The 142,429-nt window shown below is 46.1% G+C and overlaps 3 protein-coding genes across 12 annotated transcripts; 2 read left to right on the forward strand and 1 right to left on the reverse strand.

Moving 5' to 3' along the window:
- Positions 1 to 14,923: 14,923 nt before the first annotated feature.
- On the forward strand, positions 14,924 to 95,916 carry SEPTIN6 (septin 6). Of its 8 annotated transcripts, none has more exons than XM_011718524.2 (11): positions 14,924 to 15,078; positions 34,137 to 34,251; positions 46,175 to 46,370; positions 56,714 to 56,900; positions 60,660 to 60,821; positions 70,030 to 70,126; positions 73,712 to 73,880; positions 77,435 to 77,567; positions 81,145 to 81,335; positions 85,620 to 85,664; positions 94,889 to 95,916. In XM_011718524.2, the coding sequence occupies exons 1-10, from the start codon at positions 15,049 to 15,051 to the stop codon at positions 85,621 to 85,623; spliced, it is 1,284 nt and encodes a 427-aa protein (XP_011716826.2). In that variant the 5' UTR covers positions 14,924 to 15,048; the 3' UTR covers positions 85,624 to 85,664; positions 94,889 to 95,916. The 8 variants fall into 8 exon arrangements, with proteins under 8 accessions (XP_011716826.2, XP_011716821.2, XP_011716824.2 ...); XM_024788680.2 differs by lacking the exon at positions 14,924 to 15,078 and adding an exon at positions 21,800 to 21,865 and having other exon boundaries at positions 91,272 to 95,916; XM_011718520.3 differs by lacking the exon at positions 14,924 to 15,078 and adding an exon at positions 21,800 to 21,865 and having other exon boundaries at positions 92,558 to 95,916.
- Positions 95,917 to 105,361: 9,445 nt separating this feature from the next.
- LOC105468394 (NFKB repressing factor) lies at positions 105,362 to 124,378 on the forward strand. 3 transcript variants are annotated; one of them, XM_011718514.3, is made up of 3 exons: positions 105,362 to 106,308; positions 120,222 to 120,352; positions 121,412 to 124,378. In XM_011718514.3, exons 1-3 carry the CDS (start codon positions 106,043 to 106,045, stop codon positions 123,367 to 123,369), a joined length of 2,355 nt encoding a protein of 784 aa, XP_011716816.2. In that variant the 5' UTR covers positions 105,362 to 106,042; the 3' UTR covers positions 123,370 to 124,378. The 3 variants fall into 3 exon arrangements, with proteins under 3 accessions (XP_011716816.2, XP_070945390.1, XP_011716817.1); XM_071089289.1 differs by lacking the exon at positions 105,362 to 106,308 and adding an exon at positions 108,496 to 108,599; XM_011718515.3 differs by lacking the exon at positions 105,362 to 106,308 and adding an exon at positions 118,814 to 119,639.
- A 3,798-nt stretch (positions 124,379 to 128,176) lies between these two features.
- LOC105468392 (ubiquitin conjugating enzyme E2 A) lies at positions 128,177 to 138,390 on the reverse strand. The gene is made up of 6 exons (XM_011718511.2): positions 138,166 to 138,390; positions 137,940 to 138,020; positions 137,521 to 137,546; positions 131,023 to 131,112; positions 129,944 to 130,032; positions 128,177 to 129,468 (listed from the first exon to the last, which is right to left on the reverse strand). Exons 1-6 carry the CDS (start codon positions 138,207 to 138,209, stop codon positions 129,340 to 129,342), a joined length of 459 nt encoding a protein of 152 aa, XP_011716813.1. The 5' UTR covers positions 138,210 to 138,390; the 3' UTR covers positions 128,177 to 129,339.
- Positions 138,391 to 142,429: the final 4,039 nt, after the last annotated feature.

Raw genomic sequence — 142,429 nt, forward strand, 5'->3', positions numbered from 1 at the left:
ATGTACAGGTTTCAGCACACACAAAATGTTCTATAAATCTCTATTGAATAAATGAAAGAATGAATGTATTCCACCAGTTTACTTACCCCTTTAAACCCTGACTGTATCCTTGACTTCATCTCTCAGCTGAAGGCTGACACTATGGAATGTCTGATTTTCAGTAACATGACTTCTCCATGAGTCTGCTTCGTTGAATTAGCTGCAAGTCAATATGCCCTCAGGTGACTGAATCTACTTTATAAAGTTATTTAATATTGACCAATTGAGTTACAGAAAATATATGCCAAAGTCAAGGGTTACGATTTTATCTTGATTACTTCTAACAGGAGTAAAATACCATGACTGATTATCTTTTGAGGTCTCTCTTGGCAGGTAATGATGAAACCTTGTCACCAGCTTCCTAAAAGTCCCTGAATGTGTATTTGCCATGGCAGGGAAAATATCTGTCCAGGTGATTGAAACACACATTCAAATCACTGGAGTAGAAATTTAAAAAGAAGGGCGGGGAGTGGTGGCTCACGCCTGAAATCCCAGCACTTTGGGAGGCCAAGATGAGAGGACTGCTTGAGGCCAGGAGTTAGACACCAGCCTGGGCAACATAGGGAGACCCCTGTCTATACAAAAAACTAGCTGGGCATAGTGGCGTGAGCCTGTAGTCTCAGATACTGGAGAGGCTGAGATGGGAGGATCATTTGAACCCAGGAGGTCAAGGCTACAGTGAGCTGTGATCATTGCTCCACTGCACTACAGCGGCAGTGTCTCACACTTGTAATCCCAGCACTTTGAGAGGTGGAGGTGGGTGGATCACTTGAGGCCAGGAGTTCAAGACCAGCCTGAGCACCATAGAGAGACTGTCTTTACAAAAAATAAACAGAAAAACTTAGCCAGGCATGGTGGTGTGTGCCTGCGGTCCCAGCTACTTGGGAGGCTGAGGTGGGAGGATCAGCTGAGCCCAGGAAGTTGAGGCTGCAGTGAGCCATGATTGAACCACTGCACTCCAGCCTGTCTCCAAAAGAAAAGAAAAGAAAAAAGAAGGGAGCAGGCCCTTTGCAAGTATTTTCTGTCCTATTATGATATTTTAATTACTTAGTTGAAAAGAAGAAATTGGCCAGGCACGGTGGCTCACGCCTGTAATCCCAGCACTTTGTGAAGCCGAGGCAGGTGGATCACAAGGTCAGGAGTTCGAGACCAGCCTGGCCAACATGGTGAAACCCTGTCTCTATTAAAAATACAAAAGTTAGCCGGGCATGGTGGCACATGCCTGTAATCCTAGCTACTCAGGAGGCTGAGGCAGGAGAATCGCTTGAACCTGGGAGGCAGAGGTTGCACTGAGCCGAGATCATGCCACTGCACTCCAGCCTGGGAGACAGAGTGAGATTCCATCTCAAGAAAAAAAAAAAAAGATGAAATTAGGAGTGTTACCTGGCCACCGAGAGACCACACAGGATGCTAATACCTTGGTGAATATACTAAGATCTACAGTTTGTTCCTCATCTTTGCAATTTAAAATACCTCAACTTCCAAAAGGCAATTCATGCTAGCCAAATTCACAATAATCAAAGCAGAGTGACAATTTAGTAATTTACAGTAAAATGCAGAACACTAAGGGCAAATATCATAAAGGGAAATATTGACAGATTTGACTGCATAAATATTTTAAACCTCTTATACAAAAATCCACCATAAATAAATGAGAAAGGATTAATATTCATACGTATATAAAGACCTCATGTGAATTCCCAAGAGAAAGATAAATGTTTCAATATAAAAGTGGGTTAAGAACATGTACAGGACATTTATAAAAGAGAAGATACAATTGGCTATAACTACGAATTTCAATTATTTCTCCTGTCAGCGGTGTGCTAGAGCCTGCTTGTGGGGCTTGAAGCGTCACATCGATAGCTTGAAATCAGTCATAGTGAGAGTATTTACACCGTGGAAATCAGCAAATGATGCACAGCAGGGTTGTTGTTTGTTTTTTTCTTGGAAAGCCATTTACTAAACATTTACCAGCACAGTATTCTGTGTATTCAATCACTACCTTTCACCGGAATCCTTTCCAACTACATTTTACATTCTCGTGTCTTCTCTGCCATCTTTCTTCTATTATTATTATTGTTTATTTTTTGAAACAGGGTCTCACTCTGTCACTCAGGCTGGAGTGCTGTGGCGCGATCTCGGATCACTGCAACCTCTGCCTCCCGGTTTCAAGCAATTCTCCTGCCTCAGCCTCCCAAGTAGCTGGGATTACAGGTGCCCACCAACACGCCTGGCTACTTTTCGTGGTTTTAGTAGAAATGGGGTTTCACCAGGTTGGCCAGGCTGGTCTCAAACTTCTGACCTCAAGTGATCTGTCTGCCTTAGCCTCTCAACGTGCTGGGATTACGGGTGTGAGCCACTGTGCCCTGCCTGCCATCTTTAAAGAAACTCTGACCTCTACATCCTTCTCCAGCTACCATGCCATCTCTGTTTTCCTTTACAGCCATTTTGTTTTTTCAAATCGGCTATATAGTGCTTGCTGAATCCATTTGCTCATTTCCCAATCATTCTTCAGCATACTTAAGACATTTTTTTGCCACCGTCACACTCCCAAAACAGCTCTTGATTAGCTCAATGAGCTCCATGAACCCTAAATTCTATGGACAGTTTTCCCTTATCTCCCTTGACCTCTTGGCAGTCGGCAGTATTCAGCTCCTTTTTTGTTTGTTTGTTCGTTTAAAGAGATGGGGTCTTTCTATGTTGCCCAGGCTGGTTTCAAACTCCTGGGCTCAAGTGATCCTCCTGTCTTGGCCTCCCAAAGTGCTGGGATCACAGGCATGAGCCAATGCACCCAGCCAGGATTCAGTTCTATTGACCATTACCTTCTTGAAATCCTCTTGTCCTTGGGTTTCAGTGGCACGTGGCGGTCTGCATTTTCCTCATTTTCTCCAACCTCTCTGGCTTCTCCTTTTCAGGTTCTTCCTCCTATTTTCCATCTCTTAATGTCGAGGTTTTCCAGGGATTAGTCTTGAGTCCTCTAGGTCATTTCCTCTATTCCCATGGGTTTAAATACCACCTGCAAACCAATGACTCCTATACTTTTATCTCTCCTCTGAGCTGCAGTTGCCGACTTGACATCTTCCCCTTCAATGCCTCAAAAGCTTCCCAAACTCAACATGTCCCAAACTGGTGCCAAAGACTTTCTCCTTCCTCCCCAAATCAGAGGTTCTCCAGTGCTCCCATCTCAACAAAATGTACCACCACATAAGCCAGAAACCTCAGAGTTGTCCTTGGCATCTCTGTCTTCCTCATCCTCCACCTCCCATCACCGAGTCTGGGTTGTCTTTCCCTCCTAATTATCTCCCAAAGAAGTTCTCTTCTCTCCATCTCCACTTCCAACACCCTAGTACAAGCCCGCATGATCTCTCAGCTGGACCACTGCAATAGCCTCCTAACTGACCTTCCTGCCTCCACTCTTTCTGCCTTTCAATACACTGTCCACACTGAAGACAAGGGAGCTTTTCAGAACATGGATCTGATTATGTCACACTCCTGTCTTAAGACTCTCAGTGGCTTCCTGTTGCTTCCCGTTTGCTTTTTATATTGTCAGATAAAAATATCCCCCTTATGTTGGTCTAGGGCCCTGTGTGATCTTGCTCTATTCTCACCTCTCCAATCTCATTTCAACCCGCTCTGGTCCCTGTGCACTGCAGCCATATCAGCTTTCTTTTTGTTTCTTTCTCGCTCGCTCTTTCTTTCTTTCTTTCTTTCTTTCTTTCTTTCTTTCTTTCTTTCTTTCTTTCTTTCTTTCTTTCTTTCTTTCTTTCTTTCTTTCTTTCTGTCTCTCTCTCCCTCTCTCTCTCTCTCTCTCTTTGAGATGGCGTTTCACTCTGTTGCCCAGGCCAGAGTGCAATGGTGCAATCACAGTTCACTGCAGCCTCCACCTCCAGACTCAAGCAGTCCTCCCACTTCAGCCTCCCAAGTAGCTGGGACTACAGGTATGTGCCATTATGCCTGGCTAGTTTTTTAACCTTTTTTTTTTTTTTTTTTTTTTTTGGTAGAGATGAGGTCTCACTATGTTGCTCAGGCTGGTCTCGAACTCCTGGCCCCAAGCAACCCTCCTGCCTTGGCCTCCCAAAGTACTAGGATTACAGGTGTGCGTCACCACTCCCAGCCTCTGTTTCTTGCATAGAGTCTTCATACTTGCTCTTCCTTTGCCTGGAATGCTCTTCCTACTCCCATCCTCCCTTTACCTTGCTCATTCCCTTTTAATCTTCTGATCTGAATTAAAACATCACTTCCTCCATGAAGCGTTGTAGATGGACACACCAGACTGCTAGACTAAGTCAAATCTGTCCCCATCCCACTCCACCACCATTATAGGCTCTCAGGGCACCATGAGTATCTCCTAGGTGCTCTTATTGCAGTTTTATTTTTGCATTTATGTGTGTGATATTGTTTGTTATCTGTCTTCTCTATTAGACTGTAAGCTCCATGAAGTCAGGGACCAAGTTTGCTTTTGCTCACTGTTAATCTCCAGCACTTAGTCTAAGACTTGACACACGGTAGGTACTCAATAAATATTTGTGGGATTAATGAATCACATGGTGATCTTTGTATATAGGAAATACATAAAACTATGCAAGCTAGTATTTTTCCTTTTGCTATGCCTTCCAGAAAGCTAAAAAGCATATTTAAAGCTTGTGATGGCTAATTTTACATGTCAACTTGACTGGGCCAAGGGATTCCCAGAAATAGGATGTGTCTGTGAACATGTTTCTGGAAGAGATTAGCATTTGAACTGGTAGATTGAGTAAAGCAGATGGCCTTCCCCAATGTGGGCATCATCTAATCTGTTGAGGGCCTGAATAGAAGGAAAAAACAGATGAAGCTGGGCCCAGTGACTTATGCCTGTAATCCCAGTGCTTTGGGAGGCTGAGGCGGGAGGATTGTTTCAGACCAGGGGTTCAAGATCAGCCTGCACAACAAAGCGAGACCCTGTCACTACTAAAAATAAAAAAAATTAGCTGGGCGTGGTGGCAAGTGCCTGTAGTTCCAGCTACTTGGGAGCCTGAGGCAGAAGGAGTTATTGAGCTCATGAGCTCAGGATTTTGAGACTGCAGTCAGTGAGCCATGATTGTGCCACTGCACTCCAGCCTTGGGGACAGAGTAAGATCCCATCTCTTAAAAAAAATGCAGTAGAGGCCGGGCGCGGTGGCTCAAGCCTGTAATCCCAGTACTTTGGGAGGCCAAGACAGGGGGATCACGAGGTCAGGAGATCGAGACCATCCTGGCTAACACGGTGAAACCCCGTCTCTACTAAAAAATACAAAAAAACTAGCCGGGCGAGGTGGCGGGCGCCTGTAGTCCCAGCTACTCGGGAGGCGGAGGCAGGAGAATGGCGTAAACCCGGGAGGCGGAGCTTGCAGTGAGCTGAGATCCGGCCACTGCACTCCAGCCTGGGCGACAGAGCGAGACTCCGTCTCAAAAAAAAAAATGCAATAGAAGATTGAGTTGCCTTTCTCTCCCTGACTGTTGAGCTGAGGCATTTCTCTTCTCCTGTTCATGGACTCTTTTTTTTTTTTTTTAAAAGACAGAATCTCACTCTGTGGCCCACGCTAGAGTGCAGTGGCATGATCTCAGCTCACTGCAACCTCCGCCTCCTGGGTTCAAGTGATTCTCCTGCCTTAGCCTCCTGAGTAGCTGGGATTACAGGCACCTGCCATCACGCCGGCTAATTTTTGTATTTTTAGTAGAGATGGGGTTTCACCATGTTGGCCAGGCTGGTCTCGAACTCCTGGCCTCATGTGATCCACCCGCCTCGGCCTCCCAAAGTGCTGGGATTACAGGCGTGAGGCACCATGCCTGGCCTCCTTGGACTCTTGGACTGGCATTTACACCATCAGATCCCCTGGTTCTCAGGCCTTTGGATTCGAACTGGAATTTTGTGCCCCTGGCTTTACTGGTCTCCAGGTTGCAGATGGTAAATCGTAGGGCTTCTCAGACTCCATAATCGTGTGGGCCAATTCTTTATAATAAATATCATATATGTTAATATAGTAAGTATATAACATTAATATACATATATTCTGTTTCTCTGGAGACTCCAGTGTAATACAAAGCTGAATCATAGCAATTATATCAACCCACTAGAAATAGCATATTTGAATTCTCTGTTTTGATCCTGATGTACCCATAAAATCTGTTTTGGAATGAGATGGCTGTGTGTGTCTGTGTGTGTGTGTGTGCATGGGTGTGCACATGTATCTGTGTGTACACAGTGTATGGGTACAAGGAAAAATCAGTATATAAATGCAAAGTATTGAGAGCTTGATATAAAATGGATACCTCATCTTGATCAATGACTAATGGTGGTGATGGTGAAGTCAGTATCTCACCAAGGTGTCATTACCATCTTTTTCTTTCTTCCTTTTTCTTTCTTTCTTTTTTTCTTTCTTTCTTTCTTTCTTTCTTTTCTTTTTTTTTTTTTTTTTGAGACAGAGTCTTACTCTGTCGCCAGGCTGGAGTGTAGTGGCGCGATCTTGGCTCACTGCAACCTCCGCCTCCTGGGTTCAAGCAATTCTCCTGCCTCAGCCTCCTGAGTAGCTGGGACTACAAGTGAGTGCCACCACGCCCAGCTAATTTTTGTACTTTTAGTAGAGACAGGGTTTCACCATGTTGGCCAGAATGGTCTTGATCTCTTGACCTCGTAACCTCGTAATCCACCCGTCTCGGCCTCCCAAAGTGCTGGGATTACAGGCGTGAGCCACCGCTCCCGGCCTCTTTTTTTTTTTTTTTTTTTTAGACGGAGTCTCGCTCTGTCGCCCAGGCTGGAGTGCAATGGTGCGATCTCGGCTCACTGCAACCTCTGCCTCCCGGGTTCAAGCGATTCTCCTGCCTCAGCTTCCCAAGTAGCTGGGATTACAGGCATGCGCCATGCCCGGCTAATTTTTTGTATTTTTAGTAGAGACGGGGTTTCACCGTGTTAGCCAGGATGGTCTCAATCTCCTGACCTGATGTTCCACCTGCCTCAGCCTCCCAAAGTGCTGGGATCACAGGTGTGAGCCACCATGCCCGGCCTCCTGCCTCTAGTCTTACCCTCATTCAATCAGTTCTTCATGTGGTGACTCAAGTGATCTGCATAAACATAGATCTCACTCTGTCATTCCACTGCTCAAGAACCATTCACGCAGTAGTTCTCCAACTTTGATGTGCCTCAGAGCCGCCTGGAGTGCTTGGTAGAAATCCACATTCTTTCTCCCATACAGAGATTCTGATTCAGCAGATCTGAGGCAGGCTCTAGGCCCCTGCATCTGTTAGGAACAGTATAGGTGATTCTGATGCAGCTGGTTGGGTACCACCCATTAAGAAACAGGGATTCAAAGGCTCTTTTATTCCCTACACATTGAAACTTCAGCATCCTTAGAATGGCACACAAGACCTTTAATGGGTGACCCCTTTAAATGCTGAGTCTATTCCTTCCATGCCACTCCACTCTCATGTCGATGTCACCAGCATTTCTTGCTTGAACTGCTACAGCAGTGTACTCACTCCCAAGTCTTGCATGTTTTTCTTTTTTAGAGATGGGGTCTCGCTCTGTTACCCAGGCAGTGCAGTGGTGCAATCATAGCTCACTGCAGCCTTGAACGTCTGAGCTCAAGTGATCCTCCTGCGTCAGCCTCCCAAAGTGCTGGGATTATAGGCATGAACCACTTTGCACCTGGCCCCTAACTGCTTTAATCACCTTCTGCTCCAATCTTTTTCCCAAGCTGGAGCCAGAGTGACCTTTCAAAATTGCAAATATGGGCCAGGCACGGTGGCTCACACCTGTAATCCCAGCACTTTGGGAGGCCAAGGCGGGTGGATCACCTGAGGTCAGGAGTTCGAGACCAGCCTAACCAACTTGGTGAAACCCCATCTCTACTAAAAATACAAAAATTAGCTGGACATGGTGGCACAAGCCTGTAGTCCCAGCTACTTGGGAGGCTGAGGCAGGAGAATAGATTGAACCCAGGAGGCGGAAGTTGCAATGAGTAGAGATTGTGCAACTGCACTCCAGTCTGGGTGAGAGAGTGAGACTCCATCTCAAAAAACAACAACAACAACAAAAAAATTGCAAATATGTTCAAGTCACTCCCCTGCTCAAAACTCTTCGGCGACTCCTCACTAAGGGATAGTTTCTCCAACTGGTTCAGGTGGCACAGCATCTGGATGTGGTGGTGCTCTTTCCAGAATGTCATGAAATAATTGATAGATTAAATCATGCCATATGAAATAAAATGTTTTTCAAAAGAACACTTCTGCTAGCTGAAAATATGTCCACATTATGTGTGTGCAATATAAAATCATAGCCACAAGTACAGATGTCCATGAAAAAATAAACTGTTGAATTAAGCATGATTAGTACCACGTTTGTCTGTTTTGTATTCGTTGGCAACTTGTTCATTCGTTTTGTTACTTGCTAGCAGATAAGTAGGAGCATCTGTCAAAGATTTAGGAAAATTTATGGTTAAAAAAAGTTAAAATAGAGATATTTCTACCCATTAACTGATTTTTTTTTTTTTTCACTGTGGGCATCCCATTTACATTGGGCGTAGCTCCAGGCGTTGTCTGGAGAGCAGAGCTTGAGAACCCCTATTCTGGAGCGAAAAGTGTAGCAACTTGGTATGACCAGCGTGACCCTTCCAGATCTGGCCCCATCTTATCTTCCAGTCTCATTTATAGCCACTGTCCCCTCCTCCTACCACTCCTTCTGGCCAAGACTTAAAATTCCTGAAATGCTCTCTGCCCTTTCTTTCTGGTTTTACTCGTTCTATTCTCTCTGCTGTCCCCCCTTGACTAACAGATAAACCACCACTCATTCTTCAAGATTCAATCCAAATGGCTCTTCTTTGAGATACCTTCCCTCACCTCTCTGGGTCTCTTCCTCCCCAGGGTGTTGCTCCTGACCAATTATATCACTTACCACATTACTGGTTGTTTATAGAGCTATCTGGCAACTGTCCTGGGAGTGCCTTAAGGTGAAGGTAGGAGTTCTTGTCACTCATTCTTTCTTGAGTCCTCTGGCACTTAGCAATTGGCAGTTGAGATTCAGTGAATATTTGTGGAATGAATGAAAATTGCAAAGGATGTGTATTAGTCATTTTCATACTGCTATAAAGAACTGCCTGAGACTGAGTAATTTATAAAGGAAAGAGGTTTAATGCAGTTCAGCATGGCTGGGGAAGCCTCAGGAAACTTACAGTCATGGCGAAAAGCCAATGGGAAGCAAGGCACATTCTTTACAAGGCATCAGGAAGGAGAAGGGCCAGGCAAAGGGGGAAGAGTCCCTTATAAAACCATGAGGTCTGGCTGGGCACAGTGGCTTATACCTATAATTCCAGCACTTTGGGAAGCTGAGGTGGGCGGATCACTTGAGGTCAGGAGTTCGAGACCAGCCTGATCAACATGGTGAAACACTCTTTCTACTAAAAATACAAAAATTAGCTGGGCGTGATGACTCTCGTCTGTAATCCCAGCTACTCGAGAGGCTGAAACATGAGAATCGCTTGAACCTGGGAGGTGGAGTTTGCAGTGAGCCAAGATTGTGCCACTGCACTCTACCCTGGGTGACAGGGTGAGACTCCATCTCAAAAACAAAAACAAAAACAAAAACCATCAGATCTCATAAGAACTCACTCACTATCACGATAACACATGGGGGAAACCATCTCATGATTCAATTATCTCCACCTGGTCTCTCCCTTGACACAAAGGGATTATGGGGATTACAATTCAAGATGAGATTTGGGTGGGGACACAAAGCCTAACCATACCAGGAGGCAGTTTATCTTTCTAACTCTTCTAGTGAGCTGGCTCCTGCTGGGTTCCCTTCTATTACTTTTTTGTCACCCCCTTTCCCATACCCTCACTCCTCCCACCATAGAAATCCAACAGGATCTACAATTATTGGCAATGGCCCAGGCTTCAAACTTTTCCTTCAATATCCTACCAAACCTTACCAGTCCTGTATCTTATCCCATCAGGGCTAGATTTTCAAGATAAACCAGAGGTCTTCAAACTTCAGCATGAATCAGAATCCCCTGGAGCACTTGTTAAAACACAGATTCCTGGGTCCCATCTTAGAAGTTCTGATTCAGTAGGTCTAGGGTGGGGCCCGATAATTTGCATTTTTTATAACTTCCCATATGCTGCAAAGGCCACATTTTAAGAACCACTGGAAAGAAACTAACGCAAAACCAGGGGCAGCAGGTGATAATACTGAATTGATGAAAGGGATCCTCAGTTCATTTTGACTCAGCCCCTTCACAGAGTTTCTGATTCAATTGGCGCTGTTGGGATTTGAGGAATCCCGTATCAATTTCCTTCTGCTTCACCTTGTCTTCCTCCTCCAACTTTCTTTTTTTTTTTTGAGACGGCGTGTCGCCCTGTCACCCAGGCTGGAGTGCAGTGGCACAATCTTGGCTCATTGCACCCCTCACCTCCCAGGTTCAAGCAATTCTCCTGCCTCAAGTAGGTGGGACTACAGGCATGCGCCACCACGCCCAGCTAATTTTTGTATTTTTAGTAGAGATGGGGTTTCACGATGTTGGCTAGGCTGGTCTTGAACTCCTGACCTCAGGTGATCCACCTGCCTCAGCCTCCCAAAAAGCTGGGATTACAGGTGTGAGCCACCATGCCTGGCCCCTCCTCCAATTTTTTTTTTTTTTTTTTTGAGACAGAGTCGCTCTGTCGCCCAGGCTGGAGTGCAGTGGCCAGATCTCAGCTCACTGCAAGCTCCGTCTCCCGGGTTTACGCCATTCTCCTGCCTCAGCCTCCCAAGTAGCCGGGACTACAGGTGCCCGCTACCTCGCCCAGCTAGTTTTTTTGTATTTTTTAGTAGAGACGGGGTTTCACCGTGTTAGCCAGGATGGTCTCGATCTCCTGACCTCGTGATATGCCCGTCTCGGCCTCCCAAAGTGCTGGGATTACAGGTGTGAGCCACTGCGCCCGGCTGATCCTCCAACTTTCTGATCTTATTTTTCAGATAGTTCTCAGGGCTTCTCCACTTGAGACTGACTCTACCATCGTTCTCGTTCTCCTATCACAAAGCCACAGTTTCAGGACAAAGCCGTTTCCTGATCTCTTAGCTCCATTTCAGTGCCCTCTTCTCCCTCCCTGCCCCTGAGTTGCTTGCTGCTCCTCTATCCAGTATTAGCACCCCCCACTCCAGCAGTCAGTGACCTGTGGAAAGCTGGGGTCCAGTTATCTAGCAGGGGTAGCCATTTGTGCTCCCAGGCTGTAGAGTCTGGCTCCACAAACATTGGCATGCTAATGACAGTCACCTGCTCACCCCTGGGAAATCTCTGTTTGTTTCAGCTTCTTTAAGGATGTGGAAATACTGAAGCCACCTCATTTACATGCTTCTGTTCATTCCTTTACTCAACATTGATTGAACACCTGCCAGACACCATGCTGGGCCCAAGGGACCCCACAAGGACACATCAAACATGAGCACATACATGTTCACAGCAGCACCTGGGAGTCCCAAATGATTCTTCATAAAGGGGAATCTTTTGGCCTCACTCATCAATGAGGACAGACATTCAAGGAAGAAAACCCACGAACTGACCACTCATGAGCCCTCTTGCCTCCTCAACCCTTCCATCTCCCCTGTTCCTGAGAAGGTGGCTCAGGACAAAGACTGAAAGGCAAGCTCTCAGGCCTGGCACGGTGGCTCACGCCTGTAATCCCAGCACTTTGCGAGGCCGAGGCGGGTGGATCACGAGATCAGAAGTTCAAGACCAGCCTGGCCAAGATGGTGAAACCCTGTCTCTACTGAAAAAAAAAAAAAAATAGCCGGGCGTGGTGGTGGGTGCCTGCAGTCCCAGCTGCGGCAGAGAATTGCTTGAACCCGGGAGGTGGAGGTTGCAGTGAGTAGAGATCGTGCCACTGCACTGCAGCCTGGGCAACAGAGCAAGACTCCATCTCAAAAAAAAAAAAAAAAAAAGAAAGGCATGATCCCAGAGAGTTTCCAAATCTCTTTATTGAAATGAGTGCTCTGATTCACACGTCTCAGTCGTTGGCCCACTGCACTGAGATAAGGTATGTAAAGCTAGTGAGCTAACACCGCTCTACACATTGACACACATACACTCACCATGCATTGAAATACACTGACACACCAACACATGCCAAAACACACAATGACACACTGAAACACCGCAAAACACACCAACATGCACACATGGACACACACCGGCAGACACAACCACAAATATAAACACAAGTAAACCCATGCCAACACACACATTGACACACATGTACAGACACACAGCTAGCACACACTGACAATACACACGAACACACCGACACATCTACTCACACATCAAGACCAACACACACACTGACCCGCACCCCATCGAAGGAGGCTGGAGGCCCAGGCCCCAGGAGGGGCTTGTAGTCACACGGGACAGGTATTGGAGGAAACAAAGGGTCCCAGAAGACTTGAATTAAGCACTTGGTTCAGGTCTTCGAGGTTCAGCGTTTTGGAAGAGGAGGCCGCAGTGAGGTTCTGGTAGGCTCCAGGAACCGGAGGGCCGAATGGGGCATATCGATGAGACACCAAGGATTCCGTGCTCAGGTGCCCCCCAGCGCTGGGCCGGTAAATTCGGAGCTTCAATCCGTGAGGAGTGCTAAGGCGGGCGGGGCAGCGCGTGGGGGATTCCTGGGGAGCGCCGCAGCCCGCCAGTCCCCTCCCGCTCCGCTCCGGCAGCAGCTTTCTGCTCTGGCTTCCAAGTTCTCCCCTTTTGTCCCACCACCACCCCAAACCCCAAGTCCAGATCGGGGCTAGTGACCTCGGGCCCTTTCAGTCCAACTCGCCCTAGCCTTTGCCAGGGAAGAGCCCTGTCCCAGACACCCAGCCTGGAAGCCGCCAGTCACCTCTGACTCCCCGCCCCCATCCGGTTGGGGCCCAAGCCTCACCGTAGTTCCTCAGATATAGCCCTGGTCCCACGTGTCACTGCCAACCCAATCCAGGGCTCAGGCCCTGCCCCAAAGCTCCAGAGGGTCTGAAAGACTCCAGCTGCCCCTCTTCCTTGCCACCGCCATCCGCCCTGTGGCCTACGCCTTCTGTCTCACGGAGCTCCCCTGCACTGAACCCTGATTGTGCCAGGCTCTTTTCTTTAGGCCGCTCCTGGGTCTCCAGCACAATGAAGGCGCACAGTGGCGCTCCCTGAATACTTGGCTCTTCATGACTGTCCTTACTGCTATTCCCTCACTGTGTCTCTACCTCCTTATCCCCGCCCCCCACGCACGCTTCCGAATTCTCTGCCCTCAGCTTAATGGAGAGCCTCCTGGCTGCGAGGCCCTACACTCGGCCCCGGGATGCGTTTGCTGAGCCCTTGTTCTCCAGGCGCACGGGGTACATACATAAAGGGCTTCCCGAGAGAATGTGAGAAGCTCCATCCAGCAGGTGGAACCAAGTGCCAGGCATGCTCTTCTTTGGCCACTCCATTTTCTTGTCTTCCCTGACTTCTCCGAGACCAGGGCCTCTGGGTCTTCCTCTCTCTCCCTGGTTCCTACTTTTCTTTTTTCCTCTCTCCTGCCTCCCCCTCAGCTGCTCCAGCCTTGGGCCTTTAAGGGGTCATCTCCCATGCTCCACTGGGGCCCCCTCTTGGGCCGGGGTTTCCTCCATAGGCTTGTCATCCCCTCCCCCATCTGGGGTCCCTCTGGCGGGCCCAGGTCTCTCTCCCACAGCAGGGAACCTGCCCTTTTGAGGAGTGGAATGTACTGTCCCTCCCGCTGGGGCCTCGGGCATGCCAAATCTGCCAGCGTGCTCCAGTGACAGGGAGCTAGCAAGAGGCCAGCCCCAGGAGAGAGGAGAGGGCGCCAGAGCCGGAGAAGTGGAGAGGTGCCCACGAGAGAGGACCCGCGGAGGTGGGCCAGGGGGATAAGGAGGGCGGGCGGGCACACTCCTGCCTTCGGAAGTTCTCTCCTCTGCGCCCTATTGGCCGCCTTGTCCCGGGCTGAATGAGGGTCAAGGAGAAATCAGGGGGCGGGACAGAGTGACTGGAGGCCGCTCCCCGTCACCCGCCCCTCCATCTCGCTCCATAGAGCTGGCAACCTTCATCCCCAGCCCCTCCTCTGGTACTAGAAGGGGTGGGTGGTCCGAGTCTCTGGTCTTGCTGAGCGTCTAGGGCTGGGTCGGAGAGAGGAGGCGTGGGTTCCGTCTGTACTACGTACCCAAAGGTGGTGAGCTTTGCTCCACGAAATTACAGCCCACAGCACCCAAGGCTTGGAAACCCCTGGGCAGAAGCAGCGTCTCAAGACCTCTAGCCTCGGACCCCACATGCCACAGCTCAGCTCAGTTGCGGGACTGCAGTGCGGCTTCCCCCACCGGCCCCCTTGCTAAGCTCTACTGTGGAGCGGCAGGTGCCGCAGGCCTCCCCTGTACCTCGGCCTCAGCTGCGCTCCCGGGCCATGGGGGGAGGGAGACACGACAGTGGGCCATCGAGACTCCAGCGGCCAAGGCGCACCCATCTAAGCACCCTGGGATCTCGGTGGAAAGGAAGGGGGGTTCCGGGGGCCGGGAGGAGAACTGCAGAGCTTGGCCGCTGAGCTTAGCATGGGAGGGGGGAGGGGCGGGGGCTCCCTTCCAGCCTCCGGGGTCTGGGGACTTAGGGATGTAAAGGAGAGCAGGGGGGTGTGACAATTCAGCAGAGGTCGGGACGTACCACGGAGCCAAGTGGCGGGGGGGGCAGAGGACTTGGTCACCGAGGGGAGCCCCCGCCCCCCTTCGCAGAAGCCTGCGGCTGGGGTTGCAGGAAGAACTGGAACTGGGCTGGCCGAAGTGGGAAGCGGCGCGTTAAATCCGCCCCCTCTCCATACCCTACTTTCAAGGGGTGGGCGGTAGAGGGGAGGTTGGGGTTGGAGCAGCGGCGAGGGGGCCCCTCCCTTGCACCTCCCCCCACCGGACTTGGTCGCGCCCGAAGTGTAACACTTTCTCTTTGTCGGAGGAGCTCCTCTGTTTCCTGTGCAGTAGCTCCCGTTGCGGCTGCACCCGTGGCAGCCCTGGCGGACGCAGGAGCGATGGCAGCGACCGATATAGCTCGCCAGGTGGTAAGTGCAGAGCTTGGGTGCCAGGGCCAGGGCCCAGGGCCTGGGGAGGGTCAAGGAGACCTGGCCGCCGCCCCCACATCGCGAGGAGGGCAGTAGGCAGCATCCAGGAGCCGAGGGCACGGTGGGACTTCTGCTCCCGGGGTCAGCAGCTCAGTCCCCCAGCCAGTCCCGGAAAACGGTGGTGGCGCGCGGGGGTCGGGGGGCGGCAGGGGGGCTGGCAAAGCCTGTGGGCCGGCGGCTGAACTTGCATTGCCCAAGAGCCGCAGTGAGCGCGGCCGCCTCCCTCGCTGCAGCTGCGGCCCCACGGCTGGGGCGTTGCCGAATGAATGGCCGTAGGAGCCGCCGAGCCCTCCAGGTCCCTGGCACCCTGGCCTTGCCGCGCCCCTGCGCACGGCTGCCCGTTGTGACCCGGGACGGCATAGGCAAAGAGGCGCGGGGCTGGGGTTAGCCTGGGGCAGAAGGCTGTGAGTGGCGAGGGGGGCGGGGAAGTGACTGGCTGGGATAAGGTTTCTCTATATGCATTACATATGTGACTGCGTCTGTGTGTGTATCGGTGTGCGCGTATGTGTGCACGCGCGCGCGCTCGTGTCTTCCCGGGCGGGCGGCGGCGGCGCCGGGGTTCTGTCTGTGACCCAAAGAAGTCCGCCTGTTTCTCTGAGTGTGCTCACCTCTGTGGTGTGTGTCCGAACGCCTCTCTGTCTGCTTGTGCTGTGTGCCTCTGGGTCTCATTTGTGCGTCAGTGTAGGGTGCAGTTGGCTGGCCTGTAGGTGGCTGGCTGCGTATTTTGGCATGTTTTGGAGCGGGCCTCTGAGGATCTGTCTCGGGTGCATGTTCAGTGTAACTGGGCTTGTGTGCCAAAACCTGTGGAGCTGGCTTCTTTCTATGGAGACTCAGGAAAATAAGTGTGAGACTCGCAAAAGCGGTGCCGTCTCTTTTTTTGTTGGCGACCGACTCAGGGGAAAAAAAAAAAAAAAAATCTTCATTTAAAGAACTGAAGTTTTCCAGCCTGCGATGTGCAGAGAAACCATGTTGAAGTGACCTGAGGCTCCATGTTTGTTTTTTAGACCAGAAGTTTGGTTGCAAAGGGCGATGAATTCCATTTGGGGGGGACACCCTAGCTTGTCTATTCATCTATGGGTATCTGGGACTTTAAGAAGCCCACCAGCACCCCGAGGTGAGGAAGGAGTGGGAGACAGAGGTAGGTCAAATCCCATGACACCAAATGCTACTTGACGAAAATCTCTGAACCACATAAAAATGTTTTTCAACCTTGTAGCTTACTTGTTTAGGAAAATAGTTCATGCAATGCAATTACAGTACCAAAAAAAAAAAAAAAAAAAAGCCTCTAGGTATTTGGTGTAATTGAAATTGATTTTTCAAAATCTGAAGCCAGAATCTGATAGTATTTTCTCTACAGAATATGTATTAATGTATTCCTCTCTTTTGCCCCTGTTTGGAAAGGCAGGATCATTTCTTCAGAACCTCCTCCACCCCCTGCACACCCTAGCACAGTGCACTTTATGCAGTCATGATGTGGAAGGACCAGGAGTAGACAGGAGACATTCTCTGTGATGATGGAATTTGAGAGAATTTTCTTCCCCCAAGATTGGCACTCTCATTGTTTATTGCTTTAGTGTTTTGAGGGCTCCCTCTTTTCTGCTGTGGCTTTTCTGCTCCTGGTTACCTGCATGTCAGAGATGGTATATGAAGTAGAGGAATTAATCTCTGGGATTACACTTGCTCCATCCAAAAATGAGGCTAATGATTTTTCATGTCAGCTAATGAATTTGCATTGACCTGTCCTCCATATTCTCACCAGTTTCTCTTGCCTGGATTAGGATTGCAGGGCAGATGTTGCAAAGGGGAACATTCCAGAAGATTGTGTGTGTTTCACCTCAGGCACAACTCAGGCAACCCAGAGATGCCCTTTGTTCTGCAAATGGGGGTGAGGGGGTGGTTTAGGGCCACTTGGTTTGCTTTGCATGGCTCCAGTTTGCTCTGGCTGGCCTTGCCATACTGTATGATGAAGAACATAATCGTACGCCAGATTCTGAAGCTGAAAGAGCAGCCTAAGCACTCGAGACCTTGTTATCGTGATAAATGGGTTTCTGGGAAAACTGACGTCACTCTCCATGCCCCCCTCCCCCAGCCAGTGAAGCTCCTGTTTATGTGTCATTTGTCTCTCTGTTCTCCTTTGTGTCTGCAAGAAGTTGTAATTCACCAGGGAAGATGGAATTAACTCAGGAGACCTTGGACATCTGGTTGCTGCTTGTTTCCTCCAAGGAACATGTATTCAGGGTTTGGGAACAGAAGACTAGAGAATAAACCTAAGTGTGGCTAGCTTAGGATTCTTTTTTTTTTTTTTTTTTTTTTGAGACGGAGTCTTGCTCTGTTGCCCAGGCTGGAGTGCAGTGGCACAACCTCTGCTCACTGCCAACCTCAGCCTCCCGGGTTCAAGTGATTCTCCTGCCTCAGCCTCCCGAGTAGCTGGGATTACAGGTGCCCACCACCACACCTGGCTAGTTTTTGTATTTTTAGTAGAGACAGGTTTTCACCATGTTGGCCAGGCTTGTCTCGAACTCCTGACCTTGTGATCTGCCCACCTCAGCCTCCCAAAGTGTTGGGATTACAGGCGTGAGCCACCGCTCCCAGCCAAGAATTCTTTTTAATGAGCTCTGAGACGTGGTACCATACGAGTAAGTGCCCTAGTGTGTGTGTGTGTGTGTGTGTGTAAGCAGTGGTTGTGTTCTTTCTAGAGTCAGTTGAGAAACATCCTTAGTGATTAAAACAAGCCTTGTTGGGTAAGGCTTGTTGGGTAGGGCTTATATTGCATGCAGCCAACTTTGGAAGCTCAATTCTGGTGCACATAATACAAGTCCATCCCATTTGAATGAACACCACAAAGGGTTTGGTGTGACAACACCATTTCTCCACTGTGTCCATATTTATTTGATTGAATGATATGTGGCCAGCACTATGGTTAGCCCTTGTCAACTGGACAAAAAAAGGTAGTAGGCTTTAAAAAATGTTCGTGATTGGACTGGGCTCAGTGGCTCACACCTGTAATCCCAGCGCTTTGGGAGGCTGAGGTGGGCAGATCATGAGGTCAGGAGTTCAAGACCAGCCTGACCAACATGGTGAAACTCCGTATCTACTAAAAATACGAAAAATAGCCGGCTGTAGTGGCGCGTGCCTATAATCCTAGCTACTCAGGAGGCTGAGGCAGGGGAATCACTTGAACCCTGGAGGCAGAGGTTGCAGTGAGCCGAGATTGCACCACTGCACTCCAGCCTGGGCAAAAGAGCAAGACTTCGTCTCAAAACAGAAAAAAAGAGGCTGAGGGGGGCGGATCACGAGGTCAGGAGATTGAGACCAGCCTGGCTAACACGGTTAAACTCCATCTCTACTAAAAATACAAAAAAATTAGCCGGGCGTGGTGGTGGGCATCTGTAGTCCCAGCTACTCCGGAGGCTGAGGGGGTGAACCTGGGAGGCGGTGCTTGCAGTGAGCCAAGATCACGCCACTACACTCCAGCCTGGGCGACAGAGCGAGACTCCGTCTCAAAAAACAAAACCAAAACAAAACAAAACAAAACGTTCGTGGCTTTTAAGCTTATAGTCTAGTTGGAGTGACAAATTGTGGACACTGTGAAATAATTAAAGAACTATAGAAGATCTTTGGGATGCCCCACCTCACCTCCTGCCTATGAGGTGGTTTGGGCTGCTATTGATATATACTTCGAGAAGTTCCATGACTTGTCCAAGGTAACCAAGGCACAGGGCAGGCCCCAAAAGCTGCATGTGCTGGCTCTTTTAATAAGCTGTTCCTTTCAGTGTTGCATTCTGGGATCCAGACTGTAAATGCTGGCCCATACAAAGAGTATCTGGATGATTCTGGCTTGAACTAGTCCCGTAGTGTGAACAATGGAGCTTTCTTCAGTGGCAATCTAGGTAGTGGTCGTTCTCCCAAATGAACTTGCAGGGGCTAACTTTGCTCTACAAAGTTAGCTGGGGTTGGTCTGGGTCAACTGTCTCAGAGCAAGTGTCTTCAGGTGGGGAAAAGATTGCTGCTGCACTCTGGTTTTGCTATCATCACGTGGCAGTTACTCTTTGATTCCCTTTGAGGTCTCTGCTTCAGGCGTTCCTACCACCACCCACTAAAGATAGTATCGTACCTCAAACACAGAAAACAAAACCCTATTACCTAGCTCTATTGGTGATACAACACGGAAGAAAGTTTACATGGCCCCAAATATTTCAAAATGTTGATTCTAAATTTGAGGGTTTTTTGAACAGTCATTGCATTATTTTCTAACTTTTCTGTGGGTTTGGGATGTCTCTTTTTTCTTTTCTTTTTTTTTTTTCCTGAGACGGAGTCTTGCTCTGTCGCCCAGGCTGGAATGCAGTGGCGCGATCTCAGCTCACTGCAACCTCCGCCTCCGGGGTTCAAGCAATTATCTTTTTTTTTTTTTTTTTTTGAGACGAAGTCTCACTCTGTCGCCCGGGCTGGAATGCAGTGGTGGGATCTCAGCTCACTGCAAGCTCTGCCTCCCAGGTTTACACCATTCTCCTGCCTCAGCTCCCGCCACCTCACCCAGCTAGTTTTTTTGTATTTTTTAGTAGAGATGGGGTTTCACTGTGTTAGCCAGGATGGTCTCCATTTCCTGACCTCGTGATCCGCCTGTCTCGGCCTCCCAAAGTGCTGGGATTACAGGCTTGAGCCACCGCGCCCGGCCCAAGCAATTATCTTGCCTCAGCCTCCCGAGTAGCTGGGATTACAGGTGTGCACCACCATGCCCGGCTAATTTTTGTATTTTTAGTAGAGACAGGGTTTCACCATGTTGGCCAGGCTGGTCTCGAACTCCTGACTTTGTGATCTGCCCGCCTTGGTCTCTCAAAGTCCTGGGATTACAGGTGTGAGCCACAGCACCCAGCCTGGGATTTTTCAAAATAAAAAGTGGGCAGAATGACAATGCCCCCGAAATGCGCGTGGTCCCTTCTTTCAAGGAACTGGTGGAGGCAGACACAAATCACTATCTAATTATCTTTGTGATAAGTGCTACACAGGAGAGTGACTGCCTGCCATGAGATTTCATTACTAAGAGAACCTAACTCAGCAGTGAATGGAGGCAGAGGATGACAGGAAGGGCTTCCTGAGGGCTTCAAATAGGAAATGGGTAGGTGTGAAGGTGGGTGAGATCTCACATCTGCTACTGGATTGGGAACATTTCATTTGCCAATTCACCCACTTTTATTTTCATTCGTTCCTTCAGCACATATTCACTGGGCACTAATCGGCCAGGCCCTGTGCCAGGTGCTGGGGATATAGTGGTGGCCAAGGCACACAGGAACTCTGTCCTCTCAGAGCTTCCAGATGAAAGGCAGGAATAAGCCCTGTTTCCTCTTCATATCCTAAATCCTGGAAATGTGAGTGTTAGTGGTGTTCTTAATACAAAACTACATTACAGCAGAGTGATTTGTCTGTATCGTCTAATGAGATTTTGATCTGCAGTCGTGTGCATAGCATTTACTTTGTGGAGTCTCTGCTGTAAATTTTCTATTAATTGCTGGCTTTGTTACCAGGCATGGCCCCTGCCTTTGTGTGCTATAAGGGAGCAAACCCATTGCATTAGCCTGAGCAAAACTAATTAGGAAGATAAGTACTCCGGAAAAAGGTATTCCCAAACTAAGTAGGGCTGATTTCTGGACTTGCCTGGGTTTTTGGATGATCAGAGCCATGGTTTAACATTAGCATAAACAATTGAGAAGGGCTTTTAGTTGCACGTACATTAAAACTACATTCAAGACAGGTGAGGCCGGGTGCGGTGGCTCACGCCTGTAATCCCAGCACTTTGGGAGGCCAAGGCGGGCAGATCATGAGGTCAGGATATGGAGACCATCCTGGCTAACACAGCGAAACCCCGTCTCTACTAAAAATCAAAAAATTAGCCGGGCATGGTGGCGGGCGCCTGTAGTCCCAGCTACCCGGGAGGCTGAGGCAGGAGAATGGTGTGAACCCGAGAGGCAGAGGTTGCAGTGAGCCGAGATTGCGCCATTGCACTCCAGCCTGGGCGACACAGCAAGACTCCATCTCAAAAAAGAAAGAAAGAAAGAAAAAAAAAGACAGATGAAAGAAAGAAGGAAAGCCATGGATAGATGTAACATGTTTCTTTCAGCTATCTCAAAATGCTTCCATCTGTATGATTTCATTTTCCCCAATGGCTTCCTGGACAAGTATTACTGTTCTCTTTATTTAATGGGTGTAGGGAGACCAAGTTACTTAGTCCGAAGTGCTATTGCTGGTCAGTGGGTGATACAATTAAACACCCACCAGATGACACAGATTCCTTGTTTAAAAACACTGGTCTTTTCATGATGTTTCTAAGAAATCAAAATCCTGCCATGGCCTCTCTTCCCCCTCTTTCACTACACTCCCTCAGCACCCCCATAGGACCCAGGGAAGAGTATACTAGGGTGATTCGAAGACTCTCTGATATTAAAAAGATTCTCAGCTTAAATCCAATATAGCACAGTCACGGGTTGTGTGGGTTTTCTTTTTTCTTTCTTTTTTTTTTTCTTCTCCATATTGCTTTAAATAAAAATCTTGGAGCCACCAGCCATGTAATGATGGATTATTTTAAGTAACAACTGGAGGGGGGGCGCAGAATAAATTAGAAACACAGACCCTTCCTCCTCGGTTTGGCAGGAGGAGGCTTCTGCTGCTGGGATTTGAAACCATGGGTTTCTCTGCTGCCTGCACAGAGGAAGGAGGCCACATGCTCAGGAGGGTGAGAAATAATGTTATCCTCTTCTTCAGTGTCTTCTCATTAGAGGCAGCCATCTGTTGAATTATGCAGCGGGCTCTCAACTGGCCCTGGAGTTGGGTCATCCGTTCCACTCACTTAAAGGTGACCAGGGAAAAGATCTGCAGGTCTTCTCAGCGACAGGCCTCAGGGCTCAGGTTTCCCCTGCCATGGCCCTCTCTGACCCGGAATGAAGGCCCTGGGGTAACAGGGGCAGAACTCTGTTTTCCTGGCCTTGATGAGGTGTGAGGTCGTGTTTGGTTTCCTTTCACATTGGAGGCCCCCAGCTCTGAACACTGGCGCGGAGGCAGGAACTGGGTTTTTTCAGATCCCCATTAAACAAGACCAGATGGAGGCAGAGGCAAATTCAGGCTCCCCAGAGGGCAGTTGGGCATTCACCCAGAGGCCTGTGGGTAAACCTTTTCTTTTTTAGCAGATTGAAGGTAACAATAGCCAGAACACCTAGAAAACTCTCTTTCAACTGCCTGGCTTCCAGAGAATCTGGCTGGCTTTTGTGGGAAAGTTTCACTCACCCTGAGCAGGGGTCACCCCTGGCCTGAGGTGGGGATATTTGACCTAGACTTAGGCTTGTGTTAGCCTTGGGGTTCTTAAACAGAACTGGGCAACTGGCCAGGCTGAGGCTTAGGCCGCAGTCAAACGAGAGGGAAATGAGAGGGAAATGGGAGGGAAAAGTGGGGAAGTGAGTAGAGAGCAGGAACACACAATGAACGCCTTGCACTGTATTGACTGCTTCAGTTGCCTTCTGTGGGCCAGAACCACCTTGGGGAGCTCACGGGTTTCCAGGTTCGGTTCCTTGACCCTTCTGCCGCTGACCAGCATCAAGCCAGAAGCTCAGTGTCCCGGAATTTTACCAGCATAAAGAAACACATGTGCCACTTGAGTCAGCTTTTCCATTTGAGAGTGGCCGTCGGCTCGACAGGGGCCTGGATCCTAGCACTATTCTGTCACTAAATCAGTCTGTGACGTGGGCCAAGTCACTTCCTCTCTGTGAGTCTCTGTTTCCCCTTTTGTGAAACGAAAGGGCTGGATTAGGTGATCTTTAAGGGCGTTTCCAGCTCTAACATCGTGTGGTGCTTATGTTTCCTTTTTCTCCAGCCTCATTTCTTTTTTTTTTTTTTTTTTTTTTTTTTTTTGAGAGGGAGTCTGGCTCTGTCACCCAGGCTGGAGTGCAGTGGCCGGATCTCAGCTCACTGCAAGCTCCGCCTCCCGGGTTTACGCCATTCTCCTGCCTCAGCCTCCCGAGTAGCTGGGACTACAGGCGCCCGCCACCTCGCCCGGCTAGTTTTTTTGTATTTTTTAGTAGAGATGGGGTTTCACCGTGTTAGCCAGGATGGTCTTGATCTCCTGACCTCGTGATCAGCCCGTCTCGGCCTCCCAAAGTGCTGGGATTACAGGCTTGAGCCACTGCGCCCGGCCCTCATTTCTTTTAGGTCCTTGCCTGCGTCTGCTTCCAAATGAGGTGGCAGAATTGAACCCCACCCCTTCCCTGCTTTGACCCCTTGAGCTGGGTGGGGAGAGAGTTGTAGGGAAGGTCGGTCTATGCTTTTAGTTCAGCAGGCTCTCAGTAAGTGGAACAGAAACAACCCTTCAGATATTGCCTGTCCATGTAGGTGTAGATAGCTATTGTCTTCCTATAAAGGTACATGACAGCTGAATGTTTGTCTATTGAATCCTGCTTTCAATGCAGTAGGAGAGCCGGCTATTTAATGGAATCCTGCTATGAATCCTTTTATAGAATGAAAAGCCACTCTGGAATTTATCTTGTGTATTAAAATCAGTTTAATCTATTGGATTTGCCAAAAATGGGCCTCCTCCTCTGTCTGGTAAGGATAGTCTGTCTTGTACTTCTTCAGCACAACTGCTCCCCAACTGAAGGGCATTTCTGAGGCCCCTTGGGGGTGCTGCCAGCTTTTGCAGGCCTTATTTCTCCTTAGAACAGCCCTGACATTTCTCTTTCCCAGGATAGGGCATTGCTACTACTCAGTTTCCTCTTAGCCTGGCTTAATTAGTATGAGGGACATTCTGATATTTGATGTGTTGGATGCATTTGAGAATTGTTTTTAAACCTGTGGGAACTTGGCCGTGCGCGGTGGTTCACGCCTGTAATCCCAGTACTTTAGGAGGCTGAGGTGGGCGGATCACCTGAGGTCAGGAGTTCGAGACCAGCCTGGCCAACATGACGAAACCCTGTCTCTACTAAAAGTACCAAAATTAGCTGGCTGTGGTGGCGGGTGCTTGTAATCCCAGCTACTCGGGAGGCTGAGGTAGGAGAATCAGTCGAACCCTGGAGACAGAGGTTGCAATGAGCTGAGATCGCACCACTGCACTCCAGCCTGGGAGACAGAGTGAGACTCCATCTCAGGAAAAAAAAAAAAAAACAAAACCTCTGGGAACTTATCAGTGCTTTTATGGTTCTTATGACCATATGGTTCTTCTGACTGATAATACAGCGGCATCCTTGGCAGCATTGGAGGCAGCAGAGGAACCATCAGCTACCTGATTGTTTCATCAAGACTGTTTGCTACATGTTTCAGGATATATTATTTGACTTCTGGTTCACATGAATCATTATAATAAGAAATTATACTGTATGACTATCAGTTATGTATGTATTATATATAATAACAAGTTATAATAAGGGGACTGGGCACAGTGGCTCACGCCTGTAATCCCAGCACTTTGGGAGGCCGAGGTGAGTGGATCACCTGAAGTCAGGAGTTACAGACCAGCCTGGCCAACATGGTGAAACCCCGTCTCTACCAAAAATACAAAAATTAGCTGGGTGTGGTGACACACACCTGTAATCCCAGCTACTCAGGAGGCTGAGGCAGGAGAATCGCTTGAACCCAGGAGGGGGAGGTTGCAGTGATCGTGCCACTGCACTCCAGCCTGGGTGACAGAGTGAGACACTGTCTCAAAAAAAAAAATAAATAAATAAATAAAAAGGCAGTTATAATAAGAAGACTAAGAGGGTTTTATTGTATTGCTGGTAAAATAAATGTTTTATATACAATAAAACTGCCTGAAAGCTAAATGCTCTGATGAGCCAAATTGTCAAGCACCTTTTGGTTGTAGTTCAAGATTTTTCTAAAATATCTGAGGCCACTTTCCTACCCAGGAAAGTATCATCATAGAATCTTTTTTAAAAAAATAACATTTTCCCTGTTTATAAAAGTAAAATATGCCTATTGTAGGACATTTGGAAAACCCAGAAAAGCAACATCACCTACAATCTCTCTACCCAAAAGAAATCACTGACATTATTTTGGCATGTGTTCTTCTAATCTTTTAAAAAATGCGTACTTTTCCCCCATCATTGGGATGACCCCTGTGCATACAGGTTGGTTTCCCTGTTGTTGTTTGCCTTTGGTGAGCATTTCCTTTTGTCATTAAATATTCTTAGAAAACATTTTTCTCGGCTGCTTAATATTCCATCGTGTATCACTGAAGCGATGAAACGGGTTTCATAGCCTTGGAGATTTGCAGGGTCATTCAGAGATCAGTGTTCAGGGCTGGGAGTGGAAATGGAGAAAGGGAAGGTGTGAGAGCTTGGGCCCACCAGTAGGTGACTGAAGAGAGTCCAATTTCAGTGTTTCTTTCCTTTCCTAGCATTTTTGTTGTTGTTGGTTGTTTGTTTGTTTGTTTTGAGACAGTCTCCCTCTGAGTGCAGTGGTGCGATCTCAGCTCATTGCAACCTCTGCCTCCCGGGTTCAAGCGATTCTCCTGCCTCAGCCTCCCAACTGGCTGGGACTACAGGCATGAGCCACCAAGCCTGGCTAATTTTTGTATTTTTAGTAGAGACAGGTTTTCCCAATGTTGGCCAGGCTGGTTTAGAACTCCTGGCCTCAAGTAATCTGCCCACCTTGGCCTCCCAAAGTGCTGGGATTACAGGCATGAGCCACTGCACCTGGCCACTTTCCTAGCATTTGGATGGGAATGGCCAAAGGAGAAAGTTTAGGGACAGCCTAGTCATCAGCAATGAGTTTCAAACTTTTTGCTATCATTCTTTAGAATGACAACTACTAACTTAGCCACCCTGGTTTGAAACAGAGGCAGGAAATTCTCCATTGACACAGATGCACCCTCAGTTCCCAGGGGCCTCAAATACGGCTTGCTTACTATCACAGAGGTTGGAAGAGGGGCCGAGGGGAGTGGGGGACAGAGGTGGCCTACTTGGGTGCTTAAAGGACTCTTTATCTTCAGTAACAGCCATGAGAGAAAGATGCGCAGCTGGAACCGCCGTAACTTGTTCTTGATAATATGAACTTTACGAATATTCAATTAAAAGACAAAATTGGTGTGTCCTCAGGAGAGGAGGCAGAAGAAAAAGAGAGCAGTGTTTCTGCCTGTGATACGAAACGTGGTATAACGTATTTCAAAACCACAGGTGACTGCAGATGAGGAGAAAACAGGAAATGTAATTGGGGAGGGGAGTGGGGCGCTCTCCCAGTTCTCAGGAGCACTCTTTCATTTTGCCTTCCTTTTAGCTCCTCTCAGACTCTGCATCCTAATTACCCCTGCTGCAAAGTTGAGTGAGAACTCTTCTTTCTTATATTAAAAATGTTGGCCGGGCGCAGTGGCTCAAGCCTGTAATCCCAGCACTTTGGGAGGCCGAGACGGGCGGATCACAAGGTCAGGAGATCGAGACCATCCTGGCTAACATGGTGAAACCCCGTCTCTACTAAAAATACAAAAAACTAGCCGGGCGAGGTGGCGGGCGCCTGTAGTCCCAGCTACTCCGGAGGCTGAGGCAGGAGAATGGCGTAAACCCGGGAGGCGGAGCTTGCAGTGAGCTGAGACCCGGCCACTGCACTCCAGCCTGGGCGACAGAGCGAGACTCCGTCTCAAAAAAAAAAAAAAAAAAAAAGTTTAAAAATTACATGGGTAACGTGCGAATACATTCGTGCTATAAAAGAGTCAAACAATAGGGAAGCATACTGACTACTCCCTTGACTGAGCCCCTATTTCCATCCCCCTCCCCTGAGGTAGCCACGACTGTGGGTTTGGTGGCTGTATTTTCAGTCCTCTTTCTATGTATCCACATACATTTACATGCAAATACACATATACAGGGCTTCTGGGGTATATATGGGCTCATATTGTGCTTATGGTTTACAATTTATATTTTCTTTTCTTTTCTTTTTTTTTTTTTTTTTTTGAGACAGAGTCTCACTCTGTTGCCCAGACTGGAGTGCAGTTGCACAATCTTGGCCTACTACATCCTCGACCTACTGGGCTCAAGCAGGCCTCCCACATCAGCCTCCTGGGTAGCTGGGACTACAGGTGTGTGCTAACACACCTGGCTAAGTTTTGTATTTTTTTGTAGAGACGGGATTCTGCTGTGTTGCCCAGGCTGGTCTCAAACTCTTGGGCTCAAGCGAGCCACCTGCCTCGACCTCCCAAAATGCTGGGATTACAGTCATGTAATAACTTCCGTTTTCTTCTATTTTATTACAGTCTTCCTATAACTTCTGTTTTCTGTTTTATAATATGTCTTGGAGATATTCACATCAGTACATACAGAACTACCACATTCTTCTTAATGGATGTAGAATATTCCAGAATATCCATGTACCATAATTTGGTTAAATATTTTCCTATTGTTGGACATTTAGGTTGGCTTTTGTTTGTTTGTTCGTTTTTAGTTTTTCAGCATTATAAACTGTGCTATAATAAATTTCCTTGTAATAGATCTTTGTACAGATTCTGAGAGGAGGTTGCAGGGTTAAGAGAGAAGTGCAATTTAAAATGGTGACTTTGGCCAATCCAGCATCTCAGTTCAGGCCTTCGGTATGGTAATATGGAACTACCTGCTACTACAGATGAAAATTTGAGATTTAGTGTCGGACATGCTGGGCCAACTTGCCGGTTCCATCTCCTCTTGGGCACACTGTAGTCAAGGAGCATTCAATTAACTGCAGTCAAAGTAATCAGGCCCTCAATTAATCAGGCCACCTTAAGGAGAAAAAGGAAAGAGATAAGATATCAGAGATTTAGTGAGAGAGGAGGGGAGAAACTTCCAGGGGCTGTGCTGGGGTCAGTGTACATTCAGTTCAATGTCGTGTCCTTTCTACCTTTGCGTATTAAACTCTGAACAATGCGGACTGATATTCATAATGATGACCTTGACATCTTATAAGATTCATCAAAGCACGGGTGCATAGTGTTTGCCAGACAGGATTTCCTAAAGTAGGAACTATACAAATACATTTTTTTTTTTTTTTGAGACAGAGCCTCACTCTGTCGCCCAGCCTGGAGTGCAGTGGCGTGATCCCGGCTCACTGCAAGCTCCGCCTCCTGGGTTCACACCATTCTCCTGCCTCAGCCTCCCGAATAGCTGGGACTATAGGCATCTGCCACCATGCCCAGCCAATTTTTGTATTTTTAGTAGAGATGGGGTTTCACCATGTTGGCCAGGCTGGTCTTGAACTCCTGACCTCATGATCCACCCGCCTCGGCCCCCCAAAGTGCTGGGATTACAGGCATGAGCCATCGCGTCAGGCCACAAATACATTTTTGAAGCTCTCTTAGCTACAGGGATTGAGACAAAAAGTTTACTGCTTAAATCCCAGTTAGCCAGAAAAACACACTGACCAGGTTCCATGTCCCTTCTTTCCCAAACTCCTCAGTTAATTTAGGTGTATTGGACCCTGGGTAACAGATACAAAAGAAATAAGGATTCTGGCCGGGCGCGGTGGCTCAAGCTTGTAATCCCAGCACTTTGGGAGGCCGAGATGGGCGGATCACGAGGTCAGGAGATCGAGACCATCCTGGCTAACACGGTGAAACCCCGTCTCTACTAAGAAATACAAAAAATAGCCGGGCGAGGTGGCAGCGCCTGTAGTCCCAGCTACTCGGGAGGCTGAGGCCGGAGAATGGCGTGAACCCGGGAGGCGGAGCTTGCAGTGAGCTGAGATCTGGCCACTGCACTCCAGCCTGGGCTACAGAGCGAGACTCCGTCTCAAAAAAAGAAATAAGGATTCTAAGAGTCACCAGTGGCTGGGCATGGTGGCTCACTCCTGTAATCCCAGCACTTTGGAAGGCCGAGGTGACTAAATCATTTGAGGTCAGGAGTTCAAGACCAGCCTGGCCAACACGGTGAAACCCCATATCTACTAAAAATACAAAAATGAGCTGGGCGTGCTGGTGCACGCCTGTAGTCCCAGCTACTCTGGAGGCTGAGGCAGGAGAATCGCTTGAACCCGTGGGCCGAGATTGTGCCACTGCACTCCAGCCTGGACAACAACAGTGAAACTCCGTCTTGAAAAAAATAAATAAATAAAATTAACAGTGTTTATCTCTGGAGAGTGATACTATGGTTGATTTTTATTTTCTCCTTTATTATTATCTGTATATTCTAAAATTTCTACAGAGAACATTGATTACTTCCACAAAATAAAAAATCTGATAAATGTAATTTTTTTTAGTAACAGCTAATTTAAAACCAGACTCCTTGTCATCCCCACTAAACAAGCATCTTTTCCTGGCTTTCCTGTGTCTCTCCATAGTGCTGTCAGTCTGAGCTCCCGGGCTTAGACCCCTGCGATTGCTCCCTTTGCCCAATCACTCCTTGAGGTTCATTCCTTCTTTTTTAGTTAATTAATTAATTTATTTTTGAGACAGAGTCTCTCTCTGTCCCCCAGGCTGGCTGGAGTGCAGTGGTACAATCTCGGCTCACTGCAAACTCCGCCTCCTGGGTTTGAGGATTTTCCTGCCTCAGCTTCCTGAGTGGCTGGGATTACAGGCTCCCGCCACCACGCCCGGCTAATTTTTGCATTTTTAGTAGAGATGGGGTTTCACCATGTTGGCCAGGCTGGTTTTGAACTCCTGACCTCGTGATCTGCCCTCCTCAGCCTCCCAAAGTGCTGGGATTACAGGTGTGAGCCACCGTGCCCGGCAGAGGCTCATCCCTTCTTTAAGACATCTCTCAAATTTGTTCCTTCTCTTTGAGCCCCAAGTCAGGTCCGTTCACACCAACAAGCATTTATTGTCACAATGCCTGGATGTCACTCTGCTGGCTCAACATTATTGGAGTCATCTCCTCCTATGTCTTCCTGCTCCTAGTCTCTCTGTCCGTCCAATCAAGCAAACACCCTGCAGCTGGAGTGATCTTTTAAAAACACTCCCTGTATCATGGCCCTCCCTGCTCAAATCACTCAAAATCCTCCAAATCCCATTGCTTAGGAAATGAAGTCCATACTACTGCTTCTTAGGGCTTAGAAAATTCTTTCTTTTGGGTCAGGCATGGTGGCTCACGCCTGTAATCCCAGCGCTTTGGTAGGCCAAGGTGGGTTGATCACCTGAGGTCAGTAGTTCAAGACCAGCCTGGCCAACATGGCGAAACCCTGTCTCTACTAAAATATACAAAAAATTAGCCAGATGTGGTGGTGGGCACCCAGCTACTCGGGAGGCTGAGGCAGGAGAATCGCTTGAACCCGGGAGGCAGGGCTTGCAGTGAGCCGAGATCGCGCCACTGCACTCCAGCCTGGGCGACAGGGAGAGACTCCTCAAAAAAAAAAAAAAAAAGATTCTTTCTTCTGCCTTTTAGGGCTCTTTACAGCACTGTGCTAGGTGGGAGATAATGGCGGGACATGGGAGGTGTTTGGTAAGTTGTTGGCAATGGAGTAAATCTTTAGGAATAAGGTGTGAAGCTCTTTCCACTACCTTCCACTGTCTTCAGTTTGAAAATTCATTTCCTCTGCTTTTGGCTTTGGAGCACTTGAAGCTTCATGGTGCTGAATTTGTTGGAGGCCGGAAGAGGCAGCCAGGGATGATAACAATTGGCTCAGGAAACCTCAACTCTGAGTCCACCTCAATTTCCGATGCCTGCTACATTGGAGGCTCCGTTAAGAAAGCGTGTTAGTTCTCATGTCCCTGACTCCCCTGCAGCATTGGGGACCAAGAACTAGCAGTGGGAATCTTGCATCTTACTTTGTTTGCTTTAATAAAGAGAAGGGGAAATGGGAAGAAGCAGCAGAAAGGGGTGAATGTAGAACAAAGCCTTGAGTGATGTGAACCACTCATGAGGCTCAGCTTTTTTAAAATTTTTATTTATTTATTTATTTTTTTGAGACGGAGTCTCGCCCTGTCGCCCAGGCTGGAGTGCAGTGGCGCGATCTCAGCTCACTGCAAGCCCCGCCTCCCGGGTTCCCGCCATTCTCCTGCCTCAGCCTCCCAAGTAGCTGGGACTACAGGCGCCTGCCACCACTCCTGGCTAATTTTTGGAATTTTTAGTAGAGACGGAGTTTCACCGTGTTAACCAGGATGGTCTCCATCTCCTGACCTCGTGATCCGCCTGCCTCGGCCTCCCAAAGTGGTGGGATTACAGGCGTGAGCCACCGCGCCGGCCAAGATAGGGTCTTGCTCTGTTACCCGGGCTGGAGTGCAATGGCGAGATCATGGCTGACTGCAGCCTCGACCTCCTGGGCTCAGGTGATCCTCCCACCTCAGCCTGCTGAGTAGCTGAGACCACAGGCTGACGCCACCATGCCGGGCTCATTTTTGTATTTTTCTTGTTGTTGAGGTGGGGTTTTGCCATGTTGCTCAGTCTGGTCTCAAACTCCTGGGCTCAAGAGAGCCGCCCACTTCGGCCTCCCAAAGTGCTGCGATTGCAGGTGTGAACCACTGCACCCAGCCTCAGCTGTCTTCAGGGGGCCCCCTGGGGCAGAAAATATGCCCACTCTCACTGAATGATGGCGTATGGGCTGTCTGTTAAGAGTTCTCCACTGGGAGTGTGTGGGGTGAGATGTGTGAGGGTAATGAACTTGCCACATGGCATTCACCGGCACCAGCCCTGTTGCTTGCCCTCAGAGGATCCAATGACACTGATGGGAGTGAGAGCTAAAGCTGTGTGAAGGGGCTATCTGGGAGCCAGTTCTGACAAAGTGGGCTGCTGAGAGGCTCCTCCACCCTCACAGCCCACCCCTTTCAGTGTGAAAATGTGCTCTTATTATGGACCTAGTCTAAAAACTGGTCCAGCCCAACAGAAGAGCTGTCTGCTTAGTGCAGCCTGGGATTCTGGGCTGGGCCTCCTGGCACTAACCATGTCCTTCTTGGATTGCTCTTGGCATCTTTCTAGTTATGGAAAGCTTGGTGCAGCCCCACCCAACAGAAACTAACTCCTTACATAGTACTCACTTCTTGTCAACTTAGCTGTCTCCAGCTTCCCTTCTCTCCTGTCCCCTCCCCTCCCCTGTGGCCGTTGGTTGGTAGTTGGCACATTTCTTGAGTCCATGCAGGCCCCTTTTATGCTTCCCCCTGGCTCCTTGGAATCCTGTCCCAGTTTGAGGTTCCTCCTGTTTTTTAAAATCATTAACTATAAGCAGCTTTGGGTCTTGCAGGCAAAGCAAAGGCCCTCTGCTTTCCAGGGCTGGGAGTGGCTTGGCTGACCCTTAGGGAGTCAAGGGACCCAGAGGAAGCACGGAGGCAGCTTCTTGTAGCCATAAGGAGCCACAGTGTTCCATGCAGTACCCTTTAGGCTGGGGGTGTAACGATAACCCCACAGTGAATAACAGCAGCAACTACTGCTGATTGAATGCTCACCACATGCTAGGCACTGCGCTAAGGGCTTGAGGAGCGTGATCCTGTATAATCCTCACACTCCTACTCAATAGTTTCCAATTTTATGGATGGGGAAAACTTGAGAAGTTTACGTAACTTGTCTGAGGGTGACACAGCCAGGAGGTGGCGGAGATGGGGCTGTAACTCACACCTGCCAGATTTCAAAGCCTCTGCTCTTAACCTCTACACTATGCTGCCTTTGTAGATCCTCAAAGTGTCCTAGAGAGAGGAACAATTGCCTTTTTTTTTTTTTTTTTTTTTTTGAGATGGAGTCTTGCTCTGTAGCCCGGGCTGGAGTGCAGTGGCCAGATCTCAGCTCACTGCAAGCTCCGCCTCCCGGGTTTACGCCATTCTCCTGCCTCAGCCTCCGGAGTAGCTGGGACTACAGGCGCCCGCCACCTCGCCCGGCTAGTTTTTTGTATTTTTAGTAGAGACGGGGTTTCACCGTGTTAGCCAGGATGGTCTCGATCTCCTGACCTCGTGATCCGCCTGTCTCGGCCTCCCAAAGTGCTGGGATTACAGGCTTGAGCCACTGCGCCCGGCCTTTTTTTTTTTTTTTTTTTTAAGACAAGATCTTGCTCTGTCACCTGGGCAGGAGTGCAGTGGTGCCATCATAGCACACTGCAGCCTCTACCTCCTGGACACAAGCAGTCCTCCCACCTCAGCCTCCCAAGTAGCTGGGACTACACAGGCACATGCCACCACGCTCAGCTAATTTTTGATTTTTTGTAGAGACGTTGTCTCACTGTGTTGCCCAGGCTGGTCTCAAATTCTTCGCCTCAAGTGATCCACCCACCTTGGCCTCCCAAAGTGTTGGGATTACAGGTGTAAGACATTTTGCCAGTCAATAATTGATTTTTTTTTTTTTTTTTTTTTTTTTGACACAGAGTTTCGCTTTTGTTGCCCAGGCTGGAGTGCAGTGGCATGATCTCAGCTCACTGCAACCTCCACCTCCAGGGTTCAAGCAATTCTCCTGCCTCAGCCTCCCAAGTAGCTGGGATTACAGGCACCCGCCACCATGCCCGGCTACTTTTTGTTTTTTTGGTAGAGACAGGGTTTCGCCATGTTGGCCAGGCTGGTGTCGGACTCCTGACCTCAAGTGATCCACCTGCCTCGGGCTCCCAAAGTGCTGGGATTACAGGTGTGAGCCACCGCACCCGGCCCAGTAATTGCTTTTTAAACCCTTTTCGTAATACTTACTGAACACTTCTGCATGTACTAAGCTCGTTACATGTATTAGCGCTTCTGAGGCTCCCAGTCACCTCTAAGATATGCCATATTATCTCAGATGGCAGATGTGGAAGGAAACAGTCTCAGCAAGTTACTCAGCTTGTAAATGACTGAGTGGAGATTTAACCTGAGTCTGTGAACCTCCGGTGCCAGCATTCTCCTCCCCTGACTCCACTCTCCTGCCCCTAATAAGCTCCTCTGTAATTTTCTCTGGAGCTGTGGCGACATTCACTATTGAGCCTAGAGGATGCCTGTCTCCAAGAATCTGTGATTTCCAAGCTGACGGGCCATTTTGCTTTGGAGCAGGGAGTAGCTGAGGGAAGACATGACACACTGGACCTGGGCGGGTGTGACTTCCTTGCACGGCGAACATTTGGATGGAGAAGTGAGACTCAGACTGCTTTTAAGCACATTTTCATTTTCTCCCCCATTCCTTCCAAATTAGGGTGAAGGTTGCCGAACTGTCCCCCTGGCTGGACATGTGGGGTTTGACAGCTTGCCTGACCAGCTGGTGAATAAGTCCGTCAGCCAGGGCTTCTGCTTCAACATCCTGTGCGTGGGTGAGTATTTCCATAGCAGGAAATTCTATTACAGAATATGGATCCTTAATGGCTGGATACGGCTTTGCAGGTAATTAGGTTAAATAGTGTGTCATTCTGATTTAGTTGTGAGAGTGTCTCTCCCCTCTTCTTTTATCTCTCTGCCTTTTTTTTGTAAGCAGATGGCTGTAATTACTTTTTTCCCCTGGCCAGACCAGAGTATAGGGCCATATCTTGGGGGGAAACTGAGCTATGTGAGACCCAGTGGAAATTCTGTAAGGGAGCTGGCTGGCTCAGGACGGCTGCAGAGTTCATTTTGACTACAGAAGACAGGAGCCAGGGCAGAATTGGGAGGGAGGGGATAGCTGAGGAAAAACGCCTGCCCACCAGCTGTGGGCAGTGGGTTGGGTCTGTTTCCTCTGTAGTTTTGCTGTGCTTGGTTTAGTTTGAGCTCATACAGGCACCACACAGCTGTATGCAACATTCTTTTATTCCCTTTACCTATCTCTTTACCTAGACTTTTTTTTTTTTTTGAGACGGGGTCTTACTATCTTGCCCAGGCTGGTCTCGAACTCCTGAGCTCAAGTAATCCACCCATCTTGGCCTCCCAAAGTGCTAGGATTACAGGTGTGAGCCACTGTGCCTGGCTTCTACCTACACATTTAATCTCAACAGTGGGAACTGGTCTTAGCCCCCTCTATCTGCTAATCACAGCATAAGCAGAGTGCGGTAATATCTGTGAAATGAATGAATGAGTGAATGCCACAGGAACCATTCATTATACTTTTCACTTTCTCACATTAGCTCTTTGGACATTACCAGGACTCTGCGAAGTGAGCAGAGCAAGTAGCATTTGTATCCTCATGAAACAGGTGGAGACACAGTCTTGGGGAGGATAAGGGACTTAACTGAGGCAACACAGAAGAAGTGGCACCACAATGAGGACTCAGGCCTGGTTGACCCCTTGTTCCTCCCCCTGCTTCTCTTAACTGCTGCCAGCAACATCTCTTGAGCACATGAAAGCACTTTGGAAACCCACTGAGCACCAATCAAACAAATATGAGGGATAACAGTTCCTTCTTTAAGAATGTCTTTGGCTGGGCATGGTGGCTCATGCCTGTAATCCCAGCACTTTGGGAGGCCGAGGCTGGAGGATCACGAGGTCAGGAAATCGAGACCATCCTGGCTAACATGGTGAAACCCCGTCTCTACTAAAAATACAAAAAAAAAATTAGCCAGACGTAGTGGCGGGTGCCTGTAGTCCCAGCTACTTGGGAGGCTGAGGTGGGAGAATGGCGTGAACCCGGGAGGCGGAGCTTGCAGTGAGCCGAGATCGCGCCACTGCACTCCATCCTGGGCAACAGAGCGAGACTCTGTCTCAAAAAAAAAAAAAAAAAAAAAAAAAAAAAAAAAAAAAAAATTTTTTTTCTTAGATCTTAAATATCCCAAATTTGCAAACATGATCATAGCATATAATTTTCACCCTGTAGCATGGGAAAGCATACCTGCATATTTTCAGTGACCTTCTGAACCTTAATGATTAGATAAATACCAGAATAAAGTCGGTTTTTGTACTGGCTGAAACACTCAAACACTTTTGCTAATTGCCTTTTATTTTTGTATAGAGTGTATGGGGAACTTGTTCATGTAGTAGATCTGAACTACTACTAAATTGGTTATTTTACTCTTTAATGTATTCAGAATTTCTGTTTTTTCTTTCTTTTTTTTCTTTCCTTTTTTTTTTTTTTTTTTTTTTGAGACAGAGTCTTGCACTGTCACCTGGACTGGAGTGCAGTGGCGCGATATCAACTCACTGCAACCTCCACCTCCCGGGTTCAAGTGATTCTCCTGCCTCAGCCTCCTGAGTAGCTGGGACTACAGGTGCATGCCACTACACCCAGCTAATTTCTGTACTTTTAGTAGAGACTGAGTTTCACCCTGTTGGCCAAGATGGTCTCAAATTCATGACCTCAAGTGATCCGCCCGCCTTGGCCTCCCAAACTTCTGGGATTACAGGCATGAGCCACTGCGCCCGGCCTAGAAATTCTGTTTTCTCACTAAGGTCATTCATTTTCTTGGGCTCTTTATCTTTTTTTTCCCTCTATCCCCAGCATTCTTTTTCCGATCACTTTTTGTAAGAGAGTTACTCCACATTCAAGGACAAGTGGAGAACAACAGATGATGGGCAGTTGTTCCCACAAGCTAGGCTCACTCCCTAGCTAAATGGCTCACTCCCACACACCTTTGGTTTTGTTGTTGTTGTTGTTTGAGACAAAGTGTCCTTGTGTCACCCAGGCTGTAGTGCAGAGGCTCACTGCAGCCTCAACCTCCCAGGCTCAAGCATCCCTCCCACCTCAGCCTCCAAAGTAGCTAGGATTACAGGCATGTGACCGGGCTCATTTTTTTGTAGAAATGAGGTGAGGTCTCACTGTGTTGCCCAGGCTGGTCTCGAACTCCTAAGCTCAAGGGATCCACTTGCCTCGGCCTACCAAAGTGCTGGGATTATAGGCATGAGCCACCGTGCCTGGCCCACATCAACTTTGGAACCTATCAGCTGAAAATATGTGCTTCAGTTTCAATCAACAGATTTATACTCAAACTTATTTTTAAGATGTGACTTCTACTATGCATGTCCTTGTTCACAGGGAGAGAAATATACCTGGAGGCATTAGCGAACAAAGCAGTACATTAAAAAAGAAAGAAAGAAAATATGTGCTTCACAGAATTACACATCGAGGGCCTTAGAGTCCAGATCTAGGCTGTTAATTCTTCAAATGCTGAAAGTCTAACTAATGGTTATCATTAGGTGCTATTTGGAGAAAAATGTAAAATAACTAGAAGTCATAGTAATCGACATCAAGTGCAAAGACTATCACATCCAATATTAGCACTGCCAAATCTCTGTTTAACTAACAAGAGCTCCAATCTTTGGCTGATGGCCAACTTATTTCACATAATATTTGATTACCACAATATTTCAGCACAAACATATCAGAGTGCCTTGGCCTTCTTCCCAGAACTCCATATGACCTGTACTGAAGTTGAGATGAGAAGAGAAAATGACAGACCCACTCTAAGCAACCTTGCAACCAGTGCGATTGCGTGGACTAGTAAAGCTTTAGGAGGGAGGCCATGTGAATTGAAATGGATCTCTGAGGGTGGCAGTGTAGGGTAATTTGATATGTGGAGCACAGGCTCCCCTAGGGCCCAGAGGCAGCCAAGCTCAAGGCAAAGTGAGTGGGAGAAATAGTAATCCCCCATCCTCTAGTTTCCACCTAGACATTGTACAGCTACAACTGCTTCTACTTGCACCTACTGGGATGGAATTGCTCAAGTGTCCAGCACAAACCCTCCAAGAGGGGAGGAGTGGGAAGGAGATGCTCTCATCCTCAAGGAGTCACAGATTCTCTTTTGCTCCCCACTTGTCAAGTTTCAGGAAATGGCTGCCTCTGTAGCTCCTGTCTTAGACCTGCAGGTGCAACCACTGGATAGGCCAGCTCTGACTGGGTTAATTTCATCCCTGTTCCAAAAAACCCTGCAATGCATGCATCCTGCCCTCTTGCTATGCTCACCACCCTGTCCTTGCTCAGAGAACCCACAATTTGGGCCAAGGTTATGAGTAGCTTAGAGTAACTCTGAAGCTGCAATGTCAGCCCAGCCATGAGGCTGGATCCAGTCGCTGACTAGGCAAAGGGTCCATAGCTTAGCTGCTGAAGGTGATCTTTTATCTTGCAGAGCTATTTGTGACCATAGTTCATGCCTACTGCCTGTGTACATTTACTCCCTTAATGACTGTTATAAAAAGATGCTGTTTGGGCATAGAATATATTTCCCCAAAGTATTTTCTTTTCTTTTCTTTTGAGACACAGTCTTACTCTGTTGCCCAGGCTGGAGTGCTGTGGCGTGATCACAGCTCACTGCAGCCTCAACCTCCCAGGCTCAAGCAATCCTCCCACCTCAGCCTCCTGAGTAGCTGGGACTACAGGCACATGCCACCATGCCTGGCTAATTTTTTTTTAATTAAAATTATTGTGTAGAAACAAGGTCTCACTATGTTGCCCAGGCTGATCTCGAACTCCTGGGCTCAAGCAATCCTCCCTGCTTGGCCTCTCCCAAAGTCCTGGAATTACAGGCATGAGCCACTGTACCCAGACTTTTCTTTTTCTTGATAGGGCATTTTTGGTGTAAAATTATGGTAGCACTAGCTTCAATTATTAACAGAGACCTAGGATATTTTTTCACACTATTGTTTATCTTGGTGCTGGGCTGCTGATCATAGGCCTACGTCCAGCAAAGTATCCTATATGCTTGTGCATATGTGTGTACATCTGTGCACATATATGTGTTGCAACTGAGAGAGAGAGAATTTTGTGTGTGTGTGTGTGTGTGTGTGTGTGTGAGATGGAGTTTTGCTCTTGTTGCCCAGGCTGGAGTGCAGTTGCATGATCTTGGCTCACCGCATCCTCTGCCTCCCGGGTTCAAACAATTCTTCTGCCTCAGCCTCCTAAGTAGCTGGGATTGCAGGCGTGCACCACCATGCCCAACTAATTTTGTATTTTTAGTAGAGACGGGGTTTCTCCATGTTGATCAGGCTGGTCTCAAACTCCCGACCTCAGGTGATCTACCTGCCTCGGCCTCCCAAAATGCTGGGATTATAGGCGTGAGCTACTGCGCCCAGCCGAGAATTTTTAATAATCCAGAACCTAATTTATAGTAAGGATACCAATAAACGGCACCTACAATTATTATTATTATTATTATTTTTTTTGAGACAGAGTCCCACTCTGTCACCCAGGCTGGAGTGGAGTGGCACTATCTCTGCTTACTGCAACCTGCATCTCCCAGGTTCAAGTGATTCTCATGCCTCAGCCTCCATAGTACTTGGGATCACAGGTGGGCACCACCATTCCCAGCTATTTGATTTTGTATTTTTAGTAGAGACGGGATCTCACCATGTTGGCCAGGCTGGTCTCGAACTCTTGACCTCAAGTGATCCGCCCACCTTGACCTCCCAAAGTGCTGGGATTATAGGCATAAGCCACTGCACCTGGCCTATTATTCTTTTTAGAGGACTAGGCACATGAGTGTGAGCATATTATGATTCCTCTCCAATATATTCTCTAGGGTTGACCGTAATTACCATAGAGGTGAGGTTCCTCTTTCTCCCCATGAAAACACATATACTAGTCCCTTAGCTTTGGAAATTTCAAGGATCCTTTGATCCTAGATACAGTACAGAATGCCTCAGAGGAACCACCAGAGCCAACAGTACAAATATTCTGGGGCCCGTTACTTTGCACTCCTGGGAACAAGCCCCAAAGAGACTCATCCATCCAAATGCCCCAGTAGCAGTCATGGCTGTGAGGAGCACAAAGGGTCATAATGATAATATTTACTTTGAAGCTGCTCAGGATTCCAGGCTCAACTGGGCTCTGTTGAACATGGAAAAAAACAGTCACACAAGAGAAGCAGGATTGAGGCTTGCTGCAGGAGGAGGGAAAGGGCAGCTAGCATTCTATCAAGGCCAAGGATCAATTGTTTCATACCTTCATCTCTGGGAAAGGCCAGCTGCTCACTTGTCTAAAACAGGCCGCCAGCAGTGGTGTGCTGGTCAACGTCACAGCCCATCTCAGGAGAAAAACTGTTGTGGTTTGAAGCATCTGCTCATTTCCTTGGTGTCATTACTCCTGCCATGGCTGCTGTTAAGCTACCAACATGACATCACTGCACGTGGGCTTGGGAAGAGATGCAGGAAGCGGACAAGCTGGCACCAGCACACCACTGCATGCGGGGCCTCTGCAAGATCAGGAAGGAGAAAGGACAAGGTCACAGAACCAGGCATGACCTTGTCCCTTTCCATAGGCTTCCTTAGCCAACCAGAGTTCCTGGAGTGTTTCCTTTTGGGCACCTCCCTGTTAAACTCAGAGACATTTCTCTGGGTTCAACATTCAGAACTGGAAGAGACTTTAGGTCCACAAGAACAGGGATTGTGGCTATCTTGTTCCTTGCTGTATCTGCAGCTCCTGTAACTGTGCCTGGCTCCTATTAGAGGCTTCGTAAATACTCATTGAATGACTGAATGAACAAACATATCACACCTATGCGTCTCGCTAGAGCACATTGGTTAAAAGCATGGACTCCAGCATCAGCCTGCCTGGATTCAAATGCTGGCTCTGCCACTTACTAGTTTGTGACCTTGGACTAGTTACTTCCTCCACATTTTATTGTTACTAGTTTCTAAAATAGATCTATTATTCTAAGTGAAGTAACTCAGGAATGGAAAGCCAAACATTGTATGTTCTCGTAAGTGGGAGCTAAGCTATGAGGATGCAAAGCCATAAGAATAACACAATGGACTTTGGGGACTCAGGGGGAAAGGGTGGGAAGGGGGTAAAGAATAAAAGACTACAAACTGGGTTCAGTGTATACTGCTCAGGAGATGGGTGCCTCGAAATCTCACACATCACCACTAAATAACTTACTCATGGCCGGGCGCGGCGGCTCAAGCCTGTAATCCCAGCACTTTGGGAGGCCGAGACGGGCAGATCACGAGGTCGGGAGATCGAGACCATCCTGGCTAACACGGTGAAACCCCGTTTCTACTAAAAAAAATACAAAAAACTAGCTGGGCGAGGTGGCGGGCGCCTGTAGTCCCAGCTACTCGGGAGGCTGAGGCAGGAGAATGGCGTGAACCCGGGAGGCGGAGCTTGCAGTGAGCTGAGATCCGGCCACTGCACTCCAGCCTGGGCGACAGAGCGAGACTCCGTCTCAAAAAAAAAAAAAAAATGAAAAAATAACTTACTCATGTAACCAAACACCACCTGTCCCCCCAAAAACCTGTGGAAATAAAAAGTAAAACAGAGACGGGGTCTATGTTGGTCAGGCTGGTCTCGAACTCCTGGCCTCAACTGATCCTCCTCCTTCAGTCTCCCAAAGTGCTGGGATTACAGGCATAAGCCACCGTGCCAGGCCCCTCCACATTTTATAGATGAGGAAAGTAAGGAGCAGAGATGCTGAGGAACTGGTGCAAATTTACAGAGCTAGTAAGTGGCTTGGTTAACCCATCTATAAATTGAGGACAAATAGTAACATCTACCTCATAGGCTTGCTGTGAGGAATAAACAAGAAAATATATGTAAAAAACTTACAGCAGTGACTGTAAACAATAGCCGTTATTACCAACCCTCTCATTTTATAGAAAAAGAGACTGGGACCCAGAGAGGGGAAAGGGCTCAGTTCATGTCACACAGTAACTTAGCAATAACCTGGCTAGAAGTCTTTTCTTTTTCTCTCTCTTTCTGTCTCTCTCTCTCGCTCTCGCTCTCTCTCTCTTTCCTTTCTTTCTTAGATGGGGTCTCGCTCTGTCACCCAGACTGGAGTGTAGTGGTGAGATCTTGGCTCACTGCAACCTCTGCTTCTCGGGTTCTAACGATTCTCCACCCTCAGCCTCCCGAGTAGCTGGGATTACAGGAGCCCGCCACCATGCCCGGCTAATTTTTGTATTTTTAGTAGAGCCAGGGTTCCACCATGTTGGCCAGGCTGGTCTCCAACTCCTGACCTCAGGTGATCTACCCGCCTCGACTTCGCAAAGTGCTGGGATTACAGGCCTGAGCCACCGTGCCCTGCAAGAGTATAGTTTGAAAAAAACATATTTCATAGTACTCATATATGTTTAAAAATGTTTTTAAAACTGTTGTTTCTAGAATACTATCTACATTAAGCAAAGTGAGATGAAAGCCTCTTGGCTGGTGGAGCATGCATTAAAAACCTTACTATCCACTTGGAGGAGCTCTGGGAGGGCTGGGGGAAGAGGAGTGAGAAATTGACCCCTCGGGACTCCTCAGGTTTCCTGCTGGAATCTAATTGCCAAGTCCCCACCTTCCTGCAGGGGCGTGGAATCTGCTGACCCGATCCCAGTTAGGTCATGTGTGCCTCCCCCTCACAACACACTCACACTCAGTACTGGACCCAGGGCAGCTGTGGGAGGGGCAGCATCCTCGGCTCAGGCTGGGTCTGTGCCAGTCATTGAGAGGAAGGCTCCCCGACCCCCAGGCTCCACACTGATGGAAAACTGGAACAGGAGCTCTCGATAGCCATAGGACGAGCTCGCTTGGTTTTCTGCCCTCTCTACTATTGCATTTATCTCAGTTCCCTAGACACCCGGGTGTTCTTTTCTTCCAGACGTTCGTTATTTGGCATCTAATTTCCACAGCCCTTTTGTGCCAGCAGGCGTTTGGGTGGTCATTTCTCCTGCTGTTCCTCCCAGCTCCCTGTCCTGCCCTGCCCAGCCCCCATTCCTCCAGCTGTGCAAACAGGGTGGGTCCCTCACGCTGCGCTGCTGCCCCTGAGGCCTTCGGTGTGAACCTTGGGTTAGGCACTCCCGGGGGTACTGGAAGATGCCCCATCTCCTGCTCTCTGAGAATTCTTAGGATCGGGGAGTCAGGGTGCCCACTCTGGGTGCTAGGGAAACAGGACCCCCACTCCCTAGGAGCTACAGGGCATTCGGCAGGGAGCTCATGGAACAGAAGGGTTTGGGAGTTGGGGGTAAGGATGGTTCTGTTCCATGAGCTCCCTTCTGTTCCATGGGAGGGAGTTGGGGGTAAGGATGTACATGGAAAATTCATCAGGCACACAAGAAGATGAGTTAAACTGTAGCTCAAACCTCAGTGCCCTTGAGAGGGGAGGTGAGTTTGGATGTGAGAGCCACACTGTGCTCCTACCTCTAAGGTGCTGGCCCCATTTGCAGTTAAGGTGCACCCCAAATTTGGGTGAGGTGGGGTGTGATACATTCCACTGCTTGGCCAAGTCTGCCACCTCCCATGGCAAAGGCCCCACCTCATAAAATTCTTCTTGGGACCCAAATACTTCCTGTTTCTTTAGGGGAGGAAAAAGGGGGCCTCTTCTTCAAGAGTCTTTGCTGTTAATGGATATAGCAGACCCTGGTTTGAAACATGATCTGTGTGAGGAACCATTTCCCCAGACTCTGGCAATTTACCAAGTTAGTCAGACCTGGCTATGAAATTGGGCTGGGGGGCCGGGTAGCCAGACTGAATTGAATGTTCTGCTTGTTCTCCCTTCCTCTCCCTGTCTCCCTCCTATCTCTTATCTCTTCTCTCTTTCTCTCCCTTCTCTGTCCACACACAGAAAACTCTCATCATACACAGATATTTTAAAAGGCACCTCCTGCATTCATAGCTCATTATTTGGGATAAAAGAAGCAGGCTAGGCCGGGCGCGGTGGCTCACGCCTGTAATCCCAACACTTTGGGAGGCCGAGACGGGCAGATCACGAGGTCAGGGGATCAAGACCATCCTGGCTAACACGGTGAAACCCCATCTCTACTAAAAATACAAAAAATTAGCTGGGCGTGGTGGCGGGCGCCTGTAGTCCCAGCTACTCGGGAGGCTGAGGCAGGAGAATGGCGTGAACCCGGGAGGCAGAGCTTGCAGTGATGCGAGATCACGCCACTGTACTCCAGCCTGGGTGACAGAGCAAGACTCCGTCTCAAAAAAAAAAAAAAAGAAGCAGGCTAGACACACCCAGAGGGGGAGGGAAGATGGAGCATTTTCAGTTCTACATCATGTAGCTCTAACCCTAGCCCTGAACCACCCTGCAGATGTGTGCTTTTGGTCCCAAGGTGGGATTTGGCAGGCCACAATTTGCCCAATGCAAACCCAGTTCCGACTGTGAAGAGAAGTCGAGGCTCACATCCCCCCTGGGCTGGGGAGAGGAGAGGGAAAACAGGGATGATGATAGCAGAATAAACGGGAGGGTAGTCTTTGTCTTCAAAGGGCAGGCCAGAGTAATTAATGATATCCTCTTTTCGTAGTGCCCGCCTCTCTACTGACTCTTTAATTCCTGGTATTCCTGAGTCACTTGGGGTGGGCTCAGGGGTCAAATACAGCCTGGATCTGTAGAGATTATAAGCAGTTTTAGTGCCCAGCCCAGTTTGTGGCCTCATATCAGATTCCTGTTTAGCTCCCTTGTCACCAACTCCAGACTTCTTGTGATGTCCCATTCCCTGAAGTCTCGTTGGCTCCTGACAGTGGCTTGCTATCCCTTGATCTCCCAGGAATAAGCTCCCAAAACCTTCACCAGTCTACCACAGCCCTTCCCCTACTTGTTTCCCCAGTGTGAAGTTCAAGACTTTAAAAATTCCAATGGTTTGATTTATTAGTATCTCGCAGCCTAGTAGTTAAACAAATAAATGGCTAGTTTGTTTAAAATTTAAGGATAAGGGTCAGGCGCGGTGGCTCATGCCTGTAATCCCAGCACTTTGGGAGGCTGAGGCGGGTGGGTCACCAGAGGTCAGGAGCTTGAGACCAGCCGAGCCAACATGGTGAAACCTCATCTCGACTAAAAATACAAACATTAGCCAGGCATGGTGGCCGGCGCCTGTAATCCCAGCTACTTGGGAGGCTGAGGCAGGAGAATCACTTGAACCCGGGAGACAGGGACTGCAGTGAGCCGAGACTGCGCCACTGCACTCAGCCTGGGTGACAGAGCAAGACGCTCTATCAAAAAAAAAAAAAAGAGAAAAAAAAGAAGAAGAATTTTTGTGGCCTGCTAAGTCTCCCCACCCCACCCCTCTTAGTTAAAAATGGTCTCACCGAAAGTTCAACCATTCAACCAGGATGGGAGGATAAGCCAGGAGCCTGCATAGTTTTCACCACTGGGAGGCACATCTGGGCATCCCCAGAGGGCTGTTTAGGCTTGGCAGGGAGGAGAGGCGGGGACTGGAATGAGAGGATATTTGTTTGACAAGGGACCACTGTTTTTTTTTTTTTTTTTTTTTTGAGATGGAGTCTCACTCTGTTGCCCAGGCTGGAGTGCAATGGCATGATCTCAGCTCACTGCAATCTCCGCCTCCCCTGGTTCAAGTAATTCTCCTGCCTCAGCCTTTCAGTAGCTGGGATTACAGGCGTCTGCCACCATGCCTGGCTAAATTGTGTATGTACAATATATTTTTTTGGTAGAGACAGGGTTTCACAATGTTGGCCAGGCTGGTCTTGAACTCCTGACCTCAAGTGATCTGCCTGCTTCAGGCTTCCAAAGTGCTGGGATTATAGGCGTGAGCCACCACGCCTGGCCACTGCTGTCCTTTTTTAAAAAAAATTAAAATACTCCTTTAATTTTTATGACAAAAACTATACATATTCCATTTAGAAAACTTGGGGAATATAGAAAAGCATAAAGAAAGGGATGAAAACCACACATAAGGTCACCACTCAGAGATAGCCATTGATAAGAGTATATTGTATTTCCTTCCAGTCTTTTTTTTCTAGGCATAGCTATACCTCTCCATCACTGCCTATAACAATTTCTTTTTCTGACTATAAAAGCAACGTATACTCGGCCAGGTGCAGTGGCTAACGCTTGTAATCCCAGCACTCTGGGAAGCCGAGGCGGGTGGATCACAAGGTCAGGAGCTTGAGACCAGCCTGGCCAAGATGGTGAAACCCCATCTCTACTAAAAACACAAAAATTAGCCGGGCATGGTGGTGGGCGCCTGTAATCCCAGCTACTTGGGAGGCTGAGGCAGGAGAATCACTTGAACCCGGGAGGTAGAGGTTGCAGTGAGCCAAGATCGCGCCATTGCGCTCTAGCCTGGGTGACAGAGCAAGATTCCATCTCAAAAAAAAAAAAAAAAGCAGTGTATACTCAAGGTAAAATTTCCAAATGACAGAAAAAAAATTGGAAGAATAAAATGAAAACTACCTCAATTCTACTATCTGAGATAACTACTACTGATCCATCTGTATCGTTCCTGTTAGTCTTTTTCATTTAACTGAGATCATACAGTTCATCTGCTTCTATCTGCTTTTTGCTTTATGTTTTATCATGTTCATTTTCCCATGTCAACAAATGTGTATCTGAGACATGATGTGTAAGGGCTGAATAGTCACTATGTGAACAGACCATAATTTATCCTTTTGCTTTTCAGGAGAGACAGGTTTGGGCAAGTCCACCCTCATGGACACCCTGTTCAACACCAAGTTCGAAGGGGAGCCAGCCACCCACACACAGCCGGGCGTCCAGCTCCAGTCTAATACCTATGACCTCCAAGAGAGCAACGTGAGGCTAAAGCTCACGATCGTTAGCACAGTTGGCTTTGGGGACCAGATCAACAAAGAGGACAGGTAAGGAAGGCGGTGGGGTGGCAAAGGTGGAGAGGTTGGTAGAGGGCCGCACAGAGAAACTCACCATGTGGGTCTTGAAGACAGCACAGTTACCAGGCCCGGGCCTGTCCTCCCAGAATGGTGTGGGCAGCAGCAGGTACCTCCCAAGCATCGGCCCCGTCCAGTGTCCCTGTCTACAGCAACTGTTCCACTCCACTCACTTTGCCAAAAGAAGGGTGTCTTTCTAATATACATGGGTCAGGTCTCAATTCCATGCGGCAAACTTTTATTGAGCTCCCACCTTGCGCCAGGTACTGTGGAGTTCTGACCATCTAAAAAGGAATGGCTTAGTCTCTGCCCTTGAGGCACTCACAGGCAAAACCAGTTTTAAGCAAATAATTTCCATAGAGTTTAAGATGTTCTGTAAAGGACAGGGTACAAAGAGATAAACGACAAGTTACAACGAGAACACAAAGGCGAGAACAGTCAGTTCTACGTAGGGAGGTCAGGGAAGCCTTCACAAAGGATGTGCCTCCGGAGCTGATTCTTGAAGGACAAACTGTTTTGCCAGACAGACAAGGGAAGGGAGAGAGGGGCATCTCAGGCAGAATTAACTGCCTGTATAAAGGCAAAGTGATGTGCAGGATTCTGGTACGTTCTAGGGAAGTGCAGCTTGCTCTCTTTGGCTAGACAGAGGGCAGAGTCACTGTGAAGCTAATGAAGATTGCACAGGCCCCTTCCAAAGCTCTGTAACTAATGTTCAATCACAACGTTGTATTATTTTCCTTAGAGAGTCTTTCAAATTGCATAAGCATAAGGGCTGGAAAAACCTGGTTGTGCCCCTGGGCTAGCATTTGGAGTAAGCTTGGGGAAAAAACAGGGGGAGATGAGGCTGAAGAGGTACACAGGTGCCAGATCACAGAAGATTTTATGATGGAGGCAAGAGGTAAAATAGGTGCTGAGATAGGGAAGAGGAGACAGATTTGCTGAATACTGAGTAGGTAAATATCAACAAGACTTGATGGAGACTTGGTGTGAGGTTGTGAAGTGTAAAGAGAAATCTAGAATGAGGCCCAAATTTCTGGCTTTGTAGAGTGGGCATTGGTGATGGCGTTCCATAAGAGAACCAGGGTTCAAAATAATCAGCTCTGTTTTGGACATGTCAAGTTTGATCTGTCTGAGGAATACTGAGATACGCAATGACCTTCAGCAGTAGGCAGTTGAACACACAGAGATGGAGATCAGAAGAGGCTAGAAATATAGATTGGGTTATCAAGGTAGAGGTGATATGTTCCAACCATGGACACATGTAAGATCACCCAGGGATCAGAGTAAAGTAAGAAGAACACTGGGCTAAAGACAAAAACCTCAGGATGTTAAGTCAATAGATGGAGGAAAAGACATCCTGAAAAGGGACTGAACAGGAATAAGCAGACAGGTAGGAGGGGTCCAGGAAAGATGTTGGGGTGCCAGGCAAGGTGGCTTGCACCTGTAATCCCAGCACTTTGGGAGGCTGAGGCGGGCAGATCCCTTGAAGTCAGGAGTGCGAGACCAGCCTGGCCAACATCATGAAACCCCATCTCTACTAAAAATACAAAAATCAGCTGGGTGTGGTGGTGGGTGCCTGTAATTCCAGCTGCTCGGGTGGCTGAGGCGGGAGAATCACTTGAACCTGGGAAGCAGAGGTTGCAGTGAGCTGAGATTGCACCACTGTACTCCAGGCTGGGCGGCGGAGCAAGACTCTGTCTCAAAACAAAACAAAAAGATGTGGGGGGTTGAGAATGTATGTGAGTGAAGACTAGGTGAGGCTCAGAGATGGGGACGTGATAAGGGGTAGGTCAGGTACCATCTGCATTTAACCAGAAGTCACATGGTTATCACATGTGCTTATCTCAGAATGGGCCATTCATCATTTTAAGCAGAGGGTCTTCTCATCCTTTCAGGATTCTCTTGCTGCTTAGATGAACTTTATGTCAAATTCTTTTATTTCCCCCTTAAAGCTACTACAACAGCCACACTCACTTCCTTATAATGAATAAATATATGTAGCTTCTTAATAATGGAACTGAGTTCTGTTTTGCATTTGAAAATCTAGAAAAAAGAAAAAAGACATCTCTTCTTTTTTTTTTTTTTTTTTGAGCTGGAGTCACACACTCTCACCCAGGCTAGAGTGCAGTGGCACAATCTCAGCTCACTACAATCTCCACCTCCAGGGTTCAAGTGATTCTCCTGCCTCAGCCTCCCGAGAGTAGCTGGACTCAGTTGCACACCACCACACCCTGCTAATTTTTCTGTATTTTTAATAGAGACCAGGTTTCACCATGTTGGCCAGGCTGGTCTCGAACTCCTGACCTCAAGTGATTTCCCCCCCCCCCCCCCAGCCTCAGCCTCCTAAATTGCTGGGATTACAGGCATGAGCCACTGGGCCTGGCCACCTCTGCTTTTTATAGGCGTGCTTATTGTGCTAATCTTGTTTGGTTGAGAATAAATTAAACTTTGGAGAAAGGATATTTGGGCCACATTATGAGTGCTTAATCTCAGCTGCAGATGGCTCAGAATCTTCAATTACATTTCTTACAATTCTTTCAGTTACATACATTCAACATATCTAACATTGGACAATGCCTTGATAATAATGGCTTGGGAGGACTGAACAGATACTGCCCCTCAGAGGCAAATCTCCTTCCGTTATATTTTTAAGATATCCCTATTGTTTCTTCCTGATTATAAATGTGATGCATACTTATAATAAATCAAATAAGTAGAAATGAAAAGCCTCCTTGAAACTGCACTAGGAGCAAGGGTGGAGTGAGCTCCAGGGATGTATAATAAAAAGCAATGTTTTCTTCATGCTGTTAGGGCCATATTAGCATAGATATGTCAGTGAAACTGCATTGAAACAGGGCATTAGAATATCCCGCTTTACAAGGGCACATGCATAAACTGGGAAGAGGAATGACTAAGCCCGGATACTGCGGAAAGCTACAATTTAAATGATGCTGGAGGCAGGGCACAGTGGCTTAAGCCTGTAATTCCAGCACTTCGGAAGGCCGAGGTGGGTGGATCACTTGAGGCCAGGAGTTCAAGACCAGCCTGGCCAACATGGTGAAACCCCCGTCTCTACTAGAAATACAAAAAATTAGCCGGGCATGGTGGTGTGTGCCTGTAATCCCAGCTACTCAGGAGGCTGAGGCACAAGAATTGCTTGAACCCGGAAGGCGGAGGTTGCAGTGAACTGAGATCATGCCATGTCTCTCCAGCCTAGACGACAGAGTGAGACTCCATCTCGAAAAATAAAAATAAAAAAGGATGCTGGAGAAAAGGGGATTTAAGGGAGAGACTGAGAAGGACAGGCTGGAGAGGGGAGTGCTTAGGAACCTAGGCTTTGGTCTCAGACCTGGCTTGAAATTTCATCTTGCTGTCTTTTTAGCCCAGGGATCTTGAACAAGGTACTTACATTTTCTATGCCTCAGTTTTCTCATCTGTAAAATGGGGATGATGATGATGGTAATAATAATAATAACACCTACCTTAGAGAGTTGTGGTGAAGCACATTTGACGTGTGTGGAATGTGAAATGCTCAAACACCTGGCACAGAGTTACTGCCTCATAAACTGAAGATATTATGATCATGATTTTTATTGATTGAAGAATCAAGGGACAGCTAAATCATGTAGCATATGGGAGGGAATGATACGTGGTATCCAGGAAGACCAGAACTGAAAAATATTCATTGGGTTTGGTGATATGAAGGTCAGTAATACATTTCAGAATAATAGTTCGAGGGGAACTGTGGGTAGAAGCCAGATTACTGTGATTGCTGAGTGAATGGAAAGTAAGGATGTAAAGGCATCAGAACAGCTAAAAGAGCAGTGGAACAGAAAAGTCAGTCTAAGACCAGATTCCTGCTCATATGGAAATTTAGCATATGTAAGTCAGCAGGGGAAGAATGGACTATTCAAGAGATGATGCTGGGAAAATAGGCCATCTATTTAGGAAAAAAATAAAACGAGACCCTCTCACACAAACACCATTCACAAAAATAGATTCCCATTGGACTAAAAACAGATTTCTAAAAATACAAGGAGAAAACATCAGAGAATATTTTTATAACTTTGGGGGTAGAGAAGGCTTTTCCAATCGTGACGCAAAATTCAAAAGTCATAGAAGAAAAGACTGATGGATTTAAATTCATTAAAATAAAAAACCCTTTTATATTGAAAGATACCATAAACAAAAGTAAAAACAAGCTACAGATGGGGAGAAGATATTTGCAGCCTAAATAATAGACAAAGGATTCTTCTAAAATGGAAAAAGAGCTTCTACAATTTAATAAGAAATAAATAGTTTACATAAGGGGAAATACTAATGTACAATCAACATAGGAAATGATGGTCATGCAACTTCCCCAGTAATTAGAGAAATGCAAAATGAAACAATGAAATATTTTTTATCCATCAGATCTGCAAAAACAAAAAGATGGTATATTATCCACTAACACGAGGTAATTTCATTCATGTTGATGGGACTGAAACTTGATGTAGACTTTTTGGAGGGCAAACTTGGCAGTATCTATTAAAATTTTAGATGTGAATGATTTATGACCCAACAGTTCCACCTTTAAGTAAGCAGCCTAGAGAAGCAGCTGCGCATGCTCCTGAGAAGCATACAGAAAGCATGTTCACTGCAGCTTTGGTTATGGAATGAAAAACAACTTAAACAGTCTAAATTTCTACAAACAGAGCAATTAAATAAACTGTGGAATTACCATACCATGGAATTGTGTTTACCAGTTTAATAGAATGAGGTAGATCCATATATACTCACATGGCTAGATCTCCAGGATATGTTGTTAAGTGAAAAAAAGAAGTTGCAGAATGATCATGATGCCATGTGTGTAAATCTGCCCCATTCCCTCCAATAAAACCACAAACATTTCTCTCTATTTGTGTGTGTAGATGCATAGAAAAAGGTCTGGAAAAGTAATCAGCAAACTGAAAATAGAGGTTATCTGTGAGAAAGGAAGAATTGGTATTCTTTTATTTTATTTTATTTATTTATTTATTTTTGAGCGGGAGTCTTGCACTGTCTCCCAGGCTGGAGTGCAGTGGCGTGATCTCGCCTCACTGCAAGCTGGGCCTCACGGGTTCACGCCATTCTCCTGCCTCAGCCTCCCGAGTAGCTGGGACTACAGGCGCCTGCCACCCCGCACGGCTAATTTATTTTTTATTTTTTTATTTTTTTTGTATTTTTAGTAGAGAGGGAGTTTCACCACGTTAGCCAGGATGGTCTCAATCTCCTGACCTCATGATCTGCACGCCTCGGCCTCCCAAAGTGCTGGGATTACAGACGTGAGCCATCGAGCCCGGCTGAGAATAGGTGTTATTGCATGAATAAATTTAGGTCAAGCGTGGTGGCTTTTACCTGTAATCCCAACACTTTGTGGGGCCAAGGTAGGAGGATCACTTGAGCCCAAAAGTTCAGGACAAGCCTGGGGTAACATAAAGAAACCCCGTCTCTACAAAAAAATAAAAAATTAGCCAGGCGTGGTGGTGTACACCTGTAGTCCCAGATACTCAGAAGGCTGAGGCAGAAGAATCACTTGAGCCCATGAGTTCAAGGTCACAGTGAGCTATGATCATGCCATTGTTCCCCCACATGGGCAACAGAGCGAGGCCTCATCTCTGAAAAAGAGATAAAAAAGAAAACTTGTCTGAGCCGGGAGAAATACACAAGGCCAGTCTAGAGGGGGACAAGGAGGTCAGGGGCAACTCTTGAGGATGGGAGAGATGATGAGGGTTTAAACAGGAAGAGAAGCTTTGAGGATAGAGAGGAGGGGCAGATTTGAGAGAATTCACAAGACTGAGAACCAAGTTGCTGTGGAAACCTAGTCCACTTTATAAACTTTTTTATTTTATTTTTATTTTTTGAGATGGAGTCTCGCTCTGTCACCCAGACTGGAGTGCAGTGGTGCAATCTCGGCTCACTGCAACCTCCGCCTCCTGGGTTCACGCCATTCTCCTGCCTCAGCCTCCCAAGTAGCTGGGACTACAGACGCCCACCACCAGGCCTGGCTAATTACCCACTTTATAAACTTAAATGTCTACTATGTGACAAGTACAGTGTGAGGTGTCAGAGATACTAAGAAATAAGGCACAGTCTTTTTTTTTTTTTTTTGAGACGGAATCTCGCTCTGTGGCCAGGCTGGAGTGCAGTGGTGCAATCTTGGCTCACTGCAACCTCCACCTCCCAGGTTCAAGCAAGTGTCCTGCCTCAGCCTCGCACATAGCTGGGACTACAGGTGCCCACCACCATGCCTGGCTAATTTTTGTATTTTTAGTAGAGGTGGGGTTTCACCATGTTGGCAGGGCTGGTCTTGAACTCCTGACATCAGGTAATCCGTCTGCTTTGGTCTCCCAAAGTGCTGGAATTACGGGTGTGAGCCACCGCACCTGGCCTCCACATTTTCTTTATTTTATTTATTTATTTATTTATTTATTTATTTATTTATTTATTGAGATGGAGTCTCGCTCTGTTGCCCAGGCTGGAGTGCAGTGGCTCAATCACGGCTCACCGCAACCTCTGCCTCCTGGGTTCAAGCAATTCTCCTGCCTCAGCCTCTTGAGTAGCTGGGATTACAGGCACCCGCCACCATGCCTGGCTAATTATTGTATTTTCAGTAGAGACGGGGTTTCACCCTGTTGGTCAGGCTGGTTTGGAACTCCTGACCTCGTGATCTGCCCGCCTCGGCCTCCCAAAGTAATGGGATTACAGGCGTGAGCCACAGCGCCCGGCCTCCACATTTTCTTTATCCGGCCATCAGTTGATGGACATTTGGGTTGTTTCTACCTTTGGGCTACTGTGAATAATTTACTCAAGCTGGGTTCACCAAGTCCCACCTCCCTGGCCTTTTTCCCATTGCTCAAACCTGTCAGACTGGCTTCTGCCTCAGGACCATCCTCACATTTGCTCTTCCCTCTGCCTGGAATGCTCTTCGCCCAGATCTCTCCATGGCTCTCTCATCCTCATCCTTGCGGCTCAAATGTCACACCCTTAGAGAAGCCTTCCCTGATCACTGTATTTAAAGTAGTTGAACCCTCAATCACATGTATATCCCATTATCCTATTGGAGTATCTTCATAGTACATATCATTATCCAAAATGAATAAGAATTATTGTCTAGACCAGGGGTTATTTTGTGCCGTTGGCCCCGTTAGCAATCTAGTGAGGCCTGTGGGCTCATTCTCAAAATAATGTTTTTAAATGCCTAAAATATACCAAGTATACTAAAAATAGTTATTAAAATATTTAAAAATTGTGACTTAGTAATCTATGTGCTTCTCTATCAATTCTGGAAGTAATAATATCTATATGCAGGCTTAATAATTATCAGAATTTGGATGTAATGAGTATAAATGCCATTTTGAGCTATTTGCAACAACTGGAATGGGAAATGATGGTATCAGTGATTTCTATTGGTTATGAAATCACAGGTACTCCTAACATTACTATAGATTGTTACCTATGTCTGTAGCTGAAGAAACTGCTAAACTTCAGTTAGAGATTAGTGAAAAAGATGTATTTTTTTCCTATCCAAGTTCACAGATCCTCTGAATTCTATTCACAGAACCTAGGAGGTCCATGAACCCCGTGTTAAGAACGGCTGTCTTGAAATGTCAAAGATTATCAGTAGTGATGGGGAGGGATGGAGTCTGTTGGAGCTGGTTTTGGTCGAAGATGGAGGAGATGAGGAGATCACAGTGAGCAAGGGAATCAAGAGCTAGAAGAAAGCTGCGCTCTCTGCCCATCCATGGGACTTTGGTGTGGAGATGAAGAAATTTCCAGTTGAGAAGGACATGAGAAAAGCAGCATCTCTGAAGGATAGTCAGGTGTCATTTAGAGGAAGGAAGCAGTTTGGGAGGAGGTAGCCTATAAGAATAAAGATTTAGTTTACCACCCACTGGAGTCCAGTGAGCAGCACAACAGAGTGTGGGAGAGAGGTGGCCACCGTGGGAAGATGAGTCACTAAGGCCGGGGGTGGAGGGAACACAGAGCAGCAGGGGAAACTTTACTATGTTCCAGACAGCAGGCTAGACGTGGAGGATACAGAGATGAATAAGAAGAAGAGAAATCACCCATTTAGGATTCGTCTGCACCAAATCCTGGTGGCTGATTGGCTGATTTGGCTGGTCTGATCCATGTACATTTTGGGAGCTTCCGAGAGCCAGAGGCAATTGCAGTAAGACAGGCACAGGGTATCACTACAGATTCCGGGGTGGGGCGGGGGGAGCTAAAAAATGTACTTTTTAGCTTTATTTTCTTTCCTCCTTTGATTCCTTCTGCAAAGCAAAAAATGAAGTTAAAAAAAAAAAGTAATGTAATTGAGAAAAAAAATGAAGCAGTGCCATCATCAACTATTTCAAATCAGCAAAACATCCAAAAATTAATTAGATAAGCCTAGGGGATACATCCCCCACCCTCACTCCAAATTCGTCAGGAACCTTCTAAGGATCTTTGCAACCAAGAGATTCTTTGATGCGATTACCCTTCAGAACAGTGGCTCAGAGGGATCAAAGGAATAAAGAAAGGACTGTGTTTTTAGAGTTTTCTCTGGGGCTCAGGAGGTGGAGGTTGCAGTGAGCGGAGATCGCGCCACCGCAGTCCTGCCTGGGCTACGGAGCGAAACTCCATCTAAAATAAAAGATTTTTCTCTGGGGCTCCAGAGATAGCCTGAACCTGGATCTCAGCTCTGGCTGCAGCTCTCAGAATCTAAGATCCTGTGATTCTCTTTTAAAAGGCTATTTCCCCCTTCTCTACTAGGGGGATCTTTCAAAAAGGCTCAGCCTGGGAGCTACTGCAGGTAGGAGGCATTGGCTGGACCCAGCTCCTCCTTTGATCATCATGTTCTGTTCTGGCAGCGGTATCTGAAAACTCCCTGCCCTGGGCCCACATGACCAGCCTCTTCTAGCCTGAAGGGAGGCAGCCCCTCAGCCAGAGAGGCAGCAGACAGATAGGAGAGATGAGAACAAGAGGCAGAGCTGAGTTAAGCTGACCTAGTTAAAGCAGAAGGAGGCTGTAGGGGTGACAGGGATGACGTGGGAGGGGACTGGGAAAGGGAGAGAGGGAAGTTTCCCAGGGAGGCCCAGGACAGAGAGACATAGAGGGCTGACTGTTGTTTAAGAAGCCTTGGCAAGACTTGGGGGCCACCTAGAGGAGCCGTGTGTGGAGACTCAGTGAGCTGGCAGGCCTGTGTCCACGTGTGCAGGGTGTGCAGGGGGGAGTAGCTTTACCAGATTTTGCCTGGATACTTAGTTTTGTTTGTTTGTTTGTTTGTTTTTGGAGACGGGGTCTCACTCTGTTGCCCAGGCTGGAGTGCAGTGGCGTGATCTCCGCTCACTGCAGCCCCTGCTTCGCGGGTTCAAGCGATTCTCCTGCCTCATCCTCCTGAGTAGCTGGAACTACAGGCATGAGCCACCACACCTGGCTAATTTTTGTATTTTTAGTAGAGACGAGGTTTTGCCATGTTGCCCAGGCTGGTCTCGAACTCCTGACCTCAGGAGATATGCCCGCCTCAGCCTCCCAAAGTGCTGGGATTACAGCCATGATCCACTGTGCCTGGCCTGAATACTTAGATTTTAAAGTCACCACCTTGGCAGAAATGAGAATCAGAAAAATATCTTGACCTTGGGGGGAGCCAAGTGGGGAGCTCCACTAAACCTAGCAAGAATGAGCAAAAGCCTTGAATGTGCTCACAAGATTGCCCAGCAGTGGGCCAAAGAGAGGTCTCGTTACCCACTGTGTACCCAGCTCTCATCTAGGCACTGTAGGGCAACATAAAGGAAGCAAAGACATGAGCCCAGCTTGGAGGAAAATCAGCCCCTCTACAGATACGGCCAGTGAGCTCCATGCTGTGTTGGGACCCTCTGAGGGACAGAGAAGTGCCCTTCACAGGCCCTGCCCTTTAGGAAGACAATCTAGTTGAGAGAATCTTTGTGAAGCAACAATAAGTAATTGAATGCCATTTCTTGTTATGCCCCTGACTCGCAGAAGGGATTTCTGGCATACGTGGGGAAGGCCGTAGGAAGGAGGAGGGCATTAAGCTGAGCCCTGAGGTCTGGGAGGGCAGAATTGGGATGAGGAGAGAGAAAGGGGCGTTCTAGTGAAGGTGCACAGATGGGCATATGTTTGGCTCACGTAGAGACCAAGAAGGTGGCCACGCTGACAAGATCGGAGGCCCACTGAAGGGAGATGGAGAAATGCAGCTGGATGGGAGAGAGTCAGGATTACAGAGGGCATTTGAAACTTCCAAAAGGGACAGGGTCAAAATCCAAGTTTTTGATGGGGTTCACCTCTGTCCTTTTTAGCTACAAGCCCATCGTGGAATTCATTGACGCACAATTCGAGGCCTACCTGCAGGAAGAGCTGAAGATCCGAAGAGTGCTGCACACCTACCATGACTCCCGGATCCATGTCTGCTTGTATTTCATTGCCCCCACGGGTCATTCCCTGAAGTCTCTGGACCTAGTGACTATGAAGAAGCTGGACAGTAAGGTATAGGAGGCAGGGGCGGGGGCGCTGGGGGCTCACCCTTACTGATCTCTTGTGCAAAGTAGATGTGGGATTCCGGGAGAGATTTGTGGCATCCTCATCCTCTCCCTCATTCCCTGTCCCTCCATAAAGATGGTGTTATGGATCCAGCACCAGCATCATACACTTTGTGATCTGTTTTCCCAGCACTAGGGATGGGCTTGCCCTGAGCTGTCTTTCTGCCCTGATCCGTCTTGGAGACTAGCAAGACGGCTCCCTGGGTCTAAGGGCAAAGGCTTTGGCAATGGAAAGCTGTTTTTTCTTTGTCCCATTGTTAACTGGCTAGAATCAAACATGCAAACTTGACTTTGAAAGTTACCATTCTTACTATCAATAATTACTTTTATGATTGCAGTTAACATTAAAACCCTCATTATATGCCCACCCCATGAAGTACACATTATTGTTAGCCTCATTTTACAGAAGAGAAAACTGAAGCTCTGAGAGGTTAAGTGACTTGCTCATTGTCATATTGCTAGCTACTGGTAGAGTGCAGATTCTGTGACACTCAGATCTGTGACCCCATGTTATAATGCTTCTATGCCCGAGAAAGATGGCTGTGGGAATCAGGCATCGTCTTGCTTTAAGAAAAACTTGGCTGGGCGTGGTAGCTCACGCCTGTAATCCCAGCACTGTGGGAGGCCGAGGTGGGTGGATCACGAGGTCAGGAGATCGAGACCATGCTGGCTAACACAATGAAACCCCGTCTCTACTAAAAATACAAAAAAAGGCCAGGCGTGGTGGCGGGCGCCTGTAGTCCCAGCTACTTGGGAGGCTGAGGCAGGAGAATGGCATGAACCTGGGAGGTGGAGCTTGCAGTGAGCCAAGATTGGGCCATTGCACTCCAGCCTGGGTGAGAGAGCAAGACTCCATCTCAAAAAAAAAAAAAAAATACCATGGCTGGGCGCGGTGGCTCAAGCCTGTAATCCCAGCACTTTGGGAGGCCGAGACGGGCGGATCACAAGGTCAGGAGATCGAGGCCATCCTGGCTAACACGGTGAAAACCCGTCTCTACTAAAAAATACAAAAAACTAGCCGGGCAAGGTTACGGGCGCCTGTAGTCCCATCTCGGGACTGAAGCAGGAGAATGGCGTAAACCCGGGAGGTGGAGCTTGCAGTGAGCTGAGATCCGGCCACTGCACTCCAGCCTGGGCGACAGAGCGAGACTCCGTCTCAAAAAAAAAAAAAAAAAAAAGCCAAAACAAAACAAAAAACTTAAAAATGCAAATTCTATACCATGTATAAATTATACAATGATTCTTCATGTTAGAGGATTATTTGCTTTACAAAAGAATTGATCACGGGATTCTTCAGAAAGCCTAATTACATTTTCACCTACCATTTAATGTGTGCCAGATGCTGTGATGAGTACTTTATATGCATTATTTTATTTTTTCCTTCCAATAATCCAGCGGTGAGTACTATTATTATTCCCATTTCACTCATGATGAAATTGAGGGGCAGAAAGTCAAGTCACTTGCTCAACCTCAGACAACTTGAAATGGGTCTGGGATTTGGACCTAGCTCTGACTCCATGGTCTTTTATTTTACAAAAACTGAATTTAGGCTGGGCTTGGTGGCTCATGCCTATAATCCCAGCACTTTGGGAGACCAAGGTGGGCGGATCATCTGAGGTCAGGAGTTCGAGACCAGCCTGGCCAAGCCAACATGGCGAAACCCCGTCTCTACTAAAAATACAAAAATTATCTGGGCATGGTGTTGCACACCTGTAATCCCAGCTACTGGGGAGGCTCAGGCAGGAGAATCACTTGAACCTGGAAGTGGAGGTTGCAGTGAGCCGGAATCATGCCACTGCACTCCAGCCTGGGTGACAGAGCAAGACTATATACCAAACAATAATAATCGAATTTACATGCAGCCATTTAGTAGCACATCCACTCTAAAACTGAATTTCAGCTCTCATCAGAATAGGAGCGGTTTTTCATTTTTTGCAGCAATGGGCTCATGGCCCATGAATAAAAGGCTGCTCTTGAAATGTGGCCATGCCCTGCATGTCCTGTATAGGGGCATTGGTGAGCCACATGGCTGCAGGCCTGGTGGATGGGCTGAGTTAAACCTTTGATATATATGTGTGTGTCTGTATATATATATATTTTTTTAAATTAATTAATTAATTTTTTTTGAGATGGAATTTCACTCTTGTTGTCCAGGCTGGAATGCAATGGCACGATCTTAGCTCACCGCAACCTCCGCCTCCCGGGTTCAAGCAATTCTCCTGCCTCAGCCTCCCGAGTAGCTGGGATCATAGGCATGCGCTACCACACCCGGATACTTTTTATTTTTAGTAGAGACAGGATTTCACCATGTTGGCCAGGCTGGTCTCAAACTCCCGACCTCAGGTGATCCACCCCTCGGCCTCCCAAAGTGCTGGGATTATAGGCATGAGCCACTGCTCCCAGCCTGATATATGTTTATGGTGTGTCAATGGGGACTTGGCGAAAGTGCCAAGGAGAATAGGCTCTGCCTGCTGTTTCATCTTGGCAAGGGCATTGACCCCTCTGCCCGCGAAAGACTTCAAGGGAGGTGCCTCCAAGGTTCAGTCTTTCTTTGACCCACCACCTGTGTGGTATCAGCCTTCAGAGGCACTCCTAAGCCAAAGTGCAAAGGAGGCAGGATTTATCTTTCACGTCTGGTGCTCCCAGACTCCCCTTTCAGAGCCCGGGGCCTGAGTGCCACCTATGCCCCCCACTCCCCCACCCCCCCACCCCCCTGTTGGAGTCTCCTGGCAGGAATGATTATGCTCTCCATGTCAACTTGACCTTAGTGTGCTCTGTCTCACAAACACGCGTGCATTTCAAGTTTCTTTACCTTCTGACAGTAAAAGCCTTGTCCCTTCTTGGAGCAATTTCAAGGATTAGGGTTCAGGTGGACTGAACTTTTGGTTGGCATTAGGCCTTTCTCCTGATGCCTGAAATTGGGCATTTATACTGCTTTTCTTACTCAGAAATTAATCATGAGACTCAGGCAGTATAATTCTTTTTGCATAAGTCTCAGATCAAATTGTAACTAGAGGTTCTTCCTCACCTAACCGAGTTGGTTATTCAGTGTCTCTTGCCAGAAAGAGAGCCAGGTGTACATCCTCGCTGAGCACTGTCCTGCCTCCTTTCCCTGCCATCTCTCATGTGGGTCCATATCACGCCCGGCTGGGGCTAGCCCGGACTCGATGGGTTGGAACAATTTACTGTTAGCAAGAAGAGGCCACCTCTCCCCTGTCAGCCACAGATTCCCAGCTATCACCTTTCTGCTTCATATCTCCCAAGCAGTAACCTTGATACCAAGATATCATACAGCTCATCAGTTTGGATCTGAACTGGTAGACAGCTCATGCTTAAGACTATGGACTTAGGAATAAGGCTGAGTTTGGATTCGAATCCCAGTTCTGCTACTTACCTGCTCCATGGCCTTGGACAAGTTACTTAACCTCCCTATGCCTTAATTTCTCATTGGCAAAATAGTAATAATACCTCCTGGAAAGAAGGGTTATTGTCAGGATTAATTGTGCTAATTCATGTAAAGCACTTAGTTCAGTGCCTAGCACAGTTAGTACTTGTCGTTTATTGTATTGTCATTTGGCTACAGAAGCGGCCAGTCCTTGACCACTGGGCTGAGCGGCTCCCTCTGGCAGCTGGTGGAAGTCTTAGGTGATGCTGCTATCAGTTGCAGGTTACCAACAATGACCCCGCTTTGCCCTCCTCTCCCTAGGTGAACATCATCCCCATCATTGCCAAAGCAGATGCCATTTCGAAGAGTGAGCTAACGAAGTTCAAAATCAAAATCACCAGCGAGCTTGTCAGCAACGGAGTCCAGATCTATCAGTTTCCTACAGATGATGAGTCAGTAGCAGAGATCAATGGAACCATGAATGTGAGTGGGAGCAATTTCCTGACCATTTGCTTTTTATGATGATTATCATTATTTTAATTTGTTTTAGAGACAGAGTCTTGCTCTGTTGCCCAGGCTGGAGTGCAGTGGTGTGATCACAACTCATTGCAGCCTTGAACTCCTGGGCTCAAGGGATCCTCCTGCCTCAGCCTCCCAAGTAGCTGAGATTACAGGTGCACTCACCACACCTGGCTAATGTTTTAATGTTTTGTAGAGATGGGGTCTTGCTATGTTACTCAGGCTGGTTTTGAACCCCTGGGCTCAAGCAGTCCTCCTGCCTCAGCCTCCCAAAGTACTGGGATTACAAGTGTGAGCCACCACGCTGACCCCTTTATTATTATTATTTTACCAAAGAGCAGCAAAACATCTTCACCATCCATCTTAGTGTAGTTAACTCTTTTTTTTTTCTTTTACTCTTTTTTTTTTTTTTTTTTTTTTGAGACAGGATCTCATTCCATTGCCCAAGCTGGAGTACAGTGGCACAATCTCAGCTCACTGCAACCGAGAGATGTTATTTTTAAATATCAGGGTGTGCTGGGCATGGTGGCTCAGGCCTGTAATCCCAGCACTTTGGGAGGCTGAGGCGGGTGGATCACCTGAGGTCAGGAGTTTGAGACCAACCTGACCAACATGGCGAAACCCCGTCTCTACTAAAAAATACAAAAATTATCCAGGCGTGGTGGTGTGCGCCTGTAATCCCAGCTACTCTGGAGGCTGAGGCAGAGGTTGCAGTGAGCCAAGATTACGTCATTGCCCTCCAGCCTGGGCGACAGAGCGAGACTGATCTCAAAAAAAAAAAAAAAAAAAAAAAAAAAAATCAGGGTTATGTTTTGCTTTATTAAGTGTGAATGAATTTAAAAAAAAAAAAGAAAGCTTGCCATCTTTCCTCTCCTCCCCCACTTTTCCCTACTAGAGGAATGACTAATAAAGAAGGCAGAGAGGCAAACATCTCCTAATGCTTCCTTACAATGTGTTGCTGTTGCTGTGAAATCTTCAATGTTGTGATTTCAAGCAGACAGCTAATAGCTTTCAGAAAGCGTCTGCTTTGGGAACAGATTTCTTTTTCTCTATTGAGTGGCATCAGTTTTTCCTAATGACATAATGCCTGGGTATAGCCAAACTCAGGAAAGCCTTGTAATAAAAGCCATTTTTAGAAAACTTTCCTGCTGCCACTGCCCTCTAAGTTATCATTACGACATCAGCTGCCACCTCCTATGAATTGGCCAACAAATTAGCATAGCAGGGCAGCAAGTCATTGTCTCGCCTGACTTCCTGTCCATCAGTACACCCGAGATGTGTTTGTTATCACCATCACCACCTTAGACAAATCTGGTTCAAGGGTAAGGTTCTCTGGAGCGTGGCAGGTGGAGATAGGTCTTCTCTGACCGGCCATGGGCATGGAAAAATTAAAAAAGATTAGTGCTTGTCCTCTCGAGAAGTCAGGGCATTTTGATGGAAACTAGGCTCTGTTATGAAGAGACAGCCTAGTCTGCAGAAAAACGGGAGCCTCGTGAGAAGTGTTGTCTAGGTGCCACCGGCATTGATGTCTGGAAGCGTCTAGCCACCTCAGGACATCAGTCGCCATAGAGACCTTCCGAACACTGATGCCCTAAGTCACCAAGCAGCTTTCAGGCTTGTGGTTTGCTTTGCTAAGAATAAATAGGGACTGAGAGTTGTCAGCCATCTCAAGATGTCACATAGAACCACATCTTTGTACCTCGTGGATTAGGAGTGACAGTCATCCTGGGCTCTGTTCTCAGCTCAGCTCTGGCCTCCTACTGAGCCTAGGGTAGGCTCAACCTCAAGGCTGGAAACCCCCAAGCTAGGCAACAGCAGTTGTCAAGCATGCTGTTATGGCTGAGAAGGAATTTTGGGTCCTTTATTACTCATAATTGTGTTTCACTTTGAAAAACAAAATTCGAGGCTGAACAACATAGCAAGACCTCATCTCTACTGAAATTAAAAAAAAAAAAATTAACTGGTGGCCAGGCGCAGTGGCTCACGCCTGTAATTCCAGCACTTTGGGAGGCCGAGGTGGGTGGATCACCTGAGGTCAAGAGTTCGAGACCAGCCTGACCAACATGGAGAAACCCCGTCTCTACTAAAAAGACAAAATTAGCTGGGTGTGGTGGTGCATGCCCGTAATCCCAGCTACTTGGAAGGCTGAGGCAGGAGAATCGCTTGAACCTAGGGAGGCAGAGGTTGCAGTGAGCTGAGATTGCACCTTTGCACTCCAGCCTGGGCAACAAGAGCAAAACTCCATCTCAAAAAAAAAAAAAAAAAATTAACTAGTGCTGTGGCATACACCTGTAGTCTCAGCTACTTGGTCGGTGGGCGGCCTAAAGCGGGAGGATTACTTGAGCCCGGGAAGTTGAGGCTGCGGTGAACCCTGATCGTGCCACTGCACTACTCCAGGCTGGGTGACAGAGCAACACCCTGTCTCACCAAAAAAAAAAATAATCCAGAAAGAGAGAGAAAGGAAAGAAAAGAAAAAAGAAAAAAAAAAACTAAATAGAAAGAAAGAAACAAAAAGGAAGGAAGGAGGGGAGGGAAGAGGGAGGGAAGGAGGGAATTCCAGTGGAAGGAAGGAAGGTAGGAAGGAGAAAGAGGGAGGGAGGGAGGGAATTCCAATGGATTCAGGATTATCCCTATTATAAATCACTCACCACTTACTCCCTTGCATCCCACTGTGCTTTTTTTTTCTTTCTTTTTCTTTTTTTCTTTTTTTTTTGAGACAGGCTCTCGCTCTGTCGCCCAGGCTGGAGTGCAGTGATGTAATCAATCTCAGCTCACTGTAGCCTCCACCTCCTGGGTTCAAGTAATCCTCCTGCCTCAGCCTCCTGAGTAGCTGGGACCACAGGCATGCACCACCTTGCTCGGCTAATCCACGTGGTTTTTTTGAGTGGGAAAGAGAGGAGTGGCCCCACATCTAGTGTGCCTGGAATTGGCATGCCTGTGAGAGGAGCTTGCATGTGAGTGCTTTGTGTTACATGCGCTGTGATGGGAAAGAGGGTGCTATCAAATATACACAGACGATTGCTTAGCCTGCCTGCCACCGAACAACTACGTCAAAAGTCCCCAGAGTCTTCACACAAGCCGTGGTGTATGAAACTGCATCCTCAGGATGCATCCTAGGCTTGGGTGGTAGGAGGAATTGGTGCTGGTCTTTCATTTTGGATTTGACTCCAACCCCACAGCCTCAGCCATCCCAGCCAATTGTCATAGGAGCTGGATTGGAAGAAGTGGAAGAAGGCTGTTGCCTGAGTGGAGAAGACTGGACAATGTCCTGTCTGTCACCATGAGGGATTTTTATGGCAGGAAATGAGAGTAATGAGGTCCCAGCCACCACCTTGGATTATGGGTGACTCCAGAAAACCTTATTTTAGATTGAGGGGGAAGGGAAGGGAGAGCGAGGTCTTGTTGCATGCTATTTTCAACTCATACTCTGATATCTCTCAAGGTTGTAGACTTTAATACTGAAAATTGCTATGTTGTTTTAAATTTAATGATGTTCTTTGCATGGCTCAAACCATGACCAGGACCAGCAAAAAGGCCCAGTTACTTATTTGACTAAGCTCCATTAGTTGTCCATTTGTGAGGTCTGGGGTTTGGTTCCCACAAAGGCAGTTGACATTTGGGTCCAGTGAGAGCACATGGCTGAACAGTAGGGTCACAGGGAGACCCATAGACACAAGTCCATCCCTTCCTCTGAGACAGCAGTGGTATTTCCATTGTTTCCATGTACTTTTGCAGGAATCACCAGTGGTTGACTTGAGAGCAAATCAGCCAATGGTCTTGTTCAGTCACCAGCAGAAGCCTGAAATGGGGACTAACATAACTGGGAAACACTGTCCACTCTGGGAGGGAAGCAAGCCCAATCAGAATATTATCATTAGATGAGGAATAAAGAGTTCTGACATTGTCTATTTCACTGGGTTAAGGAAGACAGTCACCTAGCCTCCCAAGTATAATGGATGTGGTGAAATAAGAATAAAGTAACTCATGCCAATTGGATTATTAAGTACTTTACAATGTACCAAGAAGAATTTAAGTTAGACACAAGTCAGTAAAGGTGGTGCTATGGTTTGATTGTGTCCCCTCCAAAATTCAAATGTGGCCAGTGTGATAGTATTAAGAGGTGGGGGCGGGGCACAGTGGCTCACACCTGTAATCCCAGCACTTTGGGAGGCCAAGGTGGGCAAATCAAGAGGTCAAGAGATCGAGACCATCCTGGCCAACATGGTGAAACCCCGTCTCTACTAAAAATACAAAAAATTGCCAGGCACGGTGGCTCATGCCTGTAATCCCAGCTACTCGAGAGGCTGAGGCAGGCAGATCACCTGAGGTCGGGAGTTTGGGACCAGCCTAACCAACATGGAGAAACCCCATCTCTACTAAAAATGCAAAATTAGCTGGGCATGGTGGTGCATGCCTATAATCCCAGCTACTCAGGAGGCTGAGGCAGGAGAATTGCTTGAACCCAGGAGGTGGAGGTTGTGGTGAGCTGAGATCATGCAATTGCACTCCAGCCTGGGCAACAAGAGCGAAACTCCATTGCAAAAAAAAAGAAAAAGATAAATTAGCTGGGCATGGTGCCACACGCCTGTAGTCCCAGCTACTCGAGAGGCTGAGGCAGGTGGATCACTTGAATCCGGGAGGTGGAGGTTGCAGTGAGCCAAGATCACGCCACTGCACTCCAGCCTGGCAACCGAGTGAGACTGTCTCAAAAACAAAAAACAAAAAAAGAAAAAACAAAAAAAGGGCCCTTAAGAAGTGATTGGGCCTGGCTGGGCGCGGTGGCTCATGCCTGTAATCCCAGCACTTTGGGAGGCTGAGGCAGGTGGATCACCCAAGTTCAAGAACAGCTTGGCCAACATGGCGAGATCCCGTCACTACTGAAAATACTAAAATTAGCTGGGCGTGGTGGCAGGCGCCTGTAATCCCAGCTACTCGGGAGACTGAGGCAGGGGAATCACCTGAACCCGGGAGGCGGAGGTTGCAGCAGTGAGCTGAGATTGTGCCATTGCACTCCAGCCTAGGCAACAAGAGTGAAACTCCGTCTTTAAAAAAAAAAAAAAAAAGTGATTGGGCCATGAGGGGCTCCTCCCTTGTTAATGGGATGAAGGCCTTTTTTTTTTTTTTTTTTGAGATGCAGTCTTGCTCTGTCGGCCAGGCTGCAGTGTAGTGGTGTGATCTTGGCTCACCACAACCTCTGCCTCCCAGGTTCAAGCAATTCTCTGCCTCAGCCTCCCAAGTAGCTGAGATTACAGGCGTCCACCACCACGCCCAGCTAATTTTTGTATTTTTAGTAGAGATGGGGGTTTCACCATCTTGGCCAGGCTGGTCTTGAACTCCTGACCTCGTGATCCACCTGCCTCGGCCTCCCAAAGTGCTGGAATTATAGGCATGAGCCACCACGCCTGGCCGAAGACCCTTTTTAAAGAGACATCATGCAGTGTTGGGCTAGCTGGTCCTTCTGCTGTGTAAGGATGTGGCAAGAAGGTCCTCACCAGACCAGATGCTGGTGCCTTGATCTTGGACCTCCCAGCCTCCAGAACTATGAGGAATAAATTTCTATTGTTGATAAATTACTCAGTCTCAAGTAGTTTATTGTAGCAAGACAAAATGCACTAAGACAGATAGTGAATCTAGGAATGGACTCCCAAGAGAGGCTTGAGACTATCTCTTGTTGGAGTTTTCTGACACCGGGAAATCTGACATCCGAGGGCGCCTCATTGGAAGTCTGAGTGAGAGATTTACACAGACTCCCCTGAGAGGGCTGTTTGTGTTTCAGCAGCAACACTGCCCTGCATCTAACAGAGTCTCCTCCCTGGGTCCACACATAGAAAATGTCACCCCTGTCTGTCAGTTTCCTACAGAGACCTGGGAAAAATAGCAGAAAGCCCAGCCTCAGATTTGGATCCCACTGGTAGGACCTAGGAGTATGGTCGGTGGTGGTGCGGGGGGAGGGTGGGTATCTGCTCTCTGCTCCGCTCGACTCCATTCTGGTTGTCAAAGCCATCTGTCTCTCAAAAGCAGTGGAACAGAGGGCCAGAGCCTGGTACCCATGATTTCCTGCTTGTCATGGTTTGCTTCCTTCTAGCGGATGCCATGTAGCCAGGAGGCAGAGTGCGGGCCACCCTAGGTGGCTGGGAGAGGTTGGCAGCCAAAGCTCGGTGGCCTTGCTGCTGCTTCAGAGGATCTGGGCATGCGGGTTAGGGACTTAGGCAACTCGTTTAACCTCCCTGTATCCCAGTTCCCCCAACTCATGAATGGATCTTTTAATCATTGCCATAGAAGGATGCTGTGAAAGTCAAACGAAAGGAGAGCGCTGGGAAATGCCTACCTTGCATATACTTATCAAAACAGACTGAGGCCAGCTGCAAAGGAGTGTGCCGTGGGAGGGCTGGGGCTATATTTTTGAGCTAGAAGAATAAAATGACAGCAGTTTGAGAAAGAGGGGGAAGCAAGTCACCCTATCATTCTGACAGTGTCTCTTGATGATAAAAATGGAACAGGCCAGAGGGAATACTGACATTTTTGTATGCCTTTGTTTTCTTCTTCTTTTTTTTTTTTTTTTCTCGAGCTTGGAGAAGCACCTCCCACTTCACATGCCTTCCTCCTCCATCACTTACAGCTGAGAGCCCAGGATGAGGGAGTGCTACAACGTGGTTTTTCTTTATCACCTCCTCCCTCAGTCTAGCTCTCTGCATTCGCCGCCCCTTGGTTCTTCTGTGTCATGTGGCTGAAGCTGTGGGGTCTCTGCAGGGGAAATGTTTTCCCAGAAAGTGTTTAGGGGTGGATTCAAGGCTCCCGATATGTCTTAGGTCCCTGAGTGGGAATGAATTGTGGCCAGATCAACCCTCCTGGCAAAGACTGGAGATGCTTAGGCCCTTGGGCAGCATTTTCACGAATTCAGTGCTTCCCAAATGCCCTGTGTGTCACTTGCCCAGTTACTCTTCTGGTCATTCCCCTCCCAGAATGGATGAAACATTTCTCACCTCCACCCCACACCCACCTTCCATATCCATAACCTCCTCTTTCCCATGTCCAGATTTAAGGGACAGTCAGTGGAGTGGGGAGGGGTTGGAGAGAGGCTGAGATGATCATCTGATAGCAGCTGAGAGGCGAGAAGGTGAAAGAAGAGCAGCTTCAGCTGGCAGCCAAGCAATTGAAGGGATTGGTGGAGGTCCTGGAGCTGAGCTCCTGATGAAAGTCTGTGTTCTTCTGCTCTGAAGGACATTTTTGGGGTCCAGAGCTAGAGGAGAATGGAGAGGAAGGATTGGCTGTGACATCAGCCTGTGGATTAAACAAACAAGCAACAGATTTGCTGTGGGTTTCCCTGAATTGAATTGCCTCTGATAATCTGGTCTTGAACAACTAGTTCCCCCAGGGTTTAGAGTACGCACCTCATCTACTGCTTGAACCCCCTAAACGGAAGTAGCAGACCAGCAAGGGGTGGGCTTTGAAGTCAGAGAGACCAGGATTCCATACCTCATTCTGTTCCTTACTATTGTGTGCCTGCTGGCAAGTCCCTTAGCCCTTCCAGACCTCAGTTTCCCCATCTAAAGAGGAGAATAATAAGGCAACTTACCATATAGTGTTGTCGTAGAGATTCAGTGAGACAATACCATGTAAAGCAGCTGGTACCCAGTGCATAGGGCTTAACAAATTATTGCTAATGCTAACGCTGTTAGTATGATTGCCACTACCTACTCTGAAACGACTTATTTGACTTCCCACGAAGTTAATTGCTCCCTCTTCTGTGTTACTCCAGCCCTGTTTACGACCTTGATCTTTTTTTTTTTTTTTTTTTTTTGAGACAGGGTCTTGCTCTGTCACACGGGCTGGGGTGCAGTGGTGCGATCTCGGCTCACTGCAACCTCCACTTCTGGCACAACCCTCATCTTGCTGTCTGATCATTGTCGGGATGGCTTTCTCCCTGGGCACACTGTGCAGTCTCCGGGGCCAGGCTCTGTGCTTTTTTGCCATTACGTTGTTCTTAATCCCTAGCATATATCACAGGAGCTAGGGTGAGTGGGCAAATGGGTCAAAATATCTGAGATCATGGTCTGTTTCTGCAAGCAGGCTAAGAAACTTTCCCCATAGGCTCTTTACCTGTTGGTGTAAAGCCCTTTTGGGCAAAGCCCCGCCTGGGCTCACCTGGTCAGTAAACATTGATTCCGTAGTTCCATTTGGCTGTGGTGACTCAGCACTGACAGGCTGGCCAGCTCCTTGTGGACTGGGGCTCTGTGAGTGTTTCCCAGGCCCCACACTACCAAGTCGGGGCAGCTCTCTCTTCTCTGACCCATAAAGCCAGGCCAAGCTCCTCATTCCCCCTGTGAGCACCAAGCTCATAAACCTATTTGTCCTTTGCCTTTCTTTCCTCTTTCCCTAGCCTTACCACAGCCATTCAGGAAGTAGTTATTAAGCACCTGCTATGTACAGGGCACCAGACCATATACTTGAGCCCTTGATCACATACTATCTTATCTGACTTGAGTTATGTAATTTGGGCTCCCTCAACTAGACTGTAAGCTCCTAGAGGGCAAGGGAGCATGTCTTCTGCTGCTTCTTTCTGCCTTATAGCACCTACAGCAGCACCCAGCACGGTCATGTGAGTAAATCCTTAGTGACTTGCCTTCTAGGCTCACGAGTTCAGTGTCAGCTCTTTCTCCAGGGAAGGATGAGAACAAGGACAATACAGCTCAGTCAGCTTTGTGGTCTCAGTATGGACCTAGTCTTGGGGCTCTTGCACGCCAGGGAGGGAGAAGGGCCAGTGATCTGAGACCCTTCGGTACTCCTTTATCCTCTCTATCCACACAGAACCCCCCTCATTCCACTCCCCCATCTTCCAAAGGCTCTTGCCGTCAGCAGTAACTATGAATAGCGAATAGCTTGGTAATCTGTGTGTCTGCGTATTATTCTGCTTATTTTCTCTCTTTGTTCCCTATGCATTCAGCCATGTCATTGTTACCCTCTATTGTGAATTTCTGAACAGCAGAAGCTTGGACTAGGCCTCTTATCCTCACATAGTTTGGGAACTTAATAAATGCTTGTTGGTGATGATGACAGTGAGGGACATTGCAGGGTGAGGGTCTGGGGCCCCAGAGACCAACAGCAGTTGGGTTGTGTAACACTCAGTGCCTTTCCTCTGCAGTTCTCAGCTTTCGTTTGCCTTCGGTTTCAGGCCCACCTGCCGTTTGCTGTCATCGGCAGCACAGAAGAACTGAAGATAGGCAACAAGATGATGAGGGCGCGGCAGTATCCTTGGGGCATTGTGCAGGGTGAGTGAGTCTCCGGGAGAGGGGCTACATGCAGGAAACCCCTTTTGTCTGCCTCTTTGTTTGCCCCCAGCCACTATATGACAAGTTTCTAAACTGTCCCAAGTCTCTGCTCATTTGGCATGGGTCCCAAATAGCCATAGGGGTCACTAGGAAGCTAACTCTGGCTCCATACTGGGATGCCCTGATGGGAGCAAGCTTCCTCTGTCTCTCATGGGAAAAGTATTCCTAAACACAAAGACTTGCAAGGTAGGAAGGAGTGTGCGAGAAAGCCTGTGTTCTTGCCCAAGTGCACCAGGAAATGCACAAGAATGTTCACAGTAGTGTTGTTTGTAATGACAAATAATTACAAACAATCCAGATATTCATTAAAATAGACTGGATAGGCCGGACGTGGTGGCTCACGCCTGTAATCCCAGCATTTTGGGAGGCCGGGGCAGGCGGATCACGAGGTCAGGAGATCGAGACCATCCTGGTCAACATGGTGAAACCCCATCTCTACTAAAAGTACAAAAAAAAAAAAAAAAAAAAAAAAAAAAGACTGGATAATGGGAGGGTGGGAAGGGGGTAAGGGATTTTAAAAAACTACATATTGGGGCTGGGCGCAGTGGCTCACTCCTGTAATCCTAGCACTCTGGGAGGCCGTAGCGGATAGATCACCTGAAGTCAGGAGTTCAAGACCAACCTGGCCAACGTGGTGAAACCCCGTCTCTACTAAAAATACAAAAAAAAAAAAAAAAAGTCAGGCATGGTGGCATGTGCCTGTAGTCCCAGCTACTCAGGAGGCTGAGGCAAGAGAATCGCTTGAACCCAGGAGGCAGAGATTGCCGTGAGCTGAGATTTCGCCACTGCACTCCAGCCTGGGCGACAGAGCGAGATTGAAAAAAAAAAGAAAGAAACATACCATTGGATTCCCTTTGTATGAATTCCAAAAGGAGGCAAAACTAAACAAGATATATATTTTTAGGAATGCATACATGAGAGGTAAAACTGTAAAGAAAACAAAGGAATGATACTCTCCAAAGTCAGGAGAGGGGTTAAGTCTCTGCCAGGGGAGTGGGGGGATAAAGGAGGATGAGATTGGAAAAGGGCACTCAGGGGCTTCCAAGATACTGGTAATGTTTAACCTGAGTTGTGGAGACATTGGTGTTAATTTTTCAAAAATTCTTTAAATTGCACATACATATTTCATGCTCTCTTTTGAATGTATGATTATTTCACAATTGAAAAGCAATCAGACATATTGTATTACACTCAGGAAAGTTCCTTCTGGGATCTGTCTGACATATGTTAACTTACCCTCAGGGCTAGTCAGTTCAGTGCATAAGACAAGGCCAAGGACAGTGCTGTGGGTAGAAGAGGTCTTTGGTCCTGAGAGTCTACACCTAGAAACGGGCCGTGGCTGATAGGGGCATCGTGTGAAAGAGTGGCTGGTTCTCTGTAACCTCATCCCTACCACTGGGGAAACACCTGAAAGTGGGTGGCGAGTTGTCCGCATCACATATGAAGGCTGGCATGTTTTAGAACACCCCGCAGACCCACTGACAATAGCTGGATTTTCTATAGGTAGGACAAGACTGGTTGTCAGAGCTGTGCTAAGTTCTGGTCTTCTCTGCTGTTCGGAGCTGGGGTTGCTCCACTAGGAACGTTTGCAAATGGTTTCTGGACCCACAGTCCCACCCTGGGAATGGACTTGTGGTCTGAGAAACAGGAACCTGAAGTGAGATGAGGAGAAGCCAGTAGACATGGTTCCATTGACTTACTTCATCTGACGTGGACTACCCTGAACCTAAACAATAAAGGGGGCTTTGAAAGTTTTTCTTGTAAGTCTAAGTTGACTGCTCTGCTTGAATGAGGAAGAAGTTGTATATTGCTTAGGTAGCCTGCAGGGGCCTTGGAGGCACTCCGTCTGACTCACCATCAGAGATCACTGTCCAGAGATGGAGGAGGAGATGGCATATAGCATAGTACTGAGAAGTTGCATATAGCATAGTCCTGAGAAGTTGTCTTACTGATGTCATCTTTAATATTAGCCTATGTTCTATGACAGCAGGGGGCTTTATTCCTAATTCAGTGGGTCTTAAGCAGAAGGATTATGTGAGCTGATTCGGGCTTTGGAAAGACTGATGACCACAAGGCAGTCTGCTTCAACTACAGCTGACCCACTTATCCCAGGCCCCTCTCTGCCCCCACTACCCTCTTCCAGACTCTGCAAGACAGAATCTGGGGTGACTGCCTGCTCATCACTTCAGACACCATTTTTCCTACTTGTTCAGGCCAAATACCACCATCCGACACAGTGAAGCCATACCTGTAGCCACCTTGACAAAGTACTGCTTGTGACCTGGTCTAGCCAGAAATCGATTTTGCTATGACTTGGTCCACATCTGTCATTCTTGACCACTGCCCAAAATTGCAGACCTTTGCTTGCACTCTTTTGAAGAGGGGACTTGTTCACACAGGCCAGAAAGTGGGGTCCCCTTGCTCCTAGTCACCATTGCTACTGTCAGGCCATTATCTACCCTCTAAAGAAACCACCTCCTTGGAAGCTTCTACCATCCAGGTGGGCCATGCCTGCAGTCCACACCCCTCCTTGTCACTGTCATCTATCAATATCCTAGTTCTTTCCCCTTATTATTTGGAGACTTTGTCACCTCCCCTACATTGCCTGGGTTTGAGCCCTAACTCTGCAACTTACTAGCTACATAACCTTGCCTAACCTCATTGACACCTTGCAAACACCATTCCCTTCTCTGGCTGATAAATTACTATTCTTCCTTCCAGAGTCATCTTAGGGATTTTCTCTTCGGTGAAGTCTTCACTTTCCCAGGAGCTCTTAGGCCCCCCTCTTCTGAGCTTTATTGCCACTTGGCTATCCCTCTGTTTTTGTAGTTTTGCACGGAATTGTATTTGTCTATTTGCATCTATTCTTCCTCTAAACTGTAAGCTCCTGACAGCAAGATTCCATGACTTCGTTTCTGAATTCCCAGTGCCTCACACAATAATGGGAACAGAGATTCCACAAATATTGATTGGATGGATGGATAGATGGATGGATGAATGGGTGGATGGATGGATGGATGGATGGATGGATGGATGGATGGATGGATGGATGGATAGATGGATGGATGGATGGATGGATGGATAGATGGATGGATGGATAGATGGATGGATGAATGGGTGGATGGATGGATGGATGGATGGATGGATGGATGGATGGATGGATGGATAGATGGATGGATGGATGGATGGATGGATGGATGGATGGATAGATGCATATGTGCTGTTGTCCTACAAGTGGTGTAGACCAAACATTCTTTTGAAGGTCTGACTGCTGAATTTAGATTGTGGTGCTACTGACTGTCTTAACAAGTATTTTTATGGTATCACCATTTTTCATTACTGGCATTTTTGTAACCTTTCATTTACATTTTCAGTAAAAAAGAGAGGAAGTAAATTTGCAGGATCTAAATACACAGATTGCAAGGCAACGTCACTGTTAGACATTTTGCCTCTCGTTTCATCCATTTCTGCTTCCGCTGGCCTTCCTTTCAACATACTTTCAATACCCCAAACCCTGCTATGCAGTTGAAAACGAGGCCCACTGCGACTTTGTGAAGCTGCGGGAGATGCTGATTCGGGTCAACATGGAGGATCTGCGGGAGCAGACCCACACCCGGCACTATGAGCTGTATCGCCGCTGTAAGCTGGAGGAGATGGGCTTCAAGGACACCGACCCTGACAGCAAACCCTTCAGGTACCACTCCTGCCAGCCCAGTCCAGCCCAGCTCAGCTCAGCCCACCCAGGTCGTGTGGAAGCCTTCCCCTGGAGAATTCACAGGGGAGGCGAGACACGGGTGCTAAGACCTCGAGGAGCAGGGGCGGCTCACTTGCCAGTTCTGCTTGCCTGTTCACCCTTCGCCACTGCACACCTGCCAGGAGAGCTGTGGGGCGCAGGCTTGGGAAGTACTGCTGCCTTGCTTTGAAGGGCAAGGGAAGGGAGGAGGCCCAGAGGACCAGCAAGGCGGATCACCACACACACATGCACGCATCCGTGACAGCTCCAAGCAGCTGCGCTGGAGGGGATCCCCAAGCTGGGGCCCTGTTCCACGGGGTGGCAGTTGGTAACTGTCCTCTGCCCCTCTTTCTTCATCAGGCTCCAGGCACTCAGACAGGTTCTTTACCCATTTCCCCATTCTGAAACCCAGATAGGACCAGGTAGCGATCCCTTGCCATGCATCGATGAACTGCAGGCTCTTCAATTGCTGTTCTTAGTGTCTGCATTCAAGTGCAAGTTCTGTTTTGACCGCAGGATGTTAATCATCATTGGCATATTTCTTAAATCAGAATGCTTTTAGAGAAGGGAAATGTTTTTGAAAGCAGGTTATTATGCAGAGAGGAGTGATGCACCAAGTAGAAGTGTCTGATCTATATGTGTGATGTGTGAAATAAGCTCCACAGTTGAAATTACCACGTGGTGCCCTTTATGGTGGTCAAGCACTAATAAGCAAGTGAGGGAGATGTCTACCGGTTAAAAAGGCTTTCAAAGAGCCTCTGAGATCTTACACTACCTGTTCACAGCCTAAAGCTGGCCCGGAGTCAGAGCCTGACCAGTCCCTTGGGGATACTTGCTTCAGGAAGGATAGGCTCATGCCCTATACTGACAGGTGGGGCCAGGGGCCACTGGAGCACGTGGGGCTGGGGGAAGCCCTGCTTGTCTCTTTCTGGTGGGAGCCCCCTGGCTCTCTTCCCCACCTGCAGCTTTCATCTGCATTTGTAGAGGAGTAGGTGTGCCTCCACCTGGTCATTTTGTCTCCTTCCCTCCTCCTTCACTCCATCCTGAATACTCTGTTTCCTGTGTCTTCGCCTTCTTCACTCCTTCTCTGCCAGCTCCTTCTCGTGCTGCACGTAAGCATTCTTGTGCTGAAGAAACTTCCCCTTAACCCTGCTCTTTCTTACCAGCCTCTGCCCTGTCAAGAAGTCCTTGACAGGATGAGAAGGAGAAAGAGTTGTTCTATATTTGCTGTTTCCTCTTCTCCATCTCTCATTCATTCCTCAACCCACTGCAGTCTGGCTTCTGCCCCCAGCATAACCACTCAAATGCCTCTCTCCAAGGCCGGGAATCGCAAACTTGTGGCTAAGTTCAATGTTGCCTTTGGGTTCCATCTTATTTGATATCAACGCAGCACTTTATGCCATTCCTCACTGCCTCGTTGAAATGCTCTCTGCCTTTGGCTTTTCCAGCAATGTCCTGGCTGATTCTATTCCTATCTCTCCTACTATTTCTTCTCAGCCTCCTTTGCAGGCTCATTTTCTTCACCTTACTCCTTTAAATGTTGATATACACCCCCCGGGATTCTTTCCTAGGGCCTCTGCTTCTTTCACTTTCTGTTCTCTTTGCCGCTGGTTCTTTCTACTCTCACAGCCCTAATTACCACCTAGAAGTAGATGGCTCCCAAGCTAGTCTTACTTCTGAAGTCTAAACCCATTAATCCAACTGCATCCTGGACATTTCCACTCTGACATCCCATAGAGGACATCCCCGAAAATCAAGCTTAGTACAAATTCATCTTCTTCCCTCTTAAGCATGCGTCTCCAACATTCCCTGTTGCTATTCATGATACCACCATCCACCTGGTTGCCCAGGGATAATCAGAATTACCTTTGGCTCCTCCCAAGTCCTGGGAGTTCTGCTTTTCTTACCACTCCCTCCATTCCCTCCCAGCCCTTAACATTTAAGATCCTATCACTTCTTTTTTTTTCTTTTCTTTTTTTTTTTTTTTTTTTTGAGACAGAGTCTTGCTCCCTCGCCCAGGCTGGAGTGCAATGGCACAATCTCGGCTCACTGCAACCTTGGTCTCCGGGGTTCAAGTGATTCTCCTGCCTCAGCTTCCCAAGTAGCTGGGATTACAGGCACCCACCACCTCGCCCGGCTAATTTTTGTATTTTTATTAGAGACGGGGTTTCACCATATTGGCCAGGCTGGTCTTGAACTCCTGACCTCAAGTGATCCACCCACCTTGGCCTTCCAAAGTGCTGGGATTACAAGCATGAGCCACCACACCCAGCCAAGATCCTGTCACTTCTTACTTGGATTGATGGAAAGTCTATCCTTCTCACAACACAGCCAGAGTGGTCCTTCTCATTTTCAAATTGGATCTAGTACTACTTCCTGCTTTAAAACCATGCAGTGCATACACGTCCAATTTTTAAATATGTCATTCAAAGCCTGTTCTCTTCCACCAGGCTCAGGAACTTCGTCTGCCTCTACTCCAGCATTGCCATGGTGCTCTCTGGCCATGTTGAACCACACCTGGCTCCCTAAGAATGTCATTCTCTCTCCACACGAGCTTTCTTACATGCTGCCCTCTTTGGATCACAGTTCCACCTCTTCTTCACCAGGCTATTGCCTTTTTTTTTTTTTTTTTTTTTTGAGATGGAGTCTCACTCTGTCACACAGGCTGGAGTGCAGTGGCGCGATCTTGGCTCACTTCAACCTTCGCCTAGCAGGCTCAAGCGATTCTCCTGCCTCAGCCTCCCAAGTAGCTGGGATTACAGGCATCCACCACAACGCCCGGCTAATTTTTTATATTTTTTGGTAGAGATGGGGGTTTCACCATGTTGGCCAGGCTGGTCTCGAACTCCTGACCTCAGGTGATCCACCGGCCTTGGCCTCCACAGTGCTGGAATTACAGGTGTGAGCCACCGCACCCAGCCTATCATCTCCTATTTCTTTAAAAATAAGCTTAGGCCAGGGGCATTTCCCACTAGACCATGAGTTCCTTGATGGCAAGTATGATGGCTGTTGGCTGTAGAGGCTGAGTGACTAGCATCATGTCAATTAGTACTGAGTCTAGCACATATGGAGTCTCCTCAAGCATTTGTTGAAATAGTTCATTCATGTGGTCGGTTTCAGAGCTAGGGCCTGGCAGCATTGTGCAAGGGAAAACCCAGATGAAGAGACGGGAGACTTAGCTTCTGGTCAAAGGTCTCCCTCTAACTAGCCATGGAGCCTTGAGCAAGACACCTCACCTCTCTGGGCCTCAGTTTTCTCATCCGTAGAACAAGAGTATAGAATCAGATATTCTAAGTCTCTCCAGTTCACTAGGGTTGCCCCATCCCTCTTCGGAAGCCCTGTGGGCATGCTGTCATGGGTCAAGCCAGGTGCCCACAGCTTTGTGGTTCTATTTTTGTACCTGGCTCACAACTGGGGAAGGGAGGACAGAGGAACCCAGTGAGGATCTTTGGGGCCAGTTTTATCAAACAGGAGCCATTCCAAAGGAAGAAGAATTAACCTGACCATGTTCGCAGTTTACAGGAGACGTATGAGGCCAAAAGAAATGAGTTCCTGGGGGAACTCCAGAAAAAAGAAGAGGAGATGAGACAGATGTTCGTCCAGAGAGTCAAAGAGAAAGAAGCAGAGCTCAAAGAGGCAGAGAAAGAGGTAAATGTGAGCCTGGTGATTATTAAAATGTCAAGAAACAACAGCTGCTGGTCAGGCTGTGGAAAAATAGGAACGCTTTTACACTGTTGGTGTGAATGTAGATTACTTCAACCATTGTGGAAGACAGTGTGGTGATTCCTCAAAGACCTAGAATCAGAAATACCATTCGACCCAGCAATCCTATAGATCATTTTATTATAAAGATACATGCACACATATGTTCACTGCAATACTATTCACAATAGGAAAGACATGGACTCAACCCAAATGCCCATCAATGATAGACTGGGTAAAGAAAATGTGGTACATATACACCATGGAATACTATAGAGCCATGAAAAGGAATGAGAGGATGTTCTTTACAGGGATGTGAATGGAGCTGGGAGCCATTATCCTCAGCAAACTAACACAGGAACAGAAATCCAAACATCGGGCTGGGCATTGTGGCTCACGCCTGTAATCCCAACACTTTGGAAGGCCGAGGTGGTTGGATCACCTGAAGTCAGGAGTTCGAGAACAGCCTGACCAACATGGTGAAACCCTGTCTCTACTAAAAATACAACAATTAGTGGAGTGTGGCGGCACATGCCTATAGTCCCAGCTACTTGGGAGGATGAGGCAGGAGAATCACTTGAATCTGGGAGGCGGAGGTTACAGTAAGCTGAGATCGTGCCACTGCACTCCAGCCTGGGTGACAGAGCAAGACTCTATCTCAAAAAGAAAAAAAAGAAAGGAAACACTTAATTACTTCACAAATCTCTTCCACATTTAACCTGTCGCACTCTCAAGGGTTCTCACCAAAGCCCATGACAAGGGCATTGGTTTTTTTTTTTTTTTTTTTTTTTTTTTTTTCCAGTTTCACTTAAAAAGAAAAAAAAAGTCAGACAGATGCCTTGGCTCAGGTCTGTAATCCCAGCACTTTGGGAGGCTAAAGCGGGTGGATTGCTTGAGCCCAGGAGTTCAAGACCAGCCTGGGCAACATACTGAGGCTCCGTCTCTATTAAAAATACAAAAAATTGGCCGGGCGCGGTTGCTCACACCTGTAATCCCAGCACTTTGGGAGGCCGAGGTGGGCGGATCACGAGTTCAGGAGTTCGAGGCCAGCCTGGCTAATATGGTGAAACCCCGTCTCTACTAAAATTACAAAAAATTAGCCAGGTATGGTGGTACGCACCTGTAGTCCCAGCTACTTGGGAGGCTGAGGCAGAAGAATTGCTTGAACCCAGGAGGTGGAGGTTGCAGTGAGCCGAGATTGTGCCACTGGACTCCAGCCTGGGCGACAGAGTGAGACTCCATCTCAAAAAATAATAATAATAAAAATAAAAAAGTACAAATACAAAAAATTAGCCAGGCATGGTGGCATGTGCCTGTAGTCCCAGCTACCCAGGAAGCTAAGGTGGGAGGAATGCTTGAGCCGAGAGATCGAGGCCACTGCACTCCAGCCTGCGTGACAAAGTGAGACTGTCTCAATAAAAAAAAAGAAAAAGAAAAAAAGATGTCACCCATCACTTCTAGGAGAATTGAGGGGATCTCAAAGACAAATTAATAAAAGTACAACAAACAAAAGCCAGGTTAAGGCAACTGATAGGCAGCCCTAGTGACTAAGAGATGCTTTAGGCCAGTTGCGGTGGCTCACGCCTGTAATCCCAGCACTTTGGGAGGCCGAGGCAGGCGGATCACGAGGTCAGGAGATCGAGACCATCCTGGCTAACTTGGTGAAACCTTGTCTCTATTAAAAATACAAAAAAAATTAGCCAGGAGTGGTAGCATGCGCCTGTAGTCCCAGCTACTCGGGAGGCTGAGGCAGGAGAATCACTTGAACCCGGGAGGCGGAGGTTGCAGCCGAGATCGTGCCACTGCACTCCAGCCTGGGCGACAGAGCAATACTCTGTCTCCAAAAAAAAAAAAAAAAGAAAGAAAGAAAAAAGAAAAGAGCTGGTTTATACAGCAAGTCTATCACTCACCTACCTAAGTGACAGTGTCAAATACCCCCAGGACCCAGAGAACCAACTTTCTTCATGGTATGCTGCAAGTGCTACAGAATCCTAAACTCTTTTCCGAATCCATGAAAGAAAGTGCAATTCAACTTGCTCTGCTCTTACTATTCAGGGTAGTTTATTGCATTTTAGTTTGTGACTGTCTGTGCCTCTTGTTCTTTGATCCACCTACCACAATGGCATAGCAGAATATTCTTTTTTTTTTTTTTCCCCGAGACAGAGTCTCGCTCTGTTGCCCAAGCTGGAGTACAGTGGTGCGATCTTGGCTCACTGCAAGCTCCGCCTCCCAGGTTCAAGCGATTCTCCTGCCTCAGCCTCCCGAGTAGCTGGGATTATAGGCACGCGTCACCACGCCCAGCTGATTTTTGTACTTTTAGTAGAGACGAGGTTTCATCATGTTGGGCAGGCTGGTCTAGAACGCCTGACTTCGTACCACCCACCTTGGCTGGGATTGAGCTGACTACCGGGATTACAGCACTCCCAAAGTGCTGGTACTACAGGCATGAGCCACTGTGCCTGGCCCAGAATATTCTTCTTGTTCTTTGGGTTTCTGGTTCTATTCAGGACTAATGAAGCCTCCCTTTAGTTAAGGCTGAGGTGTCTGTACTCATTCCATGTCATAAAATCCTTTTTATTTCCTTCCATGCCCAAAGCCAAGCATTTCCATTGACTGACTTTCCCATTACTGAAGTTTTCTCTGTGATCCGTGGTGATCCTTCCTGATTGTGGGGTTAAGAAAAGACAGGGGTTCCTTACACATAAGAGGTCCCGTTATATAATGCTCTAAATACTGGGTTGACCATAGTCAAATTCCTTACTTGTTAGACCTTCTGTTTCCTCATAAAATAGAGATAATAAAGAACCTACCTCATAGGAATGTGGTAACAATTAGATAAGTTAATATACATAAAGGGCTTATAAAAGTTAGTGCTTAGCCTATAATAATTTCTCAGTAATTTTTTTTTTTTTGAGACGGAGTCTTGCTGTGTTGCCTAGGCTGGAGTGCAGTGGTGTGGTCTCGGCTTAGTACAACCTCTGCCTCCCAGGTTCAGGTGATTCTCCTCCCTCAGCCTGCTGAGTAGCTGGGACTACAGGCACATGCCACAATGCCTGGCTAATTCTCGTATTTTTAGTAGAGACGGGGTTTCCCCATGTTGGCCAGGCTGGTGTTGAACACCTGACCTCAAGTAATCTGCCCACCTCGGCCTCCCAAAGTGCTGGGATTACAGGCCTGAGCCCGGCCAGCACTCAGTAAATGTTATATTATTTTCATTGATGTTATTATTGAACATGTGTGGTAACTATGGGGACTCTTTTTAACAAAATGTCTGACTAAACACAATGCAGTGTTCCTTTACCATATTCAGGAGCAGAGACTTGGAGATAAAATGACAGGAGGAGAGAATGATCCAGAGCATGGTGCCTTTGGTGCCATCATGGCAATCCCTGACAGAAATGCCCCCTGAGGTTCCAGGGTCCTGCAGGGTCACAGCCCTACTGGTCCCCACCCATCTGGGCTTGGCCAGGCTGGGGACTGCTCACAGGGGACTCTCTCCAATCTCCCTGTGCTTCCCTGCCAGCTGCATGAGAAGTTTGACCGTCTGAAGAAACTGCACCAGGACGAGAAGAAGAAACTGGAGGATAAGAAGAAATCCCTGGATGATGAAGTGAATGCTTTCAAGCAAAGAAAGACAGCAGCCGAGCTGCTCCAGTCCCAGGGCTCCCAGGCTGGAGGCTCACAGACTCTGAAGAGAGACAAAGAGAAGAAAAAGTAAGTAGCAGTCTGCTCTGGGGTGGTGCCTTCTCTTTCCTGCTGCTCATCCTCCCGGGGCAGGACGTGGCACCTGAAGGGGCTGAGGACTGGTGACCAGAGGTGAGCTGCGGGCTGTCAGACTGGTTGAGGTACCTATAACTGGTCCCAGCATCCCTGTGGGACCTTTTGATTCCCTGAGCTTGGGGAGTTGAGAATAGGGGAGGGGTGTGGTCCCAGAGGCCCAGCCCATCTGTCCAGCTTGCTCAGGAAAGCCCTGCAAACTCAAGGTCCATGGGAGAGGAAGGGAAAAGAGGAAAAGCAAAGGGAGAGTGAGAGAGCAGAAGGGAGGAAAAAAATTAGAGGTGCAGCAATATAAGAGAGGAACAAGGCCTCTCAATATAAGAGAGGAACAAGGTGGCTCACGCCTGTAATCCCAGCAGTTTGGGAGGCCAAGGCAGGAGGAACACTTGAGGTCAGGAGTTCGAGACCAGCCTGGCCTATATGGCAAGACCCCATCTCTACTTAAAAAAAAAAAAAAAAAAAAAATAGGCTGGGCGCAGTGGCTCATGCCTATAATCCCAGCACTTTGGGAGGCCGAGGCGGGTGGATCACGAGGTCAGGAGATCGAGACAATCCTGGTTAACATGGTGAAACCCCATCTCTACTAAAAATACAAAAAAATTAGCTGGGTTTGGTGGTGGGCGCCTGTAATTCCAGCTACTTGAGAGGCTGAGGCAGGAGAATGGCATGAACCCGGGAGGTGGAGCTTGCAGTGAGCCAAGATCGCGCCACTGCACTCCAGCCTGGGCTACAGAGCGAGACTCCATCTCAAAAAATAAAAAATAAAAAAAAAGAGTTAGAGACCAGCCTGACCAACATGGTGAAACCCTGTCTCTACTAAAACCACAAAAATTAGCCAGGCGTGGTGGCGTGAGCTTGTAATCCCAGCTACTCAGGAGGCTGAGGCAGGAGAATCGCTTGAACCCAGGAGGTGGAGGTTGCAGTGAGTTGAGATCATACCACTGCCCTCCAGGTTGGGCGACAGAGCGAGACTCCATCTAAAAAAAATAAAAATAAAAATACAGAAATTAGCTGGGTGTGGTGATGCACACCTATAGTCCCAACTACTCAGGAGGCTGAGGCAGGCGGATCACTTGAACCTGGGAGGTGTAGGTTACAGTGAGCCGAGATCACACCACTGCACTCCAGCCTGGGCAATGGAGTGAGACTCCATCTGAAAAAAAAAAAAAAAATAGAAAAGAAAGAGAGGAACAAAAAGAACTGCAGATATGGTATAATCCCAGCACTTTGGGAGGCCAAGGCGGGTGGATCACTTGAGTTCAGGAGTTCGAGACCAGCCTGGCCTACATGATGAAACCTTGTCTCCACTAACAATACAAAAAATTAGCCAGGCGTGGTGGCGTGCGCCTGTAATCCCAGCTACTTGGGAGGCTGTGCAGGAGAATTGCCTGAACCGAGGAGGCGGAGGTTGCAGTGAGCTAAGATCGCACCACTGCACTCCAGCCTGGGCAACAGATTGAGACTCTGTCTCGAAAAGAAAAAGAAAAGAAGTGCAGATACAGGGTAGTGGAAGAAAGAGAGAGCCTTTAGCAGAAACTCAGTGCACTCTCTCCCCACCCCTGCCCTATATCTGAGGTTGCTCATCTCTCCTTGGCCGTAGTCCCACCCTCACCCTGCCTCAGTTCTTACTCGCTGCAGCCAACAGAATTTAACTGCTGCCACTGAAGGCTGCAGCCCAGCCCTGATTGCCTACCTCTTTTTTTTTTTTTTTTTTTTTTTTTTTGAGACGGAGTCTAGCTCTGTTGCCCAGGCTGGAGTGCAATGGCCGGATCTCAGCTCACTGCAAGCCCCGCCTCCTGGGTTCACGCCATTCTCCTGCCTCAGCCTCCCAAGTAGCTGGGAGTACAGGCGCCCGCCACCTCGCCCGGCTAATTTTTTTTTGTATTTTAGTAGAGACGGGGTTTCACCGTGTTAGCCAGGATGGTCTCGATCTCCTGAACTCGTGATCCGCCCGTCTCGGCCTCCCAAAGTGCTGGGATTACAGGCTTGAGCCACCGCGCCCGGCCGATTTCCTACCTCTTTGTGATCCCTCCCTGCTGGCTTAGTTCTGCCCAGCCTGGGGTGCTGAGAACTTAACAGGGGAGCCCTCAGATGTCAGTGTATGCTGCATGTGCCCCATCCTCAATCTGTGGAATGATTTTAAGACTTCTCATCTCCCCTGGTATTAGAACAGTGACTCCTAGATACCATGTGGGTCAATAATCCTCACCCAACCCCAGTCTCTGCTTGCTGAAGTTATCAATTCCTCATCCTAGAACCAGAGAAAAGTATTTCAACGGGATCTAGAAAAACTCCTGTGGTGCCCTTGTGCCCTGCAGTTGTTTGTGCAGTGTGGGTTGAGGTGTTCCAAGGTGGACTGTTTAGCAGTGTCTTTACTAAAGGGTACTGAGGATCCAAAAGGTGTCCATGGTCATTGCCTTCTGTTTTCAGCCATTTGTTCCTGGACTTAACTATGGGATATTTTTGCCAAAAGGAAGAAACACCTTCCTTTCCTCTGGCTTATCACTTAGGAATAACATGGTAACTTTTGCTTAACAGTAAAATACGTTATATTTGAAGGCACTCAGCTTTGCAATCCAATTACTCTTTATTCAAATGCGTAATTTAAACATCTTGGCTGGGTACAGTGGCTCATGCCTGTAATCCCAGCACTTGGGGAAGCTGAGGCAGGCAGATCACCTGAGGTCAGGAGTTTGAAACCAGCCTGGGCAACATGGCGAAACCCCGTCTCTACTAAAAATACAAAAATTAGCTGGGTGTGATGGCCCACACCTGTAGTCCCAGCTACTCAGGAGGCTAAGGCAGGAGAATCACTTGAGCCTGGGAGGTGGAGGTTGCACAGCCAAGATCGTGCCACTGCACTCCAGCCTGGGTGACAGAGTGAGACTTTGTCTAAAAAAAAAAAAAAAAAAAAAAGAACATCTTCACCAATTAGTCCAGAAATTTTTCTTACTGAATCTTAATACTATATGTCAAATTCACTGATGAATGAACTTTTTTGGTATTACCTGATGGATAAAGTTCAACTAGCCAGAAAAAAAGTCTCTTTGGACACACCCTGTACTGTATTAACTTATCTGTCGTGGTGTATTAGTTGCACCAGCAGGAATGAATTCCTATTTTTAAGATCAGAAAAATCTAAATTTGTCATCCAGCTATAACTGCTGCCTTCATGGTCCTGTGGTATTTGTTAACTCAGTACCTGGGGCAGTTTCATAGCCTGCTTGTGGGAGTTAGGAATTGGTTTGTTCAGGCTACATTGAAACTATAAATATTCCCTATTCAGATGTTCAGTAAAAGTTCTTCTCACATCAAGCTTTCCCCTTGTTGCCCTTACTGACTGACTTCTCCGACCCCAGGCAGGAGACCCCAAGAGGGAGATACCCCTCTCTACTCTCCAGGAATATTTGGGGTTGGTGACAGTGCTCCTTTCCAATTCTGAAATGGGTGAAAACCCTGCTGGCATGTGGCACCTCATATTAGCAATAAGGGCCTGACAGAATGACCTGTCTTCTTCCGTACTTCCAGATGCAGAAATGGCCCTGGGTTTTGGCTTCTTATGTAATTTCATGAGCAATTGGTTAACTTCTGGAAGAGCCACCGTTAGACCTGTGCTACCCTCCTCCCATAGTCATGGTAGTGAGTTTTGAGGGCAGAAATGGTGGTAGTAGTATTTCTTCTTGAGAGATGGTGGTTGGATCTAAGAGTCACATATTCAGAATTTCCTTTAGCTGCCCCTAAAGAGATTAAGAAAGTATTGGCCAGCCGCGGTGGCTCACGCTTGTAATCCCAATACTTTGGGAGGCCAACGCAAAGGATTGCTTGAGTCTAGGAGTTTGAGATTAGCCTGGGCAACATAGTGAAGCCCCTGTCTCTACAAAAAAAAAAAATTAAACATTAGCTGGGCCTGGTGGCACTTGCGTATCATCCCAGCTACTCAGGAGGCTGAGGTGGGAGAATTGCTTGAACCTGGGAGGTTGAGGCTGCAGTGAGCCGTGATTGCACCACTGCACTCCAGTCTGGGCAACAGAGGGAGACCCTGACTTAAAAAAAAAAGAGTATCAGTGTTTCAGGGGTTCCTACCAGTCCACCCTTCCCACTTCCCCTTCCTGCTACTCCTAATCACCTTTGACCTCTAACCCTTCATTGTTTGTGTCAAGTCATAATATTTGATTTCTCCTCATGCTCACTCCATCTTCATCAGCTCTTACTGTTTTACAGTTAACTCTGCTGTTTGCTGCATGCTGCATGAGACCCAGGGTCCTGGTAAGCTTGATTAACTCTAAATAGAACTAGCAGTGGCTTCTAGAACATATCTCCCCCAATCCTGCACCCCCAACACAAGCATCTAATCATAGAAGAAGCTGCTTCATTGGTCTAGCTGGTTTTCTCTCGTGACTTATAATATAGTCACGAAATAGTCTAGTGTGGTTTCAAGTGTACATGTGGAATGCCTGCCTGCCTGATTAAAATGAGGGGTCGTTTTCAGACTTTTGCTGCTAGAACAGCTGGGTAACACAGGTGGATCCTGTGATCAGTATTTGAGGTTTCAGTGTGGGCAGTTTTTTTCTTAAAGAGCCATAATCGGGCCGGGCACTGTGGCTCACAGACCTGTAATCCCAGCACTTTCGGAGGCCGAGGAGGGCAGATCACCTGAGATCGGAAGATTGAGACCATCCCGGCTAACATGGTGAAGCCCCATCTCTACTAAAAATACAAAAAAAATTAGCCGGGCGTGGAGGCACAGGCCTGTAATCCCAGCTACTTGGGAGTCCGAGACAGGAGAATCACTTGAACCCGGGAGGCGGAGGTTGCAGTGAGCCGAGATCACGCCATTGTACTCCAGCCTGGGCAACAAGAGTGAAACTCCATCTCAAAAACAAAAGGAGCTATAACCATCATTTTCAAAATTAATGAAACCATAGTGATGAGAGAAACTTTGGGTTTCACAAGGTCTGTCCTGCAGTGTCACAGTCAGCATCAACCCTCTCCCATCTCCCTGCATCAGGTTTGAGAATGTCCAGAGTCAATGGAAACTCACTTCTCTGTTTCCTGCTGGTGGCAGTTTCTTATCTGAGGGGTTCAAGTTCTCAAATTTCCTTTGACTGTACCCCTCAAAACCATAATAAGGCTGAGAGCAGTGGCTCACGCCTATAATCCTAGCACTTTGGGAGGCCGAGGCGGGTGGATCACCTGAGGTCGGGAGTTCGAGACCAGCCTGACCAACATGGAGAAACCCTGTCTCTAGTAAAAATACAAAATTAGCCAAGCGTGTTGGTGCATGCCTGTAATCCCAGCTACTCGGGAGGCTGAGGCAGGAGAATCGCTTGAACCTGGGAGGCAGAGGTTGCGGTGAGCCAAGATCACGCAATTGCACTCCAGCCTGGGCAACAAGAGTGAAACTCCGTCTCAAAAAAACAAAACAAAAACCTATAATAAAAGTGGAGGAAAATGAAGAGATCTTAGAAATTACAGAGAATTCCTTACATTTAATCCTACAAGTACTGGCCTCATGAAAACCTCTTATAAGGAGATCAGCAGGTAAGGATTCCTCAGTGCTAGATGTTGTATTAATAAAAGTTTATAAAGTATCACATAGTTTATAGAGAGACTGAAAGCAGGGATTAAGGACCTTCTATCTCCTCTACTAGACTCAGGTAGTGGATGGAAAGGAAATACAAACATTTTTAATTTAACATAATTAGGGTTATTTCCGTTTGTTTCTTTTTTTGAGACAGAGTCTCACTCTGTCGCCAAGGCTAGAGTGCAGTGGCACAATCCCAGCTCCCTGCAACCTCCGCCTCCTGGGTTCAAGCAATTCTCATGCCTCAGCCTCCCAAGTAGCTGGGATTATAGGCATGTGCCACTATTCCTGGCTAATTTTTGTATTTTTAGTAGAGACCAGGTTTTACCATGTTGGCCAGGCTGGTCTCAAACTCCTGACCTCAGGTGATCTGCCTACCTTGGCCTCCCAAAGTGCTGAGATTACAGGCGTGAGCCACTGCACCCAACTAAGGGTTATTTTTTTTTTTTTAAACTTTACCATGGAAACTTTAAAACATGAGCAAAATAAGAGAGGATAATACAGTTCAGCCCAGAGCCCAGCCCCCAAACAACCATAAACGTATGCCCAGTCTTGTTTCATCAATTACCACAGACCTGCTGAATTATTATAAAGCAAAACTATATCCTTTTATCTGTGAATACTTTAGTATATATCTCCAAGAGATAACGATTCTTTTAAAAAAAACATAACCACAACCCCACCATTATCACACCTATACAATGAACAATAATTCATTAACATGAAATGTCTAGTCAGTGTTTGAAACATCCCGGTTGTCTCATAAATGCCCTTTTACATTTGGTTTGTTTGGATCGGGGAATATAAAATATAGAAAAGACTTTTCCCCACTCACCCATGTAGTTTATGATTTAAATGGAGAACCTGCTGTTAGTCACCAAACTGATTGCCGCAGCTATTGCACTGGGGACTCAGGGCAGCTGGCAAAACATCCTGCTTGGAAGCAAATCCTGAAGAGGAAGTCCATAGAGGTTTCTGCAACATAAGGCCCATGAAACCGGGCCAAAGGAAACAATCTTAAAAGAACAATGACTTGATTTACTGTCTGGCTTAACAGCAAGTCTTGGAGCCCCTGCTAGTTGATTGGAATTAAACAGTAGATTTCCATTTAGGAAGACAGTTCCTAGAATGTCTGTCCATTCCTTGCACTGTATGTAGTTCCAGTGCCTAGCGAAGTGTCTGACATGTAATAAGAACTTGGTTCATGTGTTATGTTCTTTGTTCCCCCATTTTTAATGAGGTGAGCAGGAAATATGTATTCTAGTTAATGAGATTTCAGTTAATTCAGGTTTCACGGCACATGGCTTGACACAATTGCATACAGGTTTCCCCAAGTAAATCAGTGTTAGTGGCCATTCCTAAAATGAATTCTGGCAAAACTATAATTAAAGCTACACTTTACAAGTGAGAGGCAATTGGTAAACAGCTGGAACAGCCAACCCCAACCCCAAGTAGGTTGGCTCTTCCTGGCAGGCTTCTCCCTGGCAGACCACGAAAGCAGTTCCAGACCAACTGCTTGGTCACAGGAGGCTTTGGCCCCCCCAGGATCTGAAAGCAGCAAAGGCAACCCGCCCCCTCCTCAAAGCCCTCATTCAAGGGGTGGATCACAAAGGCCACCTAGAATGCAGGCAGAGTGAGGCTTACTGTGCCTCCACATTTTGAAATTGCTTGAGGCGCTACTTATAGCTCTCTGCATTTGTAAAAGCGATTCATTTGTGACCCCCCACATAGTTGCAGATACTCTATCTCAGTCGTTATTGGTCCTTAGGAGTGCACAGTATATGGACAGTATACACACATCAAAATATATCAGCCTTCCCATGAAACCTAGAACATAGGCCATTGCAGTGTTTTTTAGGTTACTCTTCCCCTAGGAAGTAGACAAAGAATAAAAATAAGATATGAGCATTTGTATAGCTTTTATTACTTTCCAAAGTGGTTTTGTTGTTGTTGTTGTTGTTTTTGGTTTTGGGGGTTTTTTGATATGGTATCTCATTTTATACTTACAACAGGTCTGTGAGGTAGAGAAGGAATAATCCCCAGTTTGCAGGATGAGTAAATGGAGGCTGGGTGAGGTGGCTCACTCCTGTAATCCTAGCGCTTTGGGAGGCTGAGGTGGGAGGATCACTAGAGCCCAGGAGTTGGAGACCAGCCTGGGCAACATGGTGAAACCCCGTCTCTATTTTTTTGTTTTGTTTTGTTTTAAAGAGAGTTGGCCGGGCATGGTGGCTCACGCCTGTAATCCCAGCACTTTGGGAGGCCAAGGCGGGCAGATCACCTGAGGTCAGGAGTTTGAGACCAGCCTGGCCAACATGGTGAAACCCCATCTCTACTAAAAATATAAAAATTAGCTGGGCGTGGTGGCAGGTGCCTGTAATACCAGCTACTCTAGAGACTGAGGCAGGAGAATCGCTTGAACCCGGGAGGTGGAGGTTGCAGTGAGCTGAGACCACACCATTGCACTCCAGCCTGGGCAACAGACCAAGACTCCATCTCAAAAAAAAAAAAAAGAGAGAGAGAGAGAGAGTAAAGAGAGTAAATGGAGGAGCAGAGAATTTAAGGAATTTACCAAGGACCACACGGTGAGTTGGTGGCAGAACTCCTAATTTCTGATATAAATGACCATTCACCTCAGCGTGTGTATACCTTCAAAGTGTATGTATGGGAGTATATTCCCTTTGAGGAAGTGACTGTAAAACATACTCATTTATGCCCATACTTCTATCCCTGACAGATATCTAATAGTCTTTATTTAATGGGATAAATTTATTCTTCGGGTAATAAATAGGGGCTTAGATCTATAGCCAAGGAATTCTCAGGGACATTGCATGTGATAGTCTTAAATAAACAACAGCTCTGGCGCCGGGCGCAGAGGCTCGTGCCTATAATCCTAGCACTTTGGAAGGCCGAGGCAGGCGGATCACCCGAGGTCAGGAGTTCGAGACCAGCCTGGCCAACATGGTGAAACCCCGTCTCTACTAAAAATACAAAATTAGACGGGCATGGTGGCAGGCGCCCGTAATCCCAGCTACTTGGGAGGCTGAGGCAGGAGAATCGCTTGATCCTGGGAGGCAGAGGTTGCAGTGAACCAAGATCGCGCCATTGCACTCCAGCCTGGGTGACAGAGCAAGACTCCGTCCCAAAAGAAATAAAAATAAAAATACACAGACACACATACACACACACACACACACACACACACACACACACCAGCTCTGGGCCCAGCTGTGACTCTTTTGCGGCCACAGGCAAGTCTATTGACTTCTCTTGTGTTTCTCGGTCTACTCATATGTATAATGGGGATCAGTCCTACTTGCCGTATATTTGTCACAGGAATGAAACTTACATGGAAGAGAGGTGAAAGTATTATTTAAGCACAAACCAATGATGGGTTTCCATAGTTCATGTTTTCAGTTAACTGTGGTCTGGACCCTAGAGCAGAGTTCAGCAACCAGCAACCATCCTCATATGCTCTGCAAACAGGTCTTGCCCCAGAGTACCAGTTAGCTGACTAGGACAGCTCTGAGGGCCTCCTGCTGTGAAACCTCAGCCTCCTCTGCTTTCCTTATGGGACAGGAAATGCAGTGGCTAGAGCCTGGGGCTCTATCCGGTGGCCTGAGGCCACTTAGAGATTTGCAGAAGGTATTCCTGTACAAGGTATTAGGTGGTAGTGTGGGGGGCGGGGGAGGGGAGACATTAGTCAGGACCTAGTCATTAAGAAGAGATAGGGCGGGCTCAGTGCCTCACACCAGTAATCCCGGCACTTTGGGAGGCTGAGGCGGGCAGATCACTTGAGGTCAGGAGTTCGAGACCAGCCTGGCCAACATGGTGAAACCCCGTCTCTACTGAAAATACAAAAATTAGCTGGGCATGGTGGCAAGTGCCTGTAATCCCACCTACTCAGGAGGCTGAGGCAGGAGAATCGCTTGAAGTTGGAAGATGGAGGTGGCAGTGAGCCAAGATCGCGCCACTGCACTCCAGCCTGGGTGAAAGACTGAAACTCCATCTCAAAAAAAAAAAAAGAGATAAAATGTATTTTTGTGGTTGTTGATCATTATTTTGCTGGCTAATGCCACTGCTGCCATCATGTGGGAGTGTGTGTGGAGTGTATTAGAAAGCATGTTCCCTGGAGCCAATGCAATAAGACCTTAAGACCATCTAACATAGCTAAATTCTAATTTAGCCATTAGTCCTCATGACTTAATTTTCTTCCGACTATTTTTTTTTTCTTTTTTTTTTGGTACATTAATCTATCCATTCATTAACTCAGCTTCTCTTTTCATTTTCAGTTTGGGCTTCCTGTAGACACCCTTTTCCTGCGCAACAGAGCTGGGCCTCCCTTTCTCTAACTTCCCCCTTAACATGCCTGGGGGGCATACAGTCCAACCCAGGCCCTCTCCTCTCTTCCTGCCAAGGTTTATAGAAACCTGAGAATCTGAGGGCGATGTCTGGCCGCTGGTCAAGAAACCAACAGTCATGTGGCTCGCAGATGCATCCTGCATCCCAGTCCCCCTCCCAGCACCCCCAGCCATCCCCCCTGTCTTCCCCCACATCTTTGCCAGAGGTGTGACATGGTCAGGGGGCCCATCTGCTACTCTTCCCCAGCAGCTCCCCTGTTCCAGTTCTGGTTGCTGTTAGTTTTCCCTGAGGTATTTGCATCCACCATGGCTGGGTAAGCACCAATAAGCACAGCTGCCCCCTTGGTCTCCTGTATCCCAGTCACTAGTCTTCCCTGGCCCACCCCACCCTCATCCTCAGGAGCCGCAGCCACTTCTTAGAGAGTTTCAAAAGGAGAGCCTTTGGCGCCTTTTCTGTCTAACCTTTGAGTCCAGCCCTTTCCAGTTTTCCTTCACTCGAAGTAACTGCACTCAAGCTGTACTCAAAATCTGTAAACGCATTTATTTACACCAAGCCCTTCCCATAAAACACAACTGCTGGAGAAAATAGCAGACGTTTCCCCTCTCTCTAACTCTGGGTATCCCACAGATGCAAAAGGGAGAATAAACCTACATATTATTACCAGCCTAGAGTCTTGAATGATAGCCTTACTGAGTTCTTCTTGTGAGGTATTTCAGCATCTCAGGGGTAATTTCCGGAAGGGCTCCACACTGTCCCAATAGGGTGAGGCCAGTAGCAGGAATAATAAATCCCACTTTGTAGACTGGAAAACTGAGCTGTCAAAAGAATCAAGTGTTTGGGGGTTTGCTCTGATGAGTCTTGTAGTTCATTTGGTGAACGTCATGATGATTTTTAACATGCATTTTGCATGCATCCCTCAATAAGAAGAGATGAGACTATCGGCTGGAGAGAAGAAAAGAGGTGTTACACCTTGGAAGGCCCTTAACTTGCTTTCCAATTTAAGGAGTTGAGAGTTTAAAAATATTCCAGCCCTAGTTTTTATCATGGGTCCCATCTGATAGTGGCTTTGGGAACCTCTGTGAAGTAGAGAGCCCTCCCTTGTTAGGGTTATGAGGCACAGTGGACTTTGGTGTTTGGCCAGTGACAGTGTGAGAGAGGGAGTTGACCTGGCAATGATCTGTGGCTAACGTGCCGTCTCTCTGCCCTTCCTTTGCAGTAATCCATGGCTGTGTACTGAATAGTATTCCCCGCTACAGCTGGACTGGACTCCATTTAGCCTTTTAAGCCGAGGTTTCTATTTTAACTGACAGCTTTCCTTTGGGGTGCCAGGCAGCCAGGCCCCCCACCCCTACCCTGCCATGTACTTCAAGCTCACTTCTTTTTGAGTTCCGCAACTTGCTCCTGCCTCCCAGCCCCACTGGCACTGACCATGACCACCTTCTATTTTTTTTTTTTTTTTTTAGAGTTTCTTTTTTTGATCACTTACTTTTAAAGCACACAGTCAAACAAGGTTATGCCAAATTTCCAGGCCTTTTTGAAGTATTGAGAAGGGGAAGGGGATTTCTCGCTTCGATTATAGATCATAGTAGGAAGCAAAAAGAAAAAAATGAAAAGCAAACATATGCACGTACTTCCTTTTTTTTGTTGGCAAAGCAAAAGTGTAGGTTTGCTGTGTACCGTCTGGTGCTCTACTGATTGGTGAGTGACCAGAGCAAGTATAAAGGTGATGCTGCCAAAGCACAAGCCAGTTTCTTGGGAAAATTCAAGTTACGGTGGAGTATTGTTTTGAAGACCATATGCTTGGAGGTAGAAACAAACCAACAACCAAAAAAAAAAAAAAATCTGCTCAGATACTCAGCCAGTAACTCAGAGAGATGCTGAGTTAGGCCTGTCAGGTCTCCCTGGGAAAGGCTTCGTATTTGCAACTTTGATGATTCTATGTCCAGCTTCAGAGCTGCTTTCCCAGAAATTCACGCTTAAAAAACCAACTGGTAATTACCACCCCTGACCCCGCCGCCCGGTAATTATTTGCATTACAAACCGGAGGCGCCCTCATTTGCATTTCTGTACAGATTAACTACTTAAGGCTTGAGAAGCTCTGAATACTTCGAAAGTATTAGACCCACACAGCCTTGGAGAGACCTTCAGAAACTAAAGAGGAGTTTTATATTAAGGGAGACATTTTAGTCAGTAAGACGATATAACCTAGTTACTCCGTAAGGGGAAATGAAGGCCCAGAGAAGGGAAGGGACTTGAGCAAGGTCCCAGTGCTGTTTCCAGGCAGAAGCCAGACTAATTTTCATGCCTCCTGACTCCCAATCCATTTCACAAAGGGATTCAGTCTGTTTATATACGTTCCTGGATACGAGGCCTTTTGATGTTCAGAGTAACTGAATAGTTAGTATTAGAAGACCCTCGAGGTTTTTTCCCACAGAAGAACATCTGAAGATGGATTGGGTGAGGGCTGGCAAAATGAAGGCATGCTGGGCCAGCTCCTTAACCCAGTGATGCTGCAAGGCTGGAACGGAGTCCAGGAGACTGTGTGTAACAGGTGCCCTAGGTGACCATTATAATCAGGGAAGTTTGGTAAACAAAAATCAAACCCATGAGTGAACATAAAAAGTTGATCAAGCCCATTAAAATGGGTATTTCATTGGGTGGCTTTATTCACTGTAGACAGAAAGATTTTTTCCTTCTTCAATGAAAAGGTGTTTTAATTAGTACAACTAGGCCGGGCGCGGTGGCTCAAGCCTGTAATCCCAGCACTTTGGGAGGCCGAGAGGGGCGGATCACGAGGTCAGGAGATCGAGACCATTCTGGCTAACACAGTGAAACCCCATCTCTACTAAAAAAATACAAAAAAACTAGCCAGGTGAGGTGGTGGGCGCCTGTAATCCCAGCTACTCTGGAGGCTGAGGCAGGAGAATGGCGTAAACCCAGGAGGCGGAGCTTGCAGTGAGCTGAGATCCGGCCACTGCACTCCAGCCTGGGCGACAGAGTGAGACTCCATCTCAACAACAACAACAAAAAATTAGTACAACTGTTACTATTTTAAAAAAAAATACCCTAAGTACTCTGTTTACTTCTGGTGAAACAAAACCAGTCATTAGCAATGGTCTGTGCTTTTATTTTCCCAGACTGGAGTGGCTTTTCTGAAATACACACACACACACACACACACACACACGTACACACATCCCTCACTTCTCCTAAGCCAAGAAGTTTGCTTTCCCTAGCTGCAGTGTAGATGGCTCTTGTTTTTGTTTTTATGTTTTAATCATTTGGCATTCACATGTGGCTGTTAATAATGTGCTTGTTTTTAATTAAAACAAGAAGCTTTAAACTGGTGTGTGGTGTTCTTAAAACCTTCTCAGCAGATTTCCCTGTGGTGATGGCCCAACAGTGACCCCCATTTCTAACCTGTCTTCTCAAACTATAATCTGTGCTACCTCAGTACTGCCCATTCCCCTCCCCCCTGTCTTACTTTGAATGTCCTCTTTCTTTGGCTAATCTCATGTTTTCTTTCTCTTTCTCTCTCCCTCTCCAGCTTTTTTTAATCTTGTCTTCAGCAGCTGCACTAAGTCTAAAGGAGAAGACTGCCATTATAGAAGAGTTAGGGTTCCATATTGTCTCAAATCAGAAATCAACCAATTCCCTCTCCCCTCAAACTGCAAGCACACACACATACGCCACACCACCCAACAAGTGTTCATGTGTCCCTGTGTCCAGGCAAGAAGCTCTCTTCCCGACTCACATGGTATTTTAAATGGAAGTGTCTTGTCCTAACTAACAAGGCAGGAAAAGAACCATCAGAGCTGGAAAATGGACCAAATGTAACCTCAGAGAAACAACTACAGGACCACTCACCCAAGTGTAAGTGACTGGGGCAGGACACTTCAGCTGTGGGTGTGGAAGTACTGTTCTGTTCACAAGGTTTTGTTTGCGTTTTGTGTTTTTCTTTTAAACATTTCTCTGGTTCGATGGGTTGACTGTCTACGGCCACTGTTAAAATATTTCTGAATATGGAAGAGAAAGTCAAGTGACATTTTTATCTTCTTCAGCATTCACAGACCTTCTATAGATTCCAGCAAAGGGGAAAAATGTGTCCACTATCTAACACTCAGGTGGAGAAGGGAGAGAAGGGAGGGGGTTTAAGCTTAGTGAGGGCAAAATTACTCCATTCCACCTTCTGAGACCAGTTGGGGTTTTGAGAGAGGTTTCTGCTCAACCTGGGATCTGGAGGGAGAGCTTTGATGTTGGTAAATCTGCCTTGAATTCATTGGTTTAACTTGCATCAAAATACCATGTGAGTGTGCTCATTCTCATAGATCCCTACCATCATCACCACCATTCTGCTGTTCAGTGTCTCTTGAGAGAGCCTCTTTGCATGTTTTCCAGAATCTGTGTGTGTTTTTCCTTTCTTCTCCTTTGTTCTTTTTGCTCAAAGGTGTGACCAGTCACTGCCCCTCTGGGGCTTTCATTCTCCAGGAGAAACATCCCAGAACCAGCACTGTTTAGCTTACTACCTTTCTAATGTCCATGTCAATTTTCAATAAAATTCAAAGAAATGCTGAATGGCTGTGTGGTCTGATCTTAAGTCACTGGGTGATGCGGCCCACCACGGTTTGCCTGAGGAGGAGTGGGTGGCTGCCTTCTGAATGGGTGATTTGAAGGGCTCAGGGAGGCACCGTCAGCCTATGAAATCTTCCTAGGTGGGTTGCCATCCCCTGTGCCCGCCCCCTCTAACTTTCTTCCATCTGGGCCTGAAATTCCCACCACCTGGGGTGGAGGTGTGCAGGAAGTCCTCTACTTTTTCTTTATTAGCATGGATTTAACTAAGTTGAGCTGATTATCATCTAGTATATTAGATGGAGAAAGTAGAGTGCCAGAGCCTACGGAACAAGATTCAGGTGAGTTTTAATTCTGGCAGGAAAAGAACTTTGCACCACGTGTCTTCTCTCATTTACTCCTGTGATGTGAGCATTCCCCCAAATTCATGGATATGACTATTCTTCATCACTCAAAAAGCATTCTATAGATACTAGGGAGTATTTTGTGTCCTGGGTCTACTAGAGAGCGGAGCCTCCCATCCTCCCAAGCATTAAAGTGGGCAAGAGAGAGAGTTGTCACTTTAAAGAACTCTGGTGGCCCTTAGGAAAACAAACTTTCCTCAACTTTGCTTGCCTAAGGGCCAGGGTGCGGACATCAGGGCACGCATCCTTTCCTTACGGAGGCCTGGAGGCTTCAGAAAGTACCCACGTATATTCCACGTATATAGGCCTGGCTCTGCGTATATAGGCCTGGCTCTCTGCAGCTCACACACTAGGGGACAACCGAGTGAGACAATACATCTGTGACGTTTGTGATGTCACTGAGCAGAGGCAGGCACTGAGGTGTTATGGAAAATTACAAGCCCTGGAGTCCTACAGACTTGAGAGCTGTGGGCAAGACGGGCAGATCACCTGAGGTCAGGAGTTCGAAACCAGCCTGACCGACCTAGAGAAACCCCGTCTCCACTAAAAATACAAAATTAGCTGGGTGTGGTAGTGCACGCCGGTAATCCCAGCTACTTCGGAGGATGAGGCAGGAGAATCGCTTGAACCCGGGAGGCGGAGGTTGCCGTGAGCTGAAATCGCGCCATTGCACTCCAGCCTGGGCGACAGAGTGAGACTCTGTCTCAAAAATAAATAAATAAAATAAAAATTTAATAAAACGTCTCCGGAAAAGGAGGACATCAGTGATTGCCTTACCATGGTCATTGTGAAGGCTTCCTGAGCTAATGTAAGTTAAAGATCTGGGCGTTCAGTCAATGGGCTCCCTTGTTAAGGACTGAGTTTTCCCTGTACTAGAAAGTACTCATCTGGCAGGGCGTGGTGGCTCACGCCTGTAATCCTAGCGCTTTGGAAGGCCGAGGCGGGTGGATCACTTGAGGCCAGGAGTTCGAGACCAGCCTGGCCAACATGGCGAAACCCTGTCTCTACTAAAAATACAAAAATTAGCCAGGGGTGGTGGCACATACCTGTAATCCTAGCTGCTGGGGAAGCTGGGGCAGGAGAATTGCTTGAACCTGGAAGGTGGAGGTTGCAGTGAGCCAAGATTGTGCCATTGCACTCCAACCTGGGCAACAGAGCAAAACTCTGTCTCAAAAAGAAAAAAAAAAAAGAAAGTACTCACCTTAGAGTCCTATAATCCAGAGTTTCTCAACCACAGTACTATGGACATTTGGGACCAGACATCTGGAGAGCTGTCATGTGCATTAAAGAATATTTAGGGTTGGGCGCGGTGGCTCACGCTTGTAATCCCAGCACTTTGGGAGGCTGAGGTGGGTGGATCACCAGGTCAGGAGTTCGAGACCAGCCTGACCAAGAAGGTGAACCCCTGTCTCTACTAAAAATACAAAAATTAGCTGGGTGTGGTGGCACGTGCCCGTAATTCCAGCTACTCAGGAGGCTGAGGCAGGAGAATTGCTTGACCCCGGGAAGCGGAGGTTGCAGTGAGCCAACATCACGCCACTGCACTCCAGCCTGGGCCACAGAGCAAGACTCCATCTCAAAAAAAAAAAAAAAAAAGAATATTTAGCACCATCCCTGGCCTCTACTAACTAGATATCAGTAGGATGCCCTCCCCACCCTCCACAGTTGTGACAACCAGAAATGTTTCCAAGCATTGCCAAAATATTCCCTGTGCACAATCGCCCCATGTGGACAACCATCACTTTAGGTCAGGAGTGAGCAAACTTTTTTTTTTTTCCTTGAGACTGGATCTCACTGTGTTGCTCAGGCTGGAACGTGGTAGTGCAATCACAGCTTACTGCAGCCTCGAAATCCTGAGCTCAGGCGATCCTCCCACCTCAGCCTCCTGAGTATCCGGGACTACAGGCTCGTGCCACCACGCCCAGATTATTTTTAATTTTTTTTTTTGGAGGGGGTGAGTAGAGACTGGGGTCTGGCTGTTGCTCAGTCTGGTCTTAAACTCCTGGGCTCAAGTGATCCTTCCACCGCGGCCCCCCAAAGAGCTGGGATTATAGGCGTGAGCCACCGTGCCCAGCTGCAAACTTCTGTAAAGCGCCAGCTGATAAATGTTTTAGGCTTTGCAGGCCATATGATCTCTGCAACTATTCAACTGTTACTGTAGCACAAAAGCAGCCATAGATAATATGTAAGAGGTTGAGCATGGCTGTGCTCACTAAAACTTCACTTATGGATGCATGATTTGAATTTCACATATCCTGAATTATTCTTTTTATTTTTATTTTATTTTATTTTATTTTTGGAGACAGGGTCTCACTCTTCATCCAGGCTGGAGTGCAGTGGCATAGTCATAGCTCATTGCAGCCTCGAGCTCCTGGGCCCAAGCAATCCTCTTGCCTCAGCCTCCCAAGTAGCTGGGACTACAGGAGCGCGCCCCAACGCCCCGCTAATTCTTGTATCTTTTGTAGACAGGTTTCCTCATGTTGCCCAGGCTGGTCTCGAACTTTTGAGCTCAAGCGATTCACCCACCTCGGCCTCCCAAACTGCTGGGATTATAGTCGTGAGCCACTGCACCCAGCAATTTTTTCCCAGCCATTAAGAAACGTAACCAAAACTAGCCTGGTGTCGCGGGCCTGTAGTCTCTGGCCCGCCACCACACCCGGCTAATTTTTGTATTATTAGTAGAGACGGATTTTGCCATGTTGGCCAGGCTAGTCTCTAACCCCTGACCTCAAATGATCCTCCCGCCTCGGCCTCCCAAAGTGCTGGGATTACAGGGGTGAGCCACTGCGCCCGGGCTTAATTAAATCTTTTTCATGAGATCTAGTTAGATGCTGCCCTTGCGGAACTTGCAGACTGGCCCCTTGTATCTACTCAACCATGTTTGCCAACACTTCCCAATATTCGTTCTCTGTCCAGTCTATTCCATCTCTGCACAAACCTCTCCCTGAGTTACACAAACTGTTCATTGACTCTGTCTGAAATATCCTCTACTGATTTAAATCCTACCTTCAAGGCTCAGGTCCTACTTTGAAGACTTCCTTGATCTCATCCACCTATCCTGATTCCTGATCTCTTCTCCATTTTCAAACTTCCCAGTTGAACCTTTTTTTTTTTTTTTTTTTTTTTAACACTGTCTCACTCCATCGCCCAGGCTGGAATGCAGTGGCATGATCACGGCTCACTGCCACCATTACCTCCTGGGCTCAAGCGATCCTCCCACCTCAACCTCCTGAGTAGCTAAGACTACAAGTGCACACCACCACACTCAGCTATGTTTTGTATTTTTTTGTAGAGACAAGATTTCGCCAAATTGCCAGGCTGGTCTCCAACTCCTGAGCTCAAGAGATCCACCCACCTCGGCCTCCCATGGTGCTGAGATTATAGGCATGAGCCACCGAGTCCGGCCCCTAGTTGAATTTACATAATCTTCTCTGCTGCTTATTGGGGGACTTCCCTCCTCAAGAGATGTTAAACTTCATAAGAGTAGGGGCATCATTTATAAGCTCTCCAGAGGTCCCAGTAAAGTGTGACCTCAAGATAAGTGATTAAGAGGTAGCTAGAGGCTGGGCATGGTTGTTCACACCTGTAATGCCAGCACTTTGGGAAGCTGAGGCAGGCGGATCACTTGAGGTCACAAGTTCAAGACCAGCCTGGCCAACACAGTGAAAACCGGTCTCTTCTAAAAACACAAAAAATCAGCCAGGTGTGGTGGCACACGCCTGTAGTCCCGGCTACTTGGGAGGCTGAAGCAGGAGAATCGCTTGAACCCAGGAGGTGGAGGCTGCAGTGAGTTGAGATTGTGCAACCGCACTAGATTTATATTCTTCACCAATGTCGGGAGCTATTGCACTTTTTTTTTTTTTTTTTTTGAGATGGAGTCACGCTGTGTCGCCCAGGATGGAGTGCAGTGGCACTATCTCTCATTGCAGCCTCTGCCTCTCAGGTTCAAGTGATTCTTCTGCCTCAGCCTCCCGAGTAGCCAGGACTACAGGCAAGCGCCAACATACCCAGCTAATTTTTGTATTTTTAGTAGAGATGGGTTTCACCATGTTGGCCAGGATGGTCTTGGTCTCTTGACCTCGTGATCTGCCCACCTTGGCCTCCCAAAATGCTAGGATTGCAGGCGTGAACCACCGCGCCTGACCCACTATTGCACTTTTCAAACAATACATTTTGAAATTAAATTACAAGAATAGTACAACCTGGTTGGGCATGGTAGCTCACGCCTGTAATCCCAGCACTTTGGGAGGCCGAGGCAGGAGGATCACCTGAGGTCAGGAGTTCGACTAACATGGAGAAACCCTGTCTCTACTAAAAATACAAAATTAGCCAGGCGTGGTGGCGCATGCCTATAATCTCAGCTACTCAGGAGGCTGAGGCAGGAGAATCGCTTGAACCCAGGAGGCAGAGGTTACGGTGAGCTGAGATCACGCCATTGCACTCCAGCCTGGGCATCAAGAGTGAAACTGTCTCAAAAAAAAAAAGAATAGTGCAGCATATACTCGCATACTCTTGACCCAAATTCACCAGTTGATAACATTTTGCCCTATTGCTTTATCATTTTTGTGCCCCATATATATGTATCTACACCATATATACAGATAATATTTTCTTACATAACCACAGACAGTTATCAACTTTGGTAAATTTCACATTCTAACACTAATCTATCAAACAATATCCTTTATACCATTTTTTTTCTTGCAGTACAGGATCTAGTCTATGTTTATGCATTGTACCCTGTCTTTTTACTCTCTTTTCGTTTGGAATAGCCCTTCTTTGTCTTTCATGACATTGATATTTTTGAAGTCCTATTTTTAAAATAGGATGTTCTCATTTTGGGTCAAGGTGTTGCCCAATTTCTCCAGGATATAATTACTTTTTTTTTTTTATTGCTACTAATAAACAATCTTTGGAGAGAAACTGTTAAATTCCTGGAAATATCTTACTCATCAAAAATTTATCCTTGGATTGAGCATCTATTGGTAATGTTTGCCTGGACCAATCTATATAAAATGATGATTTTCCAACTCCAGCACTCCCTCCATATTTACCAGTCAGCACATGGTATTCGACTGAAAGCAAAGCCCCTCCCTGCAAAGGCCCTCCCTTCTCTCTCATTTATTTATCTATTTAGTATCACTGTGGACTTATGGCTCCCTAGTTTTCAATGGTTTATAATTCATTACTGTCTTTAATAATATTGGTGCTCACATTACTCAGAATTGGCCAGTGAGAACTCCTAGTTACGCTTTCAATCCGTTAGTAAACATTCCTCAAGAGCACATGGTGGTGCAGAATTCTCGGGTCAAGAACTTTCAGTGATCTGATTTTTGGGATAGTTTATGGGAGTGGTGCTGCATCAGGTTTCAAGTTTCTGTCTTTCCATTACATACCGACTCCCCCTATAGGCAAAAGCAGGGAAGGAAGCTCAAAGCAGTCAAAATGGGGGTTTATGTGTCTTAAGACAGTGATCAGGGCTGGGCGCGGTGGCTCACACCTGTAATCCCAGCACTTTGGGAGGCCGAGGCGAGTGGATCACGAGGTCAGGAGTTCAAGACCAGCCTGGCCAAGATGGTGACACCCCTGTCTCTACTAAAAATACAAAAATTAGCAGGGTGTGGTGACGAGAGCCTGTAATCCCAGCTACCGGGGAGGCTGAGGCAGAGAACTGCTTGAACCCGGGAGGCGGAGGTTGTAGCAAGTTGGGATCATACCACTGCACTCCAGCCACTGCATTCCAACCACTGCACTCCAGCCTGGGCAACCGTGGAATAGAGGAGATTCCGTCTCAAAAAAAAAAAAAAAGAAAGAAAGAAAAAAAAAAAGCAGTGACAGACACCTGCAATAGAGGGGAAGAGGATGGATGATTACAGGAGGTGTCTGGATTATTTTTGTTTTTGTTTTCTTTTTTGAGATGGAGTCTTGCTCTGTTGCCCGGGCTGGAATGCAGTGGCACAATCTCAGCTCACTGCAACCTCCACCTCCCAGGTTCAAGCAATTCTCCTGCCTCAGCCTCCTGAGTAGCTGGGACTACAGGCATATGCCACCATGCCCGGATAATTTTTGTATTTTTAGTAGAGATGGGGTTTCACCATGTTGGCCAGGTTGGTCTCAAACTCTTGACCTCAAGTGACCTGCCCGCCTCGGCCTCCCAAAGTGCTGGGATTACAGGCGTGAGCCACCATGCCCGGCCTTCTGGCTTGTTTAGGATTGTAATGGCGACCTTTATTATCTACACCTACACGTCTCTTCAACTAATGTATTTCTGCTCAGGGGTTTCAACTCCTGCTTACTGAGAAACCATCTGTAGCTGTGAGAAAGGAATGGGCTAAAATAGATTGGCTGATGGATTTTTTGTAATCAGAAGGATACCAGGGAGAGAAGGACATGGAGAATCCTGGAAATTTGTGTTCCATGGATGAAACTGCTTATTCCTTAGTGGGATTTACAAATGGAATCCTATTATGGTTGTTCCAGAGCAGATGGCCTCTTACATCAGTTCCAACACCTTTTATTTTGTAATCCAAGTTCAGAAGTCAGATTACAATTATTTGTTTCTATATAATGGAAACGTTTTAATTCAGGCTGAGAGGAAGTAATTTATCTTTTCACAGATTGTTTTCTAGGAAAGATGTATATTTATTACAGTGCTGATTTTGGTGAAAGTTGGCAACTTAGGCTGTGTCTTAGTCCATTTATACTGCTATAACAAGATACTGAGACTTGAGACTTATAAAGAATATACATTTATTTCTCAGAGTTCCAGAACCTGGGAAATCCAAGATTAAGGCACCAGAAGGTTCAGTTGTCTGGTGGGGGCAGCTCTCTGCTCTCTGCTTCCAGGATGGTGCCTTGTTGCTGCATCTTCCAGCAACAAGGGGAGAAGAGTGTTATATCCTCACATGGCAGAAGGCAAAGGGCGAGTGACCAAACACTGTGTAAAGCCTCTTTCATCAGGGCCTTAATCCCATTCCTGAGGGAGGAGCTCTCATGGCTTAATGACCTCTCAAAGGCCCCACCTTTTAATACCATCACATTAGCCATTAAGTTTCAACGCTTGAATTTTGAAGAGGACACACTCAAACCATAGCAGGCTGAATTTAATCTAATTATAAAATAACAAATCAGCTTAAAATGTAGGCTCCAAGGAAATGATTTTCACTAGGTTAGGACAAAAGGAAGAGCTTCATTCATTTATGCATTTAATTCAACAAATATATCTGGAGGACCTACAGGATCAAGGTGTAGGTGCTAAGAGCAAGACAGATGAGTTCCCTGCTTTCATGTAGCTGACATTCCAGTGGAATACAGCAAGAATTACGAAAAGGAAAGAAAGTGGTTTTTCTCTGTTGTCCTGGAATTGATTACAAGCTGGGTGGGGAGAAATAGCCCTATATAAAACTAAATGTGCCACCAGCAGTAGGACCACCGGATGAGGTGGCTTTGACTCAGTGCCCTCTTTAACTCTCTAATGACATATTTCTAACTATATGACACCTTATGCGTAGGGGTGTATTGGACTGAGAAGAGCAGAAGATAACAGCACTTTTCAGTTTCAGAATTCTTTATTTCCATGTCTGTCTTTCTCTATGGTGGGCATTCATGTTTATTGAGGTAATGTTAGTCTCTGAACCACTAAATCAAAGAACATAGTACTACGAAGGAAGGTTAGAGATAATAAATTCAAGTAATGATTGTATGAGTGAGAAAAACAAGGCCACAGAGGTGAAATGACTTGCCGAAGGTTGTAGAGATAGTTGTTGGCAACGATGAGATGAGAATTTAGGTCACCTGACTCCTCTCATCTAGTGTTCCCCCAGTCATTTGCCTTTGCACTGCCCTTTTTTCTTTTCTTTTCTTTCTCTTTTTTTTTTTTTTGAAACGGAGTCTCACTCTATTGCCCAGGCTGGAGTGTAGTGGTGCAATATTGGCTCACTGCACCCTCTGCCTCCCAGGTTCAAGCGATTCTCCTGACTCAGCCTCCTGACTAGCTGGGATTACAGGCGCCTGCCACCATGCCCAGCTAATTTTTGTATTTTTAGTGGAGACGGGGTTTCACCATGTTGGCCAGGCTGGTCTCCAACTCCTGACCTCAAGTAATCCTCCTGCCTCGGCCTCCCAAAGTGCTGGGATTACAGGCGTGAGCCACCGCACCCAGCCTGTTTTATTTTCTTCACAGCATGTATCACCTTGTGAACTTTTTAAAAACAGTCTGATTGTTATCCCAATAAGCATGAATGCCCACCATGGAGAAAGACGTGGAAATACATTATGAAAGTGTGTAAAGTGCTGTTATCTTCTCCTATCAGTCTACTACACCCCTACACATAAAGTGTCATATAATTAGAAATACTTTAAAGAGTTAAAGATGGTAGTGCGTCAAAGCCACCTCATCCAATGCTCCGGCTCCTGGTGGAACATTTAGTTTTATGCAGGGCTATTTCTCCCCCCAAAGATTGTAGTCAATTCCAGGACAACAGAGAAAACCCACTTTCTTTCCTTCTTTTGTGTATTCTTGCTGTATTGAGCACACAGTAGGTGCTGTGTAAATTCCCGCCGCCAAACACTCATTAACTGCTTTCGTGAAGCGACTGAAGTTATTGAGTGAAGCTGACTCCGGGTGGAGTGATACATTTGGCTACAGTGATTGAGCGGGCCCCTCTTCTCTGGGCCCCTTTTGTATCTTGTAATCTGTTGCACTTAAGTTGATACGTGAAATACACTTATTTGCAGTTGTGATCAGAACTGTGTAAACAGTGTCTGTGTTCGTAATTGGGATGCAGTAGGGACTTGAAAGTGGCTAACTTGAGAAGCGGCGCTGTGGATGATTTTCTTTGCAAGTGTTTCATTTTTAGTACGTTTTCGCAGTAAGCTATTACACAGAGCTAATGATGCATGATGCACAGAGCATTTCAAGCTACTCTGAAGAAAAGGCACCTCGGGGAGCTGCCTGTTTTGTTTTGTTTTAATGTAAAGCCCATTGCAGACCTAAAGCCCTTACAAGGAACATGGTCTCACTGTCGCGCCGCTTAGAAATCCAGGGAAAAGCGTCAGACGAGCCGTGGGCTAACAACGGCTACCTGAGGGCACCTTCTAACCATATTCTCGAACCTCAGAGAACCTTCCTAAATTCCCTTTCTAGAGTCCCCGCCCTCTGCTTGTCACCGTAGTGCGTCAAAGGCCCGTAGTCGTCACTGGAGGGAAAAAAGTACGTCGCGCGAGATTCTGCGACGGGATTTGGAAGTTAGGGAACAGCCGCGGCGCAAGCGCACTGGCCTCACAACCCCGGACGGCACGCGGGTAGGTAGGCTAGAACCTAGAGGAGGGGAGCAGAGCGTGCTGGGGTCTTTTATCGCTCTCCGCGCAGTGCGTGGGTCTGCGGATCCGTGGAGGTGCGGAGCCTCACTCGGCCTCCCCGGCTCGCGCGTGAGTGCGGCGGAAGCCCTTCTGTTCCTCCACGAGTTGGAGGAGTGCAGCGGACGTGCACCCCGGTGTCGGGACGCGCACCCCGGTGTCGGGACGCGAGCTCGTGCTCCTCTTTTCCTCCTAACGGTGGCCCCCACGCACACACTCCAGTCCCCCCGAGAGTTGATCTTCGCCCTTCAGCGCGCGCCTCCTTACCCGGCCCCTCCCACAGGCCCCCCGTTTCCGCCCGCTTGCTAGCTACCTAGCTCGCGGTCCGTAGTCGGCTTCGTCCCTGGGGTCCCTGCTTGGGGGCGGAGAAGATGGCTGGAGGACGTCTGCTGTTGGGGGGCGACTTCCTGTCGCCGCCGCCGCTGCCCCCCCTCCCGCCGCCGCCGCTGCCGCCCCTCCCGCCGCCCCCGCCCGAGCCAGTGCTGGAGCAGTGGCGCTATAGCCACGAAAGTGACTGGCAGTGGGCTCTGCGGCGCAGCTTCATCTGTCGGCACCTGCACAGCTATCCCGGGGCTGCCCTCGACCAGCTCCTCGCCCTCTCCGCCGCCTGGACCAACCACGTCTTCCTGGGCTGCAGGTGAGTAAGGTGTGGGTGTCGGGTTAGGGACGGGGGTGAGAGATGGGTGATGGGGGATCGGGTTAGGGACTGCGGTGGGGAGGGATCGATGATGGTGGTTGGGATAGGGACGGGGGCGGGATGCGTAGGATAGCTTGGAGGCTGGATATTTGGAGGTGCTGGAGGGCACTAGAGGGATCACTCTTGCCCTGGGGGTGGGGTGGCCGACTGTGGTGGCTGGGCATGACATAACAGCTAGTAGGGCGCAGAGATCGCGGAAGCGGCCTCTCCAGGACCAGGGATGGAGATGAAGCAGCGCCTAGAAGAGGATTATTGAGAGATGGTCGTTGTAGTTGGTGGCGGTATTAGAGGACGTGGGAAATGATGAATAGCAGCATCTCGGACCTGCGTAGGGCCTTCCAAGCATGCAGTATCCGCAGAGAATATATTCGACAGTTGGGGTTGTGGGGGAAGGGCGAGGGGACCCCACTGTTCTAGTCTCCTCCTGACCACTCTCTTTTTCCATTCCCCTTAAATAAAACACCCCCCTCTACTTGCAGCCCCTAGCAGGGTCTTACTGTCTTCTCCTGGGGAGGCGGTACGTATCAGCTCTCAGAGCCGCAGCAGCGTCAGCCTTGCTTGTAGATTTGCGCATAATGTGTCTGGACTCAAACAAAGAAATGGATATATCTACTGTAAAAATGGATTGCCCTCTTTTTACCCTAAATGGGATCAGAGGATTAACATTTGGCTCTGAGTGAGGTTTTAGGGGTGTGTGTGTGTGTGTGTGTGTGTGTGTGTGTGGTTTTAGTGGTGTGTGTGTGTGTGGTGGGTGTGTGTGTGTGTGTGTGGTGGGGGTGTGTGTTTGTTTGTTTTTCCCCCCTTTCCTAGAACCTGGTGACGTTTTGAACAGGCCTCTTTGAAAGCTCTTTGCATTGAATGGAGACTGCAGTATGGTTCCAACGCAGTTCTTTTTTTTTTTTTTTTTTGAGCAGGCTGCTTGGACCTCTGTCCTTCAGAACCCCTAAATCGGCCCTATACTACTCATTCCTTTGAGAGACTGGGAGACGACTTCTTTCGACATTCCTGCAATCATAGTTTGTTTGTTTGTTTTTTTATCAGGAAGGGTGAGAAATTCTGGAATATGATCATGTCAATTTTGGCCAGTTCAGTTCCAGGAGTGACTGTAACAGATGCAGAAAAAGGATTGTCTACTCCTGCCCTTAATTATTGAACATGGCATTCAGTGTGATATACTTTGCTCTCATCACATAAATTTATTTTTTTTGTCTTCTGTAGGTTAGCATAATTTCTACCACCAGAGATAATGATTAGGAGGAACTGGTTACAACTGAGGAAGCCTTAGTTATTAAACAAGTCAGATAAATCTACTTGACCTTTGCCTAACAATGTTGTTCTTGAGTTCAAAAGTTACCTTTATCCTATAATCATAAGTCTCCATCATATCACAGAAGGCCGTCGGGAATCTGAATCCTTAAAATACAATAAAAACAAAAACTTGAATGAGGGTAACCATCCTTTGTGTTAATAAATCTTCCCACTAGAATGGAAGCTTCCTTAGGGATAGGGAGTTTGCTTTCTTGTTTACACCTTTATCCTCAGTGCCTAGAAGATTGCCTGCTAAATAATAGCTGCTCAATAAATGTGTGTGGAGTGAATGGATGTATACAGCTTTATGATGTATAACACATTTTAAATATTTATTTCATTTCCTACAACAACCTGGGGGATCAGGTGGCGTCTCATTTTTACTGCTAAATCAGTGGAGGCCAAGAAGTTAAGTGACGTGTCCAAGGTCTTACAGCTGGGGCTAGGACCCAGGTCTTCTGATGCCCAGACTGATGCTCTTTCCACTGAGCCACAGCTGCCATATTTGGGAAGGATGGATCATGAGTGAAAGCAAGTAACTGACATAAGCCACATCACTATATCTCAGGATTTAATTCCAAGAACAACACCCTTGTACATAAGCAGGGCATTAAAAACACAAAGTAGGCCAATGGTAGTTGGTGTTAAAGGCTCAAGCATTGCAGGCTGTTGTGTGTGCACTCAGGTGCATCTGTGGATACTATGTATGCTATAGTCACCATGTTACATTGTAGCTAAGTCAGTTTAGTTAATACAAGAATTGCCATTACATTATCAAATAGCTTAACTGAAAAGTAATGTTTGCATTATATCTGATAGCTTCCATATAGGAGAAAGGGAAGGGCCAATGAAGAATCTTGGAAGCTAGGGACCAAGTGCAGTCTTCCACTTTAGATGGGCTTTATGTTACCTCTCATCTTCAGGTGGGTAAAACTTGTGTTCCAATACTTGTTGATGTTAATGTAGATGTTGGCAGAGTTCTTGTTTTCTGTGACAGAATACTCTTCTCTCAAGTGAACTGCAGAATACATGGTGAAATAGCTCTTTCTAAACTTAAATTGTTAATTCTTTTTCTTTTTTTTTTTTTTTTTTTTTGAGACAGAGTCTTGCTCTGTCGCCCAGGCAGGAGTGCGGTGGCATGATCTCGGCTCACTGCAACCCCCACCTCCTGTGTTCAATCTATTCTCATGTCTCAGTCTCCTGAGTAGCTGGGATTGCGGGCATGCACCACTACACCTGGCTCATTTTTGTATTTTTGGTAGAGACGGGGTTTCGCCATTTTGGCCAGGCTGGTCTCGAACTCCTGGACTCAGGTGATCCGCCTGCCTTGGCTTCCCAAAGTGCTGGGATTACAGCAGTGAGTCACTGCACCTGGCCTTAAATTGTTGATTTGTTGCTCAAGGTTTATCACTTGACTTTTGGAACAGGCTGTGAACCAATAGCAAAGAGGAATTTCCTTGCTCTTTTTTCCCTCTGGCAAAATGTTTTGTGTTCCATTTTACTTGGGGCTGAAATAAACTTCTAGGTCAAATAAATCTTTGAAAATTCCTTCATCATAAGACCAAGCCAGGAGGAACTCAAATGTGCAGGGAAACAGAACATATTTCATTCCTTTTGGTGATGGTGGCAATTTCCACAGAACAAATTTGGGTATCTTCTTGACTCTGTAACTGGGGTTTTCAAACTTAAGTACACATCAAAATCACCTGTTAGGCTTGTTGAAACAGATTACTGGGTCCCAGCCCCAGGGTGTCTGACTTGGTAGGTCTGAGGTGGGACCTCACAATTTGTATTTTTGACAAGTTCCCAGGTGATGCCGATGTTGCTGATCCAGAGAACAGCACTCTCAGAACCACTGCTTTTTAGGATAAAATAAAAATGTTTCTATTCTGTTTTTTAATCATTTTCTCCCTCATTGTCCAGGCAACCAGAAAGCTCAAATGGCTAAAGTTGTTTCACTTCGTTTTTTCATTTGTCTGTTCCGTTCAAGTAAACAACTTAACCAAGAATTTTTTCTGCAAGCAATTTCTAAGATTTGTGGCTAGTGAAAAATTAGTTCAGTTTTCTGACCAACTACACCTGCAGCACTTAAATAATTGTACATATGAATGCCTAAAGAACTGTGTGATTTTTACTTAAAATTGTAGATAGTGTCTTTATATTTAATAAAGCAGTTTGATTAACTGGGGCATTTAGTTTTCCAGTCGTTGATCAATAAGATTAGAAGGAGAATCCTGGCCTACTATTTACCTTTGATGAGACATTAATTAATAGATAAAATACACCTTAAAATGAAACCAGCTTTGCTCCCTTATTTGTCTCTTCCTGGTTGATACAAGACTGGTGTTTGGAAGGTAGATGCTGGCTGGGCTCATGTTGCAAAACTGTGCACATAGTAGGGAGAGTGCAGCAATCACTAGCTAATTAAATGGGTGTGGGAGCTTTTGAAAGATTATCAGTAATCTGGGTATATGTTATTCACTTATGATGTCAGGAGTCTCATTAATTGTTGTTATTGTTGTTGTTGTTGTTTTAATAAAGATGGGGTTTCCCTGTGTGGCTCAGGCTGATCTTGAACTCCTGAGCTCAAGTGATCCACCTGCCTTGGCCTCCCAAAGTGCTGGGATTACAGGAGTGAGCCACCGTGCCTGGTCTGAGTCTTTTTTTCTTTTTCTTTTCTCTTCTCTTTTCTTTCCTTTTCTTTCTTTCTTTTTTTTTTTTTTTTTTTTTTTGTGACAGTATTTCGCTCTTGTTTCCCAGGCTGGAGTGCAATGGCGCGATCTCAGCTCACCACAACCTCCACCTCCTGAGTTCAAGTGATTCTCCTGCCTCAGCCTCCCTAGTAGCTGGGATTACAGGCGTGCACCACCACACCTGACTAATTTTGTATTTTAGTGGAGACAGGGTTTCTCCATGTTGGTCAGGCTGGTCTGGAACTCCTGACCTCAGGTGATCCGCCCACCTTGGCCTCCCAAAGTGCTGGGATTACAGGCATGAGCCACTGTGGCCAGCGTTTTTTTTGTTTTTTGTTTTTTGTTTTTTGTTTTTTGAGAGAGCCTTGCTCTGTCACCCAGGCTGAAGTGCAATGGCGTGATCTCAGCTCAGTGCAGCCTCCGCCTCCCAAGTTCAAGCCATTCTCCTGCCTCCACCTTCCAAGTAGCTGGGATTACAGGCGTGCACCACCACACCCAGCTAATTTTGTTTGTATTTTCAGTAGAGACAGGGTTTCACCATGTTGGCCAGGCTGGTCCTGACCTCAGGTGATCCGCCCACCTGGGTCTTCCAAAGCACTGGGATTACAGGCATGAGCCATTCCACCAGGCTCCGGCCCAAGTCTTATGAATAGTTTTTTTTTTTTAATTAGTTTTCCTTATGAATAGTTTTGAATAAACAATTTTATACTTGGAAACCTTAATCTTTGCTTAATTTTCAAATCTCAGCTTTTTTATTTGAACTTAGTAGAACAGTTTAATATATTTTTTTAAAGTTTTATAAAAAGGCTGTGCCTGGTGGCCCATGCCTGTAATCCCAGCACTTTGGGAGCCTGAGGCGGGCAGATCACGTGAGGTCAGGAGTTTGAGACCAGCCTGGCCAATGTGGTAAAACTCCATCTCTATCAGGCGTGATGATGGGTGCTTGTAGTCCCAGCTACTCGGGAGGCTGAGTTGGGAGAATCACTTGAACCTGGGAGGCAGGGGTTACAATGAGCCGAGATAGCATCACTGCACTTCAGCCTGGGCGCCAGATCGAGAGTCTGTCTCAAAAAAAAAAAAAAAAAAAAAGTTTGTAAGCATCTATTGCTGAATATTTATTAAATTTCACCTGCCATTGTATATTATAGTGGTTTATGTTATTCATAGGTATGCATATATATGCACCTGTTTTGTGTCCAGAGATGTAAAACTTACGAAGACAGATGTTTTTGTTCATTAGAAATCATCTTTTTATGTGCTAGATATGGTGGGATAGTTGAGTCACATCCTGGTTTCCAAAAGCTTGGTATACTATCAGCTACTTTTGAGAACCATAGACCTCAGAATTTTGGGATTCTTTTTTTTTCTTTTTCTTTTGAGACAGTCTTGCTCTGTCACCCAGGCTGGAGTGCAGCCTGTGATATCAGCTCACTGCAACCTCCGCCTCCCGGGTTCAAGCGATTCTCTTGCCTCAGCCTCCTGTGTAGCTGGGTCTACAGGCGCACACCACCACGACTGGCTAATTTTTGTATTTTTAATAGAGACAGGGTTTCACCATGTTGTCCAGGCTGGTCTTGAACTCCTAGCCTCAAGTGATCTGCCTGCCTCGGCCTCCCAAAGTGCTGGGATTACAGGCATGAGCCCCCATGCCCGGCCTGGTTTTCTTTTTTAAGCATTTATAATCTAAAGGGTAACTTAGCAGACTTAAAAATATAGTACGTGTGCATCTTAAAAAATTACTATATTAGACTTGCCTTAATGATATCTTACATTTTATTCAATAATACGAATAGCGTATAACCATTAAAACTCACGTGGTAATGATGTGGAGAAAAGGCTTATGGTACAGTAAATTAACAGAAAACCCCACCAGATTTCAAATCAACATAGATGACCTGATAGTGATGGGGAGTTATGGAAAACACAGAAAAAACATTAAAAAATAAACCTCAACATGGCCGGGACGCGGTGGCTCACACCTGTAATCCCAGCACCAAATTGGGAGGCTGAGGCAGGCAGATCACGAGGTCAGGAGTTCGAGACCAGCATGGCCAACATGGTGAAACCCAGTCTCTACTAAAAATACAAAAATTAGCTGGGTGTGATGGTGTGCTCCTGTAATCCCAGCTACTTGGGAGGCTGAGACAGGAGAATCCCTTGAACCGAGGAGGCGGAGGCTGCAGTGAGCCGAGATCACGCCATTGCCTGGGCAATAGAGTGAGACTCAGTCTCAAAAAAAAAAAAAAAAAAAAAGATTAATTTAAAAAAACCCAACATGTTGATGAAGTTATCAGTAGTTGGAGTTATTATTACTATTTTTGAGATAGGTTCTCACTCTGTCACCCAGGCTGGAGTGCAGTGGTGTGATCACAGCTCACTGTAGCCTCAACTTCCTAGGCTCAAGTGATTTGAGTAGTTGGGATTACAGGTGTATGCCACCATGTCCAGCTTTTTTTTTTTTTCCCTTCGTAGAGACAGGGTCTTGCCATGTTGCCCAGGCTGATCTCGAACTCCTGGGCTTAAGTGATCCTCTTGCCTTGGTCTCCCAGAGTGTTAGGATTACAGGTATGAGCCACCGCTCCCGGCCAGTGGTTGGGAATGTAGGTGCTTTTCTTGGTGGATTTTCTAAAATTCCTGGTGTTAAACGTGTTACTTTAAAACATACTATTAAAAAATAGACTCTGGAGAAACTGAATAATAAAAGCTTTACTGCCTTGGCTTACTTTAAATATGTGGCACCACTTCTTTATCTTTGGATAGCTACTCTGAATAATTGTAGAAGCCTCGTGGTCTTACTAAACACTCCAGATTCATATTTACATTGTTCTTTGAATAGTGAAGTGTTTGTTAGGTACTATATAGTCTTTTTCATTATTGTTCAAGCTGGCTGGGCTTCTTCAGTATTATGACTTCATAGCAAAGGACAGAGAACTGTATCAGCAACCTATGCAAAGACTTATTTTTATGGCCTATGGGTGAAGTTGAATTTTGTGGCAGATGTAATGAATAGGGTATAGTAAGTAGGTAGAGTAATTACTAATGCTGGAAGAAACCTGAGAAAAGTGAGCATGAATGAGTGAGCCCTAAGTGCATCACACCGTAAGACATATATGCCATTCGCAGTTGTACACTGTACTTGGAATCAGGCTCTAACTGAAGGTCTGGAGAATATTGACTGGAATTCAAGGTAAGTTGCCTGGTTGTAGGGCCACTTTTGGTAACAGGCGTGGGATTAGTAGTTTAAGATGTATAGACTCATCTCATTTTCATGGTGTTTTTTTTTTGTTTTTGAGATGGAGTTTTACTCTTGCTGCCCAGGCTGGAGTGCAATGGCATAATCTCGGCTCACTGCAACCTCTGCCTCCCGGGTTCAAGCGATTCTCCTGTCTCAGCCTCCCAAGTAGCTGGGATTACAGGCATGTGCCATCACACCCGGCTAATTTTTGTATTTTTAGTAGAGACAGGATTTGTCTATGTTGGTCAGGCTGGTCTCGAATTCCCGACCTCAGGTGATCCACCTGCCTTGGCCTCCCAGAGTGTTGGGATTACAGGTGTGAGCCACATGTGCCCGGCTTTTGTTTTTATCTCATATTTTGGAAATGGGACTCCCCAGTTTGAATGGAAGTGATATGTAGAATGTATTGTGTTTATTTTATTTTATTTTAATTATTTTTGAGACAGAGTCTCGCTCTTGTCGTCCAGACTGGAGTGCAGTGCTGCCATCTCAGCTCACTGCAACCTCCGCCTCCCAGGTTCAAGTGATTCTCCTGCCTCAGCCTCCCAAGTAGCTGGGATTACAGGCACCTGCCACCATGCCTGGCTAATTTTTGTGTTTTTAGTAGAGACGGGGTTTCACCATGTTGGCCAGGCTGGTCTTGAACTCCTGACCTCAGGTGATCTGCCCACCCCAGCCTCCCAAAGCATTGGGATTATAGGTGTGAGCCACCCTGCCCAGCCATATTGTGTTTTAGACTGTGCTTTCTGATGTTCAGATAAGAGTCAATGAAGATAAAATTACTCTTGGTATTTAAACACTCGTGCTAGCTTTAGCAGCAACAGTTGTCAATAGAAAGTGCAGGTTACAACTGAGCTAGCTTCCAGCAATCTGTCGGGGAGGCCACCGTGCCTTGACTTCTGTTTTGCGTGGAATGATACGTGATGGGTGTGCAACCTGTTCTGCTGAAAATGGAAAATGTTACCCTCCTTCTGGTTTAGAACTGATTCATGTAAAGGTGTGATAGTTACTCATTTTCAGAACTTTCTTCCCAAATGCTACCAGAAATCTCTTTTTTGGTCCTAGGCTGGGGAAGGCTCTGAAGGTAGGAAGGGAGAACAGGTAACCGTGATAACAAACACTTCACTTGAGCTCCTATTTCTGTTTCTCTGTAGTAAAATGTTATTCTATCAAGCAGTCAATCTTCATAAGGAGCCTTTTTTTAAAAAAAAAAAAAAAAAAAAAAGAGTCGGTCTCAGCCGGGTGCAGTTGCTCATGCTGTAATCCTAGCACTTTGGGAAGGTTGAGGCGGGTGGATTACCTGAGGTCAGGAGTTCAAGATCAGCCTGGCCAGCATAGCAAAACCCCGTCTCTACTAAAAAAAATACAAAAATTAGCTAGGCATGATGGCGCATGCCTGTAATCCCAGCTACTTGGGAGGCTGAGGCAGGAGAATTGCTTGAACCCAGGAGGTGGTGGTTGCAGTGAGCTGATATTGTGTCACTGCACTCCAGCCTGGGAGACAGAGCAAGACTCCCTCTCAAAAAAAAAAAAGAGAGAGAGAGAGAGAGGGTCTCACTCTGTCACCCAGGCTGGAGCGCAGTGGTGCTATCACAGCTCACTGCAGCCTTGACCTTCCCTGCTCAAGTGATCCTCCCACCTCAGCCTCCCAAGTAGCTGGGACTCCAGGCATGGGTCACCATGCCTGGCTATGTTTTTCGTTTGTTTTTTTATTTTTGAAATGATGGTGTTTTGCCATGTTGTCCAGGCTGGTCTTGAATTCCTGGCTTCAAGTGATCTGCCCACCTCCACCTCTCAATGTGCTGGGATTACAGGCATGAACCACTGTGCCCAGCCAGGAGACATTTTTTAATTGTATATTTTAAAACTTTGTCTTAAAATTTCAAACACACAAAAATAGAAAAGAGTTTAATGAATCCCATGTTCCCATCACTCAGCAATCATCAGCAGTCTGCCATACTACCCTTCTTCCTTCATCTATTCTGCCCTAGCTTTTTGTGGGCACTAGTCTGGAGTATATTTTTTAAAATCCTGACATCATTTCACCTGTACATTCTTCAGTACACATCTGTATCAGATAAGAATTTTTAAAAATAGAGTTACGATTGCATTATTCATGTTCAATAAAATTAACAGTAATTTCTTTTTTTTTTTTTTTTTTTTTGAGACGGAGTCTCGCTCTGTCGCCCAGGCTGGAGTGCAGTGGCCGGATCTCAGCTCACTGCAAGCTCCGCCTCCCGGGTTCGGGCCATTCTCCTGTCTCAGCCTCCTGAGTAGCTGGGACTACAGGCGCCCGCCACCTCGCCCGGCTAGTTTTTTGTATTTTTTAGTAGAGACGGGGTTTCACCGTGTTAGCCAGGATGGTCTCGATCTCCTGACCTCGTGATCCGCCCGTCTCGGCCTCCCAAAGTGCTGGGATTACAGGCTTGAGCCACCGCGCCCGGCCAGTAATTTCTTAAAAATCACCCAATGCCTCTTTCATGTCGTTTTCTTCATTTGTCTCAAATGTCTTTTTACAGTTTGATTCATTCATGATACAAAGTCTATACAGTGTATTTGATCCATCTCCTTTAACCTATAGCCACTCCCTCCTACAGTATTTATTTGATGACTGGGCTGTCACATACTGTTCCCTCATTCTGGAGTTGGATAGTTCCATTCTTGTGGTGTTTCACATGTTTCTGGGAGTCAGGAACTTGATTAGGTTCAAGTTTAATTCTCTGGAGAGCCATAATGCTTTCTAGATAGTGCCGTGATGTCCTATTGTATCACATCTTGGGGTACATGTTTCATTGTCCCACTTTTAGTGATATTAAGATGATAAAGTCCCCAATCAGCTTTTTAAACTGAAATTTTTCTTGAGATAATTATAGATTCACATGCAACTGTAAGAAATAATACAAAGAGATGGCCGGGTGCGGTGGCTCATGCCTGTAATCCCAGCACTTTGGAAGGCTGAGGCTGGCGGAGAGGTCAGGAGGTTGACACCAGCCTGGCCAACATGGTGAGACATGTTGAGTCTCACATGTCTTAGTGAGACAGGTATCTTACTAAAAATACAAAAATTAGCCCCGCATGGTGATGCATGCTTATGGTCCCAGCTACTTGGGCAACTGAATCAGGAGAATCACTTGAACCCAGGAGACGGAGGTTGCGGTGAGCCGAGATCACACCATTGCATTCCAGCATGGGTGACAGAGCGAGACTCTGTCTCAAAAAAAAAGTTCCTTTTTGTCTCAAGTAGTGTTCCATAGTGTATTTGTACCAGAATCTAACTATTCACCTGTTGAAGGACATCTGGGTTGATTGTAGTTTTGGGCTGTTACAAATAAAGCAGGTTTTTGTGTGAACATAAGTTCTCATTTCTCTGCAATAAATGTCCAAGAGTGTAATTGCAATTGCTGGATCAAGTGGTAACTGATTTTTTTTTTTTTTTTTTTTTTTGGAGGTGGAGTTTCATTCTTGTTGCCCAGGCTGGAGTGCAATGGTGCAATCTTGGCTCACTGCAACGTCCGCCTCCTGGGTTCAAGCGATTCTGCCTCAGCCTCCCGAGTAGCTGGGATTACAGGCATGTGCCACCACGTCCGACTAGTTTTGTCTTTTTAGTAGAGACGGGGTTTCTCTATGTTGGTCAGGCTGGTCTCAAACTCCCGACCTCAGGTAATCCGCCCACCTTGGCCTCCCAAAGTGCTGGGATTACAAGCGTGAGCCACCGCACCCAGTCTGATGTTTGGTTTTATAAGCAGCTACCAAACTGTTTTCCAGAGTGACTGTATAATTTTACATTCCCAGCAGCAATGTCTGAGTGATCCAGTTTCTTCTCATTTTTGCCAGCATTTGGTATTGTCACTTTTTTTTTTTTTTGGAGACGGAGTCTTGCTGTGTCACCCAGGCTGCAGTGCAGTGACACAATCCCGGCTCTCTACAACCTCTGCCTCCCAGGTTCAAGTGATTCTCTTGCCTCATACTCCTGAGGAGCTGTGATTATAGGCACATGCCACCACGCCAAGCTAATTTTTGTATTTTTAGTAGAGACGGGATTTCACCGTGTTGGTCAGGCTGGTCTTGAACTCCTGACCTCGTGAATCACCCGTCTTGGCCTCCCAAAGTGCTGGGATTACAGGCGTGAGCTACCGTGCCCAGCCATTGTCACTTTTTTATTTTGGCCATTCTAATAAGTGTATAGTGATACCTCATTGTGATTTTTAAATTGCATTTCCCTGCTGGCTAGTGATGAACATCTTTTCATGTGCTTATTTGCAATCTGTCTATCCTCTTTGGTGAAATATTTTGTTTATGTCTTTTGTTCATTTTTTAATTTGATTTTTACTGTTGAGTTTTAGGTACTAGTCTTTTGTCAAGTGTGTGGTTTACAACTATTTTCTCCCAGTCTTCAGCTTGACTTTTCATCCTCTTCACAGTCTTTCAAGAGCAAAAATTTTTACTTTTTTTTTTTTTTTTTTTGAGACAGAGTCTTGCTCTGTCACCCAGACCCAGACTGGAGTGCAGTGGCGCGATCTCGGCTCACTGCAACCTCCACCTCCCGGGTTCGAGTGATTCTCCTGCCTCAGTCTTCCAAGTAGCTTGGACTGCAGGTGTGTAGCACCATGCCCAGCTATTTTTTTTTTCTATTTTTGTAGAGAGAGGGTGTTGCCATGTTGGCCAGGCTGGTCTTGAACTCCTGACCTCAAGTAATCCACCTGCCTTGGCCTCCCAAAGTGCTGGGATTATGGGAGTGAGCCACCGCACCCAGCCAAAACTTTTTAATTTCAGTGAGGTCCGTTTTATCACCAGTTTCTTTATGGATGGATCATGCTTGCTATCAAGCCTAAGAACTGTTTGCCTAGCTCTAGATCCCACAGATTTTCTCTTGTGTTTTTTTCAATAAAAGTTTCAGGCCGGGCGCGGTGGCTCAAGCCTGTAATCCCAGCACTTTGGGAGGCCGAGACGGGCGGATCACGAGGTCAGGAGATAGAGACCATCCTGGCTAACACGGTGAAACCCCGTCTCTACTAAAAAATACAAAAAACTAGCCGGGCGAGGTGGCGGGCGCCTGTAGTCCCGGCTACTCGGGAGGCTGAGGCAGGAGAATGGCGTAAAAACCCAGGAGGCAGAGCTTGCAGTGAGCTGAGATCCGGCCACTGCACTCCAGCCTGGGCGACACAGCGAGACTCCGTCTCAAAAAAAAAAAAAAAAAAAAAGTTTCATAGTTTTACATTTAGGTTTATGATGCATTTTGAGTTAGTTTTTTGTAAGGTGTGAGGTTTAGGTTGTAGAGTTTTGTTTTTTGTTTGTTTGTTTGTTTTTTGTTTTGCCTATGGATGCCCACTTGTTGCGGTGCCATTTGTTGAGAAGGCTATCCTTCCTCCATTGAATTGCCTTGGCACCTTTGTCAGTAATCAGTTGAGAATATTTGCTTGGGTCTGACTGTGAGTTCTTCCTCCATTAGCTTTTCACCTAATAGGTTTAGCAGCCATTGATTGATTGATTGGTTGGTTGATTTTTTTTTTTTTTTTGAGATGGAGTCTAGCTCTGTCGCCCAGGCTGGAGTGCAGTGGCATAATCTCGGCTCGCTGCAGCCTCTGCCTCCCAGGTTCAAGCAGTTTTCCTGCCTCAGCCTCCTGAGTAGCTGGTATTACAGGTGTCCACCACCATGCCCGGGTAATTTTTGTATTTTTAGTAGAGATGGAGTTTCACTATGTTGGCCAGGCTGTTCTCAAACTCCTGACCTCAAGTGATCCACCTGCTTCGGCCTTCCAAAGTGCCGAGATTACAGGTGTGAGCCACCATACCCGCCTGATGATCGTTTTTTATTTTATTATAGGTTACGAAATGGTAGTAGTCCATCGTTCCTTCATTTATTAGCTGGAATGCTTCTCTAAAAGATATTTTCCTCATCATCTCTTTGGTTGCTCTAAGTACAGTTTATACAGGAAAATGCAGGATAAATGTTTGCTTTCTTCCTTTCATATTTACCTGTTTGCAGAATAATGACATGGTTCCTTCCATCCTTCAAAGGTGACCAATAATAGTTTGTAAGTATCATTATGAACTAATGGATTTTCAACATATTTGATGTGTTTCAATCCATTGCCATCATTGTTCTTATCGATATTTTAGTTGGCTCACTTTGCCAGTATGAGTTTATTCAGATTGGCTTCTGAGTCCATTTGACACAACCCCTTTGATCTTTGACAGATTCCTTGGTTTTAGGTGCTAGAAGATTTCTCAGGCTCACCTTAGACATTTCCTGCCACAGACTTAGAATCAGCCACTTCTCTAAGGACCCTGATTCCATTTCAAGAGAAGTGGTAGAGACCACAATCAAAACAAATCATGAATTTATACTGATATTTTCAATTCAAATTAAGGTTTTTGCTAAAAATTTTTTGAGTTTATATTTGTATGTCTTATGCTGAAAAAATCTTGATTTCCTAATTAGTAACATAATTATTCATTTGATGGGTAAATATTTTAGGGCCGATTCTTTGGTTTTATAGCCAAAATACCCTGTTGATAAAGTCTTGTGGGAGCAATTATGAGACTGGCTTATTTTGAAGCTTTTTTGAAAAGACATCCTTACCTGTTTTAACTCTAGATTATATTAACTTAAATAGGTACAGCCCACGCCTGATGGAAAAAATTCTCCAAATGGCTGAAGGTATTGATATTGGGGAGATGCCTTCATATGATCTGGTGCTGTCCAAGCCTTCCAAAGGTCAAAAACGCCACCTCTCAACATGTGATGGTGAGTATACTTGTTTCTGAAAGGTGGGATTTGAAGAAACATGGCTTTCAAAAATGGTATGAGTGTGGTATATGATTTCAAATAACATTGGTAATATTAGTTCTTACGGGTAAAAGAGTTTTAGCTTTTAGTTATATACACTTTTTTGAGTATGCTAAATAGAATTGAAAACTAAGAATATCGAAATCATATTACTATGCAGTCCTTGAAATTTATGCCATGGAACCGCCCTCTAAATAAAATCTTATCCTGTGATCACTTGAGCATCTAAATCCCTAAATCCTCTTGGATGGGTCCGGGATGGACGAGCTTTCTACTGAGCAGTGTTACAGGGAGGAAGCTCTAGTGTCTAGTATAGCCTCATCAGAGTTCATCTATAGCTTTAAATTTGGCATCTCACATAAATCATTAGTTTCCAGCTGTTGTTTGTTCTAGAAAGAAAATAGAGCAAACACCCTTTTGTGATGAATGGGTCAGAGCTGAGGTTTTGAAGTTGAAAACTTTTGATCATTCTTTTTCTTTGATTTTTAGTCACAACTATGTAAAGCACCATCACAGAGTCACTCACCTCTGATACAAAAGAGAAAGGCTTTGTAACTGCCTCTGCTCATCATCTGCCTTGCATTAGAACCATCTTTCCCATTTTCAATCCTTAAGTGAGCTTTTCAGCATGGGTGGTATGAGATTGTACTGGAACAATCTTCCAGTCCACTTCACCTTCCAGCACAAGTGAAGAGTACACTTCACCTGTGCTTTAGCTCATTTGATGCAAAAGCAGCTACCAGTAATGTGTGGTGGTGACCTGCATACTTGACTCAATGGTGTATTTTCTATCAAGGGTCTTCCCATACATGTGGAAAGACAGGGAACATCCCTCCTTATGCTGGAATCTTACATTGATAATTGAGTCCCTTCACCCAAATGATGTGAAGTTTTTGCGATGGAAGTATCTTGTACCAGCAATGCAGCTTGCAAATAATATGGTTGGTACTATTTTCCTGTTTGGTTCTTTTGAAATATTCCCATTTTAATGAATTGTAAATTTCACTCATTCTATAGGTCAAAATCCTCCTAAAAAGCAAGCCGGTTCCAAATTCCATGCGAGACCTCGTTTTGAGCCTGTACATTTTGTAGCTAGTAGTTCAAAAGATGAAAGACAGGAAGATCCTTATGGCCCTCAAACAAAAGAGGTAAATGAACAAACACATTTTGCCAGCTTGCCAAGAGACATCTACCAAGATTATACTCAAGACTCTTTCAGTATACAAGATGGGAATTCTCAGTATTGTGATTCATCAGGATTCATTCTCACAAAAGACCAGCCTGTAGCAGCCAACATGTATTTTGACAGTGGGAACCCTGCCCCAAGCAGCACATCACAGCAGGCAAACTCTCAGTCAACTCCTGAGCCTTCACCATCACAGACATTTCCCGAGTCCGTGGTAGCCGAGAAGCAGTATTTTATTGAAAAGTTAACGGCGACAATCTGGAAGAACCTTTCTAATCCAGAGATGACTTCTGGATCTGATAAAATTAATTATACATATATGTTAACTCGTTGTATTCAGGCATGTAAGACAAATCCTGAGTATATATATGCTCCTTTAAAGGAAATTCCTCCTGCTGACATCCCCAAAAATAAAAAACTTCTAACTGATGGCTATGCTTGTGAAGTTAGATGCCAAAATATCTACTTAACTACAGGTTATGCTGGCAGCAAGAATGGGTCCAGGGATCGAGCTACAGAACTAGCTGTAAAACTCTTGCAGAAACGTATTGAAGTTAGAGTTGTCCGGCGGAAATTCAAACATACGTTTGGAGAGGACCTCGTGGTGTGTCAGATTGGCATGTCCTCCTATGAATTTCCTCCAGCTCTGAAACCACCAGAAGACCTGGTGGTACTGGGTAAAGATGCTTCCGGGCAGCCAGTTTTTAATGCTTCCGCCAAACACTGGACCAATTTTGTCATTACAGAAAATGCAAATGATGCAATTGGTATCCTTAACAATTCTGCCTCATTCAACAAGATGTCAATTGAATACAAATATGAGATGATGCCAAATCGCACATGGCGTTGTCGAGTGTTTTTACAAGATCACTGCTTAGCTGAAGGTTATGGAACCAAGAAAACAAGTAAACATGCAGCTGCCGACGAGGCTTTGAAAATTCTTCAAAAAACACAGCCCACTTATCCATCTGTCAAAAGTTCACAATGCCATACAGGCTCTTCACCCAGAGGATCTGGAAAGAAGAAAGATATAAAGGATCTTGTAGTTTATGAGAATTCTTCAAATCCCGTGTGCACGCTGAATGACACAGCTCAGTTTAACCGAATGACAGTTGAGTATGTCTATGAAAGGATGACAGGCCTCCGCTGGAAATGCAAAGTGATTCTAGAGAGTGAAGTAATTGCAGAAGCAGTTGGGGTGAAGAAAACTGTCAAATATGAAGCTGCTGGGGAAGCTGTGAAAACCCTCAAAAAGACCCAGCCAACTGTCATTAACAACTTGAAGAAAGGAGCTGTTGAAGATGTGATTTCAAGAAATGAAATTCAGGGCCGCTCAGCAGAGGAGGCTTACAAACAACAAATCAAAGAAGATAACATTGGAAATCAGCTTCTGAGAAAGATGGGTTGGACTGGTGGTGGTTTAGGTAAATCTGGTGAGGGCATACGGGAGCCTATCTCAGTCAAAGAGCAGCATAAGCGGGAAGGGCTTGGTCTGGATGTAGAGAGGGTGAATAAAATTGCCAAGAGAGATATTGAACAGATCATCAGAAACTATGCCCGCTCCGAGAGCCACACAGATTTGACTTTCTCTAGAGAGCTGACTAATGACGAACGGAAGCAAATACATCAGATTGCCCAGAAGTATGGTCTTAAGAGTAAGTCTCATGGGGTGGGCCATGATAGGTACCTGGTGGTAGGTAGAAAAAGACGGAAGGAAGACCTACTAGATCAGCTCAAACAGGAAGGCCAAGTGGGCCATTACGAGCTTGTTATGCCTCAAGCAAATTGAGATCTTACTAATTTATTTTGTAAATGCCTAATGAGGCAGATTTTTGAATTAAAGAGATGCTACATGTTCCGGTTGCAGAGTATATTCATAAGATGTCTCACCTTGTTCATTTCACATAGTGGTTTATTAGATATTGGAACCTAAAGAATTCTGTCTACTTGTATTAGCTTAATCCAGCAGATGATATTGTGCAGTTACTGTTTGTGTCTTTGATATTGCTGTGTCCCTCAGATTTTAGTAGTTTGACAAGCAAGAACACATATCCAAATGGAATTTTACCCTGAGAAATTCTCATTTTAAAGGGCATAGCACAGCAACCTGCAACAATATGTAAAGTTGATATTGACTACAATAAAAATCCAGTCTTAATTCCAGATTTACTGAAAATGTCAGATCATTTTGTATTAATCTATTTTCATCTTTGTGTGAAGCCAGTTATAGAATGTTTAACAATAAATTGTGCTGTACACGTAAATGTCCTTACCAACTAAATGATGTAAAAGTTTCTTAAAGTAATTTTAGTGTTCATTTATTTATAACTTCTGCCATGTGATTTCCAGAATATTGGAAGTGATTTACTGTATCTTGTGATATATGGGTTTTAACAAATTCTAGTCTTCACGCTGAGAGAGCACTACTTGAGAGAGCAGTTGAAAGTTTCAAAAACTTTGGTTCAATCTGAAGAAAGGAAGCTTGACTGTTTGTTCTTGGTGCCTTGCAGAGAGACTCACAGCAACTCTCCATTATAGCTTTCACACGGTTTGGATGTGCAGCACATCCAAGGCAACCACAGCTGTGGTAGAGCTTGGTAAAAGACTGAAGATACATTGGTGCTTTGATGAAAAGGTCAGTTGGCTGGTCCCTCTCTCAAAAAGCTTATTAAGCCTGAAAAGCCAACTTTGTAACATATTTAAAACTGCTATTTTCGCTTATTTCTGGAATGTAAAAAAAAAAAAATGTATAAAAAGAATTAGTGTATGCTTCCTGAATAAAAAGGAGCCAAAGTTGATCAGAATGGTGGCGTGCTCATTTCCGGGCAGCAGCCTTGTAGCAGCACTGGGTCTCTGGAGAACGGAAGTGGTGTTTGCACAGAATAGTTCAGCACCCAGAGCACATGTGGATGAATGTCCGGATTTAACAGATAGGAATCAGTCAACTATCACTTTTTTCCTGTGGGTCAACATGCTGGCTTCAACCAAATCTTAGGCCGCTCCCTTTTATGTGATTTTGGTTTTGTATCTCAGGTAAATCAAGTATAACCTCATAAAAGCACAGGGGAATTTACCATTGATCATTAGACACCTCTAATGAAATGATGTTCGGGACAATTAGGTGGTTTACAGTGCTTGAAAACATTTAGCACCATGCTTGACATGTAATTGGCCAACAAGAAATTGTAATTTCCTTTCCCCTGTTTTGTTTGTTTGTTTGTTTTTGAGATGGAGTTTCGCTCTTCTTGCCCAGGCTGGAGTGCAATGGTGTGGTCTCGACTCACTGCAGCCTCCACCTCTTGGATTCAAATGATTCTCCTGTGTCAACCTCCCAAGTAGCTGGGATTACAGGCACCCGCTGCCACGCCTGGCTGATTTTTGTATTTTTAGTAGAGACGGGATTTCACCATGTTGACCAGGCTGGTCTTGAAGTCCTGACCCTCAGGCAATCTGCCCACCTCGGCCTCCCAAAGTGCTGGGATTACAGGTTTGAGCCAACGCGCCCGGCCCTGTTTTTTATATTTTACATTAAGCGGCTGCCCACTGTGGTTAAATTAATGCTTAAAAAACATAAAAGGATTAGCCTTTATACCTGGATCTCTGTAACTGGTAATCATCTACAGTAACTAACCAGTGTGATAATGGTTTTCCATTAACGGTCTTTCTACAGTGCATAGCCTTTCTTAATGTAGGTAGGAAGAGAAATGAGGTGTACATTTTATTTTGGCACTTCATATTAACATTGGCAAAAAGAACTAAGCAATATATTTATAGATATTATAGGATTACAATTTTTTTTTCTTTTTTTTTTTTGAGACAGGGTCCCACTCCGGTTACCCAGTCTGGAGTGCAGTGGCGCAATCTCAGCTCATTGCAACTTCCGCCTCTGGAGTAGCTGGGACTACAGGTGCACACCACCTGGCCTGGCTAATTTTTTGTATTTTTAGTGGAAATGGGATTCTGGTCTCAAGCTCCTGGAGTTACACAGCCCACCCTCTTCAGCCTCCCAAAGTGCTAGGATTACAGGCATGAGCCACTACACCTGGACTACAATTTTGTTCTGTTTTTCATTTACAAGGTTCATACCAGCCTTCAGAAGCTATGGTTGAATTTGTGAGTTAGAAAAAACCTGCCTTCAATTCTCTGAGTAAGAGTGGCTTTGGGATTAAGGGATATGAAAAGTGGACTGATTACTCTCTTTAGATTTCTTTCTTCTTCCCCAAATGATTTTGAGGCGGGGAAAGGTAGGGGAATGTTAAATGTGAATCTGGTTTGTCTAGGTGAGTCCTACAGAACAGAATATTAAGGTAATTACAGTTAGGAAGGCTCCCAAATAATTGCACCAAGTAGATACAAATTTGGTTACTGGATTTGAGGGGCCAGATTGCCTAACTTCTTAGGATCTGTGATACTGATACAGAATTAGAGCAAAATCACCTAAAACTTGCTTGAGGATAAAATAATGTTGAGAATGGCGTTGGCATGAATGAGCTGCTGACAAGCTTGCTGTTGTTCCATTTTGTCCCCTTTCAGTTGGTTACTGTATTTTCCCTTTCTTTGAAATGTAGTCATTCTTAACCCAGAAACCTTCTATAAAATCTGCACAGGTACATGAGCAATTTCAAATTTTATTTGGATTACTTGTTTTTTATACTGAAGAACTAACTGTGCTTTCCATTTTATATCTAGCTTTTAGTGTCACAGATGTACTTTTTGGATTTTTTTCCTCCCCTTTGATTGCAAAATGAATGGAAATATCATGCCTTTTGTTGGGATTCTTTTTTAGTAGTATACAATGCATTCTCTTTGCTATGAGTAACCCCTGAGCTGGAGATGGGTCCTAAATAAAGGATTCTAATTGCAGCTTTGGTTCTTCATCATACCTCCTTCCCCACATCAGCACATGCAGAATTGAAAAGTTCAAACCTGACTGCCATTTGAAAAAGGGACCGTGCAAATTTGTTTTCATTAACTTTGTTATCAATACATGTAGCCTGTGGTGTTTAAAGGGAGAAAGAGGCAATTAGCATAAAATGTTCAAATGAATGGTTTGTGGTGCCTTTGACCATGCATATGTTGTTTTTGGGAGGTCAGCTTGTTGGCTCTGTTGTAAGGTTTTAAACGGATTATCCTATGAAAGAGATTGGGTATAGTGTTTCTCAGGAGGTGTACAAAAGAAAAAAGTTATTAAACCTGACCATTCTGAGTCTCGCCTTACATTTTTTCAGGTATGATTAACAGTGTCAATATTTAAAGCACTCAGCCACATAGCAGGATGAAAAAGTTAATGCAAAACGAATCCACCAAATAGAAAAATTTAATGTGGTTCTACTTTGAAGCAGAAATGGACTTGAGGGAAAATATTAAGCAAATTGAAGGACATTGCTCCTAGGTGAAACAATCCAAGTAATGTGGTAATTAGTGCAGATTGTACTTCTCCATACTGAGGCTTCAAGTACCATGTCTTAAAAGATGAATGGGATACATGCATCCTAAGGACTTAACTTCATTTAGCACCATCCACCCAACCAAACAAGTACGAAGAGGTGGTAGTTTTTACAGTCATTGTCCTTGCCTCTTTAAAATGAGATGGGTTGCTCCTCAGAAGAAAGCAGAGTTTTGTTTAATCAAAGTGATTGAGGATATCTGTACTCCCAAATTTTACATAGGATTTAAAATACCATCTAGACTGGGCGCGGTGGCTCACACTTGTAATCCCAGCACTTTGGGAGGCTGAGGCAGGTGGATCATGAGGTCAGGAGTTCAAGACCAGCCTGGCCAACACAGTGAAACCCCGTCTCTACTAAAAATACAAAAATCAGCTGGGCGTGGTGGCGGGCACCTGTAATCCCAGCTACTCGGGAGGCTGAGGCAGGAGAATCACTTGAACCCCGGAGGCAGAGGTGGCAGTGAGCCAAAATTGCACCACTGTACTCCAGTCTGGACGACAGAGCTAGATTCCATCTCAAAAAAAAAAAAAAATCTAGTAGTTTGGTACTGTTTGTTTTTGAGCTAGGGCTTTTAAAGAGGTGGAATGTCAGGATCAACAAGTTAGATCTTGGTCTCTGAGGGTGCGTCTCGTTCTGTCACCAGGCTGGAGTGCAGTAGCACAATCTTGCCTCACTGCAACCTCCGCCTCCCGGGTTCAAGCGATTCTCCTGCCCTCAGCCTCCCAAGCAGCTGGGACTACAGGGGCGTGCCACCACGCCTGGCTAATTTTTTTGTATTTTTAGTAAAGACAGGGTTTCACCGTGTTAGCCAGGATGGTCTTGATCTTCTGACCTCGTGATCTGCCCGCCTCGGCCTCCCAAAGTGTTGGGATTACCGGCATGAACCACTGCGCCCAGCTCTGTATTGTTAATGTTTAAAAAGCATTACCACTTATGACTGGAAAGAAAAAAAAAGGTTCTCTCCAGAAGTATCTGTCTTTTCTTTTCCATTCCCAGAATGAGTATTTTTGCTTTTACCTTAATGTTTGAGGGGGGAAATGAGTAGATATGAGATCCCAATAAGAAACCAATACAAAAAGTTTATACTGAGCTAAAAAAACCAAACCAAAACAAACAAACCAGAAAAAAACAATGATACCTTGACTATGAAATTTTAAGGTTATTTTTATTTACAACTTTGAAAAATGTACATTTTTTTTACATGGGTTACTTGTGCAAAGTTAGATTTGGAAGTGATAAATGCATAAAAGGTGACAATAGAACATTAGACAAAACATTTACAAGCCTTGTCCCATACTGCTACTTAAAGGTACTATATATCTAAAAGTATAAATATCGAAAAACAGATTGCAGACGTTGGCTTTAAGGTTCTCAGATGCTGAAAGGGAAGAAATTAAAGCATGCAGCAATAACTCAGGATTTGAGTGGAAAACAGTTGGCCACAGATATGCTGTGTTCCCTTCCTTGAATTCATTAAAACTCTAAAATAAAGATGGACAATTGAGTTTATTCATCTAGGGCAGCACTGATCCTTTAAAAAGATTAAAGTATCTCCAACTTTCCCTAGCTCAAAAACTCATGCATGTTTCCATTCCTCTGCTCCCACACCTCTTTTAAAAAGCAAAAACCCAGAAGACCAATATTCTGAAACTTAGCATGAGTGTGCCCTGTCAGTAGCTTGCAAAGAGAGGATGTGTCAGTTACTACAATTGCTGTACTCCTTTAGCTGAGTCCTTCAACATTCTCCTTGCTAGTAAATACTATCTTGTAATTCATATGACTGAGATCTTAGTATCACAGGATTTTTAGCTCCCATTCCTCTTTCAAAATTGTTTACATGGATTTGTTTCTATTCTCTGTAGGCCATATTCCAAACACATTCACTTCTAAATCCAACACAAGTGAAGGACCAGCCAGGATGAAACACTCAGCAATCATTTCATTAAAAATAACATCCTGGTCATCAAGCTAAGCATAAGCACCTCTTGTATAACAATTCATCTTAAAAGCTTAAAGTACAGTAATAAAAATAACTGCTTGAAAACTGGAAATGAAATACAACAGAAAAACTGAAGCATTAGTAATTTTTGCAAGTAACCCAGGTACAGTACATTTGATTTCATAGAGGGTGTTTTCTGATGTTTAAGGAGAGGGTAGAAGGGGTAGGAAAACTTGGCAAGGAAGATGGAAACAGCACAACAGCTATTTTGCTTTTAATAAAGTAAATGTAATGACAGGAGTCGGGAGTGACAAACACATCAATATATATTTTTCTTATGGCCAGCTTCTTCTTTAAACTGTACCCGGGGTCAACAATCACGCCAGCTTTGTTCTACTATTGCAGAAACACGCTTTTCATATTCCCGTTTGTTCTCCTGGTACAGCTGAGCAGCCTGGCTGTTTGCTGGACTATTGGGATTGGGTTCATCCAATAGAGACTAAAGAGACAATTTTTAAAATGTCAGTTACTTAATGCAAAACAGCTATTTTATAAGGTAGTGACACTCAATTGAATTGTCCTAAGTACAGCTACATTTCTTGTCTTTAGCACGCAAACCCAGAGTTACATGAATCTGCTAGTAGCTAGGAAAACACATGTGGCTTGGGTCTTTTTTTTTTTTTTTTTTTTTTTTTTTTTAAAGAGAGATGGGGTCTCACTATGTTGCCCAGGCTGGTCTCAAACTCCTGAGCTCAAGCAATCCTCCCACCTTGGCCTGCCTAAGTGCTGAGGTTACAGGTGTGAGTGACTGCACCCAGCTGACTTGGGTCTTAATGGTCTACTTTTCATCTATAAAACAAACAAGCTTTGACCAAAAATAAAAAGGTCTATTACATTATGACTTTCAAAAACAATTCAATTGCTAATATAAACATATTAAAAGTTATAGTTCGTCACATTAAGGAAAAATTCACCTGTATGGATGTTAGAATGGAAGACACATCATAGGTTGGACTCCAACGGTTCTGAAGTATGTCCAGACATATACTACCATCTGCATAGACTAAGAACAAAGAAGTAGGTACATTAAACGTAACAAGACCACTAAGGTTTTAACATTATAGACAAAACAAAAATAGTCAAGAATACTTTGCTTTTGAAGTTTTAAAAAGATTCCTAGGTTGCTTCCCAGTTAACTGCCTAAAAAGATGAGTCATAACCACCACTAGTGAAATAATCAGGATGATCAGAGAATGTCAGATGTGATCAGCATAAAACTGGAAGATACTTAGTGTTCATCCTTTGGAAAAGACTGCCCTATTATCCAGGAAATCAAACATTTTTGAACAGGGTCCCTAGCTATCCCCAGACATGTGGGAAATTCATTCCACCAAATTTGTAGGCTGTATCGCCTATCTGAAATAACAAAAGATCGCTCAGAGTTCACAAGATTTCATTTTGACAAAAAGATAAAAATATCTGATACCCTGAAAAATACTTCATTAACCTAAATAAAAGGCAAGCTGTTCTAGGCTTACTACTATTTTAAAAAGTGCAAAGCGGTAAGTTAGAATCACCTGTGGTGCTTTTCTGACATACCGTATGCCTGGCCCTCAACAACAGAATCCTATTCAGTAGGTTTGGAGTGAGGCGAAGGCATCTGCATTTTTAAAATGTTCCACAGTAATTCTGATATGCATCCAATGAAAACTACTTTTCTAAACGCTAATGAAAATAATTACAACACAAGACTATTCCAATCTGGCCTAGCATTAAAAGTAAACCTCAAGAGCATCCTTCGTTTTGTTTAATAAGTAAATGACAAAGATCATCAAAATCAGGAGGCTCCCAGACTCCAAGCAAAGGGAAAATAACTCCACTGCTTCAGTTCTAGGACAAGACAGCCACAGAAAACCAAGAACAAGTTCAGCTTTCAGGAAGCAGCAAGCTGCCTAAACAAATACTCAGGCACCACAAAATACACAGGAAATGTGGAATACTCCATAATAAACACTATAGTAGTTTAAAACACTGTACTAAAAGTGATACTTGCCATTTGGATGGAACATCTTAGAGACAAATCTAACTGTAGGTGGTTTATTTGGATATTCTTCAGTGAATTCTATTGTAAGTTTAAATGTTCCTGTAGTTAGAAAAGAAAGATTTAAGAAAATGTATTTATCACTTTGTTCAGTTGTACTTTGTTTTTAATGCTATGTGGGTTTTCCCAAGTATTAAATAATGCAAAGATACAGGGTAGAGAGGAGAGGCCAGGTAAGAAATACATCTCTAGGAATTGCTCTAAGAACTACTCAAATGTGATTTTTTGTTTTGCCATTATTTTCCCCCAAACTTGAAGACAGCCATCATAAACACAAAATTACTGCATACAAGATAACTTTAGCCACCGTACATTTTGAAAACATCCTTAAAATAAGAAACTGGGCCCAAAATTTGGCCTTCCTCCTTTAGAAGACCAAAAGACCTCAAAGGCCTATTTTAGTCAGCTGCCATCTTAAACTATCCAGTGATTTTTAAACAGACTGGAAAGAATGAAGGCACAAAGGTTCAAAAACCAATGCCAGAATACAAATCCATAATCAAGCTATTTTTAAAATAGAAGAGAGTAAGTATAAAAGTGTTCACTCTGGTTCCTTTTCATGTCATAGTGATCCTATAATGAAAACGTAATTGAATTTAAGCCAGGAAAAACTTCATAGTCCTTCTCAGAAACCCTTAAGTATGGCTCATAAGGTACTTCACTATAAAATCAACTCAATTATTCACACATATGGAAGGAATTAATGGCAGAAATAATTTTAAAATCATATTTTGTTTAGATTGCATTCACGTTTCCAGCAAATTTATTTTTCTTTTTTTTTTTTTTGAGACGGAGTCTCGCTCTGTCGCCCAGGCTGGAGTGCAGTGGCCGGGTCTCAGCTCACTGCAAGCTCCGCCTCCCGGGTTCACGCCATTCTCCTGCCTCAGCCTCCGGAGTAGCTGGGACTACAGGCGCCCGCCACCTCGCCCGGCTAGTTTTTTGTATTTTTAGTAGAGACGGGGTTTCACCATGTTAGCCAGGATGGTCTCGATCTCCTGACCTTGTGATCCGCCCGTCTCGGCCTCCCAAAGTGCTGGGATTACAGGCTTGAGCCACCGCGCCCGGCCTTATTTTTCTAATGTTTGTTTACGCTACTATTGAAATGAAATTATTTTTCTTAAATATATGTCAACCTAAGGTAGCAGGAGGCCCTAAAGCATAGTAGGTTATAAACTTACTTACAAGGCATGGACAAACTGGATCTCATTCAAGAATTTTAAGATGTGATCTGAGGAGATTATGTCCTTTAAAATATTATTTTCAATTGTTTGTTGAATAAATTCAAGAAAACAATTGATCAATGTTTTTTCCTGACTGAAATCTGTTCAAGTAAACTTAAAAGAATCAGTTACTATATGGTATAAGGTGATGCATGTTCCACTGTATTACTCTGGTCCATTTAACAAATTATTCTAAAACAACAGACCACACTTCGGTGTATTTCTTACTGGTTCCTTCAGAGTTAGCAATTTATTTCCTTTTTGTTCTCATTAAAAGGTTTATCACTGCTTAAGAAAAAGAGAGAAGACTATAATCATTCTAGGACTAGATCCGTGACAAAGCAATATCAAAAAGTTTGTTTTTAGCAAGCTCATTGGAAACGATTTGCTAACAAAGCTGCCCTTAGTATGAACAAGTGTCTCAAAGCTTCATAGTAATATAAAATGCAACATATAGAAACATTATATTCCTCAAACTATTGTTACTCCCTATTTTCTTTTCAAAGCCAGACCTGAAGATACTATGTATTATAACTAAGGAAAGAAAGTAAAATCTTATGGAATGGACAAACATATGCCCTTTAGAAGTACGGAAGTATGTCCATCAGAATATACTTCACCTTTATCACCAGCTGGTCATAAATCTTCCTCTTTCTGAGGAAGAAAGCACAGTTCTTCCTTTTCAGTATTTATTGACATTATAATATGCAAGAAAAAGCGGGAACGTGTTAGAGTTCCAAACTTTGAGTTTCCTTATGTATTATGATCTCAAGTGTAAACACACTTGGATCGATGTTGCAATCTGACCAAATTATGAGTAAGAGATGCTGCTCTAAAACTGGGAAGATGTAATAGCACATGGACATCCCAGCTACTTTAAAACCATCACTAAATATGATATCTAAAGGTAGTAAAGCAAGACACAGGGAAGCCATAAGCAAAAACAGTACAACATACTGGCTAAGAGCGTGAGCTCTGCAGTCAGACAGGTCTGGGCCCAAGTCCTTGCTTTGGTACTTACTAGCTGTGAGACTTTGGGGAAGGTGTGCTCCTTGACTAAACCTTAAGTTCCTCATTTGTAAAATGAGATTAATAATAGTACCCACCACACAGCATTGTTGTGAGGTTTAAATGAGAGAAATATGCATAGTGCCACAAAGTTAAGTGCTCCAAAACCATGAGCAACTATTTTTGCTATAATAATTCTAAAGTTTCACATCTCTAGACTCAGCTGAAGGAGGCAAAACCCAAAAATCAGAACTTAACTATCAGTAAGAAATATACAATGAAGGCATTCAGATATTAAACAGTACTTTTAGGTCTACATCAAACACTCACGGTGCAAAGCAAGTTGAGTACCTATGTTGGTGGCTCACAAGTTCCTTGACTTGAGCTTTCTGCATACACTTGCCCAGAAGTTCAACTAGGTGATTACCTAGCTACCAAAGAAGTTAATCACAAGTCTTTTAAAACAGTTCACTTAATATCTTGAGAAGTGAAGCAACCTATTTATGTCTACTTGAATATAAATTAAGACTTCACCCAAATCTTATTCAAGGTACACATTAAAAAGAGGGTGAAAACTTCACTGCACTTTTAGTCACATTAATCAGAGCCTGTTTAGTATAACCTTCGATGTAATTTCTAAGCTCTAAACAAATGTTAAGGGAATTTAAAATCCCAGAATTAGTAGTATGCAGTCTGAGACTAGAGCTTACTCTCTGAATATTTAGAAGGCTAGGCTTTAAAATAACTGAAAATGTAAGCCTCACCATGGTTGTACATAATGTATACTAATTTTGTTCATCTTCCCGAGGCTAAAACATCGTAAGGAAAGTATCCATTAATCCATCTATACAGGGAGACCACCAAAATTATATAAACGTGTTAAGTTTATATTATATAAACGTGTTAAGTTTATATAATTTTGGTGTATGGCAATAAGGAGTGATAAGGTTGAACTAGAGGGAGTATATGTTCTGCCTGAAGACATTGACAAAGTCAAGTTTTGGAAAATACTGTGTTGGCCAAAGAAAACACACCTGCAGGTGTTTTCTGCTATTCGGCCACCAGTTTATGACTCCTGAGAAGAAAGCAAAATACATGTAACTTCAAAATTATTTTTGATGACTGAAACTCCATTTTTCAAGTAATATCCAAAACTCTTCATCATAGGATTTATTTATCTTTAAAATACTCTTAGTGGACTTTAGAGATTCATTTTGAAAACGATTTTATGACTCAGAAATATTTCCAAAAATTAAAAAAAATAAAAAAGATGTATACCCCAATTCTAAAGAACACATCTATTATGAAAAGCAAATACCAGTACCTTACCATGTCTGTTAACAATTTTTAGATTATGTGATGAAGACTATATTCCATAACCTTTGTATTTAGCATGTATACCAAGATATTCTGATGAGGAAGCATTTCTCCCCAGTGTTTTGGTAGTGTAAGCTCTTAAGAATATATTCCTCTTATTGTGTGAAGTTAAACCAAAATACCCTTATACCCTTAAGTGTTGCTTTTCTTAAGATTTCATCACTCTAACTAGGACCTGACTGTTCCAGAAACTTCCATAACGAACAGTTTACAACGAAGAAGCAAAAGTAGTTTTGGGGTTCTTAATTAACATAATACATTGGAAACAGCAATATCAACTATGCCACTTATCCCTAATCAGTCTTTTCTCTAACTGTAAAGTCCCCAACTGTAAATAAAGGGCATTCAAAAAATGGTTAAGGCCGGGCACAGCAGCTCATGCTCGTAATCCTAGCACTTTGCCAGGCCAAGGTGGGCGGATCACCTCAGGTCAGGAGTTCGAGACCAGCCTGGTCAACATAGTGAAACCTCCCTCTACTAAAAATACAAAAATTAGCTGGGCGTGGTGGCGGGTGCCTGTAATCCCAGCTACTCGGGAGGCTGAGGCAGGAGAATTGCTTGAACCTAGAAGGCAGAGGTTGCAGTGAGCTGAGCTCATGCCATTGCACTCCAGCCTGGGTGACAAGAGCAAAACTCCATCTCAAAACCACAGTGTTCCAGATACCTGAGGAAGCATCCATGGGTAGCAGACTGTTGAACAGAACAAATCAGCCTGAGTAATTCCTTTCAGTAATGCTAGGATGGAGATACACATCATCAAAAATAGTACCAGTAATGTCAAAGGTGACAGTCCTGGTAGATAATGGACTCCATAAGTACCTTTTCAATTCATACCACTTAAGAGAAGCACCCTTGAAATATTTAGGTAGCCAATCCCCAGCAAAGCGATGTACTATTAATAAAGCTGTGCCCAGCATAAAACAGAGTAAAACGAGGAAAAAAGAAGCCAATGAAAACAAAGCCTACTAGAGCTAAAGCAAATACACAGTTAATCTGTACATTTAAATCTCAGGTATAAAGAACTAGTGCTGGCTGGGTACGGTGGCTCAAGCCTGTAGTCCCAGCACTTTGGGAGGCCAAGGCGGGTGGATCCTAAGGTCAGGAGTTTGAGACCAGCCTGGCCAACATGGTGAAACCCCATCTCTACTAAAGATACAAAAAATTAGCCGGGCGTGGTGTCGTGCACCTGCAATCCCAGCTACTCAGGAGGCTGAGGCAGGAGAATCACTTGAACCCAGGAGGCGGAGGTTGCAGTGAGCTGAGATCGCGCCATCGCACTCCAGCCTGGGTGACAGGGCACGACTCCGTCTCAAAAATAAATAAATAAATAAATAAATAAATAACTAGTGCCAATCTGGTAGAGGAAAATTTAAGTCTAGCTATAGTTTCTTGCTACAAATCAGCTCAAATGATTAACTGCACCAAAGTAGTATGCCCTTACAATCACTGTCTCCTGCTGTCATTTCTTTTCATTGCAGCCCTGAAGAGCAATGATATTTACCCAGGGGGTAAAGGTAGAGAGGAAGCTAAAAATATTCAGGTGACTGTCCACAGTTTCCTGGGGAAATCTAACTACTTGAGATGAATTATAGACTTAGTTGATATTGACTTACCTCACAACATTTTGTGGACTGGTAGCATCAAAAAGCAATCCGGCTCAGCAACATAAGTATGTATTAAGTAGTTTGCAGAAATGTTTTTGTTCCCACCTTCAAACTGAAGTGTGTGTGTGTGTATAAATGCTATGTGACCGAATGAAGATAAATCATTGAGGAAAAAAAATAACAGAAACATCCTTTTCCTTTTTTTAAAAACCTCAAATATTAAAGAATTTCGTAAGTTCAAATACTTTAATCATCCTTTAAATGTATTAAACTTTCAAAAAACAACAACACACACACAACTGAGTGCAGAACTATCAATGTCATTTTTCTGGTTGTGATAGGGTCTAGTCATTCAAGATGTTACCAAACGGGAGGGTTTGGGGAGAGGACTGGGTTAAGGGTATAAAGGGTGTCTCTCTTAATTTCTTACAACTGCATATGAATCTATAATTATCTAAAATCATCAAGTTTTAAAAAAGCAATTTACACATGTGTTTTTAAAAGTTAAACCTAAATCACTTAAAAATTATGTACCTACTGGTACATGTAGTACTTTCAAGTAGGCGGGACACTGATCAAAAGGGTACAGTGAGGCTAACTTCAATTGTGAAGCTGCTTTGAAATTACTGATCATAACGTCTTGATGAAAGCACACACTGTAAATTCACTTAAAAATAAGAAACAATACTGTACTCAAATGAGGCATTTAAGACCATCTTAGAGAAGTGAGGCTGACAGGCATTCAATGTCAGATTGTAGAAACCAGACAGTTGAATGGAAGGGACGCTTGCATCCACTCAACATCCAACACACATCTACCAAGCACCTGCTGACCACAATTCCTGCCCTTGGGGTAGAATTCTGAACCAGATGGTCTCTGGTGTTTCTGCTGACTATCAGCAACTGGTTGGGTTTATACTAATTCAGTGATGGAGGGCTGAATTTAGCAGAATCACAGCCCAAGCCTCAAAAATCCTTAATACCAGTGCTATGATTGCTCCTTTTAAAAAGTGACTGCCTTCCCCAGATTTTTTTTTAAGAAAACAAGAAGAAAGGTGCAGTTCTAGTCAAGCATACAATATCCAGAACGACCAGCTACACACTGCATTCCACTCAAGCCTTTAGCAGACAGAGACTAGGCACAGCCAGGTTCCTAAGCAGGAGACACTTCCAGGATGAGTGGGAACCCATTCCCCAGATGATCAGGCTCCTGAAAAGTGGGTAAAGAAACTCTCTCTTACCATCCTCAAACGGGGTCCCTTCAGGCCTGCAACACAGAGAAAAATGGTCAGTTCCCACTTAAGGGGCCCCCTTCTCCCTGCTTCATCTGAGATGGCTATCCCGAGCTCTGCCACCTCCCGCACCGCTGCCGGAGTCGAAAGCCACTACAAATAGATGTCCCGGGCTCAGAGACACAGGGCAGGCCGCCGCGCCTAACCGCCACCACTCCCCGCCCCGCCCCCCTAGAACCCCAAGCGGTTCCCCCTGGCAGCGGGAACTGAGCTAATCGAGGCACAGGCTCCGGGGAGGCGCCTAGGCCCAGCCAGACCCAAACATTTTCCCCTACCCCCTCGGCCTCCACGGGGGGCCCGCCTTGGAGCGCAGACCGAGAGGGCTCGCGTCCCCGGTTCTCTCGCCACCGCCACGAACGCAGACTCACCCGAAAATGACCGCGTTCCACACCATTATGTTGTTCTCGGACGGAGCCCCGCTGACTCCGGCTGGAGGATCCTCCTGCAACCTTCGGGAAGACAGACAGGGGTCCCCCTAGGCCGGCACTGGCGCCCGCTCCCGGCCGCTCCCCAGCCCTCCCCGCCCGGCGCGCCTCGGGACCCGCCCTGTGCCCCGGCTCGCAACCCCCGGCCTCGGCCGTCCCCTCGGTTTACCTCTTGAAGTCCCGCATGAGGCGCCGCCGAGCCGGAGTGGACATGTCGCGAGCGGGGTCAGGGGTGGGGCATACACTGGGGTCTCGGGTTCCCGCGGCGGGCGACGAGGCCGAGGACGCTGGAGAAGCCGGAGAAGGGGAGGCGGAAGCACCCAGAGGCACCGCGCTGCCTCTCCGAAGTCGAGGGTCGGTCTGGCGCCGGCTAAGCACCACCCCAGTGTAGACGGGGGCTGAACCAACCTGAGAGCAGAGAGAGGGGGGTGGAACGTCGAGCGCCGGACAGGCCGTACCAAGACGGGGCGGGGGGTGCGCGAGGAAAGTTGCTTATGTCATTAAAGCCCCGCAGGAGGCCGGGGGCGGGGCCGCGAGCTCAGAGGCGTGGGGTACTCTGGAGCCCGGGGCGCTGGAGGACCTCGTGGTGGAACGGGGTCCATCCCCACCTGCTAATTCTAAGGCAAACCCTGGGAAGTTTTCGGCTTTTTTTCTTTTTCTCTTTTTTTCTTCCTTTTTTTCTTTTTCTCTTCTTTTTTGTTTTGTGACCAGATCATTCATGAGAGCGCGCACTATGCCCGGGGAGGAGGGGGGAGAAGTTTGGAAGTCCCAAACTAGAGGACGAAGGAGTGGGCGGAGGTAAAACCGGTTCTCAAAAAGCGGCAACTCTAGGGTGCCCAATCCCTGCGGACACCGGAGATTGGGGTCGGAGGGGTGCGGAGCAGAGTGATTGGTTAAAATCACGAAAAATCAAAAGAATAAATTGGCCTTGACTATGACCGGCGGGCGGGGCGGGGCTGTGGGATTGAATGCAGGATTGGGCGCTCAACGTTTAGGCCAATGATCACCCCTGGGCAGAATGAAATGGTGTTGTATGTCCTGTGGGAGGGAATGGGAGCTTAAGGCAGGCAGAGTAGGGTTTTGTTTTGTTTTGTTTTGCTTTGGGCACTCACAATTTGGCTCTGGAACCACATTTTCCCTTGGTAGTTCAACAAGCCGAGCGGCTATTATATGTTCAGAAGAGTCCACAGTATGAGACTATCCGACTGCAGGGAGTTGCAAGGACAGTGGGTCTGAAGTAAAAGGAACGTGGAAAAGCTGCAGGTTGCGGGAAGAGTCACAGTCCGTGGACCTGCAAAAGCAGTAACAGTTTTAAAGGATAATTTTTAAAGGTCAACCCAAAATAACTTAGAAGATAGGCATAATACACATTTAAAAATTATTGAAAATAGGAGAAAGGTAGGTTTGGGTTAAGTCATCAAGAGTTTTGAATGCCAAGCTAATGGATTCCTTGGAAGTCCATTAAGCAGGGAAGTGACATCATTAGAGCTGTGCTTATCAGAGATTGGTCTCAAGAGAGCAGGCAGGAGACTCTTGCAGTATCTAGGTGTGAGATACTGAACCAGGCAGTGACAGTAAAGGCAAGTAGGATATGAATGAATGGGGAGGACTTGGCAACAGGTTGAATATGGAGGCAAGAGAGAGGAAGGAGTCAACAGAGGCTGAAACTCTAAGCCCCAAGATAACTGGGGATTTGAAGGTGCCATTAACAGAATTACAGAATAGAGAGAGAGGGACAAGTTTGGGAGAGGAAATTTTGGGTGGGACTTACTGAGTTCATGGGACTGGTGAGACATCCCCGTGAAGATGTCCAGAAGATATCAGATGTGCAGGAATTTGTTTCTAACATGAGAAGCAGGAGGCACTTGACAATGGTAGTAATTCTAGCTGCTGTTTAATAACAGGTACTTTCATGGTCAAGGATTTCTATCTCCCATTAACTCCAATATATCAGTTAAGGCAAGTCTCCCTAATAGCATCACATTATGGCTGTAGTGGGAAGGGGGTACAAAAATTTTTTAAAAAACTTTTTTTCCTCTCATCTAGGAACTTGCAGTCTACTAACACACACATACACACATATGAAATCAACAAAAGCAAGATCTACAAAAGCAAGCATATTCGTTTTCATCACTGCTTAACAAATTATAAGTTGTTGGCCAAGCCCGGTTCATTGCAGTTGTAGGACTTTGGTCCCTATTTCCTTACCAGCTGCCACCTGGGAACTACTCTCAGCTCCTAGAGGCCACCTGCATTCCTTGCCACGTGGCTTACTCCATCTTCAAAGTCATCAACAGAGAATTTCTCTCCTACCACATCCCTCTCACTCTTTGAATCTTGTTTTCAGGAAGAGCACAGTCTACTTTAAAGGCTTACCAGATTATGTCAGACCCACTCTGTGGATGATCTCCCTATCTTAAAAACATCTAATTTGGGACCTTTATTGCATCTGCTAAATTTTGCCACTGCAGAACCTAGATTACTATTTCATTTAATAACTGGGAGAAAGTGTGCGTATATACCAAGGACCAAGAATCTTAGGGGAGGGCAGCATCTTAGAAGTCTGCCTATAACAGCAACAGCAGAACCAGAACGGTTTCAGATTTCCAGTTTTTTGTTTGTTTGTTTGTTTTGTTTTTTCAGATTTTGGAATTATTTGCATTATAAAAGTTTCAGGTTTTGAAGCATTTGGGATTTTGGATTTTCAGATTTGGGATCCTCAACTTGTAGAAGTATGTGAAACTACAGATGCTGAGAGACTGCACAGCAGAGGAATCGTCATTCTGGTGGGATCAGGACAAGCTTCCTGAAATGGGTGTATTTCAATTTTGTTTCAAAAGAGATGAAAGCAGAGCTTGAGAGAGAAGAACTTAAGCAGTTTCTGTGAGGGCAATGGCACAGACAAGGGCATAGAGCTAAACCATATTCTGGGAATAGTGGGCAGATGAGCTCGGCTAATGGAGAGATTCTTGGCTGGGGAATGATGAGAACTCAACTAGGAAAAGTGAGAGTGACAGAAGTTGATTAAATGCCCTCAAATGCGAGGTTGGGGAATTTAGGCAGCTTTTATAGGTGTTTGAGCATGAGAGAGATGCATTGAAAATATCCTTTTAATGCCGGGCGCGGTGGCTCAAGCCTGTAATCCCAGCACTTTGGGAGGCCGAGGCGGCCGGATCACGAGGTCAGGAGATCGAGACCATCCTGGCTAACACAGTGAAACCCCGTCTCTACTAAAAAATACAAAAAATAGCCGGGCGAAGTGGCGGGCGCCTGTAGTCCCAGCTACTCGGGAGGCTGAGGCAGGAGAATGGCGCAAACCCAGGAGGCAGAGCTTGCAGTGAGCTGAGATCCGGCCACTGCACTCCAGCCTGGGCGACAGCGCGAGACTCCGTCTCAAAAAAAAAAAGAAAAGAAAAGAAAATATCCTTTTGAGGCCAGTCACGGTGGCTCATGCCTGTAATCCCAGTACTAGGGAGGCTGAGGCAGGTAGATCACCTGAGGTCAGGAGTTCAAGATTAGACTTGCCAACATGGGGTAACCCCATCTCTATTAAAAATACAAAAAAATTAGCTGGGTGCGGTGGCGAGGACCTGTAGTCCGACCTACTCGGGAGGCTGAGGCAGAAGAATCGCTGGAACCCAGGAGGCAGAGGTTGCAGCGAGCCGAGATCATGCCACTACACTCCAGCCTGGGCGACAGAACCAGACCAAAAAAAAAGAGAGAGAGAGAAAATACCCTATTAAGAAATGGCATGTACCATACTGGAGAGTATGAAAGGGACTGAGAAGCTCCTGTTACTGGATATACATGTCTGAAATTTATTGAAGGATATAGATGTATGTAAGTTTGTTGTGAGCTTGTCTGTTTTTTGAAACCCCCTTTCTCTTCCTTCCTTGGACTACATAATCGAGAAAACTAACGGCTGGGCGCAGTGGCTCAAGCCTGCAATCCCAGCACTTGGCGAGGCCAAGGTGGGTGGATCACCTGAGGTCAGGAGTTTGAGACCAGCCTGACCAACATGGAGAAACCCCGTCTCTACTAAAAATACAAAATTAGCCGGGCATGGTGGTGCGTGCCTGTAATCCCAGCTATTCCGGAGGCTGAGGCAGGAGAATTGCTTGAACCCGGGAGGTGGAGGTTACAGGGAGCCGAGATCACACCATTGCACTCTAGCCTGGGCAACAAGAGCGAAACTCCATCTCAGAAAACAAAAAACAAACAAACAAACAAAAACTCAGGAGCATGACCCAAATGGTTGGAAGCCCCGGGCACCTGCATGGGAATAGCATTCTCTGACTAAGGAATGAAACTGCATTGCAGGAACACCGTGCCCCCACATTCCTCAGCAGAAGCAGGGTTGTCATAGCAAGCAGCGATACAGAAGATTGTTTTCCAGCATGATGATTATCAGGCTAGAACATACTAACTATAGC

Source organism: Macaca nemestrina, chromosome X (assembly GCF_043159975.1).
Source record: "Macaca nemestrina isolate mMacNem1 chromosome X, mMacNem.hap1, whole genome shotgun sequence".
NCBI classification, from domain to species: Eukaryota; Metazoa; Chordata; class Mammalia; order Primates; family Cercopithecidae; genus Macaca; species Macaca nemestrina.

Excerpts from the sequence above, each read along its gene's own strand:
- SEPTIN6 (XM_071089290.1), top strand. The coding sequence starts at position 21,815 with ATGGGTTTCTCTGCTGCCTGCACAGAGGAAGGAGGCCACATGCTCAGG. Across the intron at positions 46,371-56,713 it reads CAGATCAACAAAGAGGACAG|CTACAAGCCCATCGTGGAAT; the intron begins GTAAGGAAGGCG and ends TGTCCTTTTTAG. Across the intron at positions 70,127-73,711 it reads TCCTTGGGGCATTGTGCAGG|TTGAAAACGAGGCCCACTGC; the intron begins GTGAGTGAGTCT and ends CCTGCTATGCAG.
- LOC105468394 (XM_011718514.3), top strand. The coding sequence starts at position 106,043 with ATGGCTGGAGGACGTCTGCTGTTGGGGGGCGACTTCCTGTCGCCGCCG. Across the intron at positions 106,309-120,221 it reads CACGTCTTCCTGGGCTGCAG|GTACAGCCCACGCCTGATGG; the intron begins GTGAGTAAGGTG and ends TAACTTAAATAG. Across the intron at positions 120,353-121,411 it reads CCACCTCTCAACATGTGATG|GTCAAAATCCTCCTAAAAAG; the intron begins GTGAGTATACTT and ends CTCATTCTATAG.
- LOC105468392 (XM_011718511.2), bottom strand. The coding sequence starts at position 138,209 with ATGTCCACTCCGGCTCGGCGGCGCCTCATGCGGGACTTCAAGAG. Across the intron at positions 138,021-138,165 it reads CTCATGCGGGACTTCAAGAG|GTTGCAGGAGGATCCTCCAG; the intron begins GTAAACCGAGGG and ends GTCTTCCCGAAG. Across the intron at positions 130,033-131,022 it reads TAAGATGTTCCATCCAAATG|TCTATGCAGATGGTAGTATA; the intron begins GCAAGTATCACT and ends CTTTGTTCTTAG.